General features: G+C 41.0%; 1 protein-coding gene across 1 annotated transcript; it reads right to left on the reverse strand.

Moving 5' to 3' along the window:
• Nucleotides 1–52,116: 52,116 nt before the first annotated feature.
• Nucleotides 52,117–89,844, reverse strand: LOC148012122 (NADH-ubiquinone oxidoreductase B8 subunit). The gene is made up of 4 exons (XM_087669649.1): nucleotides 89,588–89,844; nucleotides 89,096–89,202; nucleotides 52,557–52,644; nucleotides 52,117–52,465 (listed from the first exon to the last, which is right to left on the reverse strand). The coding sequence occupies exons 1-4, from the start codon at nucleotides 89,671–89,673 to the stop codon at nucleotides 52,444–52,446; spliced, it is 303 nt and encodes a 100-aa protein (XP_087525775.1). The 5' UTR covers nucleotides 89,674–89,844; the 3' UTR covers nucleotides 52,117–52,443.
• Nucleotides 89,845–144,179: the final 54,335 nt, after the last annotated feature.

Below are 144,179 nucleotides of genomic sequence, written 5' to 3' on the forward strand. Positions count from 1 at the left end.
CCACTCTAATGTGTGGACTACTAAAGCTGCATCTCTTAGAGGCTGTCATTATTTTGTCACTTTTATTGATGACCATAGCAGAAAAGTTTTGGTGTATTTTATGAAAAAGAAAAGTGAAGTTTTTGGGCATTTCAAAACTCTTAAAGCTATGGTTGAAAAAGAAACAGGCCTGCAAATAGAATGCCTAAGGTCAGATGGAGGGGGAGAGTACCTCTCAAATGAGTTTGCAAGGTTCCTGCAGGAGCATGGCATAAAGCAGCAATATTCATGCAGTCATATCCCACAACAAAATGGAATTGCAGAAAGGAAAAACAGGCATATTGGAGAGGCATCTTGTGCCATGCTCAACGAAAAAGACTTGCCAGATTTTTACTGGCCCAAAGCAATTGCTACAGCAGTCTACATAATGAACAGGACTCCCACTACAGCAATACATGGGATGACTCCAGAGGAGAGGTATACTGGTAGGAAACCAGATATTTCTCATTTGAAAATTTTTGGTTGCATTGCCTATGTTCATGTGCTAGATAAGTTGAGATCCAAGTTGGATCCAAAAGCTGAGAAGTGCATCTTTATTGGTTACTCTCTGCAGCACAGCAGAAAGGGTATAGATGCTATAACCCTTCTACTCGTAAGTTTACAGTGAGCAAAGATGTTGTTTTTTATGAGATGAGTAGCTAGTATAAACCAATAAATGTGATTGATATAATGTAGATGCACAAAATGGTAATGCTGCACAGAATTCACAGCAGCAGTCACAAGATATTAGTGGACCTGGAGTGTCCTCTAGCAGTGATTCACATTCTTCGCCATGGACAGGCAAATTGAGATCAGGAGAATCTTCTCAAAGCAATGCAGATAGTAGTATGCAGGTATCACGAAAAGGAAAAGAGAAGGTAGATCAGCCCATGTTTGATGTGAATGTAGGTCACTCTTATGTGGATGGTGAATCCAGTGGCTCAGAACAGAGCATTGATGATGAGTTGGGTATTCCTTCTATTGTTACACATCGAGTAAGGAAGACCAGGGATGTTTTAAGAGCATCTGGGAGTGAACCTACTTTGCGCAGGTCTACCAGAGTTAGGTATCCTGTGGATAGGCTGAAGTATGATGGATTTACAGCCATTCACTATGCCTATATGGTCAAAGTGATACAGAAACCAGAACCCACTTCTTTTGAGCAAGCCATGAAAAATGAAAAATGGGAGAAAGCCATGGATGAAGAAATGGATGCCTTGGAAGCAAATGCTACATGGAAATTGGTACCTTTGCCTAAAGATAAGAATGCAATTGGTTGTAAGTGGGTTTATAAGGTGAAGCACAATGCAGATGGTTCTGTGAACAGATACAAGGCAAGATTAGTAGTCAAGGGATATGCACAAACATATGGCATTGATTATGAAGAAACATTCAGTCCGGTTGCAAGGATGGCAACCGTAAGAGCAGTCATTGCTATGGTTGCATCAAAGGGATGGTCTTTACATCATATGGATGTAAAGAATGCCTTCTTGCATGGTGATTTGCAAGAAGAGGTCTATATGGAGCAGCCACCAGGTTATGTGCATGTTGTTCATCCTGAGTTTGTTTGCAGGTTAAAGAAAGCCTTGTATGGATTGAAGCAAGCACCTAGAGCATGGTCTGAAAAGATAGGACAGTATCTTGTCACTATTGGCTTTCAGATTTCCAAGGCAGATTTCTCACTTTATGTGAGAAAAACAGAGAAATGTATTATGCTGCTTGTCATTTATGTTGATGATTTGATTATCACAGGTGATAGTGATGAAGATATCTTTCATGTGAAAATGCTATTGAAGCAGAAGTTTGAGATGAAGAATTTGGGAGAGCTGCGTTATTTCTTGGGCATTGAGGTGATTAGATCACCAAGTGGGATGTGGCTCTTGCAGAGGTAGTATGGATTAGACATGCTGTCCAAATATGGGATGAGAGGTTGTAAGCCTATTTCAGTTCCTTTAGAGCAGAATGTGAAGCTAAGCGCAGATGCAGGTGAGCTTCTGGAAGACCCTACTATGTACAGACGCATAGTAGAAAGTTTGATTTATATGACTATTACTAGGCCAGATTTGAGCTATGCTATTGGATTGGTAAGTCAGTTTATGCCATCTCCAAGGAAACCACATTTAGATGCGGCTAGACGCATACTCAGGTATGTGAAGTCCACATTGCAGTAGGGACTATTTTATGAGACTCGAGTTCAGATACAGTTGCATGGATACACTGATGCTGATTGGGCTGGTAGTATTTCTGATAGACGATCTACCAGTGGGATATGTATTCTCTTTTGGGAGTGCTGCAGTCACTTGGAGCAGCAAGAAACAGCCTACAGTTGCCTTGTCGAGCACAAAGGCTGAGTACAGGGATGCAGCAATGGCTGCATGTGAGGTAGCTTGGTTGCATAAGCTACTTTAGGATATGCATAAGCCTACAGATGGGCCAGTTGTCATTTATTGTGACAACATGAGTAGTATACACTTGGCAAATAACCTAGTATATCATGCTAGAAAAAAGCACATTGAGATGCATTATCACTATGTGCGGGAGAGGGTTTTACTAGGCCTTATTGATCTAGTTTATGTCAGCACTGAGGATCAGGTAGCTGACATATTCACGAAGGCATTGGGCACCGAGAAGTTGCGCAAGTTCAGAGACCTGCTTGGTGTGCAGGAATCGAGATTGAGCTCGAGGGGGAGTGTTGAGATATTGAGCTCCACTCGTGATATGCCAGGGTGACCGTTGTTCATTTATGTCACCGACTTGTTAGTTGCAGATGCGGTTGGTACACTGCCCATGAATAATAGCTAGATGACAGCTATCCTTATCTACTCTAGTTTGTGGCTCAGTTAGTATGCCACCTTAGTTAGTTGAGTTTGGTTTGAGACCCATATATAGGGTTCTTCTATTTCTTTGTACTAGAGTTCTTTTTGCTTACACAACTAAAAAGAGGAAAATTGTTTTCAACCTCCACCTTTGTGTGTATTCCCCCATTGTGCAAGCAAGAAAGCTACAAGTGAGACTCCTTCCTTCTCTCCCACAATCTTGACAAGAGAGAAATAAAGTAGAAGAAGAACTAGGAGGACGAGGAAGAAGTGGACTGAGGAAGACAAGCTCTATATACGAAGCCAAAGTTAAAGGTGACAAAGGTGGAACTAATCGATACGAACACAGAAGACAAAGGTGTAGGAGAAGAAATGTCCGCCCCTACACTCCATCGCCATTATAGCATAGAGATTTGGATGTTGAGATATTGAGCTCCACTCGTGATATGCCAGGGTGACCGTTGTGCATTTATGTCACCGACTTGTTAATTGCAGATGAGATTGGCACACCGCCCATGAATAATAGCTAGATGACAGCTATCCTTATCTACTCTAGTTCGTGGCTCAGTTAGTATGCCACCTTAGTTAGTTGAGTTTGGTTTGAGACCCATATATAGGGCTTTTCTATTTCTCTGTACTAGTGTTCTTTTTGGCTTACACAACTAAGAAGAGGAAAACTATTTTCAGCCTCCACCTTTGTGTGTATTCCCCCATTGTGTAAGTGAGAAAGCTACAAGTGAGACTCCTTCCTTCTCTCCCACAATCTTGACATGGTATCAGAGCCTGGTTCATGGTAAGGAGCTCAAGAAAGCAAACCAAGTTCGCGGTGTTCTGGTAAGAGGACCAGTGTTGCTTTCATTTTTCGAGTTTGGGAGCAAGTCTCTACAGGTAGCACAGCTGGAAAGTGCAAGAGTACATTGTCTCAGATTGAGATGCCCTATTTTTTTGATTCGAGGCCATTTCGGGGCCTATTTTGGAGGCGGAAGTTTTCCACACGCACTCAGAAAAAGGCCCTGTTTTTTGCTGTGCGACCATTGTTCTACAGGTCGGTGAAAGGTTACCATAGAAATTGCATTGTATGCCTGTGCACAGAGACATTGGGAGTTACAAAATCATCCTTGTTGCTTGTTGATGCCAGATCGTCACTAAAAAGTGACTATGTGGTCAAATACCACTTTCGTCAATTTTGCAGATTTGCCCTTGTGAGGCTGAAGCTGTGTTTTTTACAGTGACAGAATTTTTTTCAGTGTTCTATAATGACATCTGATTCTCTTTCATAGATTGTCACTTAAAAGCTTGACAATAACAACTTCCAAGCATGGAAGTTTAGAATGACGAATTTCCTTATGGGAAAAGGATATTGGGAATTTGTTACAGGAAATGAAGAAGAACCAGTTCTTCCTGATGTTCCCAATCAACAGCAAATGCAGGCATTTAAAGGATGGCATGAAGAGCCAGAAAAGTTATGTATTGACTGTCTATCAGTATTTCAGACTCTATGATTGTGCATATTCAGGATGCAAGTACGCCAAAGGAGGCATGGGATACTTTGTCAAAAATGTATAGCACAAATACGTAAGCCAAGAAAATGCAGCTCAAGCAAGAAATGCACAATGTGCAAAGAGAAAGTATGAGCATCAATGACTACCACATGAAAGTGAAGAAGATTGCAGATACACTTGCTTCCATTGGGTCACTAGTGGAAGATGATGATTTAGTTTCTGTGACCTTGAATGGTCTAGGAAAGGATTATGTACAGTTCCAAACATCCATTTCTATCTATGAAAAATTTCCTGATTTTGAGGAGTTGATTGCTCTTCTAATTTCAGAGGAGCAGAGAAATGGTGGTGCATCTTCTTCAGGAGGAACTTCAAAATAAGCTGTCTTCTACTCAAATGCTAGAAGAGGTAGAGGCAGAGGTAGAGGAGGCCGATCTGGAGGCCGTGGTAGAAATCAGAATATGCAGCAAACTCAAGAAAACCAGTCCTATGGAGGAGGACGTGGTAACTCTAGAGGCAGGGGGAGCCAAAGAGGTCTTGGTGGATGGCAAAGAGGCCAAAATGCAAATAGCAATGTTGAATGCTACTACTGTGGTAAAATGGGTTATATGGCTAAAGACTGCTATAAAAAGCAGAATGACATCATGAATGGAAATTTGCAACAAGGGAATTATGCATCTTCTAGTAGACAGGGTGATGACAGAAATGAGCATTTGTTTATGGTACAGCACATGACCACTTCTGTGACAAGTGCAGAAGAAAGAAACGATGTGTGATATGTTGACTCGGGTGCATCAAACCACATGACAGGTCATGCAGAATGGATGCAGGATGCAAGGAAAATGGAAAAACCAGGATTTGTGGAGACTGGTAATGATACTGCACATCCTATTGTGTAGATTGAAAAAATTTCTTTGTCTATGCAGGATGGGAAAAAGAAATACTTGTCGGATGTATTTCATGTCCCGAATATCACCAAGAACCTAGTTTCTGTTGGTCAAATGGTTGAGCGGGGCTTGCAGGTCAGATTTAATCCTCATGGATGCTTTGTTGAGGATATGAAAAATAAAGGTCACTTGATAGCAAAAGGAAAGAATAAGGGAATAATGTTTATGTTGGATGCAGACATGCCTGAATTGAGTGCAGCAATGTTTGCACATGGGACCGGTGTAGTTGCAAATATTGATATATGGCATAAACGCATTGGTCATGTTAATGTACAGCGACTTAAATCAATGCAAGCCCAAAATATTGTTGCAGGATTGCCTAAATTCAAGGTTGTAGAAATGCATAAGGTATGTGAAGCCTGTCAATTTGGAAAACAGGCAAGGAAACCATTTCCTAGGCATGTTCAAGAGAGTAAGAAGCCATTGGAATTAATCCACTCTAATGTGTGGACTACTAAAGCTACATCTATTGGAGGCTGTCATTATTTTGTCACTTTTATTGATGACTATAGCAGAAAAGTTTGGGTGTATTTTATGAAAAAGAAAAGTGAAGTTTTTGGGCATTTCAAAACTCTTAAAGCTATGGTTGAAAAAGAAACAAACCTGCAAATAAAATGCCTAAGGTCAGATGGAGGGGGAGAGTACCTCTCAAATGAGTTTGCAAGGTTCTTGCAGAAGCATGGCATAAAGCAACAATATTCATGTAGTCATACCCCACAGCAAAATGGAATTGCAGAAATAAAAACATGCATATTGGAGAGGTATCTCGTGCCATGCTCAATGAAAAAGACCTACCAGATTTTTATTGGGCTGAGGCAGTTTCTACAGTAGTCTACATAATGAACAGGACTCCCACTGCAGCAATACATGGCATGACTCCAGAGGAGAGGTATACTGGTAGGAAACCAGATATTTCTCATTTGAAAATTTTTGGTTGCATTGCCTATGTTCATGTGCTAGATGAGTTGAGATCCAAGTTGGATCCAAAAGCTGAGAAGTGCATCTTTATTGGTTACTCTCTGCAGCACAGCAGAAAGGGTATAGATGCTATAACCCTTCTACTCGTAAGTTTACAGTGAGCAAAGATGTTGTTTTTTATGAGATGAGTAGCTAGTATAAACCAATAAATGTGATTGATATAATGTAGATGCACAAAATGGTAATGCTGCACAGAATTCACAGCAGCAGTCACAAGATATTAGTGGACCTGGAGTGTCCTCTAGCAGTGATTCACATTCTTCGCCATGGACAGGCAAATTGAGATCAGGAGAATCTTCTCAAAGCAATGCACATAGTAGTATGCAGGTATCACGAAAAGGAAAAGAGAAGGTAGATCAGCCCATGTTTGATGTGAATGTAGGTCACTCTTATGTGGATGGTGAATCTAGTGGCTCAGAACAGAGCATTGATGATGAGTTGGGTATTCCTTCTATTGTTACACCTGGAGTAAGGAAGACCAGGGATGTTTTGAGAGCACCTCGAAGTGAACCTACTTTGCGCATGTCTACCAGAGCTAGGTATCCTGTGGATAGGTTGAAATATGATGGATTTACAGCTATTCACAATGCCTACATGGTCAAAGTGATACAGGAACTAGAACCCACTTCTTTTGAGCAAGCCATGGGAAAAGAAAAATGGGAGAAAGACATGGATGAAGAAATGGATGCCTTGGAAGCAAATGCTACATGGGAATTGGTACCTTTGCCTAAAGATAAGAATGCAATTGGTTGTAAGTGGGTTTATAAGATGAAGCACAATGCAGATGGTTCTGTGAATAGATACAAGGCAAGATTAGTAGTCAAGGGGTATGCACAAACATATGGCACTGATTATGAAGAAACATTCAGTCCAGTGGCAAGGATGGCAACCGTAAGAGCAGTCATTGCTATGGGTGCATCAAAGGGATGGTCTTTACATCAGATGGATGTAAAGAATGCCTTCTTGCATGGTGATTTGCAAGAAGAGGTCTATATGGAGCAGCCACCAGGTTATGTGCATGCTATTCATCCTGAGTTTGTTTGCAGGTTGAAGAAAGCCTTGTATGGATTGAAGCAAGCACCTAGAGTATGGTCTGACAAGATAGGACAGTATCTTGTCACTATTGGCTTTCAGATTTCCAAGGCAGATTTCTCACTTTATGTGAGAAAAACAGAGAAAGATATTATGCTACTTGTCATTTATGTTGATGATTTGATTATGACAAGTGATAGTGATGAAGATATCTTTCATGTGAAAATGCTATTGAAGCAGAAGTTTGAGATGAAGGATTTGGGAGAGCTGCATTATTTCTTGGGCATTGAGGTGATTAGATCACCAAGTGGGATGTGGCTCTTGCAGAGGTAGTATGGATTGGACATGCTGTCCAAATATGGGATGACAGGCTGTAAGCCTATTTCAGTTCCTTTGGAGCAGAATGTGAAGCTGAGCGCAGATACAGGTGAGCTTCTAGAAGACCCTACTATGTACAGACGCATAGTAGGAAGTTTGATTTATATGACTATTACCAGGCCAAATTTGAGCTATGATGTTGGATTGGTAAGTCAATTTATGCAGGCTCCAAGGAAACTACATTTGGATGCGGCGAGACGCATACTCAGGTATGTGAAGTCCACATTGCAGTATGGACTATTTTATGAGACTGGGGTTCAGATACAGTTGCACGGATACACTAATGCTGATTGGGCTGGTAGTATTTCTGATAGACGATCTACCAGTGGATATGTGTTCTCTTTTGGGAGTGCTGCAGTCACTTGGAGCAGCAAGAAACAGCCTACAGTTGCCTAGTCGAGCACAGAGGCTGAGTACAGGGGTGCAACAATGGCTGCATGTGAGGTAGCTTGGTTGCATAAGCTACTTTATGATATGCATCAGCCTACAGATGGGCCAGTTGTCATTTATTGTGACAACATGAGTAGTATACACTTGGCAAATAACCCAGTCTATCATGCTAGAACAAAGCACATTGAGGTGCATTATCACTATGTGCGGGAGAGGGTTTTACTAGGTCTTATTGATCTAGTTTATGTCAGCACAAAGGATCAGGTAGCTGACATATTTACGAAGGCATTAGGCGCAGAGAAGCTGTGCAAGTTCAGAGACCTGCTTGGTGTGCAGGAATTGGGATTGAACTCGAGGGGGAGTGTTGAGATATCGAGCTCCATTCGTGATATGCCAAGGTGACCGTTGTGCATTTATGTCACCGACTTGTTAGCTACAGATGTGGTTGGTACACCGCCCATGAATAATAGCCAGATGACAACTATCCTTATCTACTCTAGTTCGTGGCTCAGTTAGTATGCCACCTTAGTTAGTTTAGTTTGGTTTGAGACCCATATATAGGGTTTTTCTATTTCTCTGCACTAGTGTTCTTTTTGGCTTACACAACTAAGAATAGGAAAATTGTTTTCAGCCTCCACCTTTGTGTGTATTCCCCCATTGTGTAAGTGAGAAAGCTACAAGTGAGACTCCTTCCTTCTCTCCCACAATCTTGACATTGGACTCGTGTGGCCATCGTCTCCATCACAGCGTGCGATCCTGTGGCCACAACACCCGTGTTTGCACCGTCTCTCCCACCACGGTATCCTGCTTGTTTCGGCTCCCCTTTGTGTGAGGATACTCATTCTAATCTTCACCTTCTGATCCGTGAGAGAGAGGGAGAGCAGTATTGAAAGATGAGGCTTTATCATCTGACAAACCTCGTGGTTACAGCTACTAGCGACATGCTCATGGGGCCCAATTGGCCATGAACATGGAGCTCTCGTGACCTAATCATCACGGACCCAAGGCATGATTTTCCATGTGTAGATGTAGGAGACAGAAGAGTAGACGACTAAGATGCCAACTGCTGTGACATGGCTTCCCATGGTGACTCATCCAAGGCAATGCCTATAACCGATAGTTGAAGTGACCAACATCTTTCAATGAACCAAAATCTGTTTACTCTTAATATATGCTTCTTGTTGCCATTGAGATCATCTACAACTCACATTTTTTATCCCCTTTTTTCCTATGGGATTTATTGGACTTGCAAGAGACAAATCGAATCTCTGAAGGTGACCTTGTCATGGTGAAGAACAATATAGCTTCATCTAAATCAATACAAACCTAGATCATGAGCTAAAAGTTGTTGATGCTGCTTTTACTGTGTTTTGTGAATCCAAATTTTAAATATTCCTTTGAGTGTGTCAATTCATCAATTCTATGATTTAATTCTCATGTTATGTTGTTAACATTGAAATCCATTTATTCCCATCTCAAAAAGTGTCCTTGCAGTGAGCAACTTTCATGAACCATCGCGCGATTTCTGTTAGACATCTGGTGAACCCGACATGAAAGCGTCACTTTCGAGATGGGAGACTCTTTGAATACTCCACCCACTTCATCATCGAGTGATTCTTCCTTTTCGACCGATGAGATGAAGAATTTATTGCAAACTCTTTCTTCAGCCATTATGATGCAGAATCAGCAGATGTAGTTATCAATGTAGCAGCAGCAGTAATTACATCAGCAACAATTGGATCAACAACAAATGTTGCATCAAGAACAAGAGCATACGCATGATGCAACCAAAGCGATCGAGGCTATGGTAAGTGAGCACAAATTATTTGATGGCCGAAATGCTTCAACCTATCTTAAAGCCTTTGAAAGCTAGATGCGCTTCTTCGAAGTTTCTACCAACTGGAGCAACTATTTCCTATGGCTTGTCACGCCTACTTTACGTGTTAGAGTGACTGATTTGTTTGTGCAAGACTCAAACTGGAATGTCTTCAAGAAGTCGTTCAAAGATGAATATTTTCTGGAGGATTATGGTATTGCTACGTGGAAGACATTCAAAGAATGGGTCTATCATCCCAACAAAGGAATTGTTGCTTCTGAGTTGTTGCGGGAGTTTCAAGAGCGATACAACCAATTGGATGCACTTGAGCAAAGAGCCCTAAACTCGAAGAAAGTGAAGTTATTCTTGCAAGCGGATTTTCTGGAGGATTATGGTATTGCTACGTGGAAGACATTCAAAGAATGGGTCTATCATCCCAACAAAGGAATTGTTGCTTCTGAGTTGTTGCGGGAGTTTCAAGAGCGATACAACCAATTGGATGCACTTGAGCAAAGAGCCCTAAACTCGAAGAAAGTGAAGTTATTCTTGCAAGCGGATGATCCTGCACTTAAGGATGAGTTGGGAGAGCTTCTTGAAGACCATACGCAACCTATGGGATTGAAGACAGATTGGCAAGATGCTGTTGATGTGGTTTCCACATTGATAAAGAGGCGGAGATGGAGGCTCGCTTGCGAAACGGCTTGCAAATATCTCTAGCAATGTCTTCTCCTACCTCATCTTCTCCTATTTCTCCTTCCACTTCTTCTCCTACTTCTCATCCTATGTCTATGCCTATTCCTGTTGCGGTTGTCAAACCATCTGCCAAACCGACTGTCGAAGATATGGTGGAGGAAATTTCAAAGAACTTGAAAGATTTTCAAATTGAGATGACCAGAAGAGAACAGCAACCACTTAATCCAGCTCCAATTTTTTCCCCAACCTCTTCTACTCCTATGAATTCTTCTAGAAATGATAATGTTTGACACTGCATGTGGTGCGCTAGTCCAGACCATGAGCAGAAGGACTATCAAGACTTTGAGAGGTGAAAAGACTGAAGTTGGTGGTCTGGAAGGACATGATGATATGTTTCAAAGATACAAAGAAACTGATTAAACCAAATTTTGGCAAAGGAGGTATGAAGAAATTATTGGAGGAGTCTCTTATGCACTCTTCTTATGTGAAGCGCGAGGTGGCAAGAGAAGTTGTTTGCCTATGGTCTTCAATTGGAGCAGTTGCCGAAGGACAAATCTCCTTTATGGTCCTATGCACTACATGCAGAAAAGAAAGGTAAAGCTTCATCATCCGAACTTTCAACCATAGGAGATGTAATTAAAAAAGGGATTGGATGGAATGATCACATAGATGTCTTGTCTATCTATGCTTACATCGCAAAATCTCAAGGATTTGAAGCACTTGTTGAAGGAAAGTGGAAAAGAGATAATGATCAACCTAAAGGATCAAAGAGGGCGACTAGGAGTGAACCAGTTCTTCAGCCTTCTTCTTCAAGACAACTGGGAGCAAAGTATGGTTGACGTAAAGAAGCCAAAGACAAAGGATCCGAAGCCGAAAAAGCAACCTGCATTCAAGCTACTATCCATCAAGACGAGCACGGACTTGAAAAAGGTACTTGAGGATCAGATTCGTAATTGCAAAATTGAATTTACTCTTGGATAAGTCTTGGGGATTGCCAAAAGAGAATTCCATGATGTTATCATCAACATCTTAAAAAGAAAACGACAAGTTATTGAAGAGCCAACGCGGGATATGATCCATCGAGAGGCTTTAGTTGTTGCCAAGGCTATTCTCTATGGGTTTCAAATTGAGGAGATTGATCCTGATGAGGAGTCTATAGATGGAGCTCTATGTATGCAGTTCAAAAAGTTTCTTCATCCTTTGCTTCAGCCTGTATGGTATGATGAGTGCAAAGATGCACCTAGATTGGTGCCTCGTAGCCATTTTTCTCGAAGTCGCTGGGCTTGTGCAACTACAGAAACTATAGTCAAGCTTGGAGAGGCTGAGACTCCTTGTGTTGCTCTTTTGGATCATGGCTCCAAGATTAATGTCATAGTGCGAGGTTTATATGATATTGGTAGATGGCTAATTGATGTGAATCATGGTTGGCGCATGCATGCGGCCAACAACACTGTAGGAGATTTGTATGCTGCTTATCCAAACCTGAATATTTCTATTGGAGATGTGGGTGAGTCTTATCATTTCTTTGTGCAAAAATCTTGTGCTTATCCTATTATTTTGGGGTAGTCATTTATTGTTGAGTCTTGGATGGAGACTAAGGTTCTGGATGATGGGTCTTCCTATGCATGGATCTAAAGCAAGGATGGAAAGAGAGCTGTCCAATTCATGATTTTTTGTATCAACCATTAGCGAAATAAGGATTCATTGAGGGATTCCCCTCTTCCAATAGGAGAGCCATATTTTTGTTAGGTACCACTATCTTGCGAGACGATAGTGGTACAAGTCAGGGAAAGCTCTTGCCTCCTGGTAGTAGAAGTTTTTCCTCATATGGTGTATCCACTAAAAGTACTTTGTGTTTTCAGCATATTTTTGATATGCCTAGAGCTGCCAGGCTATATGTAAAAAGAAAAGAAAAAGAATTTATGCTTACAAGTGTTTTGCAGAAAGAGGACCAGATAGATGGTCTCTATGAGGGCCTTTCATGCTCAGATACCATGGAAGAACTTTTGGTATTTCTAAATGCTAACAATCAAGAGTTATCATATATCTTATAGGTCCATTCTCTAGCAATATATTGTGAAATTTGTTGATTTCATGCTTCAAAAGAATTTGGGTGCTGAGGATTATCATCAAAAAGTATTCCTTGGGCTAACATATTTCAGCAAAAAGAGTTGGGTGTTGCTGTTTATACACAGCAAATTTTGTGTTTACCAGGGAATTTTCATCGAGGGTTGAAATTTGCAGATTGTGGCAATGAAGCCAGAGTTCAAACAAAATATAAGACAATTGACAAGAAGGTTAGACCAGTTGTTGCAGGACCACTACCTTTGGACAATGATGAGAAGATTAGGAGAGCTGCTATGCAACCTCCTTTACGTGATCATGCAGGTATCGGACATAAGTTTTTAACTAAGACATTGAAAGAGATGAAGATTGGGACACCGAAGATTTTCTACTTCTTGAAGAGGTAAGATGCTTTGAAGAGATGTTATGCAAACATGAAAAATCTTTTTCTTTCTTTCCACATGAGATTGGATGTGTTCGTCCTAGGATTGTGATGCCTATGGTTATTTTTACCATTCTGCATGTCCCTTGGAATCTACGACCTATTCTTGTACCAAGGGCTCACTTGTCCAAGTTGGTAGAGCTTTTGAACGAGCAGATCAGGATGGGGATTTTAGAGCCATCTTTAGCTCCATATTCCAATAGATGGTTCACAGTTCCTAAGAAGAATGGGACACTCAAATTCATACAGGACCTATAGCTAGTAAACAATGTCACTATTTGAAATGTTGATGCAGGACCTATTGTGGATGAGTTTGCTGAAGATTTTGTTGGATGTGTTATCTATTCACTCAGCGATCTTTATTTTGTATATGATCATTTCCATCTTGCCCTTGAGAGCAAAGATTTGACTATGATGAAGACACCTTTAGGCCTTGTTCGAATGTGTACTCTTTCGCAACAAGGAGCTACTAATTTGGTTGCCCATATGATGAATGGGATGAACAAGGTTCTAGGAGATTTTATTCTTGGGCTTCCTATGCCTTTCATTGATGATTTACCTATCAAGGGTTTCTTGGAAGAAGGAAAAGATGATCCTTTAGACGACCATGGATGTAGGTTCTTTGTGACTTCACATATTAGAGATGTTGAGAGGATTCTTTGCAGACTGGAGGAAGTGAATTTGACTTTGTCAAGGTTGAAGTCTATTTTTTTAGCTAAAGAAGTTTTGATTGTTGGGCATATGTGTGGATATTATGGTAGGAAGCCTTCTCCTGCGAAGGTTGATACTATAGAGAATATTGCAAAGACTTGCTCTTCTACTTCGGAGGTTCACACGTTTCTTGGAGCTTGTGTGTTTTATCTTATTTGGATTCCTCATTTTGCCCATATTGCAGATGATCTCTACTAGGCCTTAAGAAAAGGGCAATGTTTTTCTTGGGGGATAAAACATACTAAAGCCATGCAAAAACTAAAGAAATTATTGAGAGCTGCTCCAACTCTTCGAAAGGCAAATTATGAGTGTGAGAGACCTATTGTTCTTACTGTTGATACTAGTCCTATTGGCATTGGATGGGCTATTGACCAAGATGATGCAGATGGGACTAGGTACGCTATTTGTCATGCAGACTTCGACAAGATTAGGAAAAAATCTTATGGTTTCTTCTTGCAAAGTGGGATACTTTGGAAGCATCCATGAAATCGAGGAGGACAACCATTGAGAGTTGTCTGTGATAGAGCTTCACATGTGTGGATCATGAAAGAATTCCATGAAAGTCTTTGGGCTAGGTGGCATTGAGCTGTTTGAGCAACCTATGAGAAGATCAAAGAGCACTAGTGGTGGAGAGGTATGTACGGAGATATCTGACAATTTGTTGAGACATGCCCTAATTGTTAGTTGTTCTCTTCAGTGAGGCATAGAGATGAGCTTCATCCTACCTACCAGCTATGTACTCATTACCAGTGGGTTCTTGATTGGATTGCTATTGTTAACAATCAAAGAAAGAGACAAGAGTGAAGAAGCAACAGTCAGAGCAAAGTGCTCTCTCACTCTCATTATCATTCCACACACTACTTAGTGAATGTACAACCTAAGGTCACAAAGGACCATTCACACCAAAGCAGTTAAGTCCTAAGCACCGGCTTATTTAATGTCCGCATAGTGTGGTACAGTTGGACAACTTAAGTGTCGGGTATGGTCATACCAAAGATAGTAGATCGAGCTTGAAGTCTTAACAGGCATTGTACGGGCTGAAGCAGGCTCCGAGAGCTTGGCATGCTAGGATCAGTAACTACTTGCAGAGCTTGGGATTTGCTACTGGTAGGGCTGATCACAGTCTGTTTACAAAAAAGATAGACAAAGGCTTGGTAGTACTGGTTATCTATGTTGATGACCTGATAATCACTGATGATGATGATTTGGGGATACAGCATGTTATGCAAATGCTGAAATCTGAATTTGACATGAAAGATCTAGGTGAATTGAAGTACTTTTTGGGTATTGAGGTGATCAAGGCTGAAAATAGTTTATGGCTGATGCAGAAACATTATGCCATGGAAATGCTGAAGAAATATGGCATGGCTGATTGTAAACCATTGGATACACCTCTTGATCAGAATGTCAAGCTGGACATTAGCACTGGTGCTAAAATTCAAGATGTGACTATGTACAGGGCAGATGGTTGGTAGTCTGATCTACTTGACCATCACTAGGCCGAACTTGAGTTATGTAGTTGGGCTCATAAGTCAGTTTATGCAGAAGCCCAGGAAGCCACATTTGGATGCTGTTAGGTGGATTATGAGATATGTTGAATCCACTGTAGATTATGGGATGTTCTATGTGAGAGATAAACCCTTGAAACTGGTTGGATACATAGATGCAGATTGGGCAGGATGCTCATATGACCGTAGATCTATGAGTGGATATGCTTTTGGATTTGGTAGCGGCGTGATTAGTTGGAGCAGCAAGAAGCAGCCTACGGTTGCTTTGTCGAGTACTGAGGTAGAGTATAGGGGTGCTACATTGGCAGCATGCGAGATTTCATGGCTGCTCAAGCTTATGGTTGATTTGGACATACAGGTAGATGCTCCAGTGAAGTTACTATGCGATAATCTACGTAGTGTACTCTTGGCCATGAATCCAGTATACTATGCCAGAACAAAACACATAGAGATACACTACCACTTCATCAGAGAGATGATTCTTGCAGGATGAGTTGATCTCATGCATGTAAAGACTGATGAGCAGGTTGCGGATATCTTTACCAAGTCCTTGGGTAAAGATAAGTTCAGTGTTTTTAGACAGCTACTTGGTGTGCAGATGCTGTCTTGAGCTTGAGGGGGAGTGTTAAGACTTCAAGCTCGACCTACTATCTTTGGTATGACCGTACCGGACACTTAAGTTATCTAGCTATACCACACTATGCGAACATTAAATAAGTCGGTGCTTAGGACTTAACTTCTTTGGTGTGAATGGTTCTTTGTGACCTTAGGTTGTACATTCACTAAGTAGTGTGTGGAATGATAATGAGAGTGAGAGAGCACTCTACTCTGACTGTTGCTTCTTCACTCTTGTCTCTGTCTCTGATTGTTAACAACTATGCCTATTGGTTTATGGCAGATGCACTACCTTGTTTTGGTATGATAAGATCTCACAAATCAAGTGGAAGGAAGAGCATTACGAACGAATTCTACTTCAATGGTTTGTAAGTTTCTACTAGATTATATGCCAGCAGTTGATCACACTACTCATAGTGTGACTATAGGTTATACACTAGCTAATTTGATGTATGGGCAGAAGCCGGTCATGCCTATAGAGACTCGTACACTTACTGGGGGTGATTTGACATGGCAGCAAGAAGAGATGACTAGAGAATATCTTTTAGCTCTTCATATTCGTCAGTTGGAAAGAAGACCTGAAGATATTGAGAGAGCAATTCAAAAGCTCAAAGAAGCCAGGATTCGCAACAAAGACCACTATGATAGCAGACACAGATTGAGGCCTAAAGAGATTAAAGAAGGAGATTGGGTGTTGGTCTAACTGCACGTCCACCACTGCAAATTTGAGGGCGGAATTGTTTGCCAAGAAATCGATCGCATTAGTCAGTGTTATTAAGAGTTTATTTTCCATTGTGTGTATCTTTTGTGTTTGCATGACGCAAGTGCACATATAGTTAGGTTAGGCACATTCTCTTCAGTGCATTCATAATCTTTGTGTGGAGCATCGATTGATTAGTTGCATATCATGGATCCAATATTTCATATTTTCTTAAATCATGAGTGCATGAGCACGAAGTTTTGTTTCAAAGCATATGTTCTTGTTAGGGCACATTTCATGGAAGATAAGGTTCATTTGGCAAGATCATGAATATGGCTCCCTAGCCTTGAGTCCACATAAGTAATATTGACTTCAACAAAAGTGCTTATCACACCGGCAAGTTCGACAATTCTAAAGAAAACTTGGACCAATGTTGATTTTCCACTCCCAGTTCTTCCTATCTTATGCTCACTGGCTATTGCCTGACTTCCTTTTAGAATTCTAAGAGGCCTTGATGGAAAAGTTGCTAAGAAAGCTACTTGAAGAAATTGACCGAATGTTTGACATGGGGTTTGAATATCAAAATAAGGTTCATAAGCAGAGTAGGGTGAAAGGAAAAATATGATGTTTAATGCTTCCTTTTCTACTAAAATTCGAAGAATTACAGGAGATTTCTTGTTGGATTATAATGGTTCTAGCATTGATGTTATATGCCAAAGAGTAGAATGTGTCCATGTATAAAAGCTTATTTTTATAGCTAATAATAAGAAGGCGCCAATGATATTGCTAACTCTACAATACAAGGAGACACCACCATCGGAAAGTATTGAACTCTTTACATGGACAGCTTCTGAAGCAACTATCACAAAAGCTTTTGCAACAACCTATTCCACTATAGTGTTATACTTCTTGTTCAACAGGTCTAATGGATTCTTTGCTATCATTGGGGTAGATGGTGTTTTCTCCATTGAAGATTGCAGACGAAGGAATACTCTCAAGCGTGATGATGGCTGCTAACAAAAAGCTAGGCAAGTGATGACACACGCAGTATTAATGGCTAAATATAAATGATGTATTGACGTCAAGATATCGATAAAAACAAAAGGAAAAAGCTGCAGCCTGGGAGCCGAAGAAGTTGATAGAGAAGAAAGGCAGGGCTTTGATCATGAGAGGGGGAGAAAGACATAGACAATGAAGGTAACGATGGATTTCCATTGAAGACATCGAAGAAGAAGCTGCCGACGAAGGATAAGACAAGGAGTTGGTGTCGAAGGAAGTGCAGAGAGAAATAAAGCAGAAGAAGAACTAGGAGGACGATGAAGAAGTGGCCGACTGAGGAAGACGAGCTCGATATAGGAAGCGGCCAAAGTTAGCATTGATTGATTGATGGATATAGGAAGACGAGCTCGATATAGGAGAAGAAATGACTGTCCCTACGCTCTGTCGCCATCATAGCATACAAAACTGGACTCCTGTGGCCATCCTCTCCATCACAGTCCTGTGTGGCCATGACACCCGTGTTTGCGCCGTCTCTCGCACCACGGTATCCTGCATGTGCGCGGATACTCCTCCTAATTTTCACCTTCCGATCAGGGAGAGCAGTATCGGAAGACGAGGCTTCATCGTATGACAAACCCCAGTGTTAGAGCTACTGGCAACATGCTCATGGCGCCCAATTGGCCATGAACATGGAGCTCTCGTAACCTCATCATCACGAACCCAAGGCATGCTTTTCCATGTGTAGATGTAGGAGACGGAAGAGTAGACGACTAAGATGCCGACTGCTGTGACATGGCTTCCCATGGTGACTCATTCAAGGCAATGCTTACAACCGACAGTTGAAGTGACCAATATATTTCAGTGAACCAAAATTCATATACTCCTAATATATGCTTCTTGTTGCCATTGAGACCATCTACAACTCGCATTTCTGATCCCCTTTCTTCCTATGGGATTTCCTTGACTTGCAAGACAAATAGAATCTTTGAATGTGACCTTGTCATGGTGAAGAACAATATAACTTTGTCCAAATCAATACAAACCTGGATCATGAGCTAAAAGTTGTCGATGCTAATTTTACCTTGTTTTGTGAATCCAAACTTTAAATATTCCTTTGAGTGTGTCAATTCATCAATTCTACGATTTAGTTCTCATGTTATTGTTAACATTGAAATCCATTTATTCCCATCTCGAAAAGTGTCCTTGTGGCAAGTGACTTTCATGAACCATTGCACAACTTCTGTGCAACAGCGTATCATGCAAGGATTGAAATAGAAAGTCCCACTCTAGACAATCTTACACTTTATCAAAGTCCATCTTAAAGAAAACAAAGTCTTGTTTGGATTCTTGACCAAAATACATCCCCTCCCATAAAGTGATGATAGAATCAAGGATAAATCTCCCTTAGATAAGTCCTTTTTTTCTCCCTTCTAATCCATTGGTCATAGTGTCTTGCAATTCTTCTATCCATTGCTTTTGCAAATATTTTATAAGTTAAGCTTACGCACATGATGGGTCTCCAATTGCTGAGCACAAACTTGTCATCGCACTTATGAATGAGTTTGATGATGTTTGCATTAATGTAGTGGGGGAGGGCACCAAATCAAACTCCTTGCAAAGTTCTAAGAGGGACAAGATAAGAATTTCTTTGAATTCTTGGAAGAACTCACTAGGGAGGCCATCAAAACTTGGAGTTTTCCCCTTTTTACGTTCATCAGTAGTATCTCCTATTTCAATTGGGGACAGGTCCTATTCAAGAATATTTGCTATAGAATCAAGGACTGATTTGGGCCTAATTTGAGAAATTTTGGCTCTAGCATTTGTTTTTTCTATGATATAGGTAAGGGCAAAGCTAAAGAATGGAGTGGCCTCAATTGTTACTGTGTGCCTTGCGGGCTGACAGGATGATGCATAGTGTAGTGGCTAGATACATCCCTACTAAATTAATGTATGGAAAATTGCCCATCATGCCTATTGAAGAGTTGGCTACTACTTGGAGAATGTTGCCTTGGGAGGAGGGGCTAAATAGAGAGGAATTTTTGGCTCTATGTATTAAGCAACTAGAGAAACCAAAAGACATTGAGACAATATTGCAAAGATTGAAGGTAGTCAAGCTTCAAAATAAGAAAAGGTTTGATAAGAGACAAAAAATTCAAAAGACATGAGCACTACAAGGATATGGAGGCATAGCGACGGCGCTTTCCAACACAAAATAGAGACGTCGCTATTTGTATCGCTATTTGCGTCACAAATGCGATGCAAATAGTGACAATGCTTAGACGAAAAAACGCAAGCCGAAACCCAAATGTGTTATTTTGTGCAAACAAACGAAAGAGAGAGCAAAAGGGAGAGCGAAGTCCATCTTGCATTTGAGAGGGAGAGGGAGAGAAAGAAAGAAAGAGGGAGAAGGAAAGCTTCTCGCCACCGCCGCCACCATTTGTGAAGAAGAGGAGAAAGTATACGGAGGACGAAGAGGAGCCGCTGTCGCGAAGAGGAGCCACCGAATCCATTCTCGGGCCTTTGCGATGAGTGCATTGTTCCTTCTTGCTTTGTTTTTGTTTTTTCTCTTTTTATTTTACTTGTTTTTGTTAAAAATCATGTGTGTTGAGAGAGAGAGAGAAAATGAGAGAGGGAGAGAAAGAGAGAAAAGGAAAGAAGGAACCAGAGAGAGAGGGAGAAAACATTAAATATAATAGGGAAAGAGAAAAAGAGAGGGAGAGGGAGAGGAAGGGAGAAAGGGAGGGAGAGAGAGAGGGAGGGAGAGGTTGTTGTTATTGTTGTTGTTGTTTTATTTCTTCTTTTCTTTTTTTCTTGTTTGTTGTTGTTGTGGTAGTTATAGTAGCCGTAGTGATAACGGTAGCGGTAGCGATAGTGGTAGTTGTTGTTTAATTTCTTATTTTCTTATTTGTTGTTGTGGTAGTCATAGTAGTAGTAATGGTAGTGGTAGTGGTAGTGATAGTGATAGTAGTAGTTGTTGTTTAATTTCTTCTCTTCTTGTTTGTTGTTGTTGTGGTAGTCGTAGCGTGGTCGTAGTCGTCGTAGTCGTGATTGTAGTAGTAGTACTAGTAGTAGTAATATTAGTTTTCTTATTTGTTGTTGTTGTAGTAGTAGTAGTAGTTTGTTTTCTTTTCTTATTTATTGTTGTCTAGTTTTCTTGTTTGTTATTGTTATTGTTGTTGTTGTTGTTTTTTTTCTTCTTTTCTTGTTTGTTGTTATTGTAGCAACAGTTGTTGTTGTTGTTGTTATTGTTTCTTCTTTTCTTGTTTGTGGTAGTGGTAGTGGTAGTAGTAGTAGTAGTAATAGTAGTCGTAGTAGTAGTAGTAGTAATAATAGTAGTAGTAGTAGTGGTGGTGGTTTTCTTGTTTGTTGTTATTGTTGTTTTTTCTTTTCTTTTCTTTTCTTGTTTATTGTTATTTAGTTTTCTTGTTTATTGTTGTTGTTGTTGTAGTGGTAGTAGTAGTAGTTTTTTCTTCTTTTCTTGTTTGTTTGTTGTTGTTGTTGTTGTTGTTGCTGTTGTTGTTGTTGTTTTTGTTTATTTTTCTTCTATTCTTGTTTATTGTAGTGGTAGTGGTAGTGGTAGTGGTAGTGGTAGTAGTAGAGAGAGAGAGTTGTTGTGGTAGTCATAGTTGTGGTCGTAGTTGTCGTAGTCATGATTGTAGTAGTAGTAATAGTAGTTTTCTTGTTTGTTGTTGTTGTTGTTGTAGTTTTTTTTCTTTTCTTGTTTATTGTTGTTTAGTTTTCTTGTTTTTTGTTGTTGTTGTTGTTGTTGTTGTTGTTGTTGTTTTTTCTTATTTTCTTATTTATTGTTATTGTAGTAGTAGTTGTTGTTGTTGTTGTTGTTGTTGTTTCTTATTTTCTTGTTTATTGTAGTGGTAGTGGTAGTAGTAGAGAGAGAGAGAGAGTTGTTGTGTAAAATATTACACGGTGCAGCGAACAGAATCTGAGAAAGAGATGGAGAGTACACAACAGATAAGAGGAGAATCAGTAAAATTCTTTAACTCCAAACAACTGATACAAAGATGGCTCTGTCCACCCGTGCGCTTCCACTGTGTGAAGCTTAGATGGCGATCTAGACAGAAGATAGGTGAAGAGCTTAAGGCTAGCTGGAACAACAACTCTGACTGGGTGAAAGATGAGTGTAAGATGGCTGCGAAGGGGTTTAGCTTTTATAGCCCGCGAAGGTCGTTAGGTCGGCCTGCTGACCGACCTACCATATGAGCCTCCACTAGTCGGCCAGGGAATATTCCAGGGAATATTCCCTTTACCATCGGGCCGGGGGCGCTGCCCCCGGACCCCCGCCAGGGGGGCCGCTGGCCCCCCTGGGACCCCCCAGCCAGGGGCCGCTTCCGCGGCCCCCGGACCCCACAATAGGGGCCCCTTTTAACTCCCTTACTACGCAACTCAATGCAATGTGCCTCGAGTTGCTACCAGCTTAACCACTCTGTCTAACCCAAAGATTAGACCCACAATGGTCACCTTTTTGCCATCCGGTCACATAGACCTCATCTGATATACAAGTCAGGACTCCACCAATGTCCGGGCTCACACTTGGCTTCTCCTCATAATGGGGGCCTTACAACTTTGAGCACCATGGATCATTGGTAGTACCTAATGAGGGTGGGGCATTGATCATATCTAACAGTTGTGGTAGTCATAGTCGTGATCGTAGTTGTCGTAGTCGTGATTGTAGTAGTAGTAATAGTAGTTTTCTTGTTTGTTGTTATTGTAATAGTAGTTTTTTTTCTTTTCTTGTTTATTGTTGTTTAGTTTTCTTGTTTGTTGTTGTTGTTGTTGTTGTTGTTGTTGTTTTTCCTTTTCTCATTTGTTGTTATTGTAGTAGTAGTAGTTATTGTTATTGTTGTTGTTTTTTTTTTTCTTGTTTATTGTAGTGATAGTGGTAGTAGTAGTGGTAGTGGTAGTGCTAGTGCTAGTGCTAGTGGTAGTGGTTTGTTATTGTGGTAGTCGTAGTCGTGGTTGTAGTAGTAGTAGTGGTTTCTTGTTTGTTGTTGTTGTTGTTTTTGTTTTTTTTTTTCTTGTTTATTGTTGTTTAGTTTTCTTGTTTGTTGTTGTTGTTGTAATAGTGATAGTAGTAGTAGTTTTTTCTTCTTTTCTTGTTTGTAGTAGTAGTAGTTGTTGTTGTTGTTGTTGTTGTTGTTTTTTCTTCTTTTCTTGTTTATTGTAGTGGTAGTGGTAGTGGTAGTGGTAGTGGTAGTGATAGTGGTAGAGAGAGAGAGATGTTTTGTTAAAGGAAATGAGGGAGAGGAAGAGAAAAATGAAGAAGGAACGAGAGAGAGGGAATAAACATACAATATAATTAAAAAAAGAGAAAAAGAGATAGAGATGGAAGGAGAGAAGAGAATGAATTGATAAAAAACAAAGAGAGAGTGATGGTGAGGTCCGATAAGGTCCAATGCAATACCACGAGACGGAAAACACTCCGACATACGTTAATTTGTGGGTGGATGGAGACTTTACACACATTAATTTTGATGAGTTACAAGAGAAAAAATCCCTTCTTAAACAATTTAAAAAAGAAAAAAAGAATGATAACAAAAACAAATGGTTTGTTATAACGTAGACAAAATGAAAAACGATGAAGGTAGTGATGTTCAAGATCGCGAGGCGTATCTTAATCAGCGTGTCCCATGTCCTTGCTCTCAATGTAAACTGAAAATTAGATGAAAATGTCGATTGTCTGTAAAACACGTACAACGCCTCGGCAAGTTTCAATCTGAGATCATTGATTAGGCGATCTCAGATTTTGAGCAAATGGTAAGAAAAGTGTATATCAATCATGCATTGTATTCGCAAGCTAATTGAATACCATATACAAAAACATTGGGTGTGGCTGGAAAATTTTCTATCCAGGGAGGTGACATCTCGTCCCAAGGAGGAGTGCACCCTTTGCGGCCAGTTAGAAGAGTTCTTGGGCGTGCGATGGATGAAGTGCCTAAGCCAATCCACCACTTGGAAGGTACTACCCAATCTATACCGTCAATACCAGAGGAGACAAGCAGCCTTCCAAACTTACCTACAATCTTGGATCTTGAGATGGAGGCAATGATCGATGCATTGATGCCCATGGATGTCGAGACTACTGATTCACTTAGAGAGGAAGCATCCATACCATTATATGATGGATACCGAGTATCTCGCCTAAAGACACTGCTTGTACTCCTAAGTGTGCGAGCAAAATACGGGTGGAGCGATGCGAGTGTGACCGAGTTATTCAGGTACCTTGTACGTACGCTTCGTTGATTTCTTTTCGATACTATCATTTAAAAATTTTATGCTTTTTCAAGGTGTTTTATGATTTTTTTTCAGGTTACTAAAGTATCATATATTACCACTTGCAAATACCATGCATGAGTCTCATGATGATGCACGATATGTTTTACGAAAGCTTGGCATGGACTACAATAGCATCCATGCATGTGTCAACGATTACATACTGTTTCGAGGAGAATATGAGACTATGGAGACATGTCCAAAGTGTGGTGCTCACAGGTATCGACAGGACTTGCAAGGGCAAAACATCCCTCAAAATATTCTTAGACACTTTTCGCTTATTCCCCGTATAAAACACATGTTTTGTATGTCCGGGGCATGGCAAGCTTGACAACGTGGCATGCACAGAATAAGTGCACAAATAGAGTTCAATGAATATCAATGGATTCATGCACATGGAGCCACATTGACTCTACCTTCCTAGGCTTTTCCAGAGAGCCAAGGAATCTTCGGCTCGCTCTTGGTATGGATGGCGTGAATCCATTCGGTCTGTGCTCAACTTCTTACAGTGTGTGGCCTATAGTCCTTGTCAACTACAATATCCCTCCATGGCTTTCTACGAAGAAATGACATCTCATCCTTAGCTTACTTGTTCACGGCCACTACAAAGTCAAAAATATGGACGTGTATCTTCGTCCATTAGTCGATGAGCTTAAGATTTTGTGGGAGGGGGGGGGGGGGGGGGGGAGGGGGGGTCACTATGCAAGATATGAGCAAGCATGATGGTCGACGGTCCACCAATATTCGATCCATTCTCATGTAGACCATGCATGATTTTTCGGGATTCAGTGAGAGCTCAAGTAAGTAGGCTTCCGTTCTCGTTGGTAATATCTATCATAGCTCGTTCAAGTTTATTCACTAGATAGAGGTGTTGGGACAGGTCTGGTTACCTCAGGTTATCATGCATGTCCATTGTGCGGGCCACAATTAGACTCCCGAAGGTCACGAACCATGAAGAAGATGGTATATCAAGGATACATCGCTTTCTTTCCAGAGGGTCATGAACTCAGGGAAGGTTTTCTTGGATGACCTACAGCATGTATGAATGTCCAAAACTGGTACGAGCTGAAAATGGTCCACACGGAGTCACATCCAAATGGAATGCGATGGTTCTCAGTTTTCTACAAGTTGCCATATTAGACCCACTTACAGATCAACCACTTGTTGGATCCCATGCATATTTTCAAGAACGTGGGCAACTTACTATGGGACCACATCACAAGAAAGAGAGACACTGTAGGGGCACGAATGGATTTGAAGGAGGTAGGCGAGATGGAGGCGCTTTGGCTGCAGTTGAGTGCTAATGGTCACTTGCAGCTACCTCGCACTCCTTGGATTTTGTCCACTAAAGAAGAGCGCTTTGTGAAGCAAATAGTCAAGCCTACCACACTCTGACGAGTACGATGCATTCTCTCATGTCTACGTTTTCTAAAGACGACCAATTATAGGGCTAAAATCCCATGATTGGCATAAGATATGTCAGGTTTGTACTACGAATGGATTGTAAGTGGCCTGCATATTTTGCTATTTAGAGTGTAGTCATTGTTCATAATGATTTCTCGTTTGTGGCAGTTTGTACTACCGATCACGATCGCAAGATGCCTTACTCCAGAAATACCCGGGGCGATTTACAAGTTGTTGACTTTAGTGCAATGGATCTCATAGAAGGAGATTAAGGCATCCTATATTGAATCCGCAAGGCGGGGAGTAGTGGAGACGGTCTGTCTCTTTGAGAAATACCTGCCTACCAACATGCTCACAATACAAATCCAGCTTCTTGTGCATCTTATAGATGAAGTGGAGATTGCTAGACTTGTCCATACATGATGGATGTTCTTCTTGGAGTGCTTCATGAAAACTCTGAAAGGCTTTGTGCAACAATGAGCTCAGCTAGAAGGTAGCATGGCTGAAGGTTGATTGGTGTCTAAGACGCTAGTGCATGTTTCACAATGGCTACTAATGGTGGATTCAGACAATAGTATGCTATAGTCGCTAAATGACGATGATAGACTGATCGGAGATGTGGTGGTTGGAAATGGGGTAGAAAAAAGAATGGATGCTACAATGGAAGAGAAAGTGAATCGCTTTTGTATATTGCACCATGCCTCTATGGAGATGTGGCTCGCTAGGTACCAGCAAGCTAGGAAAGATCGAGAGGAAGCGCGATCTGAATTTTGACATAGTACATGCCATCGACTGATTCGATATCTCGAGGGCATGGAGGAGATGTCGTGGTTTATATCAACGTGATGGTTGCATGGAGCTTTGACCGCAGCGTCTCGCAAAGGGACGGAGGTCTCAACCGAGGAGTGGGAATTCTCCAGGGGATGTAGTCCAAAGGTGATGACGTGTTTAGGGTTTGTCATATTTATATTTTATATCCAACAACTAAATGAGCGTTTCAATGTACAGTACAAAATATATAGTGCAGCTTGGTCGCGCGGATGACATTTTCGCGTGGAGCATATTGACAAAATGTGCTACACAACAGATTGTGGTATCATGGCAAGGTTCGAGCAAGAGAGCCGACGACAAGCAATAGATCCAAACACGGTTATAGATTAGATAGAGTATTTTGGAAACTTGCAAAGTATTGTCACAGTGGATTACCGTAGCTTCTCCATGATCCTATTTGATGTGTAGTGGTTCAAAGTGGTACTTGAAGGAGCTGGAGTAACAGTTTGACGAGGTCCATCTAGATTTCTTGAAATAGATTCTAAAAAAAAATGGATGGATTTGCTTGACACATTTGTATTGCCAGTCCATTGTGAACAAGTGCATGAGCTCATGTGTTTTTTAATCGTGTTACGACATGATACATGTCACAATAGTTAAATCTCTCTTGTACGTGATTGTGAACAGGTAATTTTCTATCCAAACCCTCGACAACCTCGATGGTAGTATGTTATACCTTCAGCTCCCCGACATGCGAGAGTATATGATCAAAGCGATGTTCTAAGCATAGATGAGGACAATATGCAAATAGAGGGGTCGATATTGTAAGGGGTGGAGGCCACCGAAAGCTTGGAGCATGTAGAGGAGCCAGCATCAAGTAACAATGATGGAAATATACGAGTCCAAGAATTCTTTAAGAACGAGGTGGACTCATCCTTTTGTGGTGACATGTCTATCGACCTTCCAGTCTATGCGGAATTGTGTCAAGAGATTGACATGGGAACATAGGATACTTCATACTTGGAGCATCCGCCTACTCAATTCGTTGATGAATCGCTTATAAGGATACATAAGATATGCATTTTAAGTAAGATTATTTTTTAAGACTTATATTACCATGCTTTGTATGATTTATATTGATTATGCTAACATCATTTTTTGTCTGTGCAGGTGACCTTTGTGGATATTTAGATCATCAAGATGAGCCGAGGGATGAGCGACGAGGAGCTACAGGAGATCTTTGTGCGTATGTCTCCAGATCAGATGGCGAGATTCAGAGATATGGCGGACCAGGAGCTGTCTCAGACACCGTCATGCCGCTCTATTAGATCTACTTCAACGTGCTCTTATGCTTCAATTTCTAGCAAACGAGGTCCACGCTCCAGACTTGGGCTAGACGGAGGGAGTGGTTCAGGGGGCTACCGAGATCTGGATGCAATGATCCCGTAGTCGGCTTGAGATACAGGTGCTACTCCTTGCTCTTGTGGCAGTTTAAGAGAGTGTGGCTCAAGTGGTTGTTATGGAGGTCTGGACACATTGTCTCCATCTCATCATTCTACTAGAGTTACATCACCTCTGGGATTTATCACACCTTTGAGGACGTCTACTCCACTTACTCTAGCTTTTGCTCAACCGTGCACAGGTGGCACACCTATGGGTGCTACTCCGATAGATACTACCTCGGTAGGTACACCAGATGTACAGGGGTCTCCTGGATATGCTCAGGAGCATGGTTGCAGATGGGAGAGGACCCATCTTAGGCATACCCCAGAGGGATATGCCTACCTTGTAGATGATAGGTCAGGAGCCATCATCATGAATGATGAGGGGAGGAGGGTGATGGCTCGCATGAGAGAGTTGTGCCAATAAGTTTTTTTGCACGTCTTGGATCATTAGAAGAACATACCAAAGGGGAGCAAGGACTACATAGTAGCATCCTTGCATGAGGAGTTTCCAATACCAACTACAGTAGATAGGTTTTCTATGGCTAAATGATGGAGTGCATGCATGCATGTATGTCACACAGACGATTGGACACACGCAAGGCACTCAAGAGTGGGGCTTCAAAGCCCGAGTGGCTAGACGCAGACAACTAGCGCCGACTCAGGGAGGAGGCTATAGATTCTCCAAGATGTTGGAGACAACAGCGCGAGGCGGCGAGGGCACGATTAGAGGCTGGAGTGGTCCATCATCTTGGGAGTGGCAGCCATAGGACATATCTGGAGGACTTTGTAAGTTTTTCTTTTGTTTTTCTTGCTTATTTTTTCGCAATATCCTTTGTACTAACAATCGTGTTTCTAACAATTGTATTTTGTTTTCTTTGTAGCACTCCATTACAAATCACGATCCCACCAACCTTGAGACTTGATATGCAGAGAGGCACAGTCTCACTACATTGATCAACCGATTGTATGGATGCGGTGGCCCTGTAAGTCACTCATCTTTATTGTCAGTAGGTACTATGTTTAATTAGAATGCATTATTGTATGGTGGACTGATGTGTAGTTGTTTCTTTTTTTGCAGAGTCCGTTCGATGCTCCTTTGCGGCAGGATCAGGTTTCGAATGGCGAGGATCTTTAGCTCGCCCTTGGATCCCTGGGGCTCACATACCCTTCTTTTCTAGTCGCGTGATCTGTGTAGACATTTTCTATGTAGTAGTAGTATCTTGCCATGATTGTACGGATCGCTTTCATTATGCGATCATGTATTTATTTCATGTATCAATGTTATGATTTAAGTACACTTTGCCTTTATTTACACGAGCATTGTACACATTATTGAAACTATTTTGTATGGCCCAAATAAAGCACATAGTGCTATATGTGGCAAGGCCGCTTGCTACCCTACCACAAAAAAAAAAACCCTGTTACCATTACTATTAGCGTCGCAAAGCGTCGTTATCAACGTCGTTATTTGCATCAATATCAGCGTTGCAAATAGCGACGCTGATACCGACTATTCTATGGCATCACCAATAACGATGCTTTTTGCAACGATGGGGGCGAATTTCTTTATGAACATTTTTGTCACTTTTAACGTCGGTATAAGGCCTATATCTTGTAGTGAGGTTGATGAATATGAGGTAGAGAAGTTGGAGATAGGTACTACTCATGTCAATGTTGAAGAGGAGGATGAGGATGATATTGTGGTGGAAGATGAGGATTCTAAACCTGCAAAAGACTGATAGTTCGATACTATGATGTCCCCGAGCCTGCATGTGACTTGAGGCTTGGAGGGGGGAGTTTTAAGGATTAAAACTCTTTAAAAGTTTTTTCATTTCAAAAAGACAAGGAACAATCATCCTCATCATCAACTTCCACTGCCATCTCAACTCCCTCTCGAATTAATTGCCACTAGCATTGCCACTAACTCATTGAAGCTCTCTCATCACCACCCATATGAATGATTGAGAGTTGCCTTGAGAATATCACCAAAAGGAGAGACAGTTGAGTGGATGACGGCCATAGCCATGAGTTGGTGAGAGAGACAGAGCCTTTACAATGTTTTATAAGCCTTAGTATTAAGGCTAAATAAGCTAGACACCTTGAATTTTTAACACTGAGAGAGGGGGGGGGATAAAAGAGTCAATGGAGATAGTAGTGGGAAGAGAGGGGTAAAGAGAATGAGAGAATGAGAGAATGAGAGAATGAGAGAGTAGTGGATAATAAAAGATAATGAAGAGAGGAGGAGAAGAAGGGAAAAAGAGGAGGAGGAGAAGGAGAGGGAGAAGAGAAGATAGAAAAGAAAAAGAGAAGCAGAAGAAGGGATGGGAGAGGAGGAGATAAAGAAAGAGAGAAAAAGAAGTAGAGAAATAGAGAAGAAGAGGAAGAGGAGAAAAGGAGAGTGAGGTAAAGATGGAGATAAAGAGAGAGAGATAGGTAGAGGGATAGAGAAGTGGAAAGAAAGAAAGAAAGAAAGAAAGAGAAGGGAAGAACATAGAAAGAATAAGAGGAGGAGAGACCTTTTATTCGAGAGCGATACCAAGTTTCATCACCTTGTGGTTTCCTCCATTAATCCTCATCATCACACAAAGAAAGACAAGAAGGGAAAACTTTAGATACAAGATCTGAAGTTTAGTTGGTTCAACTACCAAGTCTTGGCACTAGAGGGTGGCCCCTTGACCCTACTTTGATTCTGCTATCCTTACAATCATAGGAGCACATCAAGTCCATGACTTGCAAAAGGCTTGAGGTGCTTCCTTGTGCTTCTTATTTTACTTCTCTTGGGCTAGTTATAATGGGTCTTGTTTCATTAAGTTGAGACTGTAAACAATCTATAGTACTCTCTCAAGAACCTTATGTCTTGTGAGCCTTAGCTCAAGCTCATTAGCACCTAAGTTAGTATATCCTTGCATGGAACTAATGGGATGAGTGTTCCTTGAAAATAAAGGTTATTCATGGGAGTAGAATAAAGAAAATTCGTACATATACTATGCATGATAAAGTAAAGTATTGAATAATTTGGAAAGAAGCTTGTGATGTAAAGAAAAGGCTAGAGATGTATTATTTTAACATGGAATCTAATTTTTAGAAGAGTAGCATGTGTCACTTCATAATTTCACTCTAAGAAAAAATAAGTTGTTGTGGAATTGCATCTTCTTTTGCAAAGTATCCAAAGGTTATTGTTTTGGTTGTTGACTTGTCTTTTTTTAATAAAAGGCTTGTTGTTTTGGGGGGAAGAGATTACATTCCTAACTAAGATAAGTTGATCGATTCGTATGGAATGTTCAAAATGATTGTTTGGATTGATGCTATGAAAAATGAATGTTTTCCTAGATGATGATGATGATGATAGATTGATTACTTGGTTATGTATTTGCACAAAAGTTCTTACACCCTCTTGGGTGGATTTCTTATTATGCACTAAACCTCTCACAAGGCTAGTGGCGAGAACCCTTCACCAAGGGGGCTAGTATGACCATCCTGAAGGCTAGGACCATCTAAGAGTTCTCTCTGTAAGGGAGGATGCTAGGCTAGAAGGAAAGAAGATTGCCAAGGGGGATCTAGCCCCATAAATCCCTCTATCCAGGACTGGCCTAACCCCTACAAGCCGAGGATAGACTCCTAGAAGGCCTCGATGCTAGATAAGGACAGATTGGTGGATCATGTGCCATGAGATTTGGACACAAGTCCCAAATTAAGGGAGGGAATGCAAGGGTGGCATTGTGCCTTTTGGAGAAGTTGAAAGACAAATACATTATTTTGCAATTGCTTTCAAAGGATTGTTTGACATTGTCTTTGTGTCTCTAATAATAAATTATGTAAAGAAGCTAGTGTTTAATGGTTGGTTAATTAAGAAAGTTATCTTTTCATACCAAACATAAATTTGTTTGGTCAATTAAACAACTAAACCACACCCTTGAGGAAAGTGGGAGGGCGAAACTTGTCCTACGAATGGGTGGTCTCGATAACTTGAGAGTTTTCCTTGAATGTACTAGAATTAGAAAAGACCGAATTCTCAGTTATCTAGGGTGCCATCTTAGATTCCTATCAATGTCATTTTTAGGGACTAAAGTCAAGACTATACCCTACAAGTAGAGGGGTTGATGCACATCACTCTCCCTAGTTTCTTACTCACTATGAACCAAGTGCAACATTGATCTGCTTCAGTTTGAGTTGACTTGTGCATGTAGTGGCTCAAAGATCAATGCTAGTTACACTACTAGGTGACCTTAGCATCAAATTACAAACCCAAATTCAAGTCAATCCTTATGGATTATGATTAGAACCTTGTGTTGCGAAGTGGACTCGAGCGAACCTAGGTGACAAACTTGATGTTGTTCTAGGGAGTACACAGTGGCATCACTTAGGATTATCTCTTGAGGGGCCACTAGAATTGTGCCACTAAGGGATCCTCTGTCAAGCATGTCACATGTACATGCTAGAGAATGTGCAAGTTTGGAGGTGGTGGTTGTCATGAAACTTTATGTTCATGTTATGAAACTGTAATAGAAGTTATGCCTTTACGCTTTCAATGATATGCATGTGGGTCAAAAGTAGACAGGTTTTACGAGATGAAGAGCTATTGTAATGACTTGTTTACATGTCTATTGACAAATGTGAAGCTTGAGAACAAGAAGACTAAGAGAGAAGTCAAGTAAGTCACTCACTAGAAGTTTGTTGGCATATGACCCTGTTTAGGAAGTAAGTTGAAACTTAGGAGACTATTGGGAAAAGGGGAAAATGGATAAAATAGAGTGTTTAAGGTAGCAAAAATGTGTTAAATCTAGCATAAGCAGGGAGAAGGGGCCTACATTAGTCATTACTAGAAAGAGAGGGATCTTGGAATACAAATTGGAGGAAAATCAAAGGAAAGGTCATCAACAAGGAGGGGAAGTCTTGAGTCTTGACAGGAGGAAAGAGAGTTCTCGGCCTTCAATTGGCTATCTTGAATAGGATATTACAAGATATGCAACAAGATAGTTTGCTATCCATAGGGTTTTCTCCATCTTTTATTGGCTCCAAGTTCATATGTGCAAAGGATCTCACTATCTACCATAAGGGGATGCTTTGTACTTGTCAAAGGCATAGTCTTGAGAGGGTTTGGAGAATCTTTTGAGTATTTTAATGCTACCATAATACACACTAAAAATAGGGCTGAAGTACAAACATTAGGCCCATACACGGTTTTCTTCATCATCAACCAATTCTATTGGCTGTTGATTGAAATTTCTTCTAAGTGAATAGGGGAATGTGTTATACTTGTCAAAGAAATAGTTTTGAGAGATTTTGGAGATGATTAAGAGAAATTAAGTGCTACTATAATACACAGTAAAAATAGGGCTGAAGTGCAAAAATAAGGCCCATGCAAGGTTTTCTTCATCTTTAACCAATTCTATCAATTGATATTGATTCTAGGTGATGGGATTGACCTTCCCCCATGTAAATGCACGCAGTTGTATAGAGATTTGGTGTTTTTTCCTATCACATAGGCATGTGTATAGTAAGGTTTTGAACCCTTTTTATTCAAGTTTAGGGTTTATGTTGGGCCATTGAATTTGAGTTGATCAATTATCATAGCAAGGGGCTGAATTGATCTTACACTGTTGTACTTAATAGTAATACAAAGTCTTGGCTGTAGATTCCTTTGTTGTATGAATTTTATCTTCCTTCTCTCTTCATCTTCTCTTTAACTTCTACTCTCTACACGCTTATTTCCAAAACCCCCATGGTTTTGACCTTCATCCCTTTATCCCTCAATTGCATCAACATTGACCTCTCTATTTGTAGCTAGCCTAACTTGGAGTTATGCACGTGGGATCATCAGTTCTTCTTCAAAGTCAAGATTGTTGATTATAAAAGCCTGGTGTGGAAGTTTAGTAGGGTTCTTGGGTTGAGTGACTTGGATGAGTGTGTGGGATTGAGTTCTACATATTGTTCCAATTGTTGATGCCAAGTTTTTTCTACCACTGTGATAGCTCTAATTGGAATGTCAAGCTCACTTATAGAGGGTTCATGTCTTTAGTGCCTTGGAGGTAATATTTATTGATTCTACTTTGATTGAAATGTCTAGTGCTTTTCCATTCCAAGATCTCTACTTTCACATTGCATAAATAATTGATGACACAATCATGGGAGGCTTAAATGCCTCTAAATTTTGTCTTTTGTTTCTAGCCTTTTATTAAGTAAATCAATCCCACATCACCTCTTTCAAAGTTTGTTTATTGTACATGTTTATGAACTAAGCCTTCCATCTAGCCATTTTAGCCAATCAAGGCATGGTTTGCTAAGAGACATGTCTTCATTAATTAAGAATTATAGCTTAATAAGTGTAGTGAAAACGAGGAACTTGAAGATAAGAGGATAACATGCTAAGATAAAGTTGTGGATAAGGACAAAAGTTTAGATAAGATAAGGACAAGTCAATATGTGGACAAAAGGATCTCATAGATATCCACTTTGTAAATATCTCAGATATTTAGAGACAAAGCTCACCTACCTCATTTAATGTAACATGTATATAAACAACTACTAGCAATGAAATGTTCAACTGCATTTCACTCCTTTCTCTATATTGTCTCTATCTCTATCTCTTATTGTGCACATTATCCTCTTATCTTCAAGTTCCTGGTTTTCACTACATGGTATCAAAGCACCAGGTCTTATCCTTATAGCTTATCGTATTCTCCTCAACTTCACAAACTACTCGTCCTCCTTTACTCTCATTCTTCCAATGGCTCTCATTAATGCCACCACCTCCTACAACCAACACATCAAGATCGACAAACTCAATGACAGCAGCTATCAAGTGTGGAAGCTAAGGATGGAACTTTACCTAACCCAAGCAAATCTATGGAATATTATCAATGGCAAGGAAGACCGCCCTGAACAAGAAGGAGCAGACAAGGAAGATTGGATGCAAAGATATGCAGCTGCAAGAATGGAAATACTTGTCCATTGTGGAGATCGCCAAGTGCAACTAGTAAGAACAATACCCACTGCAAAAGGTATTTGATAATTCTTCTACAATACATATGAACACACAGGTATTGTTTATCAAATGACCATGTTTAGAAAACTATCTACTGCCACTATGCATGAAGATCAATATGCCACTAAGTTTTTAGAACACTGGCAATCTTTGCTAGATGAAACCATAATATCTAGTTTAATCATCTTAGAAGAATTACAAGCCATGTTTCTACTCTCTTCTTTGCCTCTATCTTGGAGAGCCTTTATTACTACTCAAACCTCCACTGATAAACTCAAGCTTCAGCTGTTGTTTAATATAATCAAGCAAGAGAAGGTCATGAGAGATACTCTTTCTACTTCTTCAAATCAAGAATCCGAGGCTCTAGCTGTAATTGCTTACAACCCAAAACATTTTCACAAAAGAGCTCAACACTTTCAACAAAAGCCCAAGTTTTCTTCTCTGTCTAACTTCAAATGAATTCTTGGTAATCCTCAACATCCAACTCTTACCAATATTCTCAATCCCTATCCTTAACAAGAAACCCTCATTATCATCTCATATGTAATGCATGCAAAAGAAAATGTCATATTGAAAAGGATTGTCGTCAAAAAATTAGATTCAACAAATATCAATCAAAAGGTCATGCTCACTTTGTTAGCATCAACAATTATGACATCGAAGGGCAACCAGAAACAATCATCAGCCTCGCCATAAGTGTTTGGGCACCTTCATCAAACTCCAAAGAAGAATATACATGGTTTCTAGATTCTCAAGCTACTCATCATATGACTTTTTACAAGGAATGGTTAGTCAACTTCAAAGAGATCTCTCCTCCACTCCGTGTTGCCATGGGGGACAACAACACTCAACAAGCTCAAGGCTATGGCACAATTCAAGTGGAGCTTCCCTCCCAATCACATAATCAAGGTACACATAGTCTATTATGTTCCCAATCTTAAGAAAAAACTATTAAGTATCAGTGAGCTCACTTCTCAATCCTCTCTCATTGATCACTTCTATAAAGACCACTACATCTTACAGCTACTCTCACCTTCTCTCAAACTTACCTACCCCAAAGTAGGTCAGCTTTATACACTTGGGTATTCACTACTACAACCTTCTTCAAATGCTTCAACTAACTCCATTTCACTCACAAGTCTACCACAGAACGCACTCCTATGGCACTCTAGGCTTGGTCATGCCTCTCAGAATCTTCTCCAACAACTTATTCACAACAAGCTCATCCACAGCATTCCACCTTCTCTCTCTCAACTTCCATTTTGTCAAGCTTGTGCTCTCAGTAAAGCCACAAATCTTCCTTATCCCAAATCTTACTCCATTACGACTCAACCACTTCAATTAGTACACTCCGACATTTGTGGTCCAATAACTCCTATATCTCTCACTGGAACAAAATACTTTATGGTGCTTATTGATGATTATTCAAGATATATTATTGTACATTATCTCACGAGGAAGTCACAAGTCTTCTCCAAGTTCTAAGAATATAAGGAAGCAGTTGAAAATAACCACGAGTTACGACTCAAAGCTCTTCATACTACAGACAATGGAGGAGAATATACTTCAAATGAATTCGAAGATTATTGCAAGGCCTTTGGCATTCAACATGAGCTTACCATATCGCATCATCCACAGCAAAATGGAGTTGCCAAAAGAAAGAATCGTACACTACTCAATGCTTCAAGAACTATGCTATCACTAGCTTGTTTGGGAAAAGACTACTGGGAAGAAGCAATTGCTACAACAACATATCTTCAAAACAAGTTGTATTCCAACTCCCTACAAAATAATACTCCTTACAAATTGTGGTTTAGTCACCCTCTTGACTTATCACATATTAAAGTCTTTGGATGCACTGCATTTCTTGTCAATCAAGATCAAAAATCCAAGTTTTCTCCTAGAGCCACACAACTAATGTTTATAGGATATGGAGAGCCACATGGTCACAAGGCCTATCGCTTCTATGATCCAACTGACAAAGTCTTTATTTATGGCCGAAGTGCCATCTTTTATGAAGATAATCTTCTTCCATCCAACACAACACAATGTCCATCTCTCACACTTTTTCCCATCAATGAATCTTCGACATTAGACATGCCTCATACAAGGCCCGTCAATAGAATCCTCTCCTTCTAGTTCTAGCCACACTAGCTCTTCACCTTTACCATTATCCTTATCTTCTTTTAGAGGTATAAACTCTGTTAGATCATGTGAACAACCGTCATCTCAAAAAACTTCAAACCTTAATGGATATCAAACCTTATTAAAAACTTCAAAAACCATGATAGCTCCAGCCCATCAAACGGTGATAATCACGCCTGATGTCATTCAAATGGTGCTAACCGTCAGGCAAAGCAACCTGAGCATTAAACGCCACCCAGCAGCTCCACGACTCACAACAAATGGACTCTTCAATCAGTCCAAAATCTCCAACTTCTCCACTCCACGACAACCAGGTACAGGTGACGTCAATAGCTACAAAACAACAGCAACAACTGGTGCACCATAGCTCGACTACTGCCTATCCTAAATACCAGCCTGCCATAAAATTGCAATCAACAAATTGACACTCCGTCAGATACTCCCTTATCTCCACAATTTCAAAGCTCCCAATATGAAGGAGAAAATCTATATAATCAGCAGGTTTCCAATCTTCCACAAGCTTCATTTCATCACAAAAACTCGATTCCTCTCCATGCCTCTACTCCACAATCAGCTCCATCCACTAATGAGCACAAACCTCGAAGGTCTGCTTGCATAGCCGCAATGTCTTCAACATCAAGTAATACTTCTCCTACAGCTCTCATTGTTATGACTCTACGGCCCCATCTCCAGCTTCTCCATCAATGTCAATTACTCTATTCAAACCTTTCGACTTCGACACTAAAGAGGTACAATCACAATCAACTCCTTACTTCAAAAACTTACATGGTCTTCATCTTCAAGCCAACATTGCCCTTGGCCAACCTCGAGATTCACCTCCAATCACTATTCCCGAAGCTCCAATTTTCCCTACTGTTACTCAAGAACTTCAAAGTATTGAAGCCTCTCAATGGCAAGCTGCAATGCTTGATGAATACAAAGCTCTACTTCACAATAACACTTGGAAATTGGTACCCCTTCCTCCTGGAGAATCTACAATAAGCTGCAAATGGGTACTTTGCAAAAAGCTCAAACTAGATGGCTCCATCGACAAGTACAAAGCTCGACTTGTGGCTCGTGGTTTTGAAGAAATTGAAGGCCTCCATTATGGACGTACATTCTCTCCTGTACTTTCTTTGTCCTCTTTACAGGTATTACTCTCCATATGGCGGCTCATTTTAAATTAATTCTTCACCACATTGATGTCAAAACTGCCTTCTTGCATGGTCACTTAGAAGAAAAAACCTATATGTCTCAACCACCGAACTTTGTTGATCCAAAATTTCCTACACATGTTTTCCTATTGCATAAAGCTCTTTATAGACTAAAACAAGCACCGAGGCAGTGGTACACTCGTATTCATTCTCATTTACTACACCATGGCTTTCGAAGGCTAGAAATAGATCACAACATTTATACTCTTCTTCATGGAAACACAACCATTATCTTAGGTCTCTATGTTGATGACATTCCTATTCTTCCCAACACTCCTCATGCAATGTCCAAATCCAAATCTATCATATCTTCACGGTTTGCTATAACAAACTATGGTCCTATGCATTATTGTCTTGGCATTGAAATTGAATAGCCACCCACATCCATCAAAATGCATCAACATGCCTACATTATGCCTATTCTCTCCCGTTATTCCATGCTAAAATGTGATCCCATGGTCACTCCACTTGCTCAAAATCTCCAATTGAATCCATTCCCATCCCATTCTCTTTCAACTGATCAAGCTCGTGAAATGGAGACTATTCCTTATATGGAAGCAGTTGGATATCTTTGATATCTAATTACTTGTACCCATCCAGATTTGTCTTATGCAGGACACATTCTCTCCAAAGCCATGCATCAACCCACTTATGAACATTGGAAGCAGCTCAAACGGGTCTTGTGATATCTAAAAGCAACATCAAATGTGGAAATTTGTTCTACAAAAGACAACAATGATTTTCTCTTACAAGCCTATTCCGATGTAGATTGGGGTGGTGATCTTGCTACCCGAAGGTCTCTCAGTGATTTTATCATTACTCTAGTAGGAGTCCCTATCTCTTGGAGTACAAAACAGCAACACTCCGTTGCACTTTCTACTACTGAAGTCGAATATGTGGCATGCAACATGGCCTGCACATGAAATAATTTATCTGAATAAACTTTTGGGAGACATAAGTTTTGGGTATCAGCCTCAGCAAATTCCAATCTTCATCAACAATAAACCATCAATCTTTGTCATTCAAGGCCTAAAATTAAGCATTAAACTCCGCCATATTGATGTGAGATATGTACGTGAATTAGTTGAAAGTTTCCATATCATCCTTCAATATGTACCATCATGTGGTAATGCTGATGATTTCCTCACCAAGTCAGTTCCTCACTTGAAGCACAAAATTTCCATGTAAATCCTTTGCATGATTTGATCGGGAGGGGAAAACATCTAGCTGAATTGATGAAAGTTGAATTGATGAATTGCATGTAATCTTTTATTTCTCTATAGATACCTCTGGAATCCTTTTGAGGGGGGATGTTAAGATAAAGTTGTGGATGAGGATAAAAGTTTGGATAAGATAAGGACAAGTCAATATGTGGACAAAAGGATCTCATAGATATCCACTTTGTAAATATCTCAAATATTTAGAGATAAAGCTCACCTACCTCATTTAATGTACCATGTATATATACAACTACTAGCAATGAAACTGGAGTTCACTCCTTTCTCTATATTGTCTCTATCTCTATTTCTTATTGTACACATTATCCTTCTATCTTCAAGTTCCTAGTTTTCACTACAATAACTTATTGTGCACATTATCCTCTTATCTTCAAGTTCCCGATTTTCACTACAATAAGAGATAGAGATAGACACAATATAGAGAAAGGAGTGAACTGCAATTGGGCATTTCATTGCTAGTAATTGTATATAGAGAAAGGAGTGAACTGCAATTGGGCATTTCATTGCTAGTAATTGTATATATACAGGGTACATTAAATGAGGTAGGTGAGCTCCATCTCTAAATATCTGAGATATTTACAAAGTGGATATCTATGAGATCCTTTTGTCTACATAATGACTTGTCCTTATCTTATCCAAACTTTAATCCTTATCCACAACATTATCTTAACATCCCCCCTCAAAAGGATTTCATAGGTTTCCGTAAAGAAATAAAAAAGATTGCATTCAATTCATCAATTTAGCTAGATGTTTCCCCTCCCAATTAGATCATGCAAAGAATTTGCATGGCAATTTTATGCTTCAAGTGAGGAATTGACTTGGTGAGAACATCAACACCATTATCACATGATGGTACATATTGAAGGATGATATGGGAACTTTCAACTAATTCACGTACAAAATGATATCTCATATCAATATGGCAGAGTTTAATGCTTAATTTTGGGCCTTGAATGACAAAGATTGATGCTTTATTGTTGATGAAGATTGGAATTTGCTGAGGCTGATACCCAAAACTTATGTCTCCCAAAAGTTTATTCATATAAATTATTTCATGTGCAGGCCATGTTGCATGCCACATATTCGACTTCAGTAGTAGAAAGTGCAACGGAGTGTTGCTGTTTGGTACTCCAAGAGATAGGACCTCCTACTAGAGTAATGATAAAATCACTGAGAGATCTTCGGGTAGCAAGATCACCACCCCAATCTACATCAGAATAGGCTCGTAAGAGAAAATCATTGTTGTCTTTTGTAAAACAAATTCCCACATTTGATGTTGCTTTTAGATATCACAAGACCTGTTTGAGCTGCTTCCAATGTTCATAAGTGGGTTGATGCATGGCTTTGGAGAGAATGTGTCCTGCATAAGACAAATCTGGATGGGTACAAGTAATTAGATATCAAAGATATCCAACTGCTTCCATATAAGGAATAGTCTCCATTTCACGAGCCTGATCAGTTGAAAGAGAATGGGATGGGAATGGATTCAATTGGAGATTTTGAGCAAGTGGAGTGACCATGGGATTACATTTTAGCATGGAATAACGGGAGAGAATAGACATAATGTAGGCATGTTGATGCATTTTGATGGATGTGGGTGGCTGTTCAATTTCAATGCCAAGACAATAATGCATAGGACCATAGTTTGTTATAGCAAACCGTGAAGATATGATAGATTTGGATTTGGACATTGCATGAGGAGTGTTGGGAAGAATAGGAATGTCATCAACATAGAGACCTAAGATAATGGTTGCGTTGCCCTGAAGAAGAGTATAAATGTTGTGATCTATTTCTAGCCTTCGAAAGCCATGGTGTAGTAAATGAGAATGAATACGAGTGTACCACTGCCTTGGTGCTTGTTTTAGTCTATAAAGAGCTTTATGCAATAGGCAAACATATGTAGGAAATTTTGGATCAACAAAGTTCGGTGGTTGAGACATATAGGTTTTTTCTTCTAAGTGACCATGCAAGAAGGCAGTTTTGACATCAATGTGGTGAAGAATTAATTTAAAATGAGCCGCCATATGGAGAGTAATACCTGTAAAGAGGACAAAGAAAGTACAGGAGAGAATGTACGTCCATAATGGAGGCCTTCAATTTCTTCGAAACCACGAGCCACAAGTCGAGCTTTGTACTTGTTGATGGAGCCATCTAGTTTGAGCTTTTTGCAAAGTACCCATTTGCAGCTTATTGTAGATTCTCCAGGAGGAAGGGGTACCAATTTCCAAGTGTTATTGTGAAGTAGAGCTTTGTATTCATCAAGCATTGCAGCTTGCCATTGAGAGGCTTCAATACTTTGAAGTTCTTGAGTAACAGTAGGGCAAATTGGAGCTTCGGGAATAATGATTGGAGGTGAATCTCGAGCTTGGCCAAGGGCAATGTTGGCTTGAAGATGAATATCATGTAAGTTTTTGAAGCAAGGAGTTGATTGTGATTGTACCTCTTTAGTTTTGGAGTTGAAAGTACTGAATAGAGTAATTGGCATTGATGGAGAAGCTGGAGATGGAGGCCGTAGAGTCATAACAATGAGACCCGTATGAAAAGTGTAACTTAATGTTGAAGACATTGCTGCTATGCAAGCAGACCTTCAAGATTTGTGCTCATTAGTGGATGGAGCTAATTGTGGAGTAGAGGCATGGAGAGGAATTGAGTTTTCGTGATGAAATGAAGCTTCTGGAAGATAGGAAACCTACTGATTATATAGATTTTCTCCTTCATATTGGGAGCTTTGAAGTTGTGGAGATAAGGGAGTATCTGGCGGAGTGTGAATTTGTTTATTGCAAATGTTGGCAGGCTGGTTGTTTGGATAGGCAACAGTCGAGATGCTATGGAGCGCCAGTTGCTGTTGTTTTGTGGTCATTGATGTCGCCTATACCTGCTTGTCATGGAGTGGAGCAACTCGCGATTTCAGACTGTTTGAAGAGTCCATATGATGTGTGTCATGAAGCTGCTGCGTGGCATTGAATACGCAAGTTGTTGCCTGACAGTCAGTGCCATTTGGATGGACAGCAGGGATGATTATCGTTGTTTGACGGGCTGGAGCTTTAATAGTTTTTGAAGTTTTTAATAAGGTTTGATATTCATTAAGGTTTGAAGATTTTGGATATGAGGTTTGTTCACATGACCTAACGAGCTTTGAACCTCTAAAATGAGATAAGGATGATGATAAAGGTGGAGCTAGTGTGACTAGAACTAGAAGGAGAGGATTCTATCTAAGATATGTTGGGCTTGTATGAGGCATCTCTAATGTCGGAGATTTGTTGACGAGAGAAAGTGTGAGAGATGGACATTGTGTTGTGTTGGATGGAAGAAGATTATCTTCATAAAAGATGGCACTTCGACCATAAATAAAGACCTCGTCAATTGGGTCATAGAAGCAATAGGCCTTGTGACCATGTGGCTCTCCATATCCTGTAAAAATTAGTTGTGTGGCTCTAGGAAAAAACTTGGATTTGTGATCTTTATTGACAAGAAATGATGTGCATCCAAAGGCTTTAAGATGTGATAAGTCAGGACGGTGACCAAACCACAATCCGTAAGGAGTATTATTTTGTAGGGAGTTGGAGTACAATGTGTTTTGAAGATATGTTGCTGTAGCAATTGCTTCCTCCCAATAGTCTTTTCCCAGACGAGCTAGTGATAGCATAGCTCTTGCAACATTGAGTGGTGTACAATTCTTTCTTTCAGCAACTCCATTTTGTTGTGGATGATGTGGTATGGCAAGCTCATGTTGAATGCCAAAGGCCTTGCAATAATCTTTGAATTCATTTGAATTATATTCTCCTCCATTATCCATAGTACGAAGAGCTTTGAGTTGCAAGTCATGGTTATTTTCAACTACTTCGTTATATTCTTCGGTAATCATCAATAAGCACCATAAATTATTTTGTTCCAATGAGAGATACAAGATTTATTGGACCACAAATGTCAAAATGTACTAATTGAAGTGGTTGAGTCGTAATGGAGTAAGATTTGTGATGAGGAAGATTTGTGGCTTTACTCAAAGCAAAAGCTTAACAAAATGGAAGTTGAGAGAGAGAAGGTGGAATGCCGCAGACAAGCTTCTTGTGAATAAGTTGTTGGAGAACATTCTGAGAGGCATGACCAAGCCTAGAGTGCCATAGGAGTGCGTTATGTGGTAGACTTGTGAGTGAAGTGAAGTTAGCTAAAGCATTTGAAGGAGGTTGTAGTAGTGAATACCCAAGTGTATAAAGCTGACCTCCTTTGGGGTAGGTAAGTCTGAGAGAAGATGTGAGTAACTGTAAGATGATGTGGTCTTTGTAGAAGTGAGCAATGAGAGAGAATTGAGAAGTGGACTCACTGATACTTAATAGATTTTTCTTGAGATCGGGAACATAATAGACTGTGTACCTTGATTATGTGATTGGAGGGAAGCTCCACTTGAATTGTGTCGTAGCCTTGAGCTTGTTGAATGCTGTTGTCCCCCATGGCAACAAGGAGTGGAGTAGAGATCTCTTTGAAGTTGACTAACCATTCCTTGTGAAAAGTCATATGATGAGTAGCTCGAGAATCTAGAAACCATATATATTCTTCTTTGGAGTTTGATGAAGGTGCCCAAACACTTGTGGCGAGGCTGATGATTGTTTCTGGTTGCTCTTCGATGTCATAATTGCTGATGTTAACAAAGTGACCACAACCTTTTGATTGATATTTGTTGAATCTATTTTTTTGACAACAATCCTTTTCAATATGACATTGTCTTTTGCAAGCATTACATATGAGATGATAATGAGGGTTTCTTGTTAAGGATAAGGATTGAGAAGATTGGTAAGAGTTGGATGTTGACAATTACCAAGAATCCCTTTGAAGTTAGACCGAGAAGAAAACTTGGGCTTTTGTTGAAAGTGTTGAGCTCTTTTGTGAAAATGTTTTGGGTTGTAAGCAGTTACAGCTAGAGCCTTGGATTCTTGATTTGAAGAAGTAGAAAGAGTATCTCTCATGACTTGGTCTTACTTGATTCTATTAATAAGGGGCTAAAGCTTGAGTTTATCATTGGAGTTTTGAGTAGTAACAAAGGCCCTCCAAGATAGAGGAAAAGAAGAGAGTAGAAACATGGCTTGTAATTCTTCTGAGATGACCAAACCAGACATTATGGTTTCATCTAGCAAAGATTGCCAGTGTTTTAAGAACTTCATGGGAGATTGATCTTCATGCATAGTGGTAGTAGATAGTTTTCTAAACATGGTCATTTGATAAACAATATCTGTGTGTTCATATGTATTGTTGAAGAATTCCCAAGTACCTTTTGCAATGGGTATTGTTCTTACTAGTTGTACTTGTCGATCTCCACAATGGACAAGTATTTCCATTCTCGCAGCTATATCTCTTTGCATCCAATATTCTTTGTGTGCTCCTTCTTGTTCAGGGGAGTCTTCCTTGCCATTGATAATATTCCATAGATTTGCTTAGATAGGTAAAGTTCCATCCTTAGATTCCACACTTGATAGTTGTTGTCATTGAGTTTGTCGATCTTGATGTGTCGGTCGTAGGAGGTGGTGGCATTAATGAGAGCCCTTGTAAGAATGAGAGTAAAGGAGGAAAAGTAGTTTGTGAAGTTGAGGAGAATACGATAAGCTAGAAAGATAGGACCTAGTGCTCTGATACCATGTAACAAAAACTAGGAACTTGAAGATAAGAGGATAATGTACACAATAAGAGATAGAGATAAAGACAATATAGAGAACGGAGTGAACTTCAAATGGACATTTCATTGCTAGTAGCTGTATATGTACATGGTACATTAAATGAGGTAGGTGAGCTCCATCTCTAAATATCTGAGATGTTTACAAAGTGGATATCTATGAGATCCTTTTGTCCACATACTGACTTGTCATTATCTTATCCAAACTTTAATCCTTATTCACAACTTTATCTTAACAATAAGGTGGTTGGCCCAAGCTTTTGTTTTTTCCCACCACTCTTGGGTTGCTATTTGCAAATTGGGGATAAGAATTTCCACAAGCATAATCACATCTATGTACTATGTTAGTCTAAATGGAGTTTGACATGTGATTGTCTTGTAAGTAGTTCAATAAACCTATAGAGCTATCATGAGCTTATTCTCCCAGTGTGTTCTAGTTAGGAAGACTATTTTGGTGAGAACCTTTACCAAAATTTTGTTTATTAATTCTACTTGTCCATTATCTTGAGGATAGTATAGAGAAAACATTCTATAAATGACTAGAAATATGGAGAGCAAGTGCTCAATAACTTGAATAATAAAATGTGTCCCTTGGTCACTCACAATCTCAATGAGTAGCCAAATCTGGAGATGACTTGCTCCCATAAGAACTTGGTTATGGATCCAATATTATTCTTGTCAGTAGTCCTAGCCTCAACCCATTTAGACATGTAGTCCATGGAAACAATATTATATCATTCTTGCAAGTATGGGGCTAGGAGGCTAATGGGTCCCATGACAAGGTACATCATCACAATTGTGATTGAAGTATTTTCCTAGCTATGGTTTTAGCATTGAGGGGGCCTCTTGCTATCCCACCATGTGCTTTTAGGAGCACATCCTCCATTCTATACTCACATATGTATCTTCTCAAGAGACCCATCCTACCCCAATCTAAACAATTGTCCTACATTCATTTGGTATAGTCATGCCTTAATGAGAAGGCAAGTGAATCTCACATTTTCTATTGGTAACCCTTTCTCCAAGATGTGCACAATATCATTAGCCTAGTAACTATTAAGGTTTTTGAAAGAGATACAACAATTGGTTTTACTTAGTGGTTTTGTTGGTGGAATCCTACGTAAAGTGACTTCTTGGTGGATCTCCTAAATGGGTGGAGCTAGTAGGTGAAAATGTGTGCTCAAATGATGCAATGTGCTTAAATTTTGTGTAGGGTACTCTCCCTTTATTTATTAATGGATAAGAACGTTGGATAAAATATCAATACTAGAAAGAGTGCCTCTTGCATTCCCTTAGTGCATATCATGGGTTTCATATTTCACCAAACCCCCTTCAAAATCATGATGTATAAAATTGAAGGCATAACCATCTTCTTGCTTGGTCACCACATGACCTACTCAATGACTTCTCTGCCCTTGAATAGCTCAAAGGCTCAATGGGCTTGTCTACTCAAGATGATTCAAAGGCAACCTTTGCTTGATCACTTGTGGCTCAAAGGTTTGGATGGTATAGGGGACTTATGCTTTTAAGCGAAATGATTTTAGACTAGGCTTATAGATATCAAGTTGCAAGGATTACAACATGATTTGAGGGAAATTGCAAAAAAAAAAAAAAAAAAACACTTTAGAGAAGTATTTCATCAATTAAAACAACGGGAGGATTGTTTTTAGTTCCCTTCTTTGTAAAAGTCCTTTGTAAAAGCTTCATGATGCTTTTCTTCTTCTCATTTTGTTTCATTAGCTTCTTCTTCATTAACTGACTCTCTTAGACTTTCTTCATGATCTTTTTTAGCTCTCTTCCTATTTAAGAAATATTTCTCCTTGTGGCTATTTTTTTTTCAAAAGTCACACACAATTAGTTCATTGTGAATGGCCCCATTAGTATTTCCCTTGAATTTCAATTTGATGCAGCTTCTTCCTTGCAATGGCTCTCTCTTATATCTAAGTTAGTAGCCATTTTCTTTCTGCAACAAGAGCTCTATATAACTTTCATAAAGAATGGCTCTAACTCTCACAATGAGATGTGGGGAGCTAAAAGCTAACTTCTCATTGGGCACATCCTCTCTACAACATGGTTTTGGCTAGGAAGTTAAAGTGCCTATCTACTATGAGTAGGCTAAAGAAATTTTCATTAAAAATCTCATCTATACATGCTATGGCAACCAAGAGCTCAAAGAGATAGGATTCCACATGTTTTCCATGGACACCTTCAATATCAATAATCCATCCCAATCCACAAGAGGAGGATGCCATAGTAGCCATGGAACCATCAAGAGTAATGTCACCACTCTTGGCTACATATATCCATGGGCAGTAGATTCACACATGAAGAAGCACTTCAAGAACTTCACAACTGTCACAAGTCAAATATTGTTGTTTATTTGTTTTCCATGTCTCACAAGAGCCAAGTTTGAGAAGGGTTCAACCCATCTATACCATTGAGACTAATCAAGATAGCTACCAACATAGGGAGGAAATGTTTGGAACAACAAAATATGGTTGCATTTTTTGAGGTATTCAAAAATAAAAGAGACCAAAAGACCTATTCCAGCATGAAGCCTCAAGAAGCCTAGAAGATGCAACTTGAATGACACGACACTATATTAAAGTCTAATGAGCATGCTTGTTTTGAATTTTGTGTCCAATAGAGAGGGCTAATGTACTTCATTTTCCATACCAGAGTCATTTATTTTGCGCCTCTTCTTTGATGCAAATGTCAAGATTGATCAAATTGCAATGGCATGGCTCCATCTCCAAGCATTACTACTCCTTGTCATACTTCATAACTCTACTAGAAGATATGGTTGACTATAGTTTGCCCATTGTACCCACTCATTCTTTTCAAAGTCATCCACCTCGCTATGGGCCCGTTCCTAAAGGAACATTTATTGAGCCAAAGTTTCTGATTACAAACATTGTTTCTATTCCCTAAGTTGTAAACTTCACTTTTAGAAAAGACAAGAAGAAGAGAGAAATATCTCCGACTTAGATGAGATGCATCTACAAGCACTACATCTAGGGTTTGTCAAGTTAGACACTCAATGGCTTAACTAGTTAGCTCCATCTCTAGCCCCCTAACCCTATCCCTTCCCCCACAATGCAAATTCAAGGCACAACCTCCAAGATATTGGGCAAATAGAAGCTCACAAATAGTCATTTGAGAAGACCAAAATCTTGTAAACCCGTGAGGAAAACTCCCTCTCCATGAGCTTCCCCCACACCTCCATGAACATCGCCAAAATTGTCAAGCCTTTGACACAATCACACATAATGCTATTGTTGATACTTGATCCACAAAGAACTGAAAGATGAAACAAGGTCATTGAAGCACAAATGGATATCAAAGGCTACTCTTGGAACTTCATCATCTTCTCCATACAGCCAATACACAACTAAGCATGTCAAGAAAGTGTGGATAGTTGTAGAGAATATTGCACAAGGAGAAAGAGCATGCATATTAAGCTCTCCTAACCTGGCATAGAGGTTAGTGGCAATACAGCATTGAAACAACACAATAGCTTTTGTAGTTTAGACTTTAACTTGGCATTTGGATAATTTGTGGCCAATAGGACCATCTCATGAAGAGCACTATCATTATTAGCCTTCAAGGTGGAATATTTGGTTTGAGATGCTTCCAACATCTATGGAAGGTCTTGGATGTTGGCCTTTTGTTCTTCTAACAAGGAAAGATTCAGCATGGTGAGTCACTATCCACATGAATAACTAGAGGCGCTTGAGAAAGACTAACAAGAAGATGGCTCAAGATCAAGCATAAGGATGCCATTAGCTGGAGGGAAAAATGTAATGACTTGATGTAGAAAAGGCCCATAAGAAACATTGGTAATTTGATCCTTTGAAAATTTCTAAATTATTGGTCCATCTTGTTGAACAAAAAGTGGTCCCTATTGCATATAGTACCTTCCAAAATCTCTAAGTTTTAAATAGTTCCTTTTGTAGAGACACTTGTAAGGTGCCTTTGCAAGCATGCAATGATCCTATAGAAATTCACATAATTGCTTCCATAAGGAAGTGGAGATGATAGTTACAAACATATCAAAACTTATTGAGCACCTTGCAGGGAATAATGTGTTTGGAGTCTCCTATTGAATGGCTCATGCAATTACTGGACAAAAAAATGATGAGCATTGGCAACTACAACAGCTGATTAGGAAAGGGACCAACCTCGCTTATATTCCCAATAGATAGTTGGAAGTGCTCCAATAAACCAAGCCTATCTTATGTTTACAATTTGCAAGATATGTATCACATATTTCGAGATCCAAGGGAGGAAACTACAAGACCACAAAATTCTCAAACACCAACTTGCTTGATACAATTAGCATCCAACGGGAGAGAATAGTCATGGGATATCAATGAGATGCCATTTAGACCACCACCCTATATATATATATATATATATATATATATCCCCTATAAGATTGTAAAAATGAATATCGATAGCTTGTCACCCATGTTTGAGACAAGAAAATGATGATCAAGGAACTCTCATATCCTTTATAAATTCTTTCATTTCTAAATCATAATGGTATAAAGATTAAAACTCACAATTTTCCATTGAATGATTGATATTTAGACTTAGGATTTTCAAGATTTTGAGGAAATCAAAGCTTTTTGGACCTAGAAGATCATGTTGGAGGTTGGTTTGCGCATTGAAGAAAATTTTGATTGAAGATATCTAGTTGGTTAAATTTTTCCTTTTCCACCCATTTTTCACAAGGATTTTCCTTTCCTAAGTGTGGGGATACATTGAGTGCTTCAAGATGATAAGCTTTCTATGACCTATTATTTTTTATATGGAAAGTGTCATCTAAACCTTGACAATGCGCTTTAAGATATTTTATGGAGTTCACGTTTGAACATGTTTTTTTATCCTTCTTGAAGCGTTGAATAATCTGATGTTTTAGCTTTTAGGTTTCTAAGTTTGCTTTTCTTTAAAAATTTTTAGTAATATTATCGATGGTCATTTTTGGTTATTTTTGCATTTGTAAAGATATTGTTACCCTCTATTATATGAGCATACTATGCAATGAAAGATGATCTTTCATGATTTTCATGTTTGCCTTTCATTGTTTTCTTAAGTTCAGTCTTGCTTTGCATCTCTAAGCTTTTATGTAAAACTACATGCTTTTGTATCTAAGATGCATAGCTCAAAAGTGTTTTCTTCCTTGAACAATGGTGGATTTAGGATTTTTATAGTTAGCTCGCTCAAAATGGAAGCCAAGGAAACTCCAAGTGAAGACAAATGCAACACTACCAATGTAGAGATGCAAAAGGATATTGTAGTGAACTTGGTGACTCTTCATACCAAAAAATGACTTTCAACAATGTCCATGAATTATAATCAAGGATTATTGAATATTCTCATGTACAAATTATGTATGAATGTGATATTGGTAGTAATTATGAGAACAAGAAATATCCATCTTTTGCAAAAATATTATATATGAGACAGGTTGTATGAGATGAAAACTACAAAGATATTTTATTGCTTTGAAGAAGTTTCTTTCAAGATATGAAATACTTACAATGTTATCTTTTTTCTTTGTGATCATATTTTTGTGGTAGTGAAAATAAAGATATGTGACAATAGAGATACATCCATGGAAGAACTATTGTGATATGTAGTAATACATTATGTTGCATAGTTGATATTGGTGTTATTCTCCTTGGTTTTGGAGGAGAAGAGATGAAAAGTGTTGTCTATTGATATTACAATATAGATTTCACTGTAGTATTTTCTTTTTTTCTAGGTGTTCTCTAGAGTACTTCAACCTAGCATTAAGAACACTCTTAAGTGATATGGAAAACCTCTTGCCCTCATCTTGGATTAAGAGAATGGGAATCTCAAAGCTAACCTAGAGCTATAAACAAAAGTAGGTTGAAGAAATCAAGCACACCACCTAGGAGCTTGTAGATCTAGATGCTACAACACATGCTTCTATAGAAGATCAATTCTGAAAAAACTATGGATAGTAGTATGGGAAACCAAAGGAAGAACCAATAGAGTCCATATTAGCCTCAAAGGACAAGCCCATGATTGAGAAGTATTCTATCCCACTATTCATCCAAGAAGTGCTTACCCAAGAGAATCTTCTGATCTAAAAAATACTCTAGGCTCTTAACACAATTGAAACAAGGCTCTCACAATAAACGCTGAAGTTGTTGCTTGCTCTCATAAGAAGCACTCACTAGAAACAAGCCTCTCTCCACACCAAGGTCCACAAAAGTGGCACAAACATAAGACAACCTCAAGGAGATAATAGACATTCTTGCAAAAAGGAATGCAAGTATTGCTAAAATTAAACGTTCATTATATTTTAAGGGCCCTATTCTAAGGGGAGAAAGTGAGAAGACTTTAGAAGCTAGCAAAGGCACAAGAAGACCTCCAAAGCCTTACAAGTTGATGAGGTTCCAAACTACCGTAGAGGAGGAAAAGAGGCATACTCTTGCCCTACAAGCTCAACCCATAGCTTTCAAACATGCCCAACTTCACCCTACCTTTTAAGCCCTAAAGAATACCCATGAGCAAGACAACATATTGCTAGAATAGAACCTCCATTGCCAAGGGAGATACTTCGCCTTACCTTCTAATCCCTAAAGAATGCCCTTGTTCAGCAAGGCAGTGTATTGCTAGAATAGAACCTCCATTGCCAAGGGAGATACTACACTAGCTGTCTCATGTGTCACCAAGGGCTTACTATGAATCATCATGAATTTGACAAAAATTAAAGTCTCTCCAAGTATTACTGATCATAAGTTGAGAGGCTAGGAACCCAAACAGTGTGAAGCATACGTCATAGCTAGGGTGACTCATGTATCACCCACATGTCCAAGGGCATGGAGAGCCTTCCTTTCTACTAAGATGCCAAGCTTTGCCTAATGTGTGCATACATATATCTTGCCTAAGATATGATAGTCCTATAATTACTGGGATCCACGGGATCACTAAATTGTTAGTGGGGGCGATGGGGTGCATGTTCAAGTGTGGGGAAAGCCCTCTACTAGTGCCTTGTTGAAGAGATGAGCCAGAAATGGAGCTAGAGTGATGTAGGCATAAGAAAAATGCTCAACTGAATCCCCGAATGGTCTACTGCCAAATTGTAGCCTCCTAGTGGCTATTTGTACCATGCCACAAGTAAATAGTCATAATGGTGGCTCTAGGATCAGGTGGGGAGAAGACAGGGCTTGGTTTGGGAGCTGGTAGAGGGATTTTTGCATAGGCCTGTGAATGCAAATGCGTGCCCCCGTCCCCCAAAAAAAAAAAAAAAAAAAAAAACAATACACACACACAGAGGGCACCCAAAAAAACACCAGCATACCAATATAAAAACAAATGGACTTGTAAACAAAAGAGAGGATAAATATTTTTCTGCATCAAACAAGCCTTGCTTTAAAGTTTAAACAACTCGCAGAACTTTTCAATGTCCTCATTGATAAGTGCAAAAAGTAAAGAAATTACTTCTTATAGTGTTGCCACACTCAGCCCATCACAAAATTTTCCAAACAAGGGATACAATCATTGGGAGTGATATAATCACATGTAACGAACAAAATGGATTGTAGCAAGATGAGTTACTTCTACAATGACATTTACTCTAACAGATCTCTTTATTTCGGTTGCACTGTAATGTTTATAGCTGGGTCAGGCAACCACATTCTGCCAAATCATGACATGCAATACTCCAATCTGCAAGAAACTAGTGTGAGCAAAGTGTTCAACTGATCCATTTGGCATTGCTGAGTCATATCACACATCAAAGTTACTCTTTCTGCCTTACTGTCTCCCATTTACTAAGCTCTTCAGTTTGGCTGCAATCTCTGGTTCTGTCAACCCTTCCAATGCAAAGCTTGTCTCCTTCCCATATTCTGTGGCAAGTTTTAAACATGAGAACAGATTGCTCTATCTTTCTGATTCAAAAACTACCTATGCAGAATACTCATTAGACTCCTCAAACTATCTTTCAACAGAGTCATTGCATGCAAGCACAGCCAAAATCACAGTTCATGAACAATCATCACATTAGCACAGTAGAATATGCTCCTGAATCTTCCTTCTGATGATTCAACATCCTTTTAATTGAAGCATTCTCTCTGCAATCACATTCAGTCAGTTTATACATAAGCGCCATTCAGGATCAGCATTAATTCTTCTAAAGAAGAGGCAGCAAAATATGCATGTCAACATAAGATACGGCAGCTTCTATCATTTGATGGGATGACATTCAAAAGACCATTGAGGCCCTTGTGAAAAACCCAAGAGTTACTGAGTTGCTGCTGAGGCCACTTTAATTCATGTGAAGGTTGAGACAATTCAATGCCAATGTCTCAGATGAGAATTAGATGCAAATGACACTAGATTTAATGAGTAAAAATGCAACCCTTCTGTAAAGAGAGAATTGTCTAGAACATAGACTTTCTTTCATTAATCACGATTCACAGAACACCATGAACGTCCGCAATTTCTGTATAATGAATATCACAAAAATGACGACAAAAGATGAGACTACCTGTAGCCTACTATCAGGTTGTTTAGCATTTGGACCAATGAACAACAAGACATTCTTTAGGGTCAAACTGTAGAAAGCCAGTTGGCCACCATTCAAAAAGCCAGTTCATATACTAGACCAGACAGTTGCAAAAGAAAATCCATATATGGGCCAGGAAGCAAACAAGGAGAATCCTGAAACTCCAGCTTATGTAGCCTAACCAGCCCACTTTGACCTATTAAGAAGCCACATTTTTCCAGTAGCTGTCATATTTTAGTTGACGAGCCCCTATCTGTGTTCCTTGTGTGCATCAATTAGGGAATTAGTGAATGTTATAAGTCTGCTCTAATTCTACTAAACCCTATGCATCAATGATTCTAGGAAACTATTTTTGCAATAATTGCCGTCTACATGTGGACCATGTGCATCATGTGCTCAATCTAGTGCCATGTATCTCATTCACTATGGAGCTTTTGTATTTGGGCCTGAAAGGGAACATAATTCAACAAGCTCATTTAATTTCCAAGAGCTTCCTTTGTGTGCTCACAAGAAGCTCATGTACCACTGCAAAACCAACGTGTTGGGTGGTGCTGCTGGAAATTGTGGTGTGTTTCCACATGTGCTGGACTGCAGGAAATTGTCCCAAGGGACAGTCAGAGAGCAGATGCAGTTGTACGGCCTGCTACGGCTGTTACGTTGTCAGCAGATCTAGAATGTGACCAATCTTGTCTGCCTAGACATACTCAATGAGCTCCAATCACAAGTTTGCACTGGCATGATCTGCAAAGATTTGTTGAGTGAGAAGCTAAGGCACATTTTGTCATTTCTACCACTTTGTAGCATGCATCCGTTGGCCTAGGTGTGGAGAAATAGCACGATTAATTAATAGAGATGAAAGATAATGTGAGAACTAATCGATGCACAATGATACTCAATCACAAAACGGAGGCTTCAGCAGATTTTTTATCAGGTCGGCCAGTTTTGTTGGCTGCCTGCATTATTTTAGTGCATTATTTCCCCTTATTTAGGCCTAGTTGGCAGCCTGCTCTCCTCACTTGCTTTTCAGGTACTGATGAGAGAGATACAACTCAAGGAGATACATCAACAACCCCATCTTCCCTCTTCGTTTCAGCATTCATTGACTGCAGATTTATGTGTTCTTTTGCCTCTTTTCTCTCTCTTCTTTCAGTCTTGTCCACATGCTTCCACATTCACTACACTCTGACATGGTATCAAAGCAGCATAGAAGGGCTGATTGATCGTGGGCAGACCTGATCGGGAGGATTCTTCACAACAAAGGTTTGAGTTTTCAGCCTTTGGAGGCTGCGGTGAACAGGTTGTGCTTGGAGGAGTGAAGTTGCTGTTTTTTATGGGTCCTTGCTGTTCGTGAAGGAGGAAAGACTGATCTTCAGCCTTTTGCTACAAATTTTGAGTTTTCAATGCATCCGACGGGTGAAAATCCTTGAGGACAAGCAAAGGAATCCCTAGTAAGCAACCGCACCATGCCCGGAGTCAAAGGAGGCTTCCCTTGTTATTGTGTAGTTCATTCTATTTACAATGGCGACTAAAATTGACGCAAAGGTTCAAGCTATTATTGATTGTAAGGTCCCCATGTTGCCAACTCTTCCTTCAAATCAAAAGCTTAATGGGGAGAATTACCGCATATGGCACGTAATGATGCTTGCCATCTTGGAGCCTTATGATTTGGCAAAGCTCGTCACCACGGCTATAGGCCATCCTACAGCTCGTGATGCCTCCAAGCTTTCTTCAAATGAGAAAGCCGAGTTGATGAAGGTATAGGCGCATTGGGATAAACTAAATGCCTGCATCCATGTTAGAATTTGCAAATTCTATGGGCAATGCCGAATGTTTGTCTTTAGTTCTTTTTAAATTCTTAGTGTGAACACAACTAAAGTTGTAAGTTATATCACCACTCTGAGTTAAGAGTTAGAGTCAATTAACTCTAGTTGAGTTAGAGCTAGGTCTATCTTAGACCTATCTTGTACCTTTCATTCTCAGTCTTTCAATTCAACAAGTACACTCTACTCTTTTACTTCAGCACACTCTCATTGTCTCTCTTTTCTCTCCTCCATAGCTAGCTATCATTTTCCAACATTTGGTATCAAAGCAAGGTTCTACGCGTGGATTCAATTCAATCACCATCAGCCGATACCGCCCCGCCTAAGGTCCTTTTGCTGTCAGCCAGCTCTCTACCCGAGGAAGAAAAGGACCAACTGCTGCTGTTTCACCCTAAGTGCAGGCCTATGCGCAATCTCATACACAACTTGGAAGCAGCCCGAGGAGCTACTAATTTGGAGGAGCTGCTGTTGTTTTCAGCTCTGCTGTCCCTTATTTTCTCACCTCTACCTACCTTATTCTCAGCCTTGCAAGTGTAAAAGCTCTAATTTTCAGATTTGTCTTTTTTCGAAATTTCTGCAATTCCCCATCCATTTTGGCCATCTCTTTTCAAATCTCAGCTCGTGCCGCCCAACTTGGGCTTTTGTAAATTTTTGCTCCCAGAGTTCAAATTGACAACCAATTCAAAGAAATTTCACAATTTCATTGACAATCCCGCCAAAAATATTGGGGCTTTTGCTCGATTTAGGGTCCCACATGTGAATCTTCATTGGAAACGCCGATGTTGCATAGTTTCATCGACATTTGTGCAAGAAATTTGGGGCTTTTGTCCAAGAGGCTTCAACATGCATCACAAGGCAGATTCCAACTACTATTCACAGTTGGCATACACCCCAAAGTGACATTACTATAGAAATTCAAGCTATAAGGTACAAATTTTTTCAATTTCTTTGAAATTTTAGGAAGAAATTTGGGGTTTTTCCCCAACACGAATTCCGAGTCAACAAACAAGTGGTACAACAACATTTATTTGCTATTAAAATCAGATTGAGCAAAAAATTTTGAAAAATCTCAATAAATTTTAGTAAGAATCAGTATTAAGTTGCTATAATTTGTACTTTTGAGGGCACACATTACGAGGCAAGTGTGGTACAATAGTGCATTGCTGTTATTTCTTGACTGAGTGCTAATTTGGGTAAAATTGAGCACATTTTGACATCTGTGTGAGAGTTTGGTACTTGTTGCATAATGCCGATGAGATTTTTGGTACTCTGAGGAGTACAATCTATACTTCAACAAAGCAATATTTAGCTATAGATATTTGTCCATTGTTGATAGCTTGGCACATCAAGGAACTAATAATCAGAGCAACATCCTCAGTGTCCTCACTCAGGAGAACAAACTTGATGGATCAAATACCTGTTGTGAAGTTTTATGGTCCACAACCTTCTTGTAACGAAAGACTTGTGCAACTATGTTACAAGTGATTTGCAACAACCAGGAGGTCTTGCACCTTAAACACCTCAACGTAACGCTAGAGGAAAGGCTACTGGTGTTGCTTCCCCTTCTCCTCCTCTTACAAAGGATCAAAGAAGATGGGACTCAAAACATACACAAGCACTTCCTTTGATTACCTTGTCAGTGAAAAGATCGATCATTCCAAACATCCGGTCTATAAGGCCTCAAAATCAACATGAGATGTTGGGAATAAAGGCTTACCGTGCCTTTTACCGTGTTCGACTGTGAACGCACCCTTTCACTTGTTGTACTTTATATATATTCAAAACCTAAAATGTGATACACTAGTCTTTATACCGAACATCAAGTGTTGTGCCCACTCTCTCACTCTGCTGCTCTCAACTCTCTGCACCTTCGCTCTCAACTCCGAATAGCCTTTGCAACAAACTAGTATCAGAGCATACAAGCTGTGCACGCTTCCCGAAGCCAGTGACGGTCATCAGGCCGTGTGACAGGTGAACAAGAGCTTCAAGTACCAATCATCAGTGTTTAATAGGTGCAGAGAGGTAGATGAACCAACAGGTGTAGCGAGCAAGGAACGGACCGCACCACAAACAAGCGATAGGTTGATGCAGGCCAAACGGGACTTGCACGCAACCAGCCAATGCGCATGTGACTAGGCTCAACGTGCATGACGCAACCAGGCCTAGGCAACACAGCGACAAGTTCAATGCGGATGAGCAGTGCAAACAAGACGGGCTCAGCGACGGCGCTCCAATGGGTCAAGCGGTGACATGTCGAAGACCAAGAGGGTCACTAACCATACCCAATAGTCAATGCTGTAATTTTTTTTTAATTCGTTTCAGTTTTATCCTCCTCCACAACTAGGTGTTCACGCACACATGCACAATGTGCAAGCTTGACTTGAAAAATTAGGGATTTTCCCAAATTTGGGGACTATAATGCAGAAGTGGACAATCTGACTCAGAAATTGCAAAATCAATGCATATTTGCCCATGAAATTTTGGGGCTTTTCACATTTCAGTGAAATTTATGCACACTAGACCCAAGAAATTTGGGGCTTTTGCAGAATTTCATCAATTTGTGCAAGAATTGCCTAGTATATACACTTGGGTACTTGAATTGATGCAATTTGAACAAATTATCCTCTAAAAATTTGGGGCTTTTGATCCAAATTGTCAAATTTGTACTCGGGAATGCCTTTGGAGCAGAAATTGCAGCGAAATTTTGGGGATTTCACATGTAACTGGTGGCTTGGTCTCTAATTGTCTCAAAAATTGCTTGAGGAGTGCAGCAAACGACATTTTTTTAATTCTGAAAATTCATTTGCAGATCTGAAATTTCTGCAATCTTGGGATTTTCATTGCTGGTTGGTACTCTTGTGCACTATGGTCACTTGTGTCATATTTGGGCTTGCCTTTGGTGACTGGTTAGACAATTTGGGACTGCAAATTGTGGCTAGAAACAGTGACAGCAGTAATCTTTTGCACATTAAGAAGCTGGAGGGTGCCCATAATTTTGCAATTTGGTAAAAACAATGCTATAATGTCTTGGTGTAGAAGAAACATGTAAAGCCCATCAAAACAAAGGGAATCAAACTAGCAAACATGGAACAAGACGAGTGGGATGACTTGGACGAGCTTGCTCGCTCTACCATTGAGTTCTCAGTGTCAGACAACTTGCTCTTTAACATTGAGAAGCTGAATTCAGCATATGTAATGTGACAAAGGCTTGAAGAATTGTATGCTCAAAAAAGTGCAACCAACAAGGTTTATTGGCTGAAAAAACTAATGGACTTTCGCATTAAAGAGGATACAACCATGTCTGTACATTTGAATGAGTTTAACTCAATTTTCAGTCAACTGATTGCTTTGGATTTTCATATTGATGAAGAGTTCCAAGCTACCTTCTTGCTATGCACTCCACCTAAAAGTTGGGATACTTTCACAATACCTTTGAGTAATTCGAATGCTCAACTATTATACTCTGATGTGGAGAGTTCTTTGCTGATGGAAGAACTCAATAGGCAGAATAACTCAACAAACAAGTCTTCAAATGCATTACACACTAGAGGCAAATTTCAATATAAGAGCAATTCTGAAAACAAAGCACGCAGCAATTCTCGTGGAAAGAATGTGGAGTGTCATCATTGTGGCAAAAAAGGACACTACAAAAGGGATTGCTTTCAACTGAAGAAAGAAAAGGGCAAAAACAAAAACAATGAAGCCAACAAGGCTGAAAACAAAGACAACCAACCTGCCAAAAAGAGCAAAGTGAAAATAGAAGAGGTTAATGTAGTCACTCATAACAATCATAGTGATGGTGATGAACTTCTTACTTCTTCTTTGAATGCACACGCATTGATTGCAAATTCTGAGGATGATATTCACACTTCGATACTTGATTCAGGTGCGTCCTTTCATGTCACACCATATCATGAGTGGTTCTCTGACTACAATGGTGATGTACGTAGTGTTGTCCACTTGGGGGATAACTATGCATGTAAAATTGCAAGCATTGAAAGTGTGAAACTTGAATTTCAGCATGGCTCCATGTTTGTTTTGCATAATGTGAGACATGTACCTCAACTCAAGAAGAGTTTGATAAGCACAGGGCAACTAGATGATGAAACCTATCGCACCACCTTTGAGGATAGTAAATGGAAAATATGTAAGGGCTCCCGCATTGTTACCCAGGGGTCCAAAAGTGATACTTTGTATCCTTTGTATCTATCTAGTGTACGTGACCATGTTGTCGCCATAACTGAGCAGCCAAGTGTTTCTTTGTGGCATAGCCGGTTGGGACACATGAGTCAATCTGAAATGAAAGCGCTCTCTCGTTTAGGTTATTTACCGTCTTTGAGATATGCTGATTTTAAACATTGTGATCATTGTATTTATGGTAAGCATGCTCAAATGTCACACAAAAAACCTCTTTCTCTAAAGTTTTCACCCTTGAGAGTTAGTACATTTAAATGTATATCAAATGCCAGCATTATCTCTAGGAGAGAAGAAGTATTTTATTACCTTTGTTGATGCTACCACACACAAAGTATGGGTTTATCCAATCCGTCACAAAGACAAGGCCTTGGATAAATTTAAAAAATTATTGGCACTTGCTAAAAACCAGACTAGTAAGAAGTTAAAATGCCTTCACTCTAACAATGGTGGGGAATATGTGTCCAAAGCCTTTCAAGACTTTTGTGACAGCAAAGGGATTAAAAGGGAGCTTCCTGCTCCTCATAATCCACCCCAAAATGGTGTTGCAGAGCGTATGAATAGGATCATTCAAGACAAGGTCCGTACAATGCTGTCACATGCTGCTTTATCCCCATGTTTTTGGGTAGAGGCTGTTATGACAACCATACACTTGATTAATCGGTCACCAAACAGGTCTTTGGAGGAGGGAGTTCCCCAAGAAGCGTGGTCGGGCAAGCCACCTTCGTATGCACTCTTGAAAGTGTTTGGCTGTGAGGCATTTGTGCACATATGCAAGGAAGAACGCAGCAAACTTGAGCCAAAGTCCTATAAATGCATTTTCCTAGGATATGGTGATGAAGGTGAAATGGGATATAGATTATGGGATTCCGAGAAAAGAAAAGTAGTACGCAGCAATGATGTCATCTTCCGGGAAGGTCGCATGCACAAACAGCCCGAAAGAACAGAGGAGGTCATAAGAGTTGTATTCCGGGAGGATGTACCAATAGGACAGCAAAAAATGCCCGTTAAACAGCATCAAATACCCGCTGAAAATGTCCCTAAAAATGTTGGGAATAATGCTGTAAATGATTAGCAAGATCTTGCCCATAATGTCACACAAATTCAGCAAGAACATGTGCAACTAGAACAACTTGAACCAGCTATACAACAAGTTATACCTACAAAATAGCAAGCTGTTAATGCAGATTTGCAGGCTGAACAACCAGCAAATATTCACCACTAGATCGACCAAAGTGCAAAAACAACCAAATAGATTTGTTTCGGAGTAAACTATGTGGCTGATTATGTCATGTTAACAAATTGTGGTGAACCGTCATCCTTCCAAGAAGCAATGGAAAGACAGGATAGTAAAAAATGGCAAAAAGCAATGCTATCAGAAATGGAATCTCTTATGAAGAATGGCACTTGGGATTTGGTACATTTACCAAAAGGACAAAAAGCGCTACCCTGCAAATGGGTTTACAAAATGGAAGTCACTTCTAGTTCTTTGCCAAAGTACAAGGCATGCTTGGTTACTAAGCATACAAGCAAGAACATGGAAATGATTTTGATAAAATATTTTCTCCTGTAGTCAAAATAACTACTTTGCGAACCATCTTGGGCTTGGTTGCATCTGAGGACATGAAACTCATGCAAATGGATGTAAAAACCGCATTCTTACATGGTGTGTAAACTCAACAAAAGTCTGTATGGGCTGAAGCACGCACCACGAGAATGGTATCAAAAATTTGATACATTCATGCAATCTCAGGGATTTCATTGTTCTCAAGTTGATCACTGCTTATATACCAAGTAGGCAGCAAATGGCAGCCTTATTCTCTTGGTTTTGTATGTGGATGACATGCTAATTTCAGGCAGCGATGTTCATGCCTTGGACTCCTTGAAGTAGAGTCTACACAATGAGGCAAATCACATTCTTGGCATGCGTATACTCAGAGACAAATCAAAAGGTCTTCTTTATCTCTCACAGCAAGAGTATATTACGAAAGTTCTGCAATGTTTCAATATGGAGGGGGGGAAAGATCTCAATGTACCATTGCCTCCATATGTGAAACTTAGTGTAGATGACAGCCCTACATCAGATGATGGAAAGGCTGAAATGGCCAAGATACCCTATGCTTCAGCTATTGGTAGCTTGATGTATGCTATGGTTGCTACACGTCCTGACATTGCATTTGCGGTAGGAGTGGTTAGCATATACATGGAATATCCTGGCAAAAGGCATTGGGAAGCAATGAAGGGTATCATGAGATACCTTAAGGGCACAAAGGATTTGTATATCTGCTTTGGTAAGCAAAAGTCATTTGTTGTCAATTTCACAGATGCAAACTATGTTGGTCATCCTGACTGCAAGAAGTCTACTTCAAGCTATGTATTTATGTTCACAGGAGGAGCAGTCTCTTCGATATCTAGGCTACAAAAGTATGTTGCACTGTCTACTACAGAGGCATTACAGATGTCTACTACAGATGTCTTGTTCGTGCCTGGCATTACAAAGAACTTGTTGTCCATCTCTGCTTTTAACAAGCATGGCTTTCAAGTCATCTTTGAGGATGAAAAATGCATTGTCAACGACAGAGGAATGGATCAAGCACTCAAGCTGTTTGGGACATTGTATAAGGGTTTGTTTTTGTTGCATACCTATGATGCATAGTCTCATGATGCTCTACCAATCAGCACTCTATTGCCCGCTATGCAGAATGCAGAGCTATGGCATGCCCACTGTAGACATATGAGTTTTGGAAGTTTGATGACCCTTCAAGGGTGTCATATGGTAGATGCATTGTCTCCAATGGAGATTCCACCTCCTCATGCATGCAAGGGATGTATTTTGGGCAAGATGCACAAATTTTCCTTCAAAAAGGATGGTGCAGTTTGTGCTATCTAGAAATTGCAGCTTATTCACTCTAATGTTTGTGGTCCCACGAGGACACATGCACTTGGAGGTCATCTTTACTTTGCTACATTAATTGACTTGTTGTAAAGCTTGAGGCTGAAATTGGCTTGAAAGTGCAGACACTTTGCACGAATAGAGAGGGGGAATACATGTCTCGTGCTTTTGAGACATATTTACTTGATCATGGCATTACGCATCAAGCCACTGTTAGAATGACTCCTCAGTAGAATGGTGTTGCTAAAAGAAAGAATCGCACTATTATGGAGATGCCTTGTTGTATGCTCAAAAGCAAGGGGTTTCCTCATAAATTTTGGTTAGAAGGCCTTCACTGTGCAAATTATGTGTTGAATCGTGCACCCACTAAGGCACTAAAGATGATCACCCCGTTTGAAGCTTTGCATTGCAAGAAACCCAAGGTTGACTACGTTCAGGGTGTTTGGTTGCATAGCCTACGCACATGTTCAAAAAAGCTTCGCGTGAAGCTTGATGACAAGGCTGTAAATGCATATTTACTGGCTACAATTCGGAAAGCAAGGGCTATCACTTATATGACCCACGCACAAAGAAAGTTTTTGTCATTAGAGATGTCATATTTGCTGAAAATGTTACATTTTCACATGGTCAGTTTCAAAGCCAGCCACCCATGACATTGTTGATGTCTTCGAGGGTCTCTTGCCACTTTTTTGGGGGTCCTTGCCTATTGTAAATGGCTGGACAGACATAATACAACGAGTTGTTAAAAGCCTGAACAACAAGGTATTGATGACAGTTTGCCACAAGAAGTGCAAGATGCAGTACCAGATGAAAGGGCTGCTGTAAATGCAGCAAACACAGTCCCGAGATGGTTGTTACAAACTCTCCAGGAGAGTAAAATGGATGCTTCTTTAGCTCGATGCACTAGAAGGGCTGCTAAACATGCAATACATGATGCAAGGGGGGCCCATTTGGTTGATTTTACGGAAGTAGATGATTGTGATGAGCATGTATTTATGAGCTCACAATTGGATAATGATGAGCCTACTTCCTTGGACAAAGCTCAACAAGATGGCATTGGATGCAAGCCATGCAGGATGAGTTAGACTCTATTGCCACTAACTATACATGGGATCTTGTGGATTTACCACTTGGCAAAAAGGCCATTAGCACAAAATGGGTTTTTAATCTCAAACGCAAAGCTGATGTTACCATTGACAAGTACAAAGCACGGTTGGTAGCAAAAGGCTATGCACAAAAGAAGGACATTGATTATGAAGAGACTTTTGCTCCTACATCCCCTATGAGTATAGTGAGATGTGTAATTGCTATGGCTGCAAATTATGGTTGGAAGGTACATCAGTTGGACATTAAGACAGCATTCTTGAATGGAGATTTGCATGAGGATGTTTATGTGTCACAACCTCCAAGGTTTGTGGTTAAGGAGAAAGAGCACATGGTATGCAAGCTAAACAAAGTTCTTTATGGTCTCAGAAAAGCTCCTCGTGCATGGTACTCTAAAATTGATGCATATTTGGCCAGCAAGGGCTCAAAAACAGTCCAATTGCTCCCACTCTATACATTTAAGCATGAAGGGGGGGGGACTGGCTGATTATCATTCTTTATGTAGATGGTATGCTGCTCATTGGACCTTCAAAAGCAGAAATTGCAGATTTCAAGGCTGAATTAAAACATGCATTTGCTATGTCAGATATGGGCCGTCTACACTATTATTTAGGGATCTTGTTCATCCAAAATCAGCATTGTATCATCATGTCACAGTCACAATATGTGGCTAAGCTGTTACATAGGTTTAATATGCAAGATTACAAACCTATATGCACTCCTATGGAGACAAGCTTTGCATGATGGTGAAGAGATGTCTAATGTTGCAATGCAACATAGGCCCTAACATTTAGTATGAAGTATCTTAGGTGAGCAGGTATATGCATAGCCCACGGACTATACATTGGCAAGCTATTAAGCAGATCTTCATATACTTGCAAGGTACTCAGTCACATGCACTATTATTACCCGAGGGGGAGACTTGCAATTACAAGCTTACAGTAATTCAGATTGGGCTGGTGATGCAAACACTAGGCAATCTACTAATAGACATTGCTTCTTTTTGGGTCGTTCATGCATTTCACAACAAAGCAAGAAACAACCTATAGTGGCTACCTCATCTTGCAAGGCCGAGTACAGGGCAACCTTCACGGCAACAGTGGAATGTGTATGGTTGCACAGATTGTTGACTGATCTACATTTACCATTGGAGGGTCCTACACCCACTCCTTTTGACAATCAAAGTGCTATTGTCATGGCACGAAATCTAACATAGAGATGCATTACCATTATGTTAGAGAGAAATGCTATGCAGGAGGGATCAGCTTAATGTATGTTCCTACACGGGAAAATGTAGGAGACATTTTCACCAAGGCACTACCTCGTGAGAAGTTTAAGGCTTTTCGCAAGTCCTTAAACTTGCTACCCTTTGGTGATTGATCATTCCTATACTTTACCACATTGGCACTCCAAGGGGATATTAGAATTTGCCAATTCTATGGGCAGTGCCCAATGTTTTAGTCTTTAGTTCTTTTTCAGTTCTTAGTGTAAACATAACTAAGATTATAAGTTATGTCACCACTCTTAGAGTTAGTTAGAGTCAATTAACTCTAGCTGAGTTAGAGCTAGGTCTATCTTAGACCTATCTTGTACCTTTCATTCTCATTCTTTCAGTTCAACAAGTACTCTACACTTTTGCTTCATCACACTCTCATGGTCTCTCTTTTCTCTCCTCCATAGCTAGCTGTCATTTTCCAAAAATCGGTTCTTTCCTTTTTCTCTCTTGCACTCCGTCATTGCTCACATCAAGCACTTGACGGTGGCTCGAGACATATGGTTGGAGCTTGATCATATGTACAATCGGATGATCGTGATGAAGCAAGTGTCTCTAGAGATTTAGATGAGGACTTTTAAGTCCTAACGAGTCTTTTTCTATGCATGAGCATGTCAATAAGTATTGACAATAGCAGATGCAAGCCCAAAACACAGGGAAGGCAATTACCTCAGAAAACATGGTGATATCTCTTCTTTCTCAATTACCGCCCCGATTCAGTGCATTTTACTCCGTCTTGATTGCTTCAGGGCGATTAGAGACTCTTCTGTGGGAATAGTTGGTTCCTATGGTTTTGGACCAAGAGGAGCAATCGAAAGGACAGAAAGCTTTCAAATTGGAGGCATTGATAAGTCAAGCCTCCCAAAAGAAGAGAAAGGAACAAAAGAAGGAGGAGGACAAAGAGAAGGATTCCACTTGTCACATCTGTGGCAAGACGAGTCACTAGAAGAAGGATTGCCCCAACAAGTAAAAGAAGGACAAGGAGAAGAAGAAGAAGTCTTCAAAGGATTCAGGAGCAGCGGTTGCTTCCTCATCAGCTACCTTCCTCCACTTGGAGGTGATTGAGCCACTTACCTCTCAGGCTTCTGATGCTGCATTGACGGCCCCACACCCTTGTGAGTGGATTGTTGACAGTAGAGCCTCTCGACACACGACTCCTTCTGCAGCAAGTGTTGCACATTTGCGGCCTTCGCATGGACAGATTCTCATCAATGATAGCTCTTCTGTCCCTATTTGGAAGAGGTAATATGCAGCTTATTCTAGATGGGCAAGGTGATGCTCATACTTCAGAGGTGCTTTATGTGCCAAGATTGGGTTACCATTTGCTTTCAATACAAAAGATTTGTGCCCTCAGTCTTTTGGTTGAGTTTAATGAGGATTCTTTTTGGATTCTTGATCGTGGATCAAGATAGATGCTTACTTCCAGTTAAGAGGAGAATGGAGTCTGCAAGCTAAGGTCTCATTCTACCTTGACCTCTCTTCTTCTTACCTCTCAAACACAGTCCAAGCTTTGGCATGCTTGGTTTGGCCACCTAAATTATGATTACCTTTTGAAGGCTTCTAAGGCTTCTATGGGACAGCTTGTTCGAGATATGCTGGACATTGCAATCAACCAATAGCCGTATGTATCTTGCATTCATGGGGAATAGCATTCATGGGAAATGCTGGACATTGTGATGATGCCATTCCCAACAAGGCTTTGAGGCAATCTTCCGCACCCTTGGAACTCGTTTCTATAGATCTGTGTGGACCTATGAGGATAGAATCCCTTAAGGGGAGCTTGTATTTCATGCTACTTGTGGACGATTTTTGTAGGATGGCATGGGCTTATTTTTTTGCAGCCGACATTGCAGGTTTTCTCCCACTTCAAGGATCGGTTACTCCTTAAGGAGAACTGATTAGGCCGAAAACTGAAGACATTACAATCAGGTAAGGGCAGAGACTTTGTTTCTAATAAGCTTGCTAGGTTTTGTGCAGATTGTGGTATCCACCATGAGTTTGCAAACACAAACACACCTCAAGTGAATGGCGTATTGGAGTGGAAGAACCGAAGTGTAATTGAGATCACTCGGACCATGATATGGAGCATAGACAAACACCTCACTGTCTTTGGGCCAACGCTACGGCTACTATAGTCCACATCCTTAATTGATCCCCTACTTCGGCCAATGTTGGCATGACATGCTATGAGATGAATTTTGGGTCAAAACCTGATGTTTCTCATTTCAAGGTTTTTAGGTGTGACGCCTATATCCACATCCCAAAGACACAGCATGATAAATTTGAAGCGACTTCTCAAAGATAGCTCACGGTCCTAAGGTTACCAATTGTATGATCTCGTTAAGCCGAATGTCTACACGAGTCGAGATGTTCTATTTATGGAGGTTTCAGCCTCTAATGAGGATGAGGAGCACTCCGTGCTTGGAGATCCAAGAGATAGTTGGGTGCCAACGCCTGTACCTTTGGAGCCCACACCTTGTGGAGATGCTTCCTCTTTAGATGAGCATATTTCTTCCCCACTAGCTTCCCCGACTAAGCCCTTGCCGGTGGATGTTCCAAAGACTTCGGCAGATGGTAACACGCAGAGGAGACATCTGGCCTCCTCCTTGTTGGGCTCAAGATACACTCCATGATTCAAGGATTGAGGGAGTCCCTAAGGAGTGGCAGTTGCAAGGTGGACTGCGATGGTCTCAAAAAAACCAAGCACATGCTACAAAGCCTGTTTGTACTAACTATTGTTTGTGAAGAGCACGAGAGGAAGTGGTGCGTCAATAGAGGTGTGTTAAGCTGTGCAATGCAATGGGAGTAAAGAGTCGAGAGATGGGTGTGTACCAGTGTGGTACACACAAAGAATAAAAAGAATGTATGTATACTTAGGGTATGGTACACTTACACCCACGAGGGTATGTTCACATATGTAAATAAATATATACATGGAAGTAACGTAAGGGCCTTTACACCCAACAACCTTCCACTTAAAAGTCCTATGAGAACCTTTAACCAACTCCCACTAGTCGAATGCAATGCTCATGTTGAGCCTTTGCAAGACTCTTAGTGAAAACATCTGCAGGGTTATCCTGTGTTTTGATCTTAGCTAGTATAACTAGACCATTATCCAAAACCTGTTTGATAAAGTGATACTGCACATCAATATGTTTGGTACGTGCATGAAACATGACATTCTCAGCCAAGCATACAACACTCTGGCTATCACATCCAAGTACGGGTGTTTCGGTGGGCAGCCCAAAATCCTTGACCAAACGACCAAGCCAAACAGCTTCTTTCAAAGCTTCAATGGCTGAAATATATTCAGCCTCAGTGGTAGAAAGTGCTACTATCTTTTGCAATCTAGAGCACCAAGAAATGGCCCCACCAATCAAAGTAAATATATACCCACTAGTAGACTTGCAAGTATCCAAGTCACTGCCCATGTCTGCATCACAATAGCCTTGCAGATCTAACGTACCCTTTCCATAACAAATACATTTTCTTTGTGTGCCCTTAAGGTACCAGAAGATACATTTCATTGCTTCCCAATGTGCTTTGCCAGGATTTAACAATAACCTACTCACAACTCCCACTGCATGAGTAATGTCAAGTCGAGTGGCAACCATAGCATACATGAGTGACCCACAAGCTGAAGCATAAGGAACATCCTTCATTGAGCTAGTTGCATTATCATCTTTTGGGCAATCTGCTTTGCTAAGCTTAAGATATGGTGGTAAAGGAACACCAACTGGCTTAGCATCTGCCATAGAGAAACGATCAAGTACTTTGCTGATGTAGTTTTCTAGTGAGAGGAATAAGAGCTACTCCTCTCTATCTCTTGTCACACACATGCCCAAAATGTGTTTAGCTGGACCCAAGTCCTTCATGGAAAAGGTTGAATTCAGCTGTCTTTTCAATGCACTAACCTGGGTTTTATGCTTACTAGCAATAAGTATGTCATCCACATAAAGCTAAAAGATTAGAAGGCTTCCATCATCAGCCTTCTTTATATATAAGCAGTGATCTACATTGCTTCTTTTAAACCAATGTGAGAGCATGAAGGCATCAAAATTTTTATACCACTATCTAGGAGCTGCTTCAAACCATACAAGCTTCTCTTAAGCCTACACACTAAGTGCTCCTTGCCTAGTATAACAAAGCCTTCTGGTTGTTTCATGTATAGCCCTTCTTCTAAATCACCATGCAGAAATGTAGTTCTAACATCGATCTGATCAAGTTCAAGATCCATAGATTCTACGATATCAAACAATACCCAAAGAGTGGTCAACAGGTGAAAAGAAATCCTGAAAGTCACTCCTCTCTTTCTATGTATAGCCCTTAGCCACAAGCTTGGCTTTGTATTTGGATTTGCAATCCATACACTTAATTTTATAGACCTATTTGTTAGGAATAGCTTTTCTATCTTTGAGTAATGGAACCAAATCCCAAGTATCATTCTGATAGAATGACTTCATTTCTTCCTGCATAGCTAGCTTCCACTTTTTCTTTAAGTCACATGATAATGCCTCTTTATATGTGAGAGGCTCACCCTCATCTATGAGTAAAATGTAATCCAAAGAGGGATCAAACCTTTGTATAGGTCTCCTGACATGTGTAGACCTTCTCACCCAATGATCTGTGTTATCAAGCAATGAATCCACATCCAATGGAATGTCAACGACCTCATTACTTGGCTACTGAACTCCATATTCAAGTTGCTGTAATACATCTTTAGACTGCTGTATTTCATTTTCAGCATGCTAATTTTGTTGCCCAAGCTGATTTTCAGCATCCCTTTGCTACCCATTTCATCTGGCTCAATGATGATATGCTGATTATCATAACTAGCATCAAATGGAGCTGAATTTTCAGTGGCTAATAGCTTTCATGTCAAATTTGATCCTGCTATCTATAGGTACATGTACACAGCATTAGCAGCCAGAGACCCTTAAGTGATCATATGAAGCAGATTTGCCAAACCAAACCTCTTCAAGGATGCAACTTTCAAGTGCACGATGTGGAGATCGGTTGCAAATATGCACCGCAGTGTTAAGTGCCTGCAAGAGATTAGTTGTGGGCAGCATGCACCAAATCTTTTCACATAATGTGCGATTCATTCGCTCAGCCACACCATTAGATTATGGATTATAAAAAGCTGTAAGCTCCCGTTTAATCCCATTGACATCACAAAACTTATTGAATTCTTTAGATACATACTCTCCCCCGTTGTCTGTTCTTATGCATTTTAATTTTAAGCCCTTTTGAGTACTAACAAATGCATAAAACTTTTTAAAGGCATTCAATGCATCGCTTTTTAGCTTAAGCAAATAAACCCATAGCTTTTTAGAATGGTCATCGATAAAAGACACAAAATAACAAAAACCACTATGAGTTTTTATTGGCATGGTACTTACATCAAAATGGACTAAATCCAAGATACATGCCTTCCTAGAGGCTCCATAAGAGTATGAACTCTTTACATGTCTTCCCAAAACACAATCATCACAAAAGTCAAGCTTTGAGTTTTTCACATCAACTCTTCCAAGTAAAGAAAGTGCCTGTAAACCCTTTTGGCTCATATGTCCAAGATACTTGTGCCATAACTCCATCCGTGACTACACTTCACCAATTGCAATAAACTTTCTAGAAAGTGCCTTGCAGTGAAGATAATATAGATTTCCCTTTTTACCACCTCTAGTAACTAGTATAGACCCTTTTTATATCTTCCACATTCCACTACCAAAGATAGTGAAGTAACCCCTGATGTCTAGTTGCCCAACAAAAAGCAAGCTCTACTTAATGCAAGGTACGTATCTAACATCATGAAAAATCAATTCCTGACCATTTTCAAAGCTACGTGTATAGTGCCCATTCCTTCAATATCACATGCATGGTTATTACCTAGGTAGACCTTCCAAAGGTTACCTCCTACATAAGAAGAAAAACACTCCAAAGATGGAGTTACATGAAATGAAGCACCATTGTCAATAATCCATGATTGTGACAAACCATCAAGAGCAAACAACAAGGCATCTATCACATCCCTTTTAGTGATATACATGTCTTCCACTATCATAACATGTGGATCTGAAGATGCAACCAGCAAATCAACATCTTTATCTTCTTCTATTTCCTCAATAACAACATTAGATACCACATTTTCCTTTTCTAGTTCTTTAGGGATAGGCAAGGTATCTATCACATCCTTTTTAGTGATATACATGTCTTCCATTGTCATAGCATGTGGATCTAAAGATGCAACCAGCAAATCAACATCTTTATCTTCTTCTATCTCCTCAATAACAACATTAGATACCACATTTGCCTTTTCTATTTCTTTAGGGGTAGAGCTATCATCCTTCTCATTCTTTTTTCATTTTGCATTAGCCTACTTCTTGTATTTTTGCTCCTCTTTAGAGTATCTACAATCGGACTTTTGGTGCCCTTTGCGTCCACACTGATAGCAAGTGACATCTTGTTGTTTTTCCTTGCTTTTACTGCAATTTTTATTCTTATTTGCAGCATTTGACCTCTTTTCAATTCGTCCTCTTACATTGTAGACTGATCCACTGTTTTCCCCACTTGCCTTGCGTCTAATCTCCTCATTGAGAATAGAACCACACACACCATCAAATGTCAAATTGGGGTTGTTGCTCAATGACACAATCAATGCTTCCCATGAATCTGGTAAAGTCATGAGCAAGAAGATAGCTCTCAACGTAGGATCAAAAGTTGGCAAGCATGTATCCTATAAACTGACTCAAAATACCAATGAAAGCATTTAAATACTTTGAGGCAGGTTTAGACTCATCAAGCTTCAAGTTTACTAACTTTCGCATGAGATGGTACTTGATTGACAGGTGTTGTATTCTAATACGTAGCCTTGAGTTTCTCCCAAATTGCATAAGCAGTGGTAAGTCCCTTGATATCAACCAAGATATCATCTGTGACAGCCGTTTAAATGTAAGTAATGGCTTTCTTATTCATTTTAGCCCAATCCTCATCTGACAAAGCAATAGGCTTATGTTCTGCCAAAGCATCATCACAATCCTTCAAAAAAAGTATACCCTACATGCAATCTTTCCATTGATCAAAGCCATTGCCATCAAATTTGCGAATCTCAAAAAGATTCTTTGTGTCAAATATAGATGCACTACCATCCATCTTCAGCAATAAAAGACTGCAATAAAATGTTGAATACTTTCAACCAGTAGTAAGGTTGCTAAATATAATGGCAAGTACACACACTTATACTTCCAAAGGTGTCCAAGAAGCAGATGTTTTGCTGCAATACAGCATGTACATGAATCAAATCTGATACATTTGCATATATGACAGCTCCCACTTCAATAATACATCACCATAATGCCCAAATGCAATAACCCAAGTGTTGTATGCACCACTGTTTCACTACATAATGAGCATTCAGCAATACATACACCAAGAGAAGCTGCCCTTTTATAACATTTGATACATTCCAAGTCAAAATTTCTCCCACTCAACAGTGAATCTACTGTAATTTCACTATCAATGCACAAATTGGCTCAAAATGCATTACCAATGCAAAAAGCCCCAAAACTTTCGCAATAAATCTGCCCCGATTGCATTAATTCATCATCCCGAGTATCAAATACAAGCAAATATTGCAGAAATTTCACAAATCCTGCAAAATCTCCAAATTTCGGAGTCCAAATGTGCACAAATCACAATGAAATTGGCTCAGGTGAGCAAAATTTCAATGCAATAAGAAAAGCCCCAAATTTTTGAAGCAAATGCACACAATGTCTGCAATTTCTTGGTCAAACGTCATTGTTCTAAATGACCAGCATCAAATATGGGGAAAGCCCCAAATTTTCAGGCACAAATCTGCACGGATTTGAGCCATGTTGCTTACGCGCATGAACCCCCGATGATGAATAGGGGGGCTGCTTGCTGGAAGAAATTAAAAAAGTCAAAAAAATGTAACTCTAAGAGTTGTGACACAACTTATAACCTTAATTGTGTTCACACTAAGAACTGAAAAAGAAATAAAGACTAAAACATTGGGCACTTCCCATAGAATTGGCAATTCTAACACCCCCTTGTAGTGCCAATGTGGTAAAGTATAGGAATGATCAATCACCAAAGGGTAGCAAGTTTAAGGACTTACGAAAAGCCTCAAACTTCTCACGAGGTAGTGCCTTGGTGAAAATGTCTGTAACATTTTCATGTGTAGGAACATACATCAAGTTGATCTCTCTTGCATAGCATCTCTCTCTGACATAATGGTAATGCATCTCAATACATTTCATGAGAGCATGAAACACAGAATTTCGTGCCACTACAAAAGCACTCTGACTGTCAAAAAGAATGGGTGTAGGACCCTCCAATGGTAAATGTAGATCAGCCAACAATCTGTGCAATCATACACATTCCACTGTTGCCGTGAAGGCTGCCCTATACTCGGCCTCGCAAGACGAGGTAACCATTGTAGGCTGTTTCTTGCTTAGCCATGAAATGCATGAACGGCCCAAAAAGAAACAGTATCTACTAGTAGACTGTCTAGTGTCTGGATCACCAACCCAATCTGAATCACTGTAATGTAGAGTCAGTGAACTATGTATATACCTGCTCACCTGAGATACTTCATACTAAATGCCAGGGCCTGTGTTGCAAAGATAAATAAGACAACCAACAGTCTAGCTATAAATTGCAACATCAAACATCTCTTCACCATCATACATAGACAGCTTTAAGCTTGGCTCCATAGGAGTGCACATAGATTTACAATCTTACATATTAAACATATGTAACAACTTATCCACATACTGTGACTATGACATGATATCATGCTGATTTTCGATGAACTGAATCCCCAAATAATAGTGTAGACAGCCCATATCTAACATAGCAAATGCATGTTTCAATTCAGCCTTGAAATCTACAATTTTTTCTTCTCAAGGTCTAGTGAGCAGCATGTCATCTACATAAAGAATAATAATCAACAAGTCCCCCCTTCATTCTTAATGTGTAGAGTGGGAACAGTTGGACTATTTTTAAACCCTTTGCTAGCCAAATATGCATCAATTTTAGAGCATCATGCACGAGAAGCCTATTTGAGACCATAAAGAGCTTTGTTCAGCTTGCATACCATGTGCTCTTTCTCCTTAACCACAAACCCTAGAGGTTGTGACACATAAACATCCTTATGCAAATCCCCATTCCAGAATGTTATCTTAATGTCCAATTGATATACCTTCCAATCATATTTTGCAGCGATAGCAAGTACACATATCACCATACTCATACGGAAACTAGGAGCAAAAGTCCCTTCATAATCTATGCCCTTCTTCTGTGCATAGCCTTTTGCTACCACCCGTGCTTTGTACCTATTAATGGTACCATCAGCCTTGTGCTTGAGTTTAAAAACCCATTTTGTTCCAATGGCCTTTTTGCCAAGTGGTAAATCCACAAGATTCCATGTTGAGTTAGTGGCAATAGAGTCTAACTCATCCTGCATGGCCTGCGCCCAATGTACATCTTGCTAAGCTTCATCCAAGGAAGTAGACTCATCATCATCCAATAGTGAGCTCATAAATACATGCTCATCACAATCATCTACTTCCATTAAATCAGCCAAATAGGCTCCCTTGCACCATTTGTTGCATGTCTAGCAACCCTTCTAGTGTGTTGAGCTAAAAGAGCATCCATTTTACTCTCCTGAAAAGTTTGTAACAACCATCTCGGGACTATTTTTGCTACATTTACAGCATCCCTTTCATGTACTGCATCTTCCATTGCATGTGGCAAACCATCATTAATACCCTACTATTTAGGCGCATATAGCGCAGCAGCAACTTCCTATGTTATGTCTGTCTAGCCTTGTACAGCTATTAGCAACTTAGTCAGCTCAAGTGTGAGTCTATACTACAGAGGCTATAGCATTTCATGTAGTATTTTTTTGGCATTTTCTGGTGCCCTTTCTAGGGCTGGGGAGCATTTAATGCTGGCCAACTACATTTATTGCTCCCCCCATTTTATGCCTAAATATTGCTAGGCTCCTCCTCCTCTTTGTGTACTTCAGCCATCTCTTGTGGATTCTTCAGGGGAGAGAGGAGCTGGTGCCAGGGTTCCCACACAGCCAATGATTCATTGTTGTATGTTGCTGTCTCGTGTTCGATATGGATTCCGTTTCCCGAGCATACACCTGAGTTCTCATATGTATTTGTGTTCTCATTCATTCTTTCTCTATGTTTCAGGAGTTTATTTCAGCATGTTGTTTATGCTTCCATTGCTGCATCACTTCTGACATGGTATCTGATTTCAAGATTTGTGTTTCTGCTGTGTTTTCTTGCAGATTTTAGAATTGTTTTCCCTCTTGTTGATCAAGCATCTGCTGCTCCAATCAGGCAACCAGTTTTGTCTGCGTTTTTTGCTAACGTCATCATCCGTACAACCTGCGTTTTGGTGTTTCTACATCTCCTCCTAGCTGGGCACTTACATCATCAAGCCGTTTTTGCTGTTTTTGATAGTTTTTGACTGATTTTTTGACTTTTAACAGCAAATTTTGGCTTATTTTGATCAGCTTTTGGGTTATACTGCATGTGAACTCTTGCTTTTTGCAGTCTGTGCTCGTGGTTTGGCTGTGTTCTCTCTCCAAATCCCTTATTTTCTCTACTTCTTTTCTAAATCCTCTCCAGATGGCTCTTCCATGCACATCCACTGATGACAAGCTCCATGGACCTGATTATTACAGGTGGAGTGCAGTGATGAAGGCTTGGTTTATTCAGAAGCGGTTATGGTACGTGGTTGGTGGAGCTGTGGCACGTCCTCGCCAACCTTCTCCAATTCCATCTGATTTTGATGAAGGCAACCATGAGGAGGCAGTGCTTACATGGGATTCAGATGATGCCCGTGCTTATTCGGTCTTACTTTGGTGTATTTCCAAAGAAGTCCTACCGGCGGTCACCTCTTGTACGACAGCTTCAGACGTATGGTTGATGTTACAGTTGATGTACGAGGCTTCTTCCACCATGAGGGCCATTACTCTCTATGGCCAGCTCCAGCAGCAGAAGTTTGAATCCAAAGATACGATTCAATCCTTCCTGTAAAATATTACACGGCGTAGCAAACAGAATCTGAGAAAGAGATAGAGAGTACACAACAGATAAGAGGAGAATCAGTAAATTCTTTAACTCCAAACAACTGATACAAAGATGGCTCTGTCCACCCGTGCACTTCCACTGTGTGAAGCTTAGATGGCGATCTAGACAGAAGATAGGTGAAGAGCTTAAGGCTAGCTGGAACAACAACTCTGACTGGGTGAAAGATGAGTGTAAGATGGCTGCGAAAGGGTTTAGCTTTTATAGCCCGCGAAGGTCGTTAGGTCGGCCTGCTGACCGACCTACCATATGAGCCTCCACTAGTCGGCCAGGGAATATTCCCTTTACCATCGGGCCGGGGGCGCTGCCCCTAGACCCCCGCCAGGAGGGCCGCTGGCCCCCCTGGGACCCCCCAGCCAGGGGCCGCTTCTGCGGCCCCCAGACCCCACAATAGGAGCCCCTTTTAACTCCCTTACACCGCAACTCGATGCAATGCACCTCGAGTTGCTACCAGCTTAACCACTCTGTCTAACCCAAAGATTAGACCCACAACAGTCACCTTTTTGCCATCCGGTCACATAGACCTCATCTGATATACAAGTCAGGACTCAACCAATGTCCGGGCTCACATTTCTTCTCCTCATAATGAGGGCCTTACAACTTTGAGCACCATGGATCATTGGTAGCACCTAATGAGGGTGGGGCACTGATCATATCTAAAACTTTCTACTTCGTGTTACCCAACTCTAAGACCAGCTTCATACTATGCAATCTGCTCTATCAGAGGCACGTCTTGTTAGTACGGTACTCTACAAGCTTCCTCGAGAGTTTAATGGAGTGGCGAATGCTTTACGAGCGCAAACATCTATGACTCCTGTCAGTTTTCTTCACATGTCCTCCATGCTACTTGAGCATGAGGCTACTTTAAGACTATAGGAGAGGCTTTCATCACATTATGGAGGTTCAGGTAAGCTCTTGCAACTTTAGAGAGGGGTTCGAAGATGAAGAAGTCAAAGGCCCCAGATCAGGGGTGATCTGATACAATACAATAGTACAATGATGGGAAATCAGAAACTATACAACATAGAACCACCAGAAGAACCATGGATATCCAAGCAATGAGTAGCCAGCCAACCACCAAGATGCCCCCGGGAGTATCTGACATCGATGTCGATCATAGCAACACCACTTGAAAATAGAGAAGAATCATAGCAGCTCTCTGTGTTATGTCACCTATGTCACTCAGGACATACAAGACCAATCTACCAAACATGTCTCTGAACATGTGACCATAGAATCCCCGCCTTTGGCCAAAACCGCCAAAGTGTCCCCTCATGTGGGCTCCAAACGAAAGCCTCCCGTTCTTTATCAAGTAACCAGCCCATCATGAACCTGGATGTCAATCCTTGCTCCAGGATTTGTACCTGCCAGTCTTCGGTAGATGCGTCAAGGAAGTCTCTCTCTGGATCTTGTGCATCTGTATAAACATATAGATGAGGCACGGCTGCCCCATCTCACCACCCTCTCACACTCCCTCTCTAGCACTGGAGAGTCGTGAGGGATGTCCACATCACCGCCGCTAGAAAGCAGCTGAGGAAGGGGCCACTAAGCCCTTCCCACGATCCGAAGAAAAGGATCCCTTCCGCGCCTTGGACTTTGCCTTGGCTAGAGGATCGGAATCGGAATCTAAGGCAAATGATGACTCGTCGAAGGAGTCCGCATCTCGCTTCGTCTTTTGCTCCTTTTTCTTCTTGGAAGCCGCCAACTCTTTGCAGTACTTTCTTAAATGACCTTTCTTGCCACAATGGTAACACTGGGCATTCAACTTCTTCATCTTCAAACCCCTCTCTAAAGCTGCAGAAGCCTCACCTGAACCGCCATAATGCGACAGAAGCCTCCCCTATAGTCTTAAAGTAGCATAGAGGACATGTGAAGAAAACTGATAGGAGTCGTAAATGTCTGCGCTCATAAAGCATTCGCCACTCCATCAAACTCTCGAGGAAACTTGTAGAGTACCGTACCAACAAGACATGCCTCTGATAAAGCAAACTGCATAGTGTGAAGTTGGTCCTGGAGTTGGGTAACACGAAGTAGGAAGGATTGAATCGTATCTTTGGATTCAAACTTCAGTAGCTGGAGCTGGCCATAGAGAGTAACGGCCCGCATGGTGAAAGAAGCCTCGTACATCAACTGTAACGTCAACCATACGTCCGAAGCTATCATACAAGAGGTCACCGCCGGTAGGACTTCTTTGGAAATACACCGAAGTAAGACCGAATAAGCACGGGCATCATCTAAATCCCATGTAAGCACTGTCTCCTCATGGTTGTCTTCATCAAAATCAGATGGAACTAGAGAAGGTTGGCGAGAACGTGCCACAGCTCCACCAACCACGTACCATAAACGCTTCTGAATAAACCAAGCCTTCATCACTGCACTCCATGTGTAATAATCAGGTCCATGGAGCTTGTCATCAATGGATGTGCATGGAGGAGCCATCTGGAGAGGATTCAAAAAAGAAGTAGAGAAAAGAAGGGATTTGGAGAGGGAACTCAGCCAAACCATGAGCACAGATTGCAAAAAGCAAGAGTTCACATGCAATATAACCCAAAAACTGATCAAAATAAGCCAAAATCTGCTGTTAAAAGTCAAGAAATCTGTCAAAAACTGTCAAAAACAGCAAAAACGGCCTGATGATGTAAGGGCCCAGCTAGGAGGAGATGCAGAAACACCAAAACGCAGGATGAAATGGATGCGTACGCTGTATGGATGTTGACGCCAGCAAAAAACGCAGGCAAAACTGGTCACCTGATTAGAGCAGCAGCTGCCTGACTAGCAAGAGGGAAAACAATCCTGAAATCAGCAAGAAAACACAGCAGAAACACAAATCCTGAAATCTGATACTATGTCAGAAGTGGTGCAGCAATGGAAGCATAAACAACATGCTGAAATAAACTGTTGAAACACAAGACAAGAAAGAATAAACACAAATACAGATGAGAACTCAGATGTATGCCCGGGAAACGGAATCCATATCGAACACAAGACAGTAGCCCCTACAGCACAGACTCACCACCCTAAGCTGACTAATCTGCTAACAAGTGCCCACACAGCGAGTGATTCACTGTTGTATGCTACTGTCTCGTGTTCGATATGGATTCCGTTTCCCAAGCATACATCTGAGTTCTCATCTGTATTTGTGTTCACCTATTCTTTCTGGTCTTATGTTTCAAGAGTTTATTTCAGCATGTTGTTTATGCTTCCATTGCTGCATCACTTCTGACACAGCAGGCATAGACTCCAAAAAAAGTGACAAGAAAGCCTCAAAGATATCACCGATATCATGGGTGGCTGCCAACTGGCATTTGAAACTGATCATATGAAAATGTAGCATTTTCACCTACTAACAAAAACTTAATTTGTGAGTGTGTCATACAAGCGATAGCCCTTGCTTTCCGAACTATAGCTAGTAAATATGCATTTTACAACCTTGTCATTAAGCTTCCCACAAAGCTCTTTCGAAACATGTGCATAGGCGCATAACCAAACACCCGAAAGAGTTAACCTTGGGTTTATTGCCATGCTAAGCTTCAAACAGGGTGATTGTCTTTAGTGCCTTAGTGGATGCAATTCAACACATGATTTGCACACTGAAGGCCTTCTAACCAAAATTTATGAGGTAGCCCCTTATGAGCATACAACAAGTCATTTCCATAAGAGTGTGATTCTTCCTTTCAACAACACCATTTTGCTAAGGAGTCATTCTAACAATGGCTTGATGCGAAATGCCATGATCAAGCAACTATGTCTCAAAAGCACGAAACATGTACTCCCCCCCTCTATCCGTACGAAGTGTCTACACTTTCAAGCCAGATTCAGCATCAAGCTTTGCAACAAGATATTTAAAATACACTAACACATCAGATTTTGCTTTTAGCCCATATACCCATGTATACCAAGAGTAGTCATCAATAAATGTAACAAAGTAAAGATGACCTCCAAGTGCACGTGTCCTCATGGGACCACAAATATCACAGTGAATAAGCTACAATTTCCAAACAGCACCCAGTGCACCATCCTTTTTTAAGCAGATCTGTGCATCTTGCCCAAAATATATCCCTCGCATGCACAAGGAGGTGGAATCTCCACCGGAGGCAATGCATCTAACATATGACATCTTTGAGCCTTCCAACTCCATAAATAAAAGGGACTGCTAGCCCCTCACCCCCCCCCCCCCCAAAGACAACACCAAAGAAGTGTGGAAACCAAGATACAACTCTGGAAGAGAGTTCAGTGAGATGTTTACCAATACAGCATCTTGAATGATTTCATCCACATTGAGCAACTACTCGAGTAAATCCTATATCTGAGTAAGGTGATCTGTTATACTATCACCCTCATCCAATTTGTCCTCCTAAATAAGGACACCAAGTATGTTGCTCTGATCATTAGTCCCCTGACATGCCATGCTATCAGTAATGGATAAAATCTACAACCAAATACTTCTCTACTAAAGTATAGGTTGTACTCCTCAGAGTACCAAAAATCCCCTCGTGATTATGCAACAAGTACCAAACAATCACACAATTGCCAAAGTGTGCCCAATTTAACCCAAATCAACACTCAACCAAGAAATAACAGCAATGCACTGTTGTACCACATCTACCTCGTAATATGTATCCTCGAAAGTACAAATTACAGCAACTTACCAAAATCTACCAATTTTTTCCAAAATTTTCTGCTCAAACTCACTGTAACAGCAACTAAATGCTGTTGTACCGCTTGTTTGCTGCCTTGAAATGCATGTCGGGCATAAGCCCCAAATTTCTTCCTAAAATTTCAAAGAAATTGAAGAAATTTGTACCTTATAGCTTGAATTTCTGATGTCACCTTGGGGTGCGTGGCAACAACGAACAACAACTAGAATCTGCCTCGTGATGTGTCCCAAAGCCTCTTTGACAAAAAGACCAAATTTTCTTGCACAAATGTCGATGAAATTGTGCAATCTCGGCATTTCCAATGAAGATTCGTACATGGGACTGCAAACCGGGCAAAAGCCCCAATATTTTTGGCGGAAATGTCAAAGAAATTGTGAAATTTCTTCGAATTTATTGTCAATTTGAACTCCGAGAGCAAAAATTGACAAAAGCCCCTATTTTGAATGGTACGAGCTAAGATTCAAAAAGAGATGGCCAAAATGGATGGGAAATTGCAGAAATTTTTTTGGGGAGTGAGGGAAAATCCAATCTAAAATTTAGGGTTTTTACACTTTTTAGGGTTTGCAAAAAATAGCAAGCAAGCAAGGCTGAGAATATGGCAGACAAATGTGAGAAAATAAGAGGCAGAGTTAAAAACAGCAAGAGCTTGTCCTTCTCTTCCTCACGCAGAGAGCTAGCTGGCAGCAACAGGACCTTAGACGGTGGGGCAGCACGGGCTGAACTAAATCCACGCATAGAACCTTGCTCTAATACCAAATATTGAAAAATGACAACCAACTATAGAGGAGAGAAAAGAGAGACAGTGAAAGTGTGCTGAAGCAAAAGGGTAAAGTGTGCTTGTTGAACTTAAGAAATGACAATGAAAGATACAAGATAGGTCTAAGATAGACCTAGCTCTAACTCAACTAGAGTTAACTAACTCTAACTCTAACTCTAAGAGTGGTGACACAACTTATAACTTTAGTTGTATTCACACTAAGAACTGAAAAAAAACTAAAAACTAAAACATTGGGCATTGTGAATTGGCAAATTCTAACAATAAGCTGTAGGTGACATCGTCCATGGCTGTTTGAACAAGGCAGTACTAGCTTTTCAGCATTTCTCGCAATGAAACTCTGAAATTTCTCTCTCTACAACATTCTCTCTCATCCCTAACCATCTCTCAAGTTATCTCAGCATTTTCCAACAATTTGAACCATCACAAGAAGAGATTTCAGTCAATCTCTGCTGTAAACCCTAATTTACAACAAAAACTAGGGTTTTGACAGCCGCCTTGGGATGTGTGCTCAAAATTGAGCGCCATAGAATTTGAATTACAACAACTGAAATTGAGGAATTTCAGCAAGATTCAATAGCCCAGCCAACCAATACCAAATTTGGGGCTGAATTTGTCTTTCAAGGCGTGCACTTGGGTGATGACAGCTCTCTTGATATTGTAGGCATTGGTGATGTTAGGCTGCAGTTTCCTTCTAGTAGCAGTTTTGTTATGCAGGATGTACGTCATATACCTGCTTTGACATGCAGTCTCATGTCAACTGGACAGCTTGATGATGCAGGTTATTATGTATCTTTTGGAGACTCTGCATGGAAGATCACTCGTGGTAGACTTGTGATTGTGAGAGGTGCCAAGGATGGCAGTCTCTACCCCTTGATTGTATCAGCTTCTTCCCTTGATCATGTTTTGTCTATGGGTTCTATCCCACATTTATCTCTTTGGCATGCTCGTTTGGGCCATATGAATTTGTCTTTCAAGGAGCAAGGTGAAGGCCAATCCCCAATCAAACTAAGGGGCAAATTGGTTTGGAGGATTGCTAGACAATTTTGACGCAAGAGACACTTGGATTAGGGGAGGAGATCAACGACTCTCAGTTGTACTCCTTCCATTTGCAATATAAAATAAAGAGAAGCCCTCTGTTGCCCTTTCTTCCACAAAGGCGAAGTATCAAGCGACATCTTCTACCACGTGAGACGGTATGGCTTTGGAGGTTACTAGGAGAGCTTGGCTATCCTTAGACAAGTCCCACAACACTTCATTGCAACAATGAGAGTTGCATTGTTGTGTCATAGAACCCAATGTTTCATACTAGATCGAAGCACATTGAGATTCAGTACCAGATCATTCGAGAGTATATCTTGGATAAGACCATTGATGTGGTTTGCTACAAGATGGAGGATAATCTTGCAGATTTGTTTATGAAGGCACTTCCTCGACTTCTTCTCCAACAAAACTCCAGATCCTTGAGCCTTATGCCACGCCCAAGATCTGAGAGGGGGGGTGTTAGAGATTAGTCACCCCCTGGACTAGCATTTCTCAGGTTACCATTGGTGCAATCTACTCTCTCTAAGGTACTCTCAGAGCGCATTTTCAGCACACTATATAAGGGAAATTTGTTAGGTAGGCAAAGATGCCATGTGGCAGCTAGAGGACTGATTGCTAATGATTTTATTCATTTGTGTAGCAGTCCGCAGGTTTTTTATCAGATTGGCCAGCAAAAACTGGCCCCTTGCATTATTTTATTGCATTATTTCCTCCTATTTAGGCCCAATTGGCAGCCTGCCCTCCTCACTTGCTTTTCACGTGTTGGTGGGAGAGATACGGCTCAAGGGGATGTGTCAACAGCCCCTGTATATCTGCCCTCTTCATTTCAGCATTCATTGACTGCAAACTTTTGCATTCTTCCGTCTCTTTTCTCTCCCCCTTTCTCTCGTGTTCATTTTCTTTCAGTCTTGTCCATATGCTTTCTCATTCGCTGCATTCTGACATTGCTGCAGTCTGCATCTAGGGTTTCCGCACTATGTACAGTTGCATTTAATACTCGTTCAGCCTGCGTTTTTGTACTCTGCATTTTCATTTTCTGCATCTAATGCAGCTGCAGGATGGGCATCAGTTTTTGCAAGCCTCTGATAGTGTTTGTTGGCGGTAATCAACCTCATTTTCCCGGATTTTGCAGTCGTTTTCTGCTCAGCTCACTGTTGAGAAACCAAGTCATTCAGTACATTTCCCTACTTCATTCCTATTTTGGTTTCCATTTACAGCCCCAAAAAGGCTTTATCTAGATCATTATTTACTATTAGGGCACCACCAGAGAGATCAATGGGTGCCACTCCAAAGAGTTGAGGCACCACTCCAAATAGTCTATGCCTATAAATATGGCATTGATTGCCTTATTCTTCATCCCACAGATTTATTCCTTTTAACACACTGTCACCCTCTTCCATATTCTTCTCTCCTTTCTCCATCCTCTCCACTTCCGTTCAAACCCTGCTAGGAGAACATTGTGAGCGCGCGCTACAAAAGAGAAACACTAACATAGACACACACACACACACACACACACACAGATGAGGGAAGAATACTGCAGTAACTGAAGAAAAATGCCGATACAAAGGGGATGGACTGATCAGCCCTTGCACGCAGTCCACAGTGTCATTGAGGGCACCAAATCAAGCTGACAATGGCAGCACGAAGTACGGAGTGTTGGAGTGTCAGAGTGTGCACCTGCGAATGAAGGAATGAAGACTGGAGAAAGTGTGTTTGCCAAGTCGGGGGGCTGGCTTATAAATAGCCAAGAATGCCAAAAACTAGCCAACCTACACTTTTAAGTGCCATTAATGCTGGTCACTCTGAATAAAAATGCCAAAAAATGTCAAATGGCCACAAAAAAATCCCAATTGGCAAGGACAATGTCCAATAGGTAGAGATAGACTACACAAAGCAAAAACTAACATAGAAATGCACACAAGAAGCCGACAACCAAAGGAAATGCACCTAAAATTGCCAAAGCTCCTATGTCTCTGTTGGACTCTGATAGGGAGCTCACAACCAAGAGATGACAAACTAACATGACTAAAATAGGCAGGCACACCCCCTCTCAAATCTGAGAAGTGTCTAAAGACCCAACAACCTCATGTAATGAAGCATTGAAGCCTAGGGTAAAGGCTTTGTGAAGAGATCCACTGTGTTATCCACTGTGGGATAGTAGGCCACCACTAACTCGAAATCCACAATATGCTCTAGAACATAGTGATACTAAACCTCAATGTGCTTCGTGCAAGCATGAAACACAAGGTTCTTCACCAAAGCTAGAGCACTTTGGTTGTCCACATGTAGATTAGTAGGTCCAAGCTGGGAAAAGTCGATCTCCACCAACATGAGGCAAAGCTAAACCACCTCCATAGCTACAAAATATAATGCATAAAACTCTGCCTCTGTAGAAGGAAGGACCACAATAGGCTACTTCTTACTACTCCATAAGATAGATCCCGATGCAAGGGAGAAGGCATAACCTATAGAGGACCATCGCAAATCTGCATCACCTACCCAATCAACATCACTCCAACCAAAAAGAGTAACCCCCTCTCCATATATAATCCCAAGGATTGAGTCCCCTATAAATAATGAAGAACGCACAAAGCCACTCCCCAATGCTCTAGAGTGGGAGTCTTCATAAAAGAAGACAACAAAGCCACCACAAAAGAAATATCCAGTCAAGTGTGAATAAGCCAGATGAGGGAGCCAAAAAGATACTTGTAACAAGTGGCATCTGTAAGGGGATCTCCTACTATTCTTGTTGAGATCTTTTCATGGTGATGTGCCTAAGGATGTATCTGCTAAAATTCAGCTAGAGGTTGAAGAGTTGGATGAGATTTTGGTGCTTAAGCAAATTTTGGCACATAATTAGAGAAAGATCAAAGATCAAGTTTCCAGAATATATGTGGTGAAGTTTCAGAACTATTCACCAATGGATGCTAAGTGGATGGAAAAGGATGACTTGGCAGACTATCCTCAGTTGTTGCAACTTTACCTCAATGGCTTTTTAGTTAGAGCGAACTTTGAATCAGACTCAATCAAGTTCAACAAAGCAAGGATTCACAGCATTACCTGATGCTCAAGGGGGAGATAGCATTTCCACTCCAATAACGAATAGCTCTCATGTATAGTGGATCTTAGATGTATTTAACATACATCTAGAATACTATGCTGACAATATGTCTGCCATGAGGTCACTATTCAATGTACTAGTCACTACAGCTCGTATGCAGATGGGTATGGTTTTCACTGCAGCTCTAAAACTATACATTTTCTTCAATATGCATTAGTTTGCATCAGTCTACAATCATCAGAGATGGATTATCAGTTGTTGGTTTTCAATGGATGATTGTTAGTTTTCAATGGTATTCAGTTGGTTTTGTTGGCAACAATATGTTTTATGAATGCCATTGACAGTTCAACCATGGTTTATACTCGGTGTATACTTTGCTATGGCTATTTTGCTTGGAATACATGAGATATGCTGATGAGAAATGCATTCTATGGGTCCTTGGCAGCAGTCTCGAATTCTTTATGAGTCTTATATTTTATTTTTGGTATTAGCATGGTTAAGTACCAATGCCCAATGTTGTTTCACTATAATGTCTTTTGGGAAATTCCAATGCAATATGTTTTGCTTTGGCACGTTGCAGTGCAACTAAGGACAATTGCAAGGATTTCAAGGGGGTGATTTATTACTAGGAAATTTTATTGCTTTGCTTAGAATTTGATTAAAAGCTAATCAAATGTGTAAATATGTCTTGCACATTTGAGATGCACATCAATTATCTTAGCGTGGGACCCAAAACCTTGAGATATTAGTTGGTGTCAAAGGCAAAAGTTATGATAAGTTATGCCTGACAAGTACTAGGTAGTACCAAGTGTCAAAACTTAGCCTAGATCAATTAAATAACCATTAATGTCAATGGTAACACTAGGAAATTGGCATTAATTAATTAATTGATGCTAGTTCCAAGCCGATGAGTGCTCAAGATCACTTGGGAGGTAAATTGGCCTAGCCAATTAATTGTTGGATGGTAATATTAATTTTTAGTACAAAATATTTATTAAATTGATTTTTAATATTAAATTAATTTAATTAATTATATTTGAAAATTAATTTAATAGACTGGATAATGTTGGAAATTCAATTTAGAAGACTACCACTCAACAAAACTTGCCCATGCAAGTTTGGGAAAAGGAATTCTCATTTGTGCATTTGGAGCTGTTGGAAAGAGAGATCGGGTTGTTTTGCTGCCTGCTTTTAGGGCCATTTCTCAACCATTGGAGACCTTTTTGGTGAAAATATTCCTAAGGAAGGGAAGCTGGTGATAGTGGCTAATGCACTTTCTCCTAAATATTATAGCCTTTATGCTCGCTTTGCTATCGGTGAATCCATTTGAAGCTAGAAAACTAAGTCAACAACTCAATTTTACGAAATCCTCACAACAAAACTCTGAATTTTCTCTCACTGCAATATTCTCTCTCTTTCTCCAACCATTTCCCAGCTTTGCTCGAAGTTTTACAACAATCTAACCATTAGAGGTGGAGATTTTAGTGAATCTTTGTTGTAAACCCTAATTTGCAATAGGAATTAGGGTTTGACAACCGCATCAAAAAGCGTGCCTAGTTTTAAAGACTTCAAACTCGAATTTTCAAAGCTGAAAATTTGGGGCTAATTTATTTTCCAAGGAGCGCAAGTGAAGGTCAATCCCCTAGCAAATCAAGGGATAAATTGATTTAAAGGCTTGCTGGTCATTTATGACAAAAGGCACTTAGATTACTAGAGAAGGTTGAAGAATCTCAATTATACTCAATCCATTTGAGATACGAGTTAAAGAAATACTACAAGAATCATATCTCTGGCCAAGAAAAAGAAGGTGAAGGTGAAGCATCATCTTCCCCATCGAGTCTATAATGCCTCCTCAAGGCCTCCAATAATGGAGAAGCTTGATAAGACATAGTAGGATCCCAGGAAAAAGGAATTCGAGACATTGTGAATTGATTATGTATCTATTCATGTATCTCATACAAAACCAAGCTCTCCACGATAGCCACATGATACTCTTTACAAGAGCAATAACTTTGATACCATGTGAAGACATGCTAGGGTTTGCACTGAGAAAACACCAAATGTAAGAACGTGCCTAAAACACAATAACTCGGATAGTAATGTAAAACGCAAAAACAGAGGAATAAAGAGAACTTTGAAGTGAATGAATCAATGTTGTAGATGATGAAAAGAGTATACAAAATACTCGAAGGCAAAGCAATGAATGTACTCGGAGTGTGGCATCTACCAAAGATGGATCCTAAGTGTTGTAACCACCAGTTGGAGCTGAAAGAGTGCTGAATGTGGAAGGGCAGCAAGCTGATTATCAAAACACAACAGTCTAGAGGCTAAATCTGGCAAACGCAGCAATTTACCATCCACCGGAGACCGGAAACCTGATCATGTGCTGATCCAAGGCTGTGCAACAATGCAGGCTGAATTGCAAACGAACTGATGTCAACTGCTGGGGATGATGAGCTAGCAACAAACACAGCAGTTTGGCACCTCCTTACAGCAGGGCAATGGCTGAAAAACAGGCGCCAAGTGCTAGAACAATGTGGCTGCAATCGATGATGGCTGGACAGCAAATAGGTGAGGGCTGAAGGCGAAATAGGGCACCAACATTAGTGAAGTATGTGTGGACTGATGTAATCTACACAACAAGGATAGGCTGAATGGTGGGCAGCTTATCTAAATATGGATGTAGAAGGATCCTCCCAAATTAGGGTTTTTCTTATGGGGGACAGAAATTTTCTAGGACCGTGCACTAGTTAATGAAACTTTGGTAATTTACATGTTTTGTGGCTGTCTTAAACAGTTAATCAGTTTGTAATGCACTTTTAACTCAACACATTTCATACAAGAGCACTGCAAACTCATTGACAAGATAATTCTAACCGACTACCAAAAACTAGCTAATATGTTCTTCAACAAGGAGGCCAAAGCAACACAATTCAGTCAATGTAAATATTTGAGCCTTGCCAATGCACGTTGGAGGAAGTGTGGAGTACTAGCCAAAGACCACCTCCAAAGAGGTACATGTCCACATGGAAAAAATTAACTCATAGGTTGAAGTGACAAAACAAACATAAGCACAAGTAAAGGAAATCATGCAATGGATCGACATGATTTAAAAACAAAAAAAGTCACCCATCCATAAAGTGGAGGTTATGAATGCCATTCTTGAAGAGAAGCCAAACATAGAGTGCGCACTTTACGAGTGCATGTAATGGGGTGGGCTGAGAAGGGCAACCCAAGAAGATGCAAAAGCACTTGGGGCAAAAATAGATGTACCAATTATGGATGCATAGCATGTGGGGACAGTGAAGGTCTTAATTCTTAGGTTCAAGAATATGGGAAAAAGTGCAAAATAAAACAATAATCCCAGAATCCCATTACTGAAGTTTGAGAATACTGGGAAAAAGTGCAAAAGGCCACAAGACAACTTCGTATTTATTTCTCTGTCTGACACATGCACATGGTGCAGTAGATATGTTTCTGCCACATACACATGGAGCATATCATATCTACAGCCCTGATGACAATTTCATTTTCTCTCTGCCACATGCATATGCAGCACACAAGGCCCCAACATGGCATCTGATAACATAGTAGGAGAGTATGATGGAAAGGTCTAAGTTTTCTTCCTGATCATCCACATGTAAAGAGTACTGTCAGGACTAACTAGATCTGCTACAGATATAACAATTGGTGAGAATTGACAGGACATTTCACTAAAACCTAAAACATTGAGAACATTTTATCATACATGTGATTGTGATTGATGTTGATCCTATAAACAGAAGTACTGAAATCAATGTTGCTCAGAACAAACTAGAGTATTCATTTATATGCTTACCACCACGCACCCAGAGCCGGGGTTGAACGCCACTAGATTCTCGCATAAGAATGGGTAGTCTAGGGTTCAACATTTTGAGATCCTTGTAATTCCGCAGTATGAACTCCCTGTAACATGAAATGGAGAGAAACCAGTACTGAAGTAATGGAATGTTCCATGCGAAACACTGTAAGAACTGAACGAACAGACTAATAAACCAAATTTAAAAACAAATACGGAATACTTCGATGGCATCATGAGAGTATGCTCAAGAGATTACTCAGACCTGACAGATGCGCTGAATGCAGCATTTTGAGAGTGGCATGAAATGCAGAGAAAAGCAGTGATGAATGGAATGCTGCGTGCCAATCAGTGTTTTAACCACCATTATTTGTACGACGTGAACGAACAGGCCGATAGGCTCAATTAGAAAACAAATACGGAATCCTTCGATTGCGCCATGAGTGTACGCCCCGTTCAACAGTGCTTTTGCGAGCAAGAGATCGCACAAACCTGGCAGATGCGCTAGATGCAGCATTTTGACAGTAGTGAATACGAAGCTCCCGCACTGCAGACGAAAGCTTGGCTCTCCACGACATGATCGCCCCCTGGGCCCTGGTTTTCTCCTCTCTGAACAACCAATTGAACGGTATTTGCCTGCCTAGTAGGAAATACTGGCATAATTATGGCAAAAAGTGATAATACTGCATAATAGTAATATCTAGGAGTTATAGGCGTTCCGCGTATAGTTTCCTCTCGTCAGCGTTTCGCTGGTGTTTACTAGCTTTGCGTCAAACTAAGCTCAATCTCTTGGTGCTTGGATGTAATTGCCTAATCATTGCAGGGCAACTCTTCCTTGCTTCCTTTCCTCCTTATGAGCTATGATTTCATATGTGGGTCTCTCATGGTGTGCTATTTTCGTTTGATAGTCGTATCGTGATATGAGTTATTGTATGTCGACTGGAAAATCGACTAGGTTGAGGTCTTGACTGCCTATGTTCGTGCTGGCACCTGCCATGTTGGCGGTCTCTCTTTTTTTGTTTCCTAAAAATCTAAACATTTTACAGTGGGCACCCTATTCTTTGCTTTAAGCCGGATGGATAAAGATCATCATGCAAGCTTGCTAGTTTGCCACAAGATAAGGGGTGTGCATCTTATTCGTCGTGAGACAACTTTTGTGTGTTTGTATCAGGGATCTTTCGTCTTTTTGTAGTGCTTTGTTACAAATAAAATATATGATCTAATTTGCACTCTTGTTCTCTAGTGATTTGCACTAAATTACAAAGCACTTCTCTATAAATGTTGCAGTATATTTAAATATTTTTTCAATATGATATTAGGGTGCATCTAAAATTAAACTAAAAATGTTGTTTCAAATTCTTACTTGTATACGAAGCACCTAGATCCTACTGGTACTTCACGTTAGTATTCTGCCATGCTTTGTGCCTATGCTTTTGCGGTGATTTGCTCCGCACCTAGATTCTTCCTACACTTCATGCCACTATTGTTTTAGTATTTCGCACTTGGGTTTGAAAGCTCAATTAATAATAATCATTAATATATATGTGATTAATAACATTAATATACCAATACTAATGATTATGATCATTGATAAAACATCGAATGATTGCACTACATAGTTGTACCAATGTGTGCAAATGTGTGCTTCAATGAATTGGCATGTTGTCTCACAAATGCACAATGGATGAGGTTTGAGTAAACATCATCACAAAATATAGCAAAAATATTGGCCACACCCATGCTTTGGCTCACATCCACCAGCCCAAACCAACTTCTCTATTCCTAGTTTAGGCTATGTTAAATGCATCAATAATATAATTGGCCAGGAAGGGCCACCCATGAGACATGGAGTAGATCATGAACACATTCTAATCATCTAGCTATTGATGTCATCCTAATCATCTAGTTGTTGATGCCCACCAATGCATGAGTTGACCGATTGAGCATCAATCTTATTGGCTTCAAAATTGGTCCATGAGTACTATACGCACCTATTCTACCATATACTACTATGTTGCTCCAATCATGAAGTTCCCTTACCACTTTAGGGAAGATGCCTCATCTCACCTCCTCCTACACCAGTCACCCTTAGGGAGGGTATGGCACCCACACATCCATACACTGGTCTCAACATTGGCTACATACACACATATTGTTCATGACATCTCCTCTTTGGTGCTCTAAAATGTCATATCGTCACATACCGATCGAATTGTACATAATAATGGCTCTCTACTCTCATTGTGATTGTATGTTATAAAGATACATTAGATTTTCACATGGTTGGAGCTATCCAACAATAGAGTGAGAACAGGGTAATTGATAGATGCTTGTCCATGCACTCATCTCATGATATGAATGTGTGTGATCATGAGGCATGCACATGTCCCGGGAGTTGATCCATGAGCATTCTCCAATACTCTTTTCTTGGACTAAAGGGAGATCCAAGTGATACTCTTCGCTTGGGCAATCCTGGCAAACCAATAATAAGATTGATGCTCATATGGTCAACTCATTCATCGATATGTAATTGATTGAGACACAAAGAGAGAGAGAGAGAGAGAGAGAGAGAGAGAGAGAGAGAGAGAGAGAGAGAGAGAGAGAGAGAGTTCTTTGGGTGGCAGCTTGGATTGCAAGGTATGCCTTAAAAGGCGCCTCCAAGTAGCGAATCTAATAGTAGTTCCAAGAGGCAAATGTGACAATAGTGACTATTATTCTAGGCCAAGTGGGTGTTGACTTCACGTGGTGTGTGGCATCTAGATGTGGCAAAAGTTGATGGCAGTGTCTTCTGTAGGGCCGTGAAATGGCATTCTAGGTAGCTACAGGTGGATGTAGGGGTACATGGAAGGTAATAGAGAAAAGGAGGAGTCAAGAGAAGGCTAAGTGTGCTAATGAGATGAGGAGGGAAAAGTTGATGGCAGTGTCTTCTATAGGGCCGTGAAATGGCATTCTAGGTAGCTACAGGTGGATGTAGGGGTACATGGAAGGTAATAGAGAAAAGGAGGAGTCAAGAGAAGGCTAAGTGTGCTAATGAGATGAGGAGGGATGAGGGAGAGGGGAGGAGCTGAGAGAAGATGCTCTGGATGTGCAAAGGAAGGGGGGAGGTAAGAGGGGTGAGGAGGATGAGAGAAGGGCCATGGAGAGGGGAGAAAGTAAGCAAGGAAGTGGAGAAGAGAGGGGAGAAGGGAATACGTGAGGTGTCAGGGAGGAGATAGAGAGAGAGAAGGAAAGAGGCCAATGAAGAAAGCAAGAGAAAGGGTTTTTCGCTTTTGATTCTTGAATGTCGTGAAAGTGAGGAAGCCATTTTTCATTCAGCTCATTAGTCGAATGTTTTTCTTCGATACATAATTGTAAAGGTATATTTTCCTTTCCAAAAAAACCCTTTTTGTTTTTGAATACCAAATCTCCTCCTTGTGCCACATAGGCTTGGGGGTTTTCTCCTTGGTCCAAGAGTCACCCACCAAGAATCACCCAAGCAAACATTTAAATAAATAATATAAAGATAGTGACAAGAGTGCGTGCTTGTAAGTGAGAATAATTTTCACAAAGAACTCGAGGTTTAATGTAAAATGAATTGCAAATTATAAGAAAGACTTACAAAATTTAAAGAATAAGGTTTAACCCCCTAAGTTTTAAGAAACTATTAGTTATAAAATGGTAAATACATGAAGTTTGATTCAAAAACCCCATCAAAAGTTTGAGTTAAAGGCTTTTGTCTATACTACCAAATATGTTTTGCATGAACACTAGTGACCATTGCCATTTTTGTTGTAATTTTGTCACAATAGTTTTTCTTGTACTTGTGCTATTGCGTTCATTATTGGGGTTTCCTATATTTTCCTTTAGATAGTTTAGTATTCAACACAGGACAAAAAGAGAAGTTGTTAGGAATATGGCTTGAGAGTGAGTATGGACGTTCGAGTGGAGTAGTGGCCCTTGTGACTATTTATTACCATTATAGCAATATTCAAGAGACTGACACATGGCATCTCCTTGCCCTACACACACAAAGAGCAATTGAATAGGGAGGATGCCCCTCTTTGAAGCTAGGGAATTTGATTAGTATGGATACAAGCTTGACAATTGGAAAGAGGCCCCTCTCTAATGCTAGTGAGACTGACCAGCATGGGTAGAAGCTTTTGACTAAGAATGACTCCAGCATGGTGGATTATGCAGTTGCCCACAAGGCAATGGTTTGTATTTGGTGGAGGTGGAAAAGTTATTCATCACAACTAAAGTGCATTCAATGAATGGAAGCACTTTGAGGCTAAGTGCCCTGTATTAGGCAACATTATGCTGATTTTGCTTCATTGAGTATTTTATCCTATTTCATGGGAAGGCCACTTCAAAGTTTAATTGATAGTTTTCAACCATCTTTTCAAGGTAAAGCAATCCTGTAGCAATACCATTTTTTTGGGAAAGGTATCTCATGGCTCTTCTCAATTCCGTTGCAAAAAGAGACTAGGTGTTGGAGTGTGCAGTTGGATATAAAGGCAACCTTGTTTTTAATTTTCCCTAGAGTACCCCATTCTATCTAGATGCAATGTTGCAAGATGAATGCCCTATATGGATTACCTTTTAGGGTCTCCCAATCTAGCTGGATGAAGAAGTATTTGTTATTGCATGGTCACTAGGGAGACTTCTTTATGTTCTAACTTTTATGTCATCTTATAGAGCTCTTCCGCTAGAGCAAGCACCCTGTGGGACACACATGTGGAACCTCCAAAGTGCATTGAGGTTCATGGTCACCATGTTGTTGAGGTGGTGTCACAAGTTAGGCTCGGACACTCTTGTTATATTTGTAAACAATGTGGTCATTGTACTAAGGATTGCCCACCAAGATCCACCTAAAGAAGGTGACCAAGAGGGTAAGGAAAAATGTGAAGGTTTGCATGTGACCAATTTCACAAACCCTAAGAGGAGGTCGAGTCTAACAAGACTACATAGAACAAGAAAGAAGGTATCAAGATGCTTAGTAAGTAGCCAACAATGTCCTCTCGGCAAGGTGATGCACCCTCACACGTAGAGTGGGAACCAAGCAGAGCTCAGAGTTACTAGTACTCCCTATATAGGTGTTTCTGGAAGCAACACTATGGTATAGCTACAAAGCCCTTACACTCATCTCCACATAATGGATTGTTGTCCTCAGTAATCTAAGGGTAGTGCTTATTGACTCATTCCGGGGTCTTAACACTGCTCTTTCTAACAAGCTAGTCAATGTCAGTGTCAATGTCAGTGTCTAGGACTTGATGCATTAGTGGGGTCTTAACGCACCCTTTTCTATCAAGCTGGTCAATGTCTGCCGCATTGCCACTTGGGGGTCTTAACACAACTTTTCCTATCAAGATGGCTAGTTCTACCCATCTCAACTCAGTTTGGTTTGTTTTCTTGTTACCATGCCAATCCACCATTGACTCAGTTACACTTGAGGAGTGGACGTGTTGCAAGTCCTATGGTAAGTTAAGTGGTGACTCAAGGTACATTGGAGGTATTCTTGGGATTCTTCTTGAGCCAGGTGTAGCGAAGGCCTCATTGCCATGTTCATGGGCCTCCACTTTTGAAATCCAATTGGCTTCTTTAAGAGGGCACCCTTTCCACTTGGTGAGGTACTCATGGTACCCTTTGTGTTCCCAGCTTTGAAGGATTGCTTCTACCTCGAAGGGGCCGTTGGAATAAAGTAATGGAACGTGCCGCCCCCATTGGGTGTCAGGATAAAACATGAGTAAAAGTTGTGCATGGAATACATTATGAACACGATGCCTTCTAGTAGTAGCAGGTGTGTTTGATCTCATTCACGATTTGGGTGATGCGATAGGGTCCATAGTAGCAGTGGTTGAACTTGGGGCTCATATTCTTTGGAAGGGACATATGCTTGGAGTTTTGACTAGGACATGTCTTCTTTGGTGAAGAGGACTACCTTGCGTTTCTTGTTATCTTGTTCGATCATGGTGATTTTGTTATTTTCCAAACTCTACTTAGCGACTACATTTCTGTCTCTCCATTTCTTCAAGAAGTTTTCGATATCCTGATCTTCAACTTCGGTAACTCCTAAGGCTAAGGCTAGGGGTGTAATGACTTCTTTCCCTGTGGCTAACTCAAAGGGTGTGTAATCTATTGTTATTGAATGAATTGAGTTATTGTAGTGGAACTCGAGTACATCAAGATACAAGGCCCAATCTTTTTGGTCTACCTTGGCATAGCTTTTAAGATAGTCTTCAATGCCTTGATTCACTGTTTCTATTTGCTCATCTATCTCGAGGTGGAAGGATGATGAGACTCTCAATTGTGTTTCTAGAATCTTAAAGAGTTCCTTCAACATGTCACTCATGAAGTGACCATCTCGATCTGATACAATGGCTAAGGGTAGCCATGTAACTTGAAGGCTTGCATGAAGAAGAGGTGCACAACCTCCTTGGCATTCAATGGTGGCTTGGCAGGTATAACGTGGGCTTATTTGGAAAAATAGTCCACTACTACAAAGATGATGGTATAGCCATGGGATTCGGGGAGTTCCACAATAAAGTCAATGCTAATGACATCCCATGGCCAGCTAGGTATTGGTATTGGTTGAAGTAAACTTGCTAGCTTGGAGCATGGTGCTTTCACTAGTTGGCAAGTGGGACGAGTCTTGACATAGTCTATGACTTCCTCCTTCATGTTTGGCCAAAAGAATCATTTCTTGAGGGCATCGAGTGTCTTACTGTGTCCCTTATGTCCATCCAACTTCCCATCATGTACTTCATGTAGTATGACTTTTTTCAACTCCACACTATTGGGGATGTACAATCTCTTGCCTACAAACAAAATTTCCTCCTCCGTGGTATACATGCCATGAGGGGTCCTTTCAACTCTTGCTTCTTCTATGATCTTGTGCATTTCTTGGTCATATTCTAAAGCCTCTTTCACTAACTTAAGAAAGTTACTATTGATCACACTTGTTATTGCCTTCAAATCGGCCTTACGACTTAGTGCATTTGCTATTTTGTTTGTGGAGCATGGCTTGTGTTTGATCTCCAAGTCAAACTTTGCTAGGAAGTCGAGCCATCTAGCTTGTTTGGTGGACAACTTTGGTTGGGACTGGAAGTCTTTAAATAATATGTTATCTATGAACACCACTGTGTATTTGTCTTGTGCACAGTGCGTCCATTTTCTAAGGCTATGAATTATTGCTAACATTCCCTTCTCATGTGTGCTCCATCTAGTTTCAGTGTTTGTGAATTGCTTGGATTCATAAGCTACGGGATGCCCATCTTGCATCAACACTCCCCCAATGCCATAACTGATGTGTTTGTGGAGATTTCAAAGGGTTTGGTAAATTTTGGCACTTTGAGTACGGGGGTTTGACTCATACATTCTTTCATAAGCTCAAAAGCGGCTTTTTTCTTACTCCCCCATGTGAAATTTCTATCTCCTTTAGTTAGGTGGGATAGTGGAGTGATTACCATGCTATAATTCTTAACAAATCTTCTACAAAACACCGTGAACCCTAGGAATTCTTGAACTTTTGTAATGGTCTTTAGCATTAGCCACTCCTTTGCTACAACTATTTTCTTGGGGTCTACTTTGATGCCTTCCTTGCCTACAATGAACCCTAGGAATTCTAACTCCTTCACTACAAACTCTTTTTTTTTGGGTTTGGCATACAATTTGCGTTGTCTCAGCTTCTCAAAGACTAATCTTAAGTGTTGCTTGTGTTCCCCTAAGGTTTGCTATACACTAGGAGATTATATATGTAGATAATGATAAATACTTTTATCTCTGGCTGAAATTCTCCATCCATTAAGCCACAAAAGGTACCTGGCCCATTGCTCAATCCAAACCTTAAGACGAGCCACTTGAAGCTTCTACATCATATATAAAAAGCTATTTTGAAAATATATTCTTTAGCTATACGGATTTGGTGGTACCATGACCTAAGATCTATGCAATTGAAATATTTGGTTCCATGGAGTCTATCTAATATGTCTTCAACCAAGGGGATGGGATACTTGTTCTTGATGGTGATCTAATTAAGAGCCCTATAGTCTACACATAATCGGAGCCCCCCATCCTTCTTTTTCTTGACAAACAACACTTGGGCATTAAATGGAAACTTAGTGGGTTGGATAAATCCTTGCCCTTCCAATTCGTGTAATTGCTTCTTCAACTCCATGAGTTTGGTGTGATTCATGTAGTATGGGGCTTTAGCTAGTGGGACTGCCCTTGGGATTAGCTCAATCTACAGTCTACGTCTCTTTTGGGGGGGTAGGTCTTTGGGTAGTTCTATTGGCATCACATCTATATATTCCTCAAATATTGCTTCCACTTCTTTGTTGCCAACTTGGGGTTTGGGCTTATTGGCGACCTCTACTCTATAGATCACATCATGCATAAATACACCATATCTCCCTACTTCACCGATTTCTCCACTTATTTGGAAATGTAGATCATGATGCAAGGCCAAATATTGGTAACTTGCTAAGGCGTTACTTGGATTGGTGCTTCTAGTTTATTAGGTGCCGACTTTGTAGTTTGGCACGAGACTCTAGGTTTGCTCTCCTCAATCTGCACTTTGATTGATGTTCTGCCTAGGAATGCATTCTTTCACATGGTACTTTTACCCCCTCTCCTTGCATACCCAATAACATTTCATTATCTCCCTTTTCAAACATTGCAATGGCATATTTGTCATAGAACTCCAAGCCCAAAATGGATTCAAAGTTGTCCGTGTGTATGACTAGAAAGTTGAGCCCGACCTTCCATTTATTTCCACTTGCACTACAAAAACTTACTTGACCTTCTTGTTAATCCTTATGGGGCCTTAGATAATTTGGGTCCATGTTTTTTTGCACAATTTAGTGTGATAAAATTTTGAGTGAGTCTTGTGTCTATCACGATTGCTTAATCCCCTTTACTCACTCTTCTCTTGAGATAGAAGTGTTGTACTACTACTATTCAAGTTGCCATGCATTAGGGATGTGCACTAACTGTCTCCACTCTTGGGTGGTCTAGGATCTCTTAACTTCCATTGGATATTTCCTAGATGAGCAGCGGTTGTGGCTCCTCTCCTCCATAAGCACTTGTGACGGTTACCCTAGACCCATTTGTTGAGGTTGTGTCTTCCATGGGGCATCTATATTGATAGGGGGTCCCCTGCACTTGAAACATCTAACCCTGTGGTTGAGGTTTGGGGTCTCTACCATGAGGTATTTGATCTTGCATACCCATAAGATGCACTATAGTTGTTGGTTTGTAGTGGTTGTTTCCCTACTATCCAACTGCTCCTCTTAGTACCAAGACTGTTGTGATTGTGATGCGACTGGGGTTATTCTTGAGATTTGACCCTGAATCTCTGAGATGGGGCCTCTTGGGGAATTGGGTCTCGAGGTCCAATAGTTGGTGGTAAGGTCAGTGTTGAATCTAGCTTGACTCCCTTAGGTTGACCTCCTCCTTTCTAAGTTGACTAATCTTTTAGGTATCCTCATAGCCTCTACCAAACTAGTTGGTTATTGTCTTTCAATGTCTCTCTTGGCCCACTCTTACATGTTGAATAGAAATCCATGTAACTTTGTGTCTATGTCCATGTTGGGTAGTTGCAGCATCAACTACCTATACTTGCTAACATACTCCTTAATCTTTCCTTGTGTTTACTTTAGATTTCTCCACTCATCTCTAACTTTGAATTTTCATGTCTTCAGGATGAAGTAGTCATTGAGTTCCTATTGAAGTTCTTCCCATGAAAAGCTAGTGCATCCTTGCTCCTATTCTAGTAGGCACCATCTACTAGCAACATCCTCCTCTAGGTAGATGGTTGCCACTTCTCTCTTCTTGTCTTCAATGGTTCTAGCATACTTCAAGTATCTATCTACCTCTGCAATCCATTTCTTCAAAATCAACTGGTCTCTCTCTCCCTTATACTTCGTGGGTTGGGGCATCTTGAACTTGCCATAGTCGTCTTTTGAACTCTCACTCTCCTCTTCCTCCTTATTTTTTTGCATCTTATCTTTCTTCTTGTCCTTCTTGGTTCCTACTTTAGCTGCCTTCTCCTTGCCTTTCTTTGTATATCTTGAGCTCTTGTATACGTTTCTTCCCTGGCTAACCTATTTGCCAATCTATCCACCTCTTCTTATAGTTTGTGTCTCTTCTCTTCCTCCTGTTGTTGTATCACCCACTCCCTGTAACCCTAATCCACTTCAAGACTTTCTTCCCTTTTCCTCCTCTTCTTCCTTCATTTGCATATTCCTCCAATTTGAGTCCAACAAACCTAACATGCCCTCCAACTACCCCTCTAGTCTGGCTACTTTTTCTTCTTGAGCTTCTCTCCATTCTTGACCTCAACTCTTCTTCCTCTCTTCAACCACTAGGATAGGTTCCGTTGTCCTCCATATTGTCATGGGAGGCCACGCCCTAAGCTTGGTGTTGTCGTTGACGCAGGGAAGCCACGTTTTGGCTTCAGATGGTGGTTGTGCCACAGGGAAGCCGCATCATGCCTTTAGATGGCGACGTGTTGGGATCGTCATGTTGAGGATCGCATCAGGAGGCATCATGATGGGGCTCATTGTAACGTGGGGCAATGCAATATGACATGACACGACGTGGGGCAACGCAATATGACATGACACGACGTGGGGCGTCGCAACACGGGTCATCATCACACAATTTTGGGGCACTAAATCTCCTCTTCTACTTTTGCGAGTACTCCTTTACTCTGAGAAAGAGTTGCTTTGATACCAAATATAATGCACTTGCACTCAATCACTCACTCAACAAGGCACAAAAAGGTAGCACGATATGTGAGAGCAATTCATACTCTTGTATTATTCAATAAAAGAAATGGTATGACATAGGCACATGCCAAGACTACACCCTTGTGATGCTGTACATATAAGGGTTCACTACTGGGTATAGGGAATCACTTGTAGAGTGGAAATCAAGCATGGCTCAAAATCACCACTACTCCCTATATAGGTGTTTTTGGTAGCAATGCCATGATATAGCTACAAAGCCCTTATGGGGAGAGGGGGGATTGATATATGGCTTTAAAGGTAGGTGATAGATCACATGGTTGTGATGGACTTATCATCAATGAGAGGAGAAGTGATATTTGCTTCAAAGCACCCATCGACTTCAAGACCTAGAAAAGATCTTTGTAGAAGATCAAGTGATCTATACATGGCATATTTCTCATTAAGGGGATACTTGGAGGATTATACACATAAAAACTACATAAATAATGAAGCGTGCTAGCTTGTTAGTGTATTGTACTTTCATTATTCTTTTGGAGATAGTGGCTTTCAACCACTATTTTATCCAACTAACACTACAAGGATTTGAGCTTATAGCGACGATGATTAGCAATGGCAGGTAGCGGTGTCGCTATTTGCGTTGCTTTTGCGACGCAAATAGGGACGGTCCACAGGGAAAAAAACAGGCTGAAATCGAGCGCGGCTTTATTTCACGTTTTCGCGTTTTGTGTTTTGAGAGCGAGAGCGAGGGAGAGAGCGACCGTCGTGAGAGAAGGAGAGAAAGAAGACTTGCCGCCGCCGCCGCCGTTGTTCGCGAAGGAGAGGAGGAGCCTTCATCGCAAAGAGGAGCCGCCCCACACTCGCCATATCTCATCGATGAGTCTCCCTCTCTCCTTCTTTTGCTTGTTTAAGGTTTAAATCACTTTCTCTTTTGCTTGTTTAGGAGAGGAAATGAGAGAGAAAGAGAGGGAGAGGTAGAGAGAGGGAGAGAAAGAGAAAGAGAGGGAGAGGGAGAGGAAGGGGGAGGAAATGAGAGAGGGAGAGAAAGAGAAAGAGAGGGAGAGGGAGGGAGAGTGCATTCTCTCTCTCCCTCTCCCTTTTGCTTGTTTAAGGTTTAAATCACTTTCTCTTTTGCTTGCTTAGGAGAGGAAATGAGAGAAAAAGAGAGGGAGAGGGAGAGGGAGGGAGAGTGCATTCTCTCTCTCCCTCTCCCTTTTGCTTGTTTAAGGTTTAAATCACTTTCTCTTTTGCTTGTTTAGGAGAGGAAATGAGAGAGAAAGAGAGGGAGAGAGAGAGAGAGAGAGGGAGAGGGAGAGAAAGAGGGAGGGGGAGGAAATGAGAGAGGGAGAGTAAGAGAGAGGGAGAGGGAGAGGGAGAGGGAGGGAGAGTGCATTCTCTCTCTCCCTCTCCCTTTTGCTTTTGGAGAGTGTTAGGATATATTGTGAGGGGGAGAGGAAATGCGAGAGAAAGAGAGGGAAAGGGAAAGGGAGGGAGAGAAAGAGAGAGAGAGGGAGAAAGAGAAAGAGAAAGAGAGGGAGAGGGAGGGGGAGGGGGAGGAATTCTCTTTCTCTTTCTCTCTCCCTCTCCCTTTTGCTTTTGGAGAGTGTTAGGATATATTGTGAGAAGGAGAGGAAATGAGAGAGAAAGAGAGGGAGAGGGAGAGAGAGGGAGAGAAAGAGAAAGAGATGTATACTCAAATGGATAGCTTTATGGAGATGTATGTCTACTCAAATGGATAGCTTTTGTCTACTCAAGATGTAGTCCACCTGTGTGTGTATATATTGGAATGATAATATATCCATGATTATGGTAATGGTATGCACTTTGCTTTTTTTATGGGTACCATTACATCGACTCCTTAAGAGGGCTAAAAATTAGTCATACACTTTATAAAGTCTAATTAGGAGATTTAAGATGCACAATAATAGACTTATCGATAATGGTATGCAATGTGCTTTGCCATGGGCCACGTACATTGGTGACTCTTTAAGATGGCTTAAAATTGGTCATATCCTTCATAATGTCCAAGTAGGGGATCTAATTGTGATATGCATAATTCATTGTTTTTGTATTAACTTTATAGGCATAACAAATTAGTAATCATGCCAACTAGTCAACGGAAGGACTAAAAGAAAATGATACCCTAGCTAATGGTCATTATGGTACTTCATCAAAATGAACCCAAAAGTATTGCTATAGAAGAAGAATCCCTTAAATTGAGCATAGGATATTTTCTTCAAATGTTATGACTATGAGTAGAATTGATTGGAACAAAATTTATAACTATAGTTGATAAATTTCATAGATGGCATTAATTTTTATACATGGACCTAGGACAAAAAAATCACATTACTAAGATGTTTTTTGTTGAGACTGATTTATTATTAAACTAAGAGATTCTCAATGATGCTCATAAATGGATTACTTATACTCAAAGCCCTCTAGTGCAGTTGTATAAGTAATCCTAGTAGAGCCCCTCTAAGATACTCAAAGTACATAATCTAGAGACCATAGCTAGGTATATAAGGTATAATGGTTGCACAAGAAGACATCTCAATAATTGACTGATCACCACTAAATCCCAAAGAAGAATCGTGTTCCATCCCCTTCAACTCTATATTCACCTCGTGAAGAACTTCATTAATCATAGCATCCTTGTCACCAATCTTTTTGTTGCAATGATGAAGTAACATATTCATCACTTTTCCTTTTAGCATCTAAGGCATTATCCAATCTTTTAGTCAAGTCCAAACATTTAGTCTTCGACTCATGAACCTTATGAACCAATGCTTTTTTTAAAAAACAATAATGAATAATTATCTACCGGGACAAACAAATCCTTGAGCATGGTATATGGCCGAGATATAATATCAATAAATCTCTCAACTACTATGTCCCATGCATTCTTTACATCAATCAGTAAAGCATTTCTTATATCTTGAAGTTTAGATTTCAACACCATGAATGCATCGATATCAATCTCAATGTTTTACAAAATTTGCTTCTCAATCTCTTGCAAAGGCTAAAACCTCTCAAGCAAGAGCTTATGGTCAACTTGCAACTTGACATACATCTCCATAAAGCTATCCATTTGAGCCTCGTTTGTTGCAATGTAGATAAGATGGAAAAGTAAGAAGGTCTTATTGTTCAAGATCGCGAGGCATATCTTAATCAGCGTGTCCCATGTCTTTGCTCTCAATGCAAGTTGGCAATTAGACGAAAATGCCGATTGTCTATAGAACACGTACGATAATTTGGCAAGTTTCAATCTGAGATCATTGATCAAGCGATTGCGGATTTTCAGCAAACAGTAATTTGAAGTTAATATCAATCATTCATTGTACTCGCAAGCTAATTGAAAACCATATACAATAAGATTGGGTCTTGTTGGTAAATTTTCTATCCAGGGAGGTGATGTCTTGTCCCAAGGGGGAGTGCACCCTTTGCGGCCAATTAGAAGAGTTCGTGGGCGTGCGATGGATGGAGTGCAGGAGCCAATCCACCACTCGCAAGGCCAATCTATACCGTCAATGCCAGAGGAGACAGACAACCTTCTAGACCTACCTACAATCTTGGAGCTTGAGATGGAGGCAATGATCGATGCATTGATTCCCATGGATGTCGAGACTTTTGATCTGCTTAGAGAGGAAGAATCCATACCATAATATGATGGGTGCCGAGTATCTCGGTTGAAGACACTGCTTGCACTCTTAAGTATGCAAGCAAAATACGGGTGGAGTGATACGAGTGTGACCGAGTTATTCATGTACCTTGCACATAGGCTTCATTGATTTTTTTTTTTTGACACTATTATTACAAACATTTGTGCTTTTTCAAGGTGTTTTATGGTTTTTTTAAGGTTATTGAAATATCATATATTACCACTTGCAAATACAATTCCTGAGTCTTGTGATGATGCACGATATGTTTTACGGAAGCTTGGCATGGACTACAATAACATCCATGCATGTATCAATGATTGCATACTGTTTCGAGAAGAATACGAGACTATGGAGACATGTCCAAAGTGTGGTGCTCACAGGTATCGACAGGACTTGCAAGGGCAAACCATCCCTCAAAAAGTTCTCAGACACTTTCCGCTCATCCCCCACATAAACCACATGTTTCGTACGTCCGGCATGGCGAGCTTGACAACGTGGCATGTGCAGAATAGGTCCACGGATGGAGTTCAATGAATATTAGTGGATTCGCACGCATGGAGCCACATTGACTCTACCTTCCCAGGCTTTGCGCGAGAGCCAAGGAATCTTCGGCTTGGTCTCGCAATAGATGGTGTGAAACCATTCGGTCTGCGCTCAACTTCTTACAGTGTGTGGCCTATAGTCCTTATCAACTACAACATCCCTCCATGGCTTTCTAAGAAGAAAGGACATCTCATCCTTAGCTTGCTCGTCCCAGGCCTCTACAAAGTAAAAAATATGGACATGTATCTTCGTCCATTAGTCGATGAGCTTAAGATTTTGTGGGAGGAGGGGGTCACTGTGCAAGATATGAGCAGGCACGATGGTCAGCGATCAGCCAATATTCGAGCCATTCTCATGTGGACGATGCATGACTTTCCGGGATTGGGAGAGTGCTCAGGTGAGCATGCCTCCATTCTCGCTGGTAATATCTATATCTTATCTCATTCAATCAAGTATTCACTAGGTCGTGGTGTTGGAGCAGGTCTAGTTATCTTAGGTTATCATGCATGTCCATTGTGCGGGCCACAGTTAGACTCCCGAAGGTCACGAACCATGAAGAAGATGGTATATCAAGGACATGTCGCTTTCTTACCGGAGGATCATGAACTTAGGGAAGGTTTCCTTGGACGACCTCCAACACGTATGAACGCCGCAAGCTGGTACGAGCTGAAAATGCTCCACGCGGAATCACATCCAAATGGAATGCGATGGTTCTCAATTTTCTATGAGTTGCCATATTGGACCCACTTACAAGTCAACCACTTGTTGGATCCCATGCATATTTTCAAGAATGTGGGCAGCTTGCTATGGGACCACATCACAGGAAAGAGAGACACTATAGGGGCACGAATGGATTTGAAGGAGGTAGGTAAGATGGAGGCGCTTTGGCCGCAGTCGAGTGCTGATGGTCGCGTATAGCTTCCTCGCACTCCTTGGGTTTTGTCCACTAAAGAAGAGGGCATTGTGAAGCAAGTAATCAAGTCTATCCGCACTCTGACGGGTATGATGCGTTCTCTCATGTGCGCATTTTCTAAAGACGACCAATTCTCGGGGCTAAAATCCCATGATTGGCATAAGATATGTCAGGTTTATGCTACGAATGGATTGTAAATAGCGTGGGCATTTTGCAATTTGGAAAGTGACCATTATTCATAATACTTTCTCATTTGTGGCAGTTTGTCCTACCAATCGCGATCGCAGGATGCCTTACTCCAGAAATTCGTGGGGCCATTTACAAGTTGTCGACTTTGTGCAATGGATCTCACAGAAAGAGATTAAGACGTCCTCTATTGAATCCCGAGACGGGGAGCAGTGGAGACGGTCTGTCTCTTTGAGAAATACCTGCCCACTAGCATGCTCACGATACAAATGCACATTCTTGTGCATCTTGTGGACGAAGTGGAGATTATTGGACGTGTCCATACATGATGGATGTTCTTTCTGGAGCGCTTCATGAAAACCCTGAAAGGCTTTGTGCGACAATGAGCTCGGCCAGAAGGTAGCATGGCCGAAGGTTGGTTGGTGTCAGAGGTGTTAGTGCATATTTCACAATGGCTACCAATGGTGGAACCAGACAATGAAATGCTATGGACGCTAAAGGATGATGATAGACTGATTGGAGATGTGGTGGTTGGAAATGGGGTAGAAAAAGAATGGATGCCTCAATGGAAGAGAAGGTGAATCGCTTTTGTATGTTGCACCATGCCTCCATGGAGACGTGGCTCGCCAAGTACCAGATTGCAAGGCAAGATCAAGAGGAAGCGCGAGCTGAATTCCAACATAGTACGCGTCATCGATCGATTCGATATCGCAAAGTCATGGAGGAGATGCCGCGGTTTATGTCAATGCGATGGTTGCATGGAGCCTTGACCGCAGCATCCAGCGAAGGGACATAGGTCTCAATGGAGGAGTGGGAATTCTGGAGGGGATGTAGTCCAAAGGTGATGAGGGGTTTAGAATCTGTCGTATCTAAATTTTATATGCGACATCTAATTTGAGTGTTTCAATGTACAGTGTAAAATATATAGTGCAGCGTGGTCGCGTGGATGACATTTTCGCATGGAGCGTATTGACAAAATGCGCTCCACAATGGACTGTGGTGTCATGGCAAGGTTTGAGTAAGAGAGCCAGCGACGAGCAACGGATCCAAACACGGTTGTGGATGAGATGGAGTAATTTGGGAACTTGCAAAGTATTATTACGGTGGATTACCGTAGCTTCTCCATGATATTATTCGATGTGCAGTGGTTCAAAGTGGTACTTGGAGGAGCTGGAGCAATAGTTCGACGAGGTCCATCGGGATTTCTCGAAATAGATTTCGAAAAAAAAATGGACAAATTTGCGTGACACCTTTGTGTTGCCGGCCCATTGTGAACAAGTGCATGAAGTCATTTGCTTGCTAATTGTATTACGACATGGTTTATGTCACAATGGTTAATCACTCTCTTGTACGTATTTGTGAACATGTAATCTTCTATCCAAACCCCCGACAACCTCGATGGTGGTATGTTATACCTTCAAATCCCTGAAGTGCGAGAGTATATGATCAAAGCGATGTTCCGAGCATAGATGAAGATAATATGCAAATAGAGGGGTTGATATTACAAGGGGTGGAGGCTGACGAAAGCTTGGAGCCAACATCGGCTAACAATGATGGAAATATAGGAGTCCAAGAATTTTTTGAGAACGAGGCGGACTCATTCTTTTGTGGTGACATGTCTATCGACCTTCTAGTGTATGCGGAGTTGTAACAGGAGATTAACATGGGACCATAGGATACTTCATACTTGGAGCATCCACTTACTCAATTCGTTGACCAATCTCTTATAAACGTACATAAGATATGCATCTTAAGAGAGATTTTTTAAAAATGATTTATATTGCTGTGCTTTGTGTGATTTAAATTAATTATTCTAACATCATTTTTTATATGTGCAAGTGACATTTTCAGGATGAGTCGAGGGATGAGCGATGAGGAGTTGCAGGACATCTTCGCATGCATGTCTCTAGACCAGCTCACAAGATTCAGAGAGATGGCAGACCAGGAGCTGTCTCGTTCTTCGTCAAGGCGCTCTACTAGATCTACTTCAATGCGATCGGATACTTCGGCTTCGAGCATACGATCTCGACGCTCACGACTTGGGCTAGAGGGAGGGAGTGCATCGGGATCAGGGGGATGCTGCTATGGAGACACGGATGTGGTGTCTCTGTCTCGTCGTTCAGCTAGAGCTGCGTCACCTCTAGGACTTGTCACACCTGTGGGGACGTCTACTCCAGTTACTCTGACTTTTGCGCAGCTGTCAGAGCTGGCACCCCTTTGGGTGCCACTCCGAGAGAGATTACCCCCATCGGTACACTGGATGTAGAGGGGTCTCCTGGATATGCCCAGGAGCCTGGACGCAGATGGGAGAGGACCCATCTTAGGTAGACTCCTAGGGGTTATGGATATCTAGTCGATAGTAGGTCAGGAGCCATCATCATGAATGATGAGGGGAGGAGGGTGATGGCTCGCATGAGAGAGTTGTGTCAACAAGTTTTTCGGCACAACGCCCTGGATCATTGGAAGAACATACTGGAGGGGAGAAAGGACTACATAGTAGCATCCTTGCACGAGGAGTTTCCGGTGCCAGCCGCAGTAGATAGATTCTCTACAGGCTAGATGATGGATTGCATGCGTGCATACATGTCACATAAACGATTCGACACACACAAGGCAATCAAGAGTGGGGCTGCAAAGCTCGAGTGGTTAGATGGAGACGACTGGCGCCGACTGAGGGAGGAGGCTATAGATTCTCCAGGACATTGGAGTTAGCAGCGCAAGGTGGCGAGGGCACGACTCGAGGCCGGAGTGGTCCATCATCTTGGGAGTGGCGGCCACAGGACATATTTGGAGGACTTTGTAAGTTTTTCTTTTGTTTTGCTTGTTTGTTTTTTTGAAATATTCTTTGTACTGACAATCATGTTTCTAATAGTTAGCATTTTGTTTTCTTTGCAGCACTCCATTACAAATCGCGATCCGATAGGCCTTGAGACTCGATATGCAGAGAGGCACGGTCTCAATGCATTGATCGACCGATTGTATAGACACGACGGCCCTGTAAGTCACTCATCTTTCTTGTCCGTAGTTACCATGAGATATTTGAATGCATTATTGTATGGTGGATTGATGTGTTGTTTTTTTTTCTGCAGAGTCCGTTCGATGCTCCTTTGCGGTGGAACGAGCTTTCGGGGAACGAGGATTTGTAGCTCACCCTTGGATCCTTGGAGCTCACACACCTTTATTTTTTAGTCGCATGATCTATGTAGACATTTTCTATGTATTAGTGATATCCTATCATGATTGTACCAATCGCTTTTTATGCGATCATGTATTTATTTCATGTATCAGTTTTATGATTTCAGTATACATTCTTTTTGTTTGCAAGTGCTTTGTATACAGTAGTGCAGAAACTATTTTGTATGGCTCTCATAGCCACAAAATTTTTTTAATCCCTGTTACCGTCGCTATTAGCATCGCAAATTTACTAGTTGCATCGCTATTGGTGTCGCTATTGGCATCGCTATCAACGTCGCAAATGCGATGCTGATAGCGACGCCAATAACGACGCTCATAGCAACGTTTCTATGGCGTCATTAATAACGACGCTTTTTGTGACGACGAGGGTAAATTTTGTTGTTTGTATTTTTGTTGCTTTAAACATCGGTATAAGGTCTATATCTTGTAGTGTAACCTTTCAATTTATCTCATCTTAAAGGAAGGAACATTGCCATTTATCTTACCAAATGGCTGAGTGAAGACCCTATTGTTACCATGGATCATGTGTAATAATGCTATGATTAAAGAAGTTAAGAAGTATTGTAGAATTTGTGCATGTAAAAGGAAGCCACTTTGGATCACATTGCTTAAGTTAGGGATTTTTCTCTTTCTACTTTGAGCTTGGCTCCTAATGATTCTATTGCATATTAACTTTTGCAAGTCAGAGAGGGGAGAGGGAAAAAAGCAAGATTTTTAAATGAGCATTTGAGCAAGTTTTTCTAGGCAACCTCCATTTCTTATTTCACATAGTCCACTTATTCCACCCCTAGATATTTTCTCCACTGCCACCACTACCATCACTGCCATCACCGTCACTGCCACAACTACCTCCACCACCATCGCTGCCACCACCACCACCTCTACTACTACCACCACTATCTTCACTCACTCACACACTCTCTCTCTCATTTCTCATTCTTAGTTTCTTAATTTCTCTCTCTACATGTATATTCCCTTTTTCTCTTTCTATCGCACCCCCTCAAATAGCACTCTATCTCATGTAAATGATTCTCTCTCTCTAGCATGCAATGTGGATACATTCATGCAATCACCCCATAATAGTACACCAAAGCCCACCTCTCTCTCTCTCTCTCTCTCTCTCTCTCTCTCAAATTGCTCCATCTCTCTACTCTCTCTCAGCTCTCTTTGCATATGAAATTTCTCCCTCTCATCTAGATTCTCTCATAATAGTGCCTCATGTTATAAGACATGTCATGGACACAGATCATATAACCAAAAAGAAGCAGAGGAAGACCAAGGAAGCCAAAGTCAAAAAGTGAATGAAAAAGCTCATTCTACCCAGGTAGGAAAAGTGGAGGAGAAGGCAAGCTCAGAAAAAATGTGAGAGAGTACTGAATATTCTAGCAAGGCTCTCTCAAAGATAAAGGAGGTCCTCTCAATGATGAAGCAAGTCCTCTCAAGGATCAAGGAGGCTCTCTCAAGGATCAAGGAGAACCTCCGAGGGCTCTCACAAGGAAAGTGCGATTGCAATGTAATTCATTTTATAAGAGCACGGGCTCCCTCCTGTGCAAGTTGTAAAGTTTAAACGAACATAGGTGAAGGGATAAGGCAACTAGAAGGGAATAGGGAAAGAGGACATCGACAAGATGCTCGATCATGTAAAAAAGGGAATGAGTGCCCAAGGGATTTAGAGCTTGTATATAAACCTAAAAAGTGAACGAGGAGCTCATTCTTTGGTGTGTGGCAAAAGTGGTCTCTTCTCTTCTCTTATTCTTGCTTGCTTGTGTGTGCTTGAAAGAGGGAGTGTGAAGGAGTGAGTGTGTGAGAGTGAGGGATCTTGGAGAAGAAGCTCTCCATTATCTCCTCTCTTCTTCTTCTCTTCTCTTCTCTTCTCTTCTCTTGTCTTGCACACAGCTATGGAGGATGGAGCTTGAAGGAGGAGGCTTGAGGTTGCATCTCGAATCATGGAGCTACCGACTTACTTGAGGAAGGAGGCTACTCATTCGGGCATCAAGTTAAGCTCACTATATCCTCGTAGGATCGAAGGTGTGTCGACTAGGTGAGAGACACCCATTTGTGCTCATTTGAAACACTTGAAGCAATAAGCAGTCCATAGGTCTTGGCAATTGAGCATGAGCTCCCACTACATTTTGGTGCCATTTCCAAGACCAATGGATTCAAGCTTGAGCACTTGTGCGCCTCAAATCGAGCGTTAAAGTAGGGTTGCATCCCCAAATCGGTACTTGGTATAGGTAGGAGATTTGCGATTTTAATCTTAAAAACAAGTAAGTATTTTGAGTTTTTGATGAGTAGACATGTAAAATAAATCATTTCAATATTTGGGTTTTGATTTTTGTTGCATTTAGAGTAAAATATGATCAAGAAATTGAAGCGAATCGTTTTAGAGTTTATGTTGTAATCAGGTCCAAAACAGGGCAAAAACAGGGAAAAAATGGGTTTGCAATCTATTGATAAGGCATGAGCACTAATAAATGGGACAGCTGTTAATCGTCAAACGAACAAGGTGGAAAATCGAAAGCAGAAAACAAAGGCCAAGGCAAATGTGAAACGGAAGACGAAGGCGCGCTAAGAAAAATATGGAAGCACAAGAAGTGCAAAAAAGACCTAAGTAAAGGAAAAAGACACACAAGAAAAAGTGCAAGTCAATACTTTTGTAAAAGATTGCAAGTGCATCATAGTTTAATTTAAAGAGCGCCAAGCTCTCACTTGTGCAATTTGTAAAGGTAGATGGGCGGTAGAAAGGAAGCTAGGAAGATAGAAGGACAATGGGAAAAAGGGCCTAGGCCACATCCGGCCATGTAAAAAAGGGGATAAGGGAATGACCGCCCAAAAGGGATTTAGGGTTTTGTATATAAAGTTGAAAAGTGAATGAGAAGCTCATTCTTGTGTGTGGCCAAAAGTGGCTCTCTTATTATTATTATTCTTTTTTTTCTTTCTTGCTTGAGCTTGTGCTTGAGAGAGGGAGTGTGAGGGAGTGAGTGTGTGAGGGTGAGGAACCGAGGAGGAGAAGCTCTCCATCTTCTCCTCTCTTCTTCTTTTCTCTTCTCTTCTCTTGTCTTGCTCGCAGCAATGGAGCTTGGAGCGTGGAGCTTGAGGATGGAGCTTGCTTGAAGCTTGCACTTGGATCGTGGAGCTATTGGAGTGCACGGGAGAGGAGGTAACTCAATTAGCATGGAGGTAAGCGCACTACATCTCGAGAGGATTGACGACGTGTCGGCTAGGTGAGAGATAGCCATGAGAGCTCGGCTTGGAATGCTTGAAGCAATAAGCGGTCTGTGGGTTCTCGTGGTTGAGCGAAAGCTCCCACATTTTGGTTCCGTTGTCGGGACCAACAGATTCAAGCCTTGAGCACTTGCACGCTTCGAATAGAGCATCAAAGTAGGGTTTTCTCTGAACCGATGCTTGAGGTAGATAGGTGGGAAGCGAGGGAGTTTGAAGAGGTATTCGATCTCTTTAGCAAGTAGGTATTTGGTTTTTGGACTTGGAAAAGCATGATGGAGTAGTGTAGGTATTTCCCTTATGATTTTTTCTTGCATTTAAGAAGGATAGGAGCAAAACATTGGAGCACGCAGTAGGGTTTTCTGTTGCTGTATAGCAAGCTGAAACAGGGAAAAGAAGGGCAAAAAATGATTTTTTGGATTAAATGTTGGTGAAGGGAGCAAGACTAAGATGAGTGCAGGCTTGGGCAGGGTGATAAGGGGCTAGGAGTGGCAAGAAAGGCCACATTTTGCATTGCAAGGTTTTAGGAGAGCAGGAGAGAAGGAGAGAGCTTCATCATGTGGACTTGCTTCGATTTGGTCATCTAGGAGTTATTTGCCCAACCCGGGTAGTTCCACACCTTTCTCTACTTGAGTAGCTTGGATCTGGAGGTGCTCAGCAGGTAGGGAGGCCTTGATCGCTTGGCGCAATGAATTCTTTGAAGTCTGATAAAAATCGCATCGTGCTCAGCTCGTCTCGTCTGAGTAATGACGATTCTGGGCCGAGTCCCAGAATCGACCCTTGGACTGCTCGGCTATCTGGCCCTTGGCCCTCAGCCCTTGGATGGGCTGAATCGAGCATTCGGCCCCTGCAATTCGGACCTGTTGGGCCAAATTGGGATTTTTTCAAATTTTAACTTGTAGACCCTGAAACTGATCGAGAGACCATATAGAGCCGAAACCATATCATAGATCGATCATTGGGCTGAAATTTAGAGCAAGTAGTTCAAATTTGGCTACGAATGGTCCTTCAAATTTGGCTACGAATGGTCCTTCAAATTGCACATGGCATTTATAATAACGGCCTTGTGGTCCGGGGGGGACTGGTTCCCCCAGACCCCCATAGAGGGGGGCTCTGCCCCCTCTGCATCTCCCCAAGTAGGTTGGAGAGAAAACACACACCGTGATAGGTCCTCCAAATTAGACCTTAGTGTAGTAATGGCTCTACACGAGCATGGATTCTCACTTTCAAAAGAGCAACCAAAAGCCCATACCCAAACGAAGACAAACAGAGACCCTAGAACCTCAATGGGCCAATCTATCCAACAAGGGCAAAAAGGTCGCACTGCAAAAACACATATGTGTTGCATTCAGACTATGCATCTAGACAAAGCAAAAAGTAACAACATCAAGCTGCAATAGAGAGGATGACTAAATATGATAGTCCTGACAATAGATGTACCTTGAATAGCACTGCACATGCGATCCAAGACATCAGTGGAGAATCGACATCTAGTCGTGCAGTTGGGGACTCAAGGGCATTTGTCAGAAGGCGTAAATTTATAAGCCAAGACCCGGAAGATGAAGATATAGTACCGCTTGCTTATCTTAGGGTCAAACTCACCATGAAAAGAGAACACACTATCGATGCTCTGATTGATGAAGGAGAAGATTTTAATATCTTGACCTATGAAGCATGGACCCTATTAGGTCAACCAGAGCTCACACCGACTAATGCAACTCTTAGCCCTTACGGGGGACACCCACAATCACTCATAGGAAAGTGCAAAATCCTTGCGAAAATTGAAACTGAAAGCTTGCCTATTCTATTTCATGTTTCTCCAAATAGTGCTAATCGCAAGAAGGAAACCCTCCTAAGAAGACCCTTCAAAAGGGTGACCAAGTGTGAGGTTGATTACGTAGCACAAAGGATACTCTTGATACTACCGGGTGTGAGAATAGTCACAACCTTTAGCAAGGATGACCTCATCGAACCTCGAGGGAAAGGCAAGAAAGGTGCTGACATAATAGGCAAGTCTAGTAATGAGAGCAAGGACCTGTTGAAAGAGTTGATACAAGTACATGTTGAACAACGAGAACTAGTGAGTGAGGCTATGCTTGAAACAAGGAGGTCAGGAACCAATGCTAAGGACACACGCTTTGGACTAACAAATATCGTAGAAGACCACAAAAGAAGCCCAAACCTTATAGATGAAGGCATCGATGGAGAGCCAACACAACATCGAGATGGATATCCAAAGCATTGCTACATACTCAAGGGTATTACCCAGGTAACCAATGGATTTGGATACCAAAACCCCTTGCTTCTCCTCTCTTATTCTCTTCTATTCTCTTTTCTTGTCTTGCTCGTGGCAATGGAGCTTGGAGCACGGAGCTTGAGGATGGAGCTTGCTTGAAGCTTGCACTTGGATTGTGAAGCTATCGGAGTATATAGGAGAAGAGGTAACTCGATTGGCATGGAGGTAATCTCACTACGCCCCGAGAGGATCGACAACACGTCGGCTAGGTGAGAGATAGCCATGAGAGCTTAGCTTGGAATGCTTGAAGCAATAAGCAATCCGTGGGTCTTGGCGGTTGAGTGAAAGCTCCCACTGTAGCACTTGGGCATTACAACAAAGGCTTAAGATCCAAGGAAGGGGATGGAAGGCTCATTTTTAGCTTCTACAGTAGAGAGAGAGAGAGAGAGAGAGAGAGAGAGAGAGAGAGAGAGAGAGAGAGAGAGAGAGAGAGAGAGAGAGAGAGAGAGAGAGAGAGAGAGAGAGAGAGAGAGAGAGAGAGAGAATAGTTAGTCCATGGCCAAATAATTGGATTGTTTTGGAGTTTTTTTGGCTATACTAAGTATATACAAACCTTGCCTCTTGTCTATTCTTGCATTTTGGAAGGTTGTGTGATCTAGCATGCCCAAAATCACTGCCATCTATTCTCTCTCTTTCTTGCTCTTGCTCTCTCGCCATAGGTCTTCCAAGTAATCTTCGATCCTTCTCTCCTTTCAACTAGTATCAGAGCACGGTTGCTCAAGCATTCTAACTTGGTTCGTGACTCCTTCAGCTTCCTATCGATTACCTACACTCATTGGGTCTCCTTCCCGGCAGCCATAGCCGACTCTCCCGAGCTCCTGTCACTCCCTAGATTCTCGAGCACCTATCCAGTCCATTTGGGCACCCTTAAGGCATTCCTTTAGAGGTATTGGAGCTCTCTTTTGTTATTTTACTTCAATCCATAGGTTTTTTGAAGCAAGGCAGCCATGTCCTCTTGCTTATTGTGATGCCTACTCTCTACCGGTGACTTTGCCCTTCAAGAGGGAGCTCCTGGGGATCCTTGACTATCCCCCAACCTTGCCTTGACCTTGCCCATCCCTTCCATAGGCCCCAGATCAGTTTGGGCCAGCTTGAAGACCTGCAAAAAAATCATTGTTTTACTTCAACCCTCCCTTGGCACTCATTGGTAGCTTGAAAACACTTCATTTGGCACTTGGAAACACCCCCTTGATGCTCGACATTAGCGGTTATCATTGACATCAATTTGTGGACTGATTTACCTTAGTCCAGGACTATTTTCCACAGTCCATAGGCAACTACAAACAGTGTTACATCAGCACTTTATGTTTATGCTAGGTTGGCATTGACATTGGTTGCTCGGTTGGTACTGAATGCTCCCAAATGCTAGGGGAATATTTGTCTATGATATGAGATGCTTTTGGGGCTGAATTTGCTCAACCATTGACTATTTTACATAGTCCATAGGTAGCCCAAATTAGGGCAGCCCCTTGTCATTACATTTTATGCTTATGCTATGTAGTCATGGAGCCCCAAGAGAGACACCAAGAAAAAGGGAAATTTACTGCAAGAAAATCTATCTTGTAACATCAACAAGCTTTATTTCATTCTTTTGATGACCAAAACAAAGAAAATAACAAATCTTCACGCAACATCATAGTAAATATCTTCCACGGATTTGATAGAATCAATCATAATCTTCAACATCTTCATAGAATCCATCAGTAGAACAAGGAACATAAAAGAAAACACCATTTTTGAATGGAAATCAATCACATAGTATTCTTTTTCAATGTCTTCATAGTTTTCTTTCTCAATCTCTCATATACCATTACATTGTTTTGATAGAATTGGCTATCTCTGGCTATCTCTGGCTCTCTCTCTCTCTCTCTCTCTCTCTCTCTCTCTCTCAATAGTACATCATCTCCTCACTACCATACTCAATAATGACTCTCAATAATCCTTATTAGGTCGTGGATGCACCTCCCAAGAGGCATGCCTGATGCGAAGAGGCACCAGAGCCACTACAGTGTCTCTTTATAGCTCACTACTGTCACTATCACTTCAGTCTTCTCTTCAGTCTTCAGCAGCTGCTTCTTCTATTTGTTTTAGCTCTTTTAAAATTAGATTTATCATTTCCAAAAGTTATAAAACTTTTTCAAAGTCACACATACATTCTACAGAACACTTATAGAAGATCTACAAAACAGAACAGAACAGGAACAGAGCAGAGACAGAACAGAGACAAAGGCTTTACAGAAGGTTTACAGAGGGTTATAGAAGGTCATCAAAGAACATCAAATCCTCATAACTCATACTAAAACCATTCCAAACTATCAAAAACTATTCAATAAGATTTCAAAATATTTCAACCTTCATCAATCATCAATTCATGCTTCATACAGAAGAAAATCAAAATAAAACAGAAGCTAAACAGAAGGTATCAGAACCAATCAAAACCTCAACAGAACCTATCAGAACATCACAAAGCTTCATATTTTCACTAAAAATCATTATGAACTTCCAAAACATAATCAATATCATCCAAAACACTCTCAAACACTTCCATTAACAACCAAACATTACTCAAAATTCATCAAAAATCAGTCAAAAATTCAATCTTTTTCCACTCTCAACATATCCCCACACTTAGAAAGGAAGTGTCCTTGCGACCTAAGGAAAAGAAGAATATAAGCTCATTAAAGAGCTCAATTTTATTTTCTTTAGTATCTTCAATAATCACTCCAAACCAGACCCCAACTTATCACCAGTATCTCTAGAAAAGAATATTACTAAAGGAAAACTTCGTTATTCATTAATACATCTGATAAACAATAAAAAGTCACAACAAATTTGTAAAGGATATAAGAGGTTCTTCAACTCTCCATCGAAGGCTTTCCATCCACCATCACCATCAATAGTTGAAAAGAGAGCTCTCGAACAAATTATTCAACTAGCACGAACTCATCACATACAAATTATTACAACACACACACAAACACAATCATCTGAATGGCATCTCCAAAAAAATGTCTCATTAAGAAGCACTAAAGATACATCCATGGGTATCAATGAAGATGATCCCTCTTGAAGGCTTGATGATTTCGAAAGTGATCCAGGGATAAAGACTCATCTACAAAGGATTTTGGAGGATTCTGAAAGAATTGAAGGTAGCACATCCTTTCTAGCAAAACAAGATATCTGCTAGGTAGACAAAGGGCATGAAAATATAGGACATCCAATCGTTGTGAATCAATGTTCACATTGACATTCATACAAAGCTTTGGAATGGACTTTTGATCATTATGGAAATACCTATGCATATATGCTAGGTACCAAGCAAAATGGGCTGTCAATCTCATTGAAGGATCTAGAGATTGTGAATATTGTTGAGAAAAATGGAGGTAATTTTGGTATGCTTGACTAGCAGTTGTCCAGTCCCCTATAATTAATGGCCAATTAATTTGTGGTCCTGTGAGAGAATCAGTTGAGCTCCATCCTCTTCTTCTCGAAATCTGCTGATCAAATCCTTCATATCCACTAACCAACTGAGGGGGTTGAGAAATAGAAGTGGTAGGAGATGGAAGTGGAATAAGTAAAAGAGGATGAAGAGATGGGTAGGCAAAATCATAAAATGAGGACTAAGCTAAAGAAGGAGTGGTTGAAAATTTAAGCGAATCAGTTAGGAAAGGTGTCAATTAATAAGCAAGAAAAGTAGAAGGTATATGGATAGATGGAGAAGGGCATGGCGGAGAAGGGGAAAAGACTCAATCTTCAATGAAAGAACAATAGGTAAAGATTGGAATTTGAGGAAAACCTTGAGGTTGAAAAAGGAGAGGTAAGATAGCTGCTGAGTTGGATTGATAAAGAGAAAAACAATCATCATAGTGATGGGCCATTTGTTGGTAGTACAATAAGTTAGGAACAGAGGGACCTAAAACAGATCGTCGATGGTAGGCATCAAAGAAGGATGAATCAAATGGATGGTTCTTGGAAAGACAAGCTAGGAGATCCACCCTCAGTTGGTTAGTGCTCTGCACATAAGTAGAAGTTATATTCTGGTGTTGGTTCAGGACTATAGAATCAATCATTGAATGCCATGAAGTGTCAAGGCAAGTAGCCACTTTAGAAGAATAGCACAGGAATATGTCATCTATCCTCAACTCCAAATAGTTGACATATAAGGCAGCTTGTAAGACCACATCCCCCACATATCAAGCCAAATCTACATCATTTGAAATTAACAGATCACCTCGTAGATACATATAAGACATCAATATGGTATCCGTCATCACGGAATCTTCAAAGACCATACGAACAACTTCTGTCAGCAAATCAGAAGACCAAGCCCCACTCCAACCATCCTTTGGAAGAGGGAGATCCATCATTGAGAGTTTAATATAGAAGGCCAACTTCTGCAACTGATAGTGGACAAAGAAGGAATGGTCCGGAGGAACATACTCCTGAAATTGCTCAAAGGTAGACCATAATAAATCCATCCTAGACTGCAATCTTTCCACTTTATCTTGAAACAATGGACATAATGTGGCCTGTCTCTGGAGAACTGCCAAGTCCTGCTAAGATATAGAAGGAATCATAGGAACAATGGGGCTTGGAGAAATGGACCGTGACTGCGCGAGTTGGTCCTGCAACAACAGCTTAATCTGGGAAGCTTGGGATTCCAATGTATTGTGATCAGTCTGCAAAGCTAACCGTTTCGTATCTAAAAGAGTCTTAAACTCTTGAGATTCTTTAGACATTTTCTCTTTCTCTTTCGAAACTCTAGTGACCTCTGACTGAGCCTTTGCTAACTAAATTTTCAAAGAAGATATTTCTTCTCTTTGGGTCTCAATCATTTATGTATGCTACTCCATCTGCTTAAACAGTCTGGCAAGAGTGTCTTTAGCAGAGGCTAACTCTGTTGTTGCCTTATGTATCTGGTCTTTGAATTGCATCAATTCTTCATAGAAAGAAGCATATAACTGTTGAATACAAGCTGTCTCACTGAGAGTTTAATAGAACTCTGGATGTCGTTACAAAGGAAAGGAATGGCATCCCCTGACACTAAACTGTTTAGCGAAGGAATTGATATTTCCAAAGAACCCTCGCGATGTGCCCTAAATAAATTGTTGCATGTGAGGTAGGCAGGGATGTCACTTCCAGAGGTAGTAGGAACTGGTACTGAAGGAATGACTGGGGAAATTTTCTCTGCTACACGCATCAAGCGTTTCCGCTGAATGACCAATGGAGGAGGGGAATCAAGATCCTCTATGTCAATGGGTCCTGAAATCTCTGAAGGTGGAGGGGGAGGAACTTGATCAGATGGAGGAGGAGGAAGCACACCCTTCTTAAGGCCTAAATATGTCAAGAAAGCATATAAATATGAACCATAGGTTACATTGGTAACATTCCCTCTAGTCACTTTGACAAAATGTTGGTCCAGCTTCGTAAGAATGTAAGTACTCCAATCAATGGCAACCCCTTTTAACACCATCCTGGAAGCTGTGAAGAGCTCCTTGGACAAATAGTGAGATGGTGTCTTGGTAGGCATGAATCTGTCTTGGAGAAATTGGCAGACTAGCTTCTAGAGAGGATCAATGATCATTGAGAAAGGCACTCCTGAAGTGTTAATCACCTTCTTGACATCAAGGACCTCTTTAGTCTGCTTTTGTAACAGCTTGAGAATCTCCTCATTTGAGAATAACTGTCTGGTTGTAACAAAGGGTTCTCCTTTGTAGGGAAGAGACAAAGCCTTCCCTAACCCTCTAGGTGTCAAGACCATGGAAGTACCACAAACCAAGCCCAATTTATTACTGTATGACGCAAGAAACTCATCACATAGGGCTGGATCGTCTGGAATCAAAGGGAGTGAAGCAGCCATGAAAGATGGAAGGCCAGCATTCGCGATAGACTCAAAAGTCAGTAGGGAAGAATAATTCCTACTGATCATCAATGGGACATACTAAACATAAGGAGGAACTTGAGGCACCATTCAAATGGAATATACACACACCATAAACATAGACAATCATAGAGAATGCCTGCAAAACAACAAAATAGCTATAAAAAAGAAATCAATCAAAATAAGCACACAGAGACGTAACTAACCAATTGACCACCCCAAACAACCCACATCTTAGAAAAAATTCGGCATGACCCCTACACATATGTGACCGAAAGCTTCATGCTATGCAACAAACAGGCACCCAAGATCTCGTATCAGGCAAAAAAAAAAGAAAACTACAAACCCCACTTGTAATTGTATTACACAATCAAACCATAATAGCTCAAAAACCTAATCAAGACATAACCATAACTTTGAGAAACAATATCAGCTTAAAGAAGTAGACGTGCCCATCCCATGAAGCGTATTTACTAAAAAGGAAAAAAAGTGCAGTGAGAGGAATGATTTTAATGAAGGGTTCATTTTATAAACTATTAACAATGGTTGAAATTTTGTTAGGTTGTAACCCTTAATAAGAAAACAACGGTTCATTTTTGAATTGTTAGTTACAATTTATTAATGTGAAACGGTGCTTTTAACGAAACTCGGACTGCGATCCCCAGACTCAGGTCTCTAAATACATATTCATTGATTAAAAATTTAATGTGTTTGAAGTGCTTTTCTCTTTCAGCGCGTGCATTTTTTTGATGACTGGTTCATTTTTATTTAAAATCAAAGTGCCTCTGAAGCGTACGTAGCGTAAGTGAACGACGGGTTGATTTTAAGTTATTAGAAAAATGTGTGTTTAGCGTGAGCGCGTGTGAAAAAGTGGCTGAATAAAGTTCATTTTAACAATTAATTGTGGTTAAGGAATGACCAAAATAAATAAAGCACGAAAAATAGATATCTGGTAGGAGTGTGTATGCAAGAGACTGAGGGCGCACTGAGTAGTCCCAAATGCAAGGAATCCAACAAAAAAGAAAAAACCACAGACTGAAAAAAATAAAGCACCTTAGTATTAAAAAAAAAACAAAAACTAAATAACTATCAAGGCAATGTTAGTGGGATCACATTTGGTTTAGGCAATGTGGATTAGTGTTTGGGTGAGATTGTTATTAGTATTTTATTTATTGTAATTTAGGTGTGTTTTGATTTTTTATATATATGGATATAATTTTTTGTTTTAAAATATTTGATTTATTAGAGTATCAATTAAACCTAATTGGAAATGAAACCATCAGGCTTTAACAATGGATTTGTAAAAAATTTAAAAAATTATTTTGTAATTTGGCAGCTTATTTTTGGAAATTAAAATTTTTAAATGAATTTAGATTAAAAGTTGATCATTTAGGTCCAAAAATAATAGGATGATCATGTGCCAAGGTGTTTTCAGCTTATAAAATATTCCAAAAGCAAAATTCATTAATGGAATTTTTTGCGATTTTTTGAATTTAATTTTGATTTTTAGTGATTTTTAATGATTGTTTGTAATTTTTAGTGAATTTTAAAATGATTTTAAATATTGTTAATTTTTTTTGTAATTAATTCCCTATATTATAATCAGCAAGATTAACCAAAAAATTGCCGAATTTAGGAAGAAAAATTTTCAATAATTTTTTGGTTTTTTAGTTGAATTTTTATGAATTTTTAATGTTTAAAAGTGTTTTTAGGTATTTTTAAAGTATTTTCTTGAGTTTGTGGAAAATCAAAAGAGATACACGGGTTGCGTGTGAACAACTGTGTGTGCTTGGGGATGGCACGCACCACCACACGAAGAAGACTAAACGCGCATCCTTGCGTGTGAACATCCGCTGGTCACTCTCGTACGTGCAGGCACACCTGGACGCTCGCGCTGCGTGCGGATAGTGAGGGTAGAGTGGGGAAGGAGTAGGAAAGGGGGCCAGAATGGGGGAAACTGGGGTTAGGTTAGGTTAAGTCAACTAATCATGTAGGTTAACTAAGTACAGTTAGGTAAGGTACTTAGGTGAGTTAAGTTAGGTTAGATTAGGTTAAGTTAATTAGGTGATCAATTAAGTAAATTAAGTTAGGTAGGTTAATTAAGTGAGTTAGGTTAATTAGGTGAATTAGGTTAGGTTAGTGAATTAAGTCAACTAAATTATTTAGGTTACTTAAGTGTTGGAGGTTAGTTAACTAACCTGAGAAGGAAGGAAGGGGAAGGAAGAGGAGGCAGCGGAGGAGGAGGAAGGGAGGAGAGGAGCGAAGAAGAGGAGGGCGGCAGTGGCAAGAGGAGGAAGGGAGGAGAAGGCGACGCTGGCGAGAGAGGGCATGAAGGAGGAGGCAAGGTAGATGGTGGGGGCGCTGAGGAGGCGAGGGAGGCGAGGGGTGCGTGGTGGAGGAGAGGAGCCCTGCGGCCGCTGCGGAAGGAGGAGAGGAGGAGGGGGGTAGGCGTGGCATGGAGGAGGAAGAGGAGAGGGAGCACGACGGAACGTGGTGGAGGGAGGGGGAGGCGGTGGAGGGTGGACCACGATGTGGCAGGGTGGAGGGAGAGGGAGGAGCGACGTGGCAGGGTGGACCACGACGAGGTGTGGAGGAGGGGGGGTAGGGGTGGTGTGGAGGAGGAAGAGGAGAGGGAGCGCGACAGAACGTGGTGGAGGGAGAGGGAGGCGGCGGAGGGTGGACCGCGACGTGGCAGGGTGGAGGGAGAAGGAGAAGCGACGTTAGGCGTGGCATAGAGAGTGTGGAGGAGGAAAAGGAGGCGAGGGCATGGAGAGAAGGCCCGTGAGGAGACAATGGAGAGGAGGAAGGAGGGGTGTAAGGCGGAAGGTGGGGTGAAGGGATCGTGGTGGAGGGAGAAAGGAGAGGGCGCAGGAGGACGCTCCCAGGTAAGGTAGTTTATTTTTTCTTTTCTTCTTTTTGGTTTTTTTGTTTTTTTGTGTTTTTTTTCTCTTTGTGTTATTATTATTATTATTATTATTAAAAGATATGTTTGTTTATTTTTTTGTTGTGTTGTGTGTTGTTGGTGGTTTGTGTTTTTGTTTTGGTTCGTAATTATTTGTGGGGTTTTTGTGGTTTGTAGTTTGCTTTATGTCTTTTTGTGTGTTTTTTTTTTTTTTTTTTTGCAGAGTGGTTTTTGTTGTTGTTGTTTTTTTTTTTGGGTTTGTTTTGTTTTTTTTTTCTTGTGTGTTTGTGTGTATGTGTGTGTGTATTTTTTAACGTTTTTTTCTTGTTTTTGTTTTTGTTTTTTGTTTTTGTTTTATTTGGCAAAATCCATTTAAAAAGTGAGTGCACCTCCGTCTTGCGCACATGCATGGGACATGAGTAGAAAATTTTGCATCGGCGGAATCAGACGGGGCGGGGACGGTGACACGTGAGGCATAGAGGCCACGAGGGCATCCCGAGACGTGGAAAACCAAAAACAGGCGCGTTCACATGCGACACGAGAGATATGGCCACACGGTGAGAGGAGAAAAAATTAATAAAACCCAAACCGTACACCGGATCGAAAAATTGTGAAAAGGAAAAATGGGCCGAGAGACAAGGGGAAGATGATAGAAAAATGCGACATGGGTTCTGGGGCAACATCAGGGTGTTCACATGGAAAAAACACAAAAAACGATGCCAAAAATACGTTCGAGGATTAATAGGGAAAAATTCACTCGTCGAAACGCAAGGTGAAAAGATGAAAAAATGTGCATGACAAACCTATCATGTCAAAACACGGTTTCGACCGAGAAAGAATGCGTTCACATGGGAAAAACCCAAAAATCATACCCGAAAAGGGATTTGAAAATTAATATAGAATGATCCGTACACCTGAATAGAGGACAATAAAAAGGAAAAATGTCCATAGGAAGAGAATGCACAGGATGGTCACGTCAAAACTCACTGCTGGTAGAGAGAGGAGGGGTTCACATGTAAAAAACGCAAAAAAGACACCTGAAAACACATGGAAAAATTAATAACTAAAAATCCGGTAGTCAAAAGAGGAGGGAGGAAAAAGGAAAAAGTGGGGGAAAGGCTGGTGGGACACGACCGTTAAATTAAACGAGACGTTTGGTGCAAACAGGGCATGTGCACATGGGAAAAATGTGAAAATTACGCACGAAAATGTACTGAAAATCCGCAAAAATTAATAGCAGACCAATTGTGCATCGGAAGGACATGGATTAACAACCAAAAATATCAAGGGGAAAGGTAGTTGTCAGGGGTCATGTTGAATCACAATTTCGAAGAAATAAATGCATGTTCACATGGAAAACTGTCCGATTTACAGGAATGGTTTCAAAAATTAATCGGTCGAAACAGGTGTTGGTAAAAAGGAAAAATGGGCAGGTCAAAGGGATGAATAGGGTTGTAAGGTTGGATTTGGAGTCTGGTGAAGGTAGGATGCGTTCACATGAAAAAATCACAAAACAAAGAATAAAGGCAAACGGATAAGGAATAGCCCTGAGGACATGGTGAAATAGAATGAAGGAGTGGGGAAGGGACCCATCAGAATATAAAAAATGAATTTTCGCATTTGGAGGTGGATAAATGTATTTCCATAATGATATGCAGAACTGATGCGCATGGACGCGTCCCCACACTTAATACCTTACCGGGCAGGGTTAGATGTAGCAACATAACTTAGGACTCGTCAACCGATTAAACTCTAGCGTCCCCACACATAAGACATCACATACTCTTGCAAACAGAAAAGTAGGGTTAGGAACACTTGGCCCGTTTCGCGTATGGTCGAAGGAACCATCACTGCTACAGAAGGGTTGGAGTTGCATGCAGGAGGTACCACGGCTCGCTCCAGCGTTCAGCTAGCATGGCAGGGACCATGCAGCAGCACCCAGGGAGGTAGCTGGTTGATGAAGCCTGTCGGGGAGGTGTCATTGACGAAAGATAGCTACCCAACTCGCTGGCACTCAAGAGGAATGAAAGAATAGTCACTCGCCCCATAACTTACATCACTCGTGGTAATATTGATAGAAACCCAGATCTTACACTCAATTTAGGAATCGACAAGGGAGTGGTGCAGAGGGAGTATGCCAGGGTGCACGATTGATGGTGCATCAGTGCATCTTGCCCGTCTGGCATAGGTGCAACTAGGAAGGCCAGGGAGCCTTGCAATACTGTGTACAGAACAGAGTGATGTATCCTGTGTTGATGGCAGAGACCCATCCCGTGGGTGTATAGGGAAACATAAACATACCTAACACCAATGGTCGTAATGTCCCTCAATCCTCACCTCTCAATACTTGATTGAAAAACCATCCGTTACACTCAACCCACCCTCTATCTCACACTCTGTTGAAAGATACACAGCCCATTTCTGAAACCCATTGATATCATCCTCACGGTCACTTGTGTGCAGAGGTTGTATGCCTTGTGCACTTTTGATGGTGCAACAGTGCATCCCGCCCTGTGCCGGCATTCAGTGCAAGAAGGAAGGCCAGGGAGCCTTATGGTGTAGTGCATAAGAACAAATTGTGCATTGTGCATCGAGAGGCCCAACCCGTGTGTGCAACACTCCGTTCACACATCTCACCTCTCATTTGATTTGAAGGAAAAAACTAGTCACTCACCCCACCCTCTGTCTCACACTCTTTTTAAAGATACAGAGGATAGCCTATACTCACATCCCCATCCTGTTAGGATGAAAGCTCACATCACTCAAGGGGTTGGTGATGAAGATCATGTCGGCTGTTGTTGTCATCAGGATTTTGAAGACGAACTGTTGTTGAAGCTTGCTAGGAAACTTGCCAAATCTCGAACCATAGGCTACGACAAGATCACCTTCTTTGAACTCCTTATGCTTAATGAAATTGTCATGATAGGCCTTGCGTCGTGCTTGAGTGGTTTCCATACACTATAGGGCCATCCGCCGTATCTCATCCAAGCATTCTAAGTGCAGGAGGTGGCGTTGCAGTGACTCATCATCTCCCAAGTGTTCTTTAACTGCCACTCGCAAAGAGGGCAATTCCAATTCAACAGGGAAGACCACTTCTATATCGTACACTAGCTGGAAAGGGGTCTGTCCTGTAGCTGCTTATGGGGGGTTTTGTATGCCCAGAGGGCCTCTGTAAGTCGATCGTACCAGTTGCGACAATGTGAGGAAATCGTTCTTGTTAGGATCGAGCAAAGGATGCGATTGGTGACTTCAACTTGGCCGTTGGCTTTGGGGTAGTAAGGAGCTCGTAAGGAGTGGACTTGGATGGCAGATCTTATACAGCTATGTTAGCTCCTCCATGATTTTGTTAAGGAAATGAGTACCTTTGTCACTTACTAGCTCGAGGGGACTGCCAAAACGGGTGATAATATTCTCGCATATGAACAGGGCTACGTTGTTACCATTGTCCTGCTTTAGAGCTTTAGCTTCACACCACTTTGTGACATAATCTGTACATATTAAGATGTATCTGTTTTGCTTCCGTCTGGTAGGTGGATCAATGGGACCCACAAAATCAATCCCCCACTTCTCAAACGACTTTAGGGGAAGAATAGGCTACAGTGGCATGGTACTTATTTTGGTGGGTTTTCCCATTTGCTGACAAGCATCACATCTCTTGTAGTAGTCATATGCATCATTGTGGAGGGTCGGCCACCAGTATCTTGCTAATAGAGCCTTCCTGGCTGTTGCTTCTCCTGCAAAGTGTCCACCACATGGTTCGTCATGGCATGCTTTCAATACTATGCGATTTCATCCCCTGCAACACATCTTTGCAACACTTCATCTTTGCCTCTCTTGTATAGTGCACCACCTAGCAAAGTGTAGGGGACCGATTCTAATAGAAGCTTCTTCCTCTCACGGGGCTTGAGATGCCAAGAGGATATTGTTGAGTTGCCAGGAGGTTGGCTATGTCTGCATACCAGGGGAGTAACTATTTCAACTAGAAAGAAGGAAGCATCAGGAAGGTCTGGATCATCCTGTTCCTCTTCTGCAGTTTGAGGGATCCGTGATAGATAGTCGACTAGGACATGGGAATGGCGAGGCTTAGTGACCACTTCAAAATTGAACTCCTGGGATAGGAGCAACCATCTCATCAGTCATCTTTTAACATCTGCTTTGTTCATCAGGAAGGACAAGGCTTCATGATCCACGTAGAACTTGAAATGCATTGACAGTAGATAGTGTCTAAACTTCTCTAGTGCAAACACCATCGCCAGGCACTCAAGCTCTGTCACTGTATAGTTCCATTCCCTATCAATGACCTTTTGGCTTGCATAATTTAGAGGGGCCCTTTTGACATAAAACATCACCTAGCCCTTCAACTAATGCATCTATGTGCACATGGAACTCCTTCGTCCAATCAGGAGGCTTTAAGATAGGTGCTTGGATAAGGCATTGTTTTAGGGTATTAAAGGCTTCTTCATAGTCATCAGTCCAAAGAAAATCCTTATCTTTCCTTAGGAGCTTGTGCAGAGGGGCTGCCTTGGTTGCAAAATGTGCAATAAATCTTCTTTAGTAACCCACATGACCAAGAAATCCTCTCAATTACTCGAGGTTTGTTGGAGCTGTTAAGGCAGCAATCTTCTTAATCTTTGTCGGTTTTGTTGCAATCCCTTGTGCAGAGACAATATGGCCCAGAAGAACTCTCAATGAGACGCCAAATATACATTTGTCAGATTTGACAGAAATCCCATACTCTTGGCATCTGTTAAAACATTGCTCTAGGTTCCCCAATGCTCTCGTATTAAGCTATAGACACAAAAGTCATCAAGATACACCTCAATGAAATCATGCAAATGATTCTGGAAGGCAGCCATCATTACTCATTGGAAGGTGACAGGTGCATTACGGAGCCCAAATGGCATCACTCTATAGGCATAGATCCCCCATTCTGTGGTGAATGTTGTTTTGGATTGGTCCTCTTCTACAATTTGAACTTGATTATATCTGTTGAATCCATCCAAGAGGGAATAGAGGTCATGGCCTGCCACTGTGTCCAACAGATGGTCTGTAAAAGGGATATGGAAACGATCCTTCTTTATCTTCGAATTGAGCTTTCGAAAGTCCACACATATTTGAAGTTTCCCGTTCTTCTTGGGTACTACTGCAATGGTTGAAACCCATTCATTGTCAGCCACGTGATAAATGAACTCGGCTTTAAGAAGTTTCAATAATTCAGCCTTCACCAGAGCAAAATAATTAGGATTCATACCCCTTTGTCTTTGCCTTACAGGTTTGGCATTGGGCTCTAGGTCAATGTGATGTTGACATATTGTGGGATCAATCCCCTTTAGGTCTTTATATGACCAAGCAAACACATCTAAGTTCTCCTTGAGTAAGTCTCTCACGACCACTAGTTCTTCTTCTGGAAGATTGAGACCCACTTTTAGGTGACGTTCAGTACCATTAGTACCCGGAACATTACTTGTCTTTCACCTTCCACTTCGTGGATGAATGTCCCATGGATTGCTTCTGGATAGAGGTCTAAATCTTTCAAGGGAGTAGTGTTATCATCTGATGTTCCACTAGAACTAGCGTCCTCCATCTGAACAGATGACTCATTTGTCTGTTGAGATTGCTGAAAGGGTATCAGAGCTTTGTTTGCTTCTGTGTGAGTGGTGATTTATTTTGGACTTAGGGATTCATCTTCAGAGGATGCGTCTAGTAATATCACATAGTATGGATCTTCTATAAGCCATGACTCTGATGGCTCTGGCTTCTATTGACAAGGGGTATCATCATCATCCCGAGGTAAGATTTCATTTCTCGCCTCTCCTCGGCCCTCATAGGCTCTTTCCAGGTATTCCTTGCCTTCATTGGGCACCTTGTATGCCCCCATTTGCCCCCTTATCCTATTGGTTATCATGAGGATAAGGGGGAAAATCTAGCTCAAAAACCCCATTTTCCCCCTTATCCTCAAGATAACCAGCAGGCTCCACGTTTTTTGGCGCCTATTTCAAAATCTGGCTCAAAAATCCCATTTTTTCTCATATCTCGGGCATCTAAAACCTGATCTAGGAAAGATAAGAGTCTAACTTGGGTTTTTGGCATGCTTCGGACACAATGGAAATGTCAGATCTGCCAAATTCTGATCACAAAATTTTCTACAATAGATCTGAGTTGATTTACAGCAAGGAAATGACACACTCTTATCTTATGTGATGCTCCCGAGGCTTGCTATTTGATGCATAGATGCTTTGGGGGTTGTTTGCCCAATGTTTTGAGATGCTTTGGGAATTGGTTTGAGCTTTCATAGCTCAATTTATGCAAGAATTTACTGTTGTACATTGTTTGGGCAGCAAGGTTTTATTAGGGGGACGGCATATGCATAATGCTCTTTGCTAACATTCAGGTGTTCCGTTGGATGTATTGATGCTTGGTCATCATGGTTTATGCCCGGATATGCTATTTGAGAGCTCTTGAACCTTGATTTGGATGCAAACACTTCATTGTTGGTTGGGATTTATGCTACCTTGGTTGACAAGTTATTTTACCTCCAGTTTAGTTATGCCTATGATCTACGAGTGCTCCCAATTACTCGGGATGATATGCTGATGTATTTGGATGATGCCACTTTGATGTTTATGCTCCTGGATGCTTCTTGAGCAAAGAGTAGAGCTCAATTCTTGGTTCACTGTCATTTTCTTTGGCATTTCACTTGACAAGGTTTATGCCCCATGCTATCCATTATGGGACTGATGTCTGATGTGGATGCTTTTGGGTTCAGCTACAGTATGGCAAATGTTTGGGCTTGAATCGACTTGCATTTGAGAATTTTGTGGAGTAGTTTACATTTGGTCAGCTTATCACTTATGCAGCTTGGATGCTATTTGGCCCTTAATGCCCCGATTATGGATCTTGGATATACTTGAATGCAGATACATGTTTGAGCAGTGCTTGCTCCATTGTCTTGGTAGTTGGTTATTGAGCTTTCATTGCTCATTGATGCTTGGTTATTTGTGGGTTACTTCTTGATCAGTGGACTTCTTGACAATGCTTGGGTTTAGCAGTTATGGCTTTGTGGGTTACTTCTTGATCAGCGAACTTCTTGACAATGCTTGGGTTTAGCAGTTGTGGCTTTGTTGCTTCTGTATTGCCTAGCTTTTATGCTAGTTGGATTTCTTTTGCCCATATAGGTGAGAGAGCAGTTGCTCTTGATACTTATGTAGCTATGCCCTTTGTCTACTGTCATGTACTTAACAAAGCCACTTATTTGGATGCTGTTGTATAGATACTTGGGCTTCTCCTGGAGCTTGACCATTGCAAGATCTTATGCCACTTACCGGTCTTGCATTGACTTGGATGCTACTATGTGGTCTGATGTACTGCAGAGTCATGTTTGCCATTATGGTTATGGGCTGATTTCATGGTTGAATACCGTATGCTCTTTTGACAAATGTCTTGCCTTTTACACTATTGTGGTTGGTTATGTCATGCACTTAGCTACAATTCTTTTTCATGTGGGAGCTTCTCCATCCCTGGTCGATGCTTCTGTGCTTCCCTCTCTAGTGAGAATGGAAGAGTACTTGCAGCAGCATGCTTCTACCACTTGTGCTTCTATTGACAATTGTCTTTATGTGCAAGTTCCCTATGTTGAGATAGCCCTAGACTCTTTGAGTTCCTTGGATGTGGATAGCCCTATTCGTGATGACTTGGATACCTTGTCATCTTCTACAAGTTCTTCTACTTCAGGTGCTGTTTGTTTCTATTGTGGGAAACTTGGGCATGTTCAAAGAAAGTGCTTTAGTCAAATTAGAGAGCAGTAGAGACAAAGATGGACTCGACATGAGCAGAGAGTCAGAGAAATAGCAGATGCAACAGGTGTTACCACTCTTACTAGTAATGAGATACATGCAGTTACCCATGATGATGTAGTTGAGCATGTACTCTTGTCATCTTGTTGCCCTACAACTTACTTACTCAGTGATCAGGTTTATACATTTGATTGGCTTTTGAACTTTATGGCATCTTGTCATGTTACCCCTCATAGAGCATGGTCCTCTTCTTATAGGGAGGTTGACGGATGTATTGATTTGGGCCTTGAGAAAACTTATGCTATTGTTGGTACATGGGACATACACCTAGCTTTGCCTAATGGGACTTCTCTTATGCTCAAGGATGTTCTACATGTTCCTATGCTCAATAAGAGCTTGATTTTTGTCAGCCAGTTGCATGATGCAAGTTACTTTGTTTCTCTTTAGGATAGGTCATGGAAGATTTGTCATGGTTGCTTGGTTTTGGCCTAAGGTTCTAGAGTTGGTTCTCATTACTCAGTGCAGGTCTCTCATGTGGGAGATTCTATGGTTGTGGTTATCCGGATACCACATGCATTGCTATGTATTATCGCCTAGGCCATATGCACCACAGAGAGATGGAGATCTTGTCTCGTTCAAATTCCATGCTCCCTCCTTTGCCACATGTAGATCTTGATGCTTGCCCTAATTGTACTTATGGTCCTTGCAGAGCCCCTTTGGCTCATGGCAATCATGAGAGGCATGATCCTCTAGATCTTGTCCATTGTGTAGTATATGGACCTATGCCTTTCCAGTTACTTGGTGGAGCATTGTACTTTATGATCTTTGTGGATCATGCTACCCACCATTTTTGGGCTTTTCCCTTGGTATGGATTGAGAATGCCACAGTTATGCTTGACAGGTTTATGGATTCTGTTGGTTATAGGCCTAGGTGCTTGCAGATGGATTATGAGAGTCATGCTATCTCTCCCAACTTTCAGCCCTATTGTCAGCAGTCTGGCATTGATTTCCTATGCCCACGGTGTTACGGGATTGCTCATGGCATGTGCCTAAATCTACAGGCAAAGGTTGCTTCTATGCTTACCACAGTTGGGTTACCTTATAGCTTTTGGGCTGAGGCCCTTATGATGGCAATCTACTTGCTTAATAGGATGCTATGTCTGACTTTGGATGGTATTACACCACATGAGGCATGGAGTGGCATGAGACCCTCCTATGATTACTTGAGCATGTTTGGTTGCCAGACATTTGTATGTATGCTAGATATGCCTATGTCATGCAAATGTATCCTCCTTGGTTATTGAGATGGTGACTTTTAGGCTTACAGGTTATGGGATTTGGATGCCCAACAGGTTATGGGATTTGGATGCCCAACAGGTTATACGCAGTCGTCATGCTGTCTTTTATGAGATGCAGACATCTCTCAAGCCTCTTGATGCACGTTCAGTGTGCTTTATGGTTGATGCTATAGCCGTATGTTAGTCTTCCGCTTCACTAAGGCCGCATACTCTCTTGAGACCCCATCTAACATGCGTTTGGGATGTTGGCCCTTCTTTTATGATTGATTTTGGAGAGTCTATGTTCTATCAACTAGCTCCTATGTGCCACGCTAATGCTATGCACTACTCTGATGCTTATGCATTACAGCCTTGCACTCATGAGTTGTGCTTGCTTCATGAGAAGCATTATTGGATTTCTCCATTATATGGAGCTACATGATCGCTTGTCTCCTAGATGTCATGGACTTGAGGATGCTTGAAACTTCTTTCGCAGAGGTTCCCGCTTATTGCATAGCTCACTTTTCAATTGGGTGTTGGGTGAGATATCATGATTCCTCACCTTGTCTCTTTTCCTTTTTTCTTTGTTTTTTCACTCCCTAGGCCATTGGCCTTTTAGTGGGAGGTTGTTGGGGTAAAAGGCCCTTGGGCCTGCCTATGTATAGTGACCACCCATATTCTTTATTCATATATATGAGATAGTGCAATAAGGCTGTCATATCATTCTTGACAACACCTACATTGTGTGTGCTCTTCTCTCTTGCATCTTCCTTTTCTCCTTCTCCACTGCCATTCCATCCCCTTTAGTTGTGTGGATGGGGTGATTTGGGGTTATAGTGGAGAAAGCAAATTATACTGCATGTGTTGCTATTGCAACTAGAAGTTGATATGGGTCCAGAGTGAAGGTTACATAATATTATGAAATATTAGCTTGGCCACAAGCTTTTCCAAGTACAGCACTCCCAACTAGATTTTTTGCTAGAGTTGATTACGCTCAAATGTGATGCAAGCAAGGCAAGTCTACAAAACATTTCTTGTTTGTGTAGGGATTTGGTGCTTAAGAGTGTATGGATGCGGTGCCACCATTTCAGGGATGGGGTTTCAAACTTAGCAAGATGGGCTCGAAGCTAGGTAATGCTTGTCAACTTCATGATATCTTGATTAGAAGCAAAGGGGTCTTTGGAGGGTGGATCATTAGGGCTAGGATCTTTGCTTCCCTTATCCTTGCTTGGTGCATCGGGATTTGGGGATTCTTCTACTAGATCCTGCATGATTCTTTCTTAGCTATGGATCTTTGTGGGAGGTGAGTGCTTTGGTAGCATTTTGGCATAGGGAAAATTGGATCTAGGTCAGTCGAATCTTGGCCAGGATGGAAAATGTCAACCTTCTCCATTTCTTGGGCCACCTCGGCCTTCTCTTCCTCCAGAATATACTACCAAAGAAGGTCAAATTATGCCTTCTAGTCTCAATTTAGATCCAGCATTGCCTATTGCTAGAATTTAATCCACTCCTCTTCCTCGTCGTTTCACTACTCTAGCACTTTGAACTTTTCTAGATCTAGCATTGCCTATTGGAAGACTTTAACTCACTCCTCTGCCTTGACGTTTCATTGCTCTAGCACTTTGCAATTTTCCACCATCATCTACTGTTTTGGATCTACAGAACTAGTGTTAGTGGAGAGATTACATGTTTAGTATCATATATAAGCCTACTGCAAAGAGTGAAAAAGCATTTGTGATTGTTTCATGCTATGGAAAAAATAACAAAAAATGTCATGCACCTATTCACAGTGACCTAGCAAGACAAACATGTCGCACAAATCGTTTTATCTTTAGTCAAAATCTACCTCCAAGAATCTAGATGGTCCATACTAAACAATTGCCTTTACTCCTTTCAATACTACTTTAAACCATTGTACATCGAATATAATTATGGAGAAGCTATAGTGATCTACTAAAATAACACTTTGTAAGTTGCCAAAATACTCCCTTTCATCTACTACAGTATTTGAATCTATGGCCCGCTGTTGACTCTCTTGCTTAAACTTCACCATGACACCACAATCTATCGTGGAGCACATTTTGTCAATGAGCTCAACTCAAAAATGCCACCCACATGACCATATCACATTGTAGATTTAATACTATACATTGAAATGGCTAGGTTAGTTATCGTATACAATTGCTAGATACAACAATAAAGAAAGTATGCAATCATCTTCAAACTACATTCCCTCAATAATTCCCACTCCTCCCTAGAGACTTCTACCTCTTTGCATGAAGTTGCAGTCAAGAGATCATGTAACCACCTTGTAGGCCTGAACTACGGTAACTCCTCCATGGCCTCACAATGCCGAACTGGCCGATGGCATGTGCTATGTTGAAATTTTGATCGTTCTACCTCTAGTTTCCTTATGGCTTACTCATACCTACTAAGCCACTCCTCCATGGATGCATGGTGCAATATACAAAAACAATTCACTTTCTTCTCCATGGCACCATCCATCCTCTTCTCTATCCCATTTTCAACCACCACATCTCTTGTCAATCTATCATCGTCCTTTAGCGTCCCCACAACATCTTATTATCTGAATCCACCTTCTGCACACCTACTCTAAAATATGCATCAATGCCTCCGACACTAGCCAACCTTCAACCATGCTACCCTTTGGATGAGGTTATTTTTTCATAAACCCCTTCAAGGTTTTGTGAAGCTCTTCAAGAAACACATCCATCGGGTCTGGACGGGTCTTACAATCTCCACTTCGTCCATGAGATGTACTAGAAGATCAGTTTGTATTATAAGCATGCTCATGGATAGATAGTTCTCAAAGAGACAGATTATCTTAATTGCTCCTTGCCTTGTGGATGCAATGGGGAATATCGTGTTCTCCTTCTATAAGATCCATTGCACTCAATTCAATAACTTATAAATCACCAAACATATCTCTAGAGTGAGCCACCCTACCATCGCAATCAGTAGTATAAACTGCCAAAAATTTAAAGCATTACAAACTTTAGAGATCGACACAAAATAGTGAAATATTGATTGTATTTACTATCAAGGAGAGGACACAAACTTAGCAAATCTTGTGCCAATCATGGGATTACAGTCCTATTAGTTGGTCATCTTTAGAAAAAGGGGACCTAAGATAATACATCATACCCATCGGTGTGGAGATAAACCACTAAAGAAAACTTGCACATTGTATGTGGAAGCCAAAAAACTTTTCCAACACCACCTATAGTGTGACTAGCAATGCAATGCCAACACTACCTCTTAGCATAACTGTATTTTATTTTATCAAGAAAATACGGTCATACAATTCACTTGGTTAGCTTATGTCAAAATTTTGACAAGATTTTGGTGACATTATTTCTCTTAGTTTGTCAAGAAAAAGTGCTATTGCTAGAAGTTAACACAATATAAACGTATATTTGGATTGCTTGTATGAATTTTTTTGTATCCAATTCGTTTGGGGAAGGGAAAGAGAGGGGTGGGGGGAGGGAGGAAGGGAGGAAGGGGAGGGAACTATCACTCCATTGCAATTAAAGTTCTAAAAATACAGAGTGGCTATACAAGCATTCACATTATGAGAGAGAGAGAAAGAGAGTACAAGATGGAGCCGACTGATTGAAGCCACCAAATGCGCCTAACTTGAGGACCCCTAGGTGCAGTGATTGTGGCCTACTTGTAGTGCGATGATTCGATTACTTTCTCTTGTTATTTTCTTCGCTTATTCTCTTATTTTTTTCTTTTTCTTTTTCTCATTTCTTTGTTTCTTTGTCTTTGCTTTTCTTTTTCTCTCTTTTTTTGAATTATAACAAAGAACTAATCTTCGTCGTCATGGTCATGTGAGGGAGGAATTGGGGGCTTAATGGATTTGCTAAGAAATTGTCTGCTTGGGATGTATCCTTTTAGGCCCATTTGATCGTTAAGAGGAGTGGTGGATGGGAATGGGTGGTTACATTGGGTGGGGCGGCTATCATTCATGTCCTCTAAGAGGGCCATGCAAAAGGATGGTGAGAGGGAATTGCATAGCTATCTATGCCGGCATTGAGATAAAAAAAAGAGTGGTGGGAGGCGATATTCTTGTGGGGTAGGGTCTTGCCTTAATAACATTCTAATAAGGAGCCATGTATTGCTGCCCCATTTCAAAACTTGGCCCTATGTCTTCAGTTGGCCTTTGCATCTCTTCTCCCCTGTGCTCTTGTGGCTCTGCTCCCTTGGGCCTGTAGCTTGTGGTTGGATGTGCAGCCCATGTCTTAGAGCCATGTGGGTGATCTCCAATTTTCTCCTTAATGATTCAATGGCCTCCTCCTCTTCTAATTGTGTGGCATCTAAGAGAGTCTCAAGGAAGGTGCATTGTTGGGCTTCCAAGCTTATTTGCGCAACCTCTACCCTGCTTTCTACTAATACCTTGCCACCTTCTACAAGGACAAGTCTGCTCGCTAAGGCTGTTATTCGTTCCTCACTCTTGCCTACCCCTTCATCTGCTCTTCTTTTCATCTCTTCCAAGCTTTCATTATGTCTTTGGGCTAAGGCCCTTATTCTTTGCTCTTGCTCCTTCATTTCTCTTTCTAGTCTTTTCTGCTCACGAGGCTACCTTCTTTTTCAAATCTTCTATGTGATTTTGGTACCGTTGGCTTCTTTCTTCTTCTGCTCTGCTACTGCTAGCTACTCCATGAAATTTTGCATCTTTTCATTTTCCTTTTGTAGGTCTTTATATAACACTACTAGCTCATCATAATGGTGTTGTAGGCTCATGAGGTTTTGCATTTTCGTAGTGAGCTTTGCTTGCCACCTTTCACATTCTCCTCCCTTGGCCTTGAGCTCCTCTTGTAGCTCATTTATTTCTCTTTGATACATGGCCACTTGGTGGGTTCTTTCTAGTTGAGAGGCTACCATATTCTCCCTTTCAGTCTCGAGCTCAGCAATGATAGCTATTTTCTTTTCTTCTTTTCCCCTCTCCAATTGTGACAGGAGTTCCTTGACATTGTCATTATAATTTGTAGACGACGGTAGCAATGTAGGAGTGGTCATTGTGGATGCTTCTATCTTTTGTCTTTTGGGATCCTGTTTGGATTCCACATCCGTATAGCTGCTGGTCTTCTTGTTCCTATCACTGGGGTTCCTCCACTTGCACCTTGATTTGTCTCTTTATTGACTAGAAAACTTCACCTAGGCCACAAGGTTGTTGGCATCCACCGTGGTAGAAGAGCCTTGGGTGGGTGAAGAGACTGGGCTGGTGGGCACTAGGATAGGTGGGATAAGATTAAGGGGACCCTTGCCCTTACCCTCTACTATTGGGGATGGCATGTTTTTGGGTGCTTAGGAGCTTGTGTTTGGGTGTTCTTATTCATTAACTCCTCAGTCTCTTGCTCTGCTTTCCTCCTCCTCTCCTCTGTAGCTTTCTTGGATTCCTCTTTTATTCTTTTCATCTCTTCCTTTTCTCTTCTCTTTCTTCTTTCTTTGGTACTTATGGACTCAGTTTGGGCTCTTTGTAGGTTTGTTCTCTCCTTCTTCTCGCTCTCTTGCTCATCACTCTATATCCTCTTGCTTGATTGCTCATGTTCCTGGTGAGGAGGAGACCTATCTGGCATCTCACCAGCTCCCTCATCTTCTTGCGCTTTCCCCATGGCCTCTTTGATGATGGCCATCAAGACCCCTCCGAACCCAATGGTAGAGGCCTTCGACGACAATTTCTTCCTAGCTTTGGAGGCTGGGGATTCTCCACCTGCAAGTCTTCCACCTTTGGAGGCCAAGGATTCTCCACCTGCAAGTCTTCCACCTATGTCCAATGCTTTTGCTGAAGTTTCTATTGTTTTCCGCACAAAGTCATTCAAGTTTACTTCATCCAAGGATTTGTCTGCGATGCTCTCCAACATAGGCATGTTGATTCGGCTCATCAATGCATTGTACCTATGACTGGAGAACAATGCATGGACTATCTTCGCCTTTGCAGAGCTGGACTTTTGGATCCAGGATGTCTGCAAGATTGATGCCATCATTAGTGTGGACTAGGATATTTTCCATCCCCAACATATCATATATGTCTCTTCTGGGCCATATGTCAACCTTGTTGGGTAGGCACAACTCTCTCTGCACAAACTTGGGGCTCAGGTTTGCGGGTTTCATTTTCTTGGTACACCATTACGGTGCCGCAATTCCTCTGGAAAGTTCAGACGAATTCCGTGTGTTTCTCATAGTCCACAACTTTGGCTGACTTTGTCCAGGTACTTCTACATATTGCATTGCTTTAAAATTTATTTTACGACCAGTTCCTCCATGGCCACATCCTCTAGGTTCAGGATATGCCTAAACTTGAACTGGTTGAGGGCCCTCATTTTGACTGAGAGGCTGTACTTTGCTTGCTCTTCCTTTGAGAATGATAGCTTGTTGGTTTTCTCTTGTCCTGCCATTGGAGGTGCCTGTCTTGAAGCCATAGCTCACCATCAGTATTCTTCAGATAATTTTTGCGGAAAGATATGTAGGGATGAAGGAAATGCTTATGAAAATTGAAATGCTTAAATATAGAAAGAGAAGTTTTATTTAAACAGTCCATGCATTTCACAAGAATTTCTAACACTTTTACTCAATCATGAGTTGATTTTTATGCATTCTTTTCTATTTTTGAACATTGATTAAGGTTTTAGGGTTTGTTTTTATTTCCGACACCTTTTATGTTCCATTATGTTTCATACCACATACACCTAAACCTTTTTTGCTTTTGAAATTCAATTTAAAGTTTTGAAGCTCAAGTCATGTTTTCTTTTCCATTGTACACCCCCCCTCTGGGAATGATGAAAATCCTTTCTAGGATTGGAGGATGAAGAGTTAAGGGAATTTAAGTGCATGCTTGTTGTGCTTTACTTCATCATGAGCCAATCATAGAATTTTGGGTTATACTCCAAGTGGTCATGATAATCCATGTCATGAGGTCTAATACCTACGTGTAATGTAGGTCAAGACATCATTGGAGGAAGTCACCAAAGTTCATCCTGCTAGCAATATGCAGTTCTTCCTCGGTTAGGATTTGATCAAAATATGGGTGGGCCATGACATATTCCTCTAAAGGTCATTTGTACATGATGGATGGCCAAGACTCTGAATGACGTAGGAGCCACATAGGTAGGGTCGTACTCAGAGGTTTTGATTGCACGTCTCTACTCAACATTAGCCATGATTTGGCAGCCTTCTTGTTCCCATTGGAGGTGTAGAGCTTGAACTGGTTGAAGGCCCTCATTTTGACTGAGAGGCTGTACTTTGCCTGCTCTTCCTTTGAGAATGATAGCTTGTTGGTTTTCTCTTGTCCTGCCATTGGAGGTGCCTGTCTTGAAGCCATAGCTCACCATCAGTATTCTTCAGATAATTTTTGCGAAAAGATATGTAGGGGATGAAGGAAATGCTTATGAAAATTGAAATGCTTAAATATAGAAAGAGAAGTTTTATTTAAACAGGCCATGCATTTCACAAGAATTTCTAACACTTTTACTCAATCATGAGTTGATTTTTATGCATTCTTTTCTATTTTTGAACATTGATTAAGGTTTTAGGGTTTGTTTTTATCCCCACACCTTTTATGTTCCATTATGTTTCATACCACATACACCTAAACCTTTTTTACTTTTGAAATTCAATTTAAAGTTTTGAAGCTCAAGTCATGTTTTCTTTTTCATCGTACACCCCCCCTCTGGGAATGATGAAAATCCTTTCTAGGATTGGAGGATGAAGAGTTAAGGGAATTTAAGTGCATGCTTGTTGTGCTTTACTTCGTCATGAGCCAATCGTAGAATTTTGGGTTATACTCCAAGTGGTCATGATAATCCATGTCATGAGGTCTAATACTACGTGTAATGTAGGTCAAGACATCATTGGAGGAAGTCACCAAAGTTCATCCTGCTAGCAATATGCAGTTCTTCCTCGGTTAGGATTTGATCAAAACATGGGTGGGCCATGACATATTCCTCTAAAGGTCATTTGTACATGATGGCCAAGACTCTGAAAGAGGTAGGAGCCATGATTTGGCAGCCTTCTTGTTCCCATTGGAGGTGTAGAGCATACCGTTTTTGCAAAAAAAAAAAGAGTCAGAGTTGGCTAGCTTTGTAAGCTCTTCTAGCTCTTTGCCTATTGTGGAGACTTTGCTCCTATGATATGATGTGATCAATCGTTGTATGTAAGCTTGCTCGAGAGAGATCTCATTGTCAATCAATTCCTTGTCTACCTCAAGAATCTTGATAAACATGAACTCATAGTCCTCCCAAGTGCATGGCAAGGAGCACACTTCCATTACTAATGTCTCATCAAGGAGGCCTAAGTCCAGCAGTTCATAGTTCCTGGCTAGTGTGGTGAATGTGACATCCAAGCATCTGATGCAGGTGACTAAGTCATCCTCCATGTTCATGATTAGGTCCATGGCCAACGTAAGGATAGATTTATGCTTATATGAGGGTCTAAGGCCTATGGGAGGTTGGGGTTTGGTTGAGCTGGATAGCTCAGCCTATTGATGCGTGCCTGATGGGTGGTTCAATGGGGTGTCTATCGACCACTAGTGCAATAGATTGGTCGTGCTGCTCGATTGATGTACTACTCCTAGCTTGTGGAGTAGTCGTGACATTGGAAGTGTTGGGTTGAGCTGGCCTAGGCCCACATGGTTGTGGCTTTGGTTGATAGACTCCGTGAGGTTCTATGGATTTGGTGCTTTTTGAGGCAATGGATTTCTCATCCCTAGTTGGCTCACCACTTTGTGGAGATGTTGGACTAGAGGGCTTGGATTGAGGAGCACACATACAGTTCCTAGTCTTGGGCAACCAAATCTAGTTATTGCCTTTGTAGTAGCCTTGAGCGCACAATAGGTCTTTGGGTACCCATCACGGTTTGACTATTTATCTACTCCGGTGTTGTAGCACCATCTTTGCCTCCTAGGCCTAGGGTATGATATTTTGTGGTCATGAATTTGTGAGGGTTGGCTTCTAAGTAGTTTCAGTTTTCATTTGGGCACCCATTTGAGCTCCTACTCAGTGGTCTTGGATATGCCTCCTTTAGGCTCTGCGTCTGACTTGTCTTGGCAAGATGGGACAAGTTATGATCCCCCTCCTTAGACCTTGCATTAGGTTCCTCCAGTAGGCTTTGATGGAGTTGTGTTGTGCCTTTGTTGAAAGCTATCACTATCCAAACATTGCCAATGGCAAGGTGAATGCGCTCTGAGTCATAGTCGACATTGCAATGTGCTTGTTTCTTCAATGTGCGTCCTAGCAATGATTCCTTTTACCAATAGCCTTGGTGTTATGCATCACATAGAAGATCATAGGTAGGCTTTTAGTCTTGATAGAGACCGCTATTTTGCACTTTCCCAACAATGAGTAGGACTGTCTTCCAAATGGGTTGAGTTTAGTGTTGGTAGGCTACAATTGCCAATGAGGGTCCAATGATCGTGCGTAAGGATGTTACAATTAGCTCCCTCATCAATGATTGCATCAAATATGTGTGTTTTCAGGGAAGTCAACTAATATGCACATGTAGGCAGGTGCCACTACTTCCTCACCCTCTTCCTCAATCTTAGTGATGGTGGCTACTTGTGCATTTACAAGGAATTCTAGCATTGGAGGCTTGTGTGGTAGGTGTACTAGTATTGGTTGATTAGTAGAGCTCTTGGCTATCATGTAGAGAGGTATTGATGGTGGGACCCTATTCTTCAATGGCAGCTGAGGTAATGTGACTTTTTGGGACTCACCGATTGCCATGTCAGCCCGTTTATAATCCTCCTCTTCATGTGAGAACAGTAAATCGATGGTGGCTAGCACATGCATCCAATCCCACTCATCCTCGAGGGTCAAGGGATATACTTTGTTAGTGGCCCATAGGATTTGCTGACTTGTGAGTCTCCTTTTAACATAGGAGAGGTGGCATCTAGGTCGACCGAAGTGGTCTTCCAAGTGTCCATCTCAACTCTTACATCCTCCAATTTGTTGCATAAGAATATGAGATTGTTGCCCCAATCTTTTATCACTTGTGCATTTTGCATCCAAAGTCAGCCTAGTAGGATGTCATAGTCTACTCCCTTCATGACTATGAAGTTCACTAAGAATTGGACTCACGTTATCCTCAAGGGCCAGTCTTTTAGTACTCCAAATGGTCTAACCTTCATTCCGTTAGCCAACATGATGTTAAACCTTGCGATCTCCATAGGTGGGTTACCCCAAGTCTGCAGAATTGCATGGTTGAGTACACTGACTCCTGCTCCTGTGTCTACAATTTACTTTCTTGTAGCATCTCCTAATGCATTGACAGGTAAGACTGCATGCATCTCAATGCCTTCCCAAAAAGCATTCACATACAAAGACCTAGGCATTGAGTTCAAGGTTAAGCTTAATATGTGCATTACTGCATCGTGGTCAGGCAAGTCGGTCATGCTAAGCCCATCATGTTGTTCTATCCACTACTTCAACCCTTGCCATAGCATCCCGTGTTCTGCCTGAGCAGCTCTCCAAGAGGAAGGGTCACAAGGGCTGATATCAATGTCGTGACCAAGTTTCCCACTACCTGCTTTTCATTAGGCTCTACACTCTTTTGCCAATGATCTTGGGTAGTCCACCCACCTGTGGCGTCTAGGCTCTATCTATGTGGTGTTACGTGCGGTGTGAGTGCGTCTCTTGATTTGAACCGAGTAGGCAAGACGGGTGTGCTCACGCTAGAGAGCTCATCGATCTCATCTTCCATGATGGGATCTGCATATTTTAGGTGTGCTTGGGCTTCTCTCACCCACTCCTTGACCTTATCAACCACTTCCAATTGGTGCCTCGAATAGGGATATTCTCCAACCTTGGCACTTCTCTTTTATGTTGTATTAGGAGCAAATGTCTCTCTTCTGCATTTGCTTCCTCTCTGGTAACGTGGTGGTACTATTTGTCTTAAGCGTACTCCTCTTCTTATCTTGCTTTTTCCTTCTTCTATGGCGTCTCTTCCCTATTGAAGCTGCATTGAGGTTGTTAGGTCCTGGTAATGAAATACCGGCATGCTTTATCAGAGAGTAAGTGTGAGAGAGAGTAAGTGTGAGTGATAGTGATCTTGAGAGTGAGGGGAGGAGAGATAACGTGTCATAACATTCAACGGAATTGGTATGGCTACGCCATCAAGTATTTCCACTCCAAATAGTCCCAAATGGTACATTCGGTATGATAGTCGAACCAGTGGATGGTTTTCGCCTAGAGCACTCGACATACAAGTGTGTGATTCCACACTCAGGGCATCTTAGGTCAGCCTTGTCTCTATTAGCTTTCTCCCTTTTAGGACATTGAAATGAGATGTGTCCTGGGTGACTGCAAGTCCAACATGTGATGGGTTTGTGGATTTGTCCTCCTAGATCTCTACCTCTTCCCCTGCCCAATGCCATCAATGTGGCACTAGTTTGAAATCCATCAAGATGGGATTACCCTCATTGTCATATGAGACATAGTGGTTTACGTATGCTTCGTTCTTGTTCGGCTCCTCTACATAATATACTGGAGCATTGCTCATGAAAGAAGAGAAGGATCGAAGCTTGCTTGGAAGATTTATGGTGCTCCTCTACGTAATATACTGGAGCATCGCTCATGAAAGGAGAGAAGTATTGAAGCTTGCTTGGAAGAGCTATGGCAGGAGAGCATGAGCAAGAAAGAGAGAGGGAGAGACCAAATGGAAACTCCAACAGTCATAATGTATGACCAGGCCTTCCTTTATTCAAACTGTCACTAAAAGAATAAATAATAAAGTGACGGTGATGGGCACCGCCACCTACAATGTGTAGTGGTAGGTATTGTCGGTGTAGTAATACATGGGCGGCTAGGTAGAGGCGCCTTTATCCCCAACAGCCTCCCACTTAAAGCCAAATCTACCCTAATGAGTGAAAAGAAAAAGAAAATACATTACAATGTACACATGTACAACAAGATGAGGAAAAACGTCATCTCATTCAATGCCCATCAATCTCCTGAGGAAGGCAAAGTGCTCAGTAGTGAGGCTTTTTGAGAGTAGATCTGCAGGATTTTCGTCACTAGAGATCTTGACAAGGTCAGCAGACTTGTCCTCCACAACCCCATGTATGAAGTGATACCTCACCTCAATTGTTTCATCTTTGCATGGAAGACCGAATTCTTGGCTAGCTGAATAGCACTCATAGAATCCAAATGCAGCGTAGGTATAGTATCAATCCCAAGGTGATAAACCAAATGGCCCAACTATATGGCCTCCTTGCAAGCCTCAATGGCTGCAACATACTCGGCCTCAATGGTAGAGAGAGTGTACACTTCTAAACCCTAGACATCCAAGAGATAGCACCTCCAACATAGGTGAATACATAGCCAGAAGTGGGCTTCCTACTATCTGCATGTCTTGCATAATCGAAGTTTGTGTACCCCACAACTCTTGTATCCTAGCTGCCATAGCAAATACACATATCTGTTGTGCCCTTCAAGTATCTCATAATACCCTTCATGGCATCCCAATGCTTCTT

This window comes from Lygodium microphyllum, chromosome 27 (genome assembly GCF_053477565.2).
Source record: "Lygodium microphyllum isolate KBCC chromosome 27, Lygodium_microphyllum_v1.1.10, whole genome shotgun sequence".
In the NCBI taxonomy this organism is placed as follows: Eukaryota; Viridiplantae; Streptophyta; class Polypodiopsida; order Schizaeales; family Lygodiaceae; genus Lygodium; species Lygodium microphyllum.

What these genes read in the sequence shown, in the direction of transcription:
- LOC148012122 (XM_087669649.1), bottom strand. Translation starts at nt 89,673, where the DNA reads ATGTCGTGGAGAGCCAAGCTTTCGTCTGCAGTGCGGGAGCTTCGTATT. An exon ending in GCATCTAGCGCATCTGCCAG is followed by an intron (nt 89,203 to 89,587) that starts GTTTGTGCGATC and finishes TTCATGTTACAG; the next exon opens with GGAGTTCATACTGCGGAATT. An exon ending in AGCTTAGTAAATGGGAGACA is followed by an intron (nt 52,466 to 52,556) that starts GTAAGGCAGAAA and finishes AGTTTCTTGCAG; the next exon opens with ATTGGAGTATTGCATGTCAT.